The sequence below is a fragment of the Lutra lutra genome, chromosome 4, assembly GCF_902655055.1.
Source record: "Lutra lutra chromosome 4, mLutLut1.2, whole genome shotgun sequence".
Taxonomy (NCBI): domain Eukaryota; kingdom Metazoa; phylum Chordata; class Mammalia; order Carnivora; family Mustelidae; genus Lutra; species Lutra lutra.
Genome location: NC_062281.1, coordinates 182131117 through 182271494, shown reverse-complemented (window position 1 = coordinate 182271494; position 140378 = coordinate 182131117). Strand labels below are relative to the sequence as shown.

Sequence of the window (140378 nt, the reverse complement as noted above, 5' to 3'; positions counted from 1 at the left end):
TTTCCATAGACATTTTAGGATCAGCTTGTCCATTTCTGCAAAAAATTGTAGTTGGAATTTTGTCAGGGAATATACTGAATCTTTAGATCTGGGGAATACTGCCATCTTATTAATATTAAGTCTTCCAAACCATGAACAAGGGATATTTTTCTATTTATTTATGTAATTCCTTTCAACAATGTTTTGTAGTATGTATGTTATTATTATTATTATTTAAAGATTTGTATTTATTTGAGAGACAGTGAGAGAGAGCATGAGAAGGGAGAAGGTCAGAGGGAGAAGCAGACTCCCTGTGGAGCTGGAAGCCTAATGCAGGACTCGATCCCACAACTCTGGGATCATGACTTGAGCCGAAGGCAGTTGCTTAACCAGTGGCTTAACCAGCCACCCAGGGGCCCTGTATGTTATTTTCCTTAAGTAAGCTCTATGCCCAGTGTGGAGCTTGAACCTACGACCCTGAGATCAAGAGCCACATGTTCCACCCACTGAGCCAGTCAGGTGCCCCAGTTTTGAAGTTTTTAGTGTGTAAGTGTGCAGGACCTTGGTTAAAATTATCCCTAAGTATTTTACATTTTTTATGATAAAATGGGATTATTTATTAACTTCACTTGGAGAATTTATTGCTAAGTGCTTAGAAGTACTATTTATGCTTGTGGGGACGCCTGGGTGGCTTAGTCGGTTAAATGTCTGCCTTCAGCTCAGGTTGTGATACCAGGGTCCCAGGATTGAGTCCCAAATGGGCTCCTTACTCAGCGGGGAGCCTGCTTCTCCCTCTGCCTGCTGCTCCCCCTGCTTGTGCTTGCTCTCTTTCTCTGACAAATAAATAAATACAATCTTTAAAAAAAATACTATTTATGTTTGTATATTTGTATTTTGCATTATATTGTATTTTGTATCCTGCAAAACTGTATCTTGCTAAACTTGTTTATTAGTTCTAAGTGGATTCTTTAAGATTTTCTATACACAAGATCATGACATTTGAGAAGAGAGGTTTTTCCCCTTCCTTTCCAATCTACATGCCTTTTATTTCTTTTTCTTGCCTAATTGCTCTGTCTAGAACCCCCAGTACAATGTTGAACGGAAGTACTGAGAAGAAACATTCTTGTCTTGTTCCTAATCTTAGGGGGAAACATCACCAATATGATATTAGGTGGGGGGTTTTGTAGGTGCCCTTTGTCAGGCTGAGGAAAAGTTATCTTCTCTTACTAGTTTGTTGAGTGTTGTTATCATGAAATGATGTTGGATCTTCTAGAATGCTTTTTTTTTTTTGCATCAACTGAGATTATCCTGTAATTTTATTCCTTCATTGTAAAAATATAGTAAATTGCATTGACTGATTTTTGAATGTTAAATCAGTCTTGAAATCCTGAGATAAGTCCTGCTTGGTTATAATATATTAGGTTTGTATTTGATTTGCTGTTTTTAAAAAAAATAGTTTATTTATTTATTTGAGAGAGAGGACATAGGAGCAGGAGGAAAGGCAAAGGAAGAGGAAGAAGCAGACTCCTGTTGAGCAAGGAGCTGGACATGGGGCTTGATCCCAAGACCCTGAGATCATGACCTGAGTTGAAGGCGGAGACTTAACTGACAGAGCCACCCCAGGCGCCCTTGGTTTGCTATTGTTACTCTTGGTTTTTTTTTTTTTTTTGTTTGCTACTATTTTTTTTTAAAGATTTATTTATTTATTTAAGAGAGAGAGCTCGAGAGCCAGAGAATCCCAAGCAGACTCCCTGCTGAGAACAGAGCCCCATGCGGGGCCTGATCTCGTAACTCTGAGATCATGACCGGAGCTGAAATCACCAGTCAGACACCCAACTGACTGATCCACTCAGGTGCCCCTGGTTTCCTACCATTTTGTTGAGGATTTTTGTATAAATATTCACAAGGGATATTGGCTCTGTTGTTTTCTCATAATGTCTTTTTTTTTTTTTAAAGATTTTATGTATTTGACACAGAGATAGAGAGAGCCCAAGTAGGTAGAGTGGCAGGCAGAGGGAAAGGGAGAAGCAGGCTCCCCACTGAGCAGGGAGACCAGCACGGAGCTTGGTCCCAGGATCCTGGGATCACTACCTGAGCCGAAGGCAGCCGCTTAACCAACTGAGCCATCCAGCGGCCCCTCTCATAATGTCTTCGTCTGGCTTTGACATCATGGTTATACTGGTCTCACAGAATGAGATGAGAAGTGCTCCCTCCTCTACTTTTGGAAGTGTTTTGGAAAGACTGCTGTTAATTCTTCCTCAAGCCATTGATATAATTCACCAGTAAACCCTCTAGGCCTGGGGTTTGCTTTGTTGGAGTTTTTTGACCACTGATTTATTCTCTTTACTTGTTATGTGTCTATTCAGGTTTTTTGTTTTTTTTTTTTAAATTCAGTTTTGGCAGTTTGAGTCTTTTTCTTTTTAAGATTTATTTATTTATTTATTTATTCTAGAGAGGGAGAGAGAAAGAGAGAGACCTTGGTGGGGCAAGGAGCAGAAGGAGAGGAGGAAACTCCGGCAGACTCCACGCTGAGCACGGAGCCTGATGCAGGGCTCCATCTCAAGACCTTGAGATCATGACCTGAGCCAAAATCAAGACCCAGTCACTCAACCAACTGAGCGACCCACGTGCCCCTCCCTTCACTTTTTTAACTTGGAGGCAGACTGGGGAAAGGGTGAGATCTGGAACATTGGTAGTAAACAGACCCTGCTCTTATCTAAGTCTACCATTTATTAGCTATGTATTATGGGCTGGTTACCCAGTATCTCTGAATCTGTTTTCTCAGATGTAAAGTGTATCATTAGTGAAAATTAGAAAAACATATCTAAAGCACCTGGTGCCATGTGGTCACCTACCAAATATTAACTCCCTCTCCATTTCACCTTCTTTCTTCTTTATTTAATTTTCAAAACAACCTTCATTCAGGTTGTTTTCATTCATTTATTCGCTCAACAAACATTTACTGGCCATCAACTGTGTGTCAGGTGCTAAGCTCTGGGGAAACGATGTGAATTAAAATAGCCACTGTCCCTGGCTGCCTGAAGGTTACAGTCAAGAGGGAAAGATGGAAGAGGAGTGGTAATCAAACAACCATACTCGGGCACCTGGGTAGCTCAGGTCATGAACTAAGAGTCCTGGGATCAAGCCCTGCATCAAGCTCCCCACTCAGCGGGGAGCCTCCTGCATCTCCCTCTGCCTCTCCCCACACCCCCCCACTTGCTTGTGCTTGCTCTCTCTCTCAAATAAATAGATAAAACCTAAAAAAAAAAAAACAAAACCAAAAACAAATAACCATACTAAAGTCAGGAAGATGAACCCAGTTGACTAAAAGGATAGAATGGGAACCTGAACTCTCTCATGCCTGCTAATCAGAGAGGGCATCTGGGAGGAGATGACCCTTTAACTGAAAATGGAGTAAATAGAAGAGAATGAGGCAAGACTTTAAAGGAGGAAAGGGGCTTTCCAGGCAGAAAAGACGGGATGTGCAAATGTCCTGTATCAGGAAAGAGCATGATACATTCAAGAAACCAAAGGAAGGCTTGGGTGGGCCCAGCAAGGAGCCAAGTGTAGCTAAGGCAGTGAGGGCCAAACTTTGATAGGCCCAATCAGCCAAAGGAAGAAATCAGGTCTTTAGCACAAGAGCAAGGAGGACCTATGGATGGCTTTTTGGCAGGGATGGAGGTAGGAGCAGGATGGGATCAGGTCTGCCTTTAGAGAGAGAGCAGGGGACGTCTGGATGGCCCAGTCAGTTAAGCTGCTGCCTTTAGCTCAGTCATGATCCCAAGGTCCTCGGATCGAGCCCCGCATAGGGGTCCTTACTCAGCAGGGAGCCTGCTTCTCTCTCTGCCTCTGCCTGCCACACTGCCTGCTTATGCTCTCTCCCTCTCTGACAAATAAATAAAATCTTTAGAAGAGAGAGCAGAGAGCAGTGTTAAACCCTGAGACCATGGGGAAGCCTTGCAGTCATCCTGGTGGGGCGGTGGTTGCTCTGAGTAGAATGGTGGGTGGGGAGATGGAGGGGAGTGGTCAGAATTTAGAAATACTTAGGGATTTATCATGTAAAGCAAAGAGGAGCTGGAGATGGTCTGGACATAGGGAGGGAGAGACAAGGAGGACAGTCAGGTTTCTGGTGTGACCATGGCTGAAAGGCAGTGCCAGTGAGACAGGAACTCAGGGGACCAGGACTGAGGTGGCAGGGAGAAGTTATCTTCTGTTATCTCCACTGAGTTCTTTTAGGTAGAGAGACTGGTTTTGGGCCAGACAGCTGGGTGGGGTGGGACGGGGTAGTGATGCTGTTCTGAGCAGAGCACCCACTGATCCGGAGGAAAATTTCAGCTAGTGTGTGTGTGACAGGGAGTGGAGGTGGTGGTTAGAAATACTCGATTGCTTAAGATCTGGGAACATCCATGTCTGGGCATTCTGGAAAGGATTTCATACCTCATATGGAAGACAGAGCCAGCAAGAATGAAGCCAAGAAACTGCTTCCTGCAAGCAAAGAACTATTCTGGGCAGCAGCCACCCGGCTGACAGTGTGCAGGGCCTGGCATACAGTAGGTGCTCAATAACTGATGAGGCTGGCCTAGCATCTGAATGTGGGGGCCACAGAGGGGATGCTTTGCCCACTCACTCGCAGGTGTCTCCCTCAGCTTCACGGATCAAACTGGGAATAGTGGTCCCTTCCTCACTTGGGAAAGCCTAGGTGTCAGGACAGAAAGGAAAGGAAAAGTGAACTTTTCTGAAGACCTACTATGTGCCAGGAATACCTTTACAGCTATTGTGAGCATTTACTTACTAGATTGACTTGAAGAGTGAAGGAATTCCCATTTGAAGTTCAGGGAGGGCACGACTTCTCCCGCTCAAGGACACACAGCCAGCCACTGACAAAGGTGTGGTTCCAACTTGGCTGTCCAACCCTTCAGGCAAGAGAAACTAGGTATCGGAATAAAGAGACCCAGGTTGGTTCTGAAAACCCTCAGGCTTCAGGGATTTGAACAAAGTGAAACTGGTGCTGATGTAATTGGCAAAGTTGAATTTCAAAGCACCCCTCCACCCAAGGATGGGGAGGGGATGAAATTCCTAAACTGGGAAAATAATTACATCCCATTCAAGCCCTTGGCAATTTGCCCCTAAAGGTAATTAGCACTGAATGCTGAACACAGGGAGAAAGCACACACTGGCCAGGGGCCATGGGAGAGGCAGCAACAAATTACTGTTCTTTGAGGATTACAAATATCAACAGGTCAATTCCGGGATGGTGTTGGGCACTGAGCTCCCAGAGCAGAGCTCTGCCTCATGCTGCCATCTGGTTCGGACTAGGGTGATGCGAGATCCTAGTCCCATGTTGCTTGCAAGACCCCAGGACCCAGGAGCAGTTCAAGACAGTGAAACTCTGCTCCCACTCTTCTGCACAAGCTCCCCAACCCCTTAGCAACCTGGACTTCCAAGGGAAGAGCTGGCCAGGGGCTGCCATAGTAACACGGGACATCCACCTACCACTGTCCCTCAGGGAGCTCACAGCCTCATAGAACCCAGAGTAGGAAACTACTTGAGGTGATACCCAGATTGTGGCCTTAAGTAACCCCGAATCACATATTGAGAAGGCCTTCCTTCTTCAATTTTATCTCACTCTATCAATCTATTAAGATATCTTCAATACCGGGGCACCTGGGCGGCTCAGTGGGTTAAAGCCTCTGCCTTAGGCTCAGGTCATGATCCCGGGGTCCTGGGATAGAGCCCCGCATCGGGCTCTCTGCTCAGCAGGGAGCCTGCTTCCCCCCCACCCCCCGCCGCTGCCTGCCTCTCTGCCTACTTGTGATTTCTGTCTGTCAAATAAATAAATAAAATCTTGGGAAAAAAAAAAAGATATCTTCAATACCTCCCCCTACCAACGGCTCACAGTCTTTGGCAGGTAACAGATTCAAGCTAGAATTCACTCAAACTATGGTCACGGTTACCTTCTATTCAGGGCCAATGAGGTTGGTTCTCCATCAACAACAGAGATTTAATTCTAAAATAAATTGATGGGAGTTTAAAAAAAAAAAAGTGCATCTCCTCGAAGAATCTATCAGCCAGTAGGAAAATGGTGCTGACGTACATCATGCCAACAGCTCTCTAGGGGTAAGCAAAAGGAAACACACTGTCTGCAGCTAGTGTCATAGACTCAAAATTATATTGTGGAATCCATGTCCCACCTTTTCCCAAAATGCCCTAGAGATTAGAGTATTTTTCTTTTGGTCCAAGATCAAGCGGCAAAGGACCAGCTTGGGATTAAAAAAATAATTAAGAATTTTGTTATTGTTTTCTATGGGGACTGTTTTCCTCCCTCCCACCCCTCCCCTGGGGAAAAAACAATATAAACAAAACTACTTGGACTCAGTTGATATCGTGTGAGTTGAGCATTGTTTTGCAACTAAGGTCTTAAGATATTTTAACAGACGGTGATAAGAAAACAGTCAAGTCCTTCCACTGAGAGAAAGATGACAGACTTGAGGCCACCAGTCCCAAGGTTAGGGACCTGACTTCCAGCATCAGGACTCACTTGACACCTTTAAATGCCTGAGCACCGTGGTGTCCCTTACCAACCTCTCATCATGAGATTAGAAATATAAATAACATTAAACCACAAATATATACCTAATAGGTATACCAAAATTAGAACTAGTTAATACTTCTGTATTTTATTTCATTTTTTATTTCTGCAATGACCCCTCTCTGGATTTCTTCATGCGTTGGTATCTTATTTATTTGAGAGAGAGAGTGAGAGACAGAACATGAGCAGGAAGAGGGAGAAACAGACTCCCCTGCTAAGAATGGAGCCCAATGCGGGCCTCAGTCCCAGGACCCCAGGATCATGACCTGGACAAAAGGCAGATGCCCAGCCAACTGAGCCACCCAGATGCCCCTATACTTCTGTATTTTAAATTTATTTATGGCAAAGTTCTGAGTAAGACTGTCAAGATGGACTTCTGTTCTTGCTTTTTTTTTTTTAAGCTTTTCCTTCTTTCTCTCTCTTTCCTTTCTCTCTTTCTTTCTTTCTTTGGCAGAGAGAGAGAGAGAGAGAAAGAGAGAGAGCTCAAGGAGGGGGAGCAGTAGGCAGAGGGAGAAGGAGAAGCAGGCTTCTCAAAGAGCAGGAAGCCTGACGTGGGGCTTGATCTCAGGACCCCGGGATCATGACCTGAGCTGAAGGCAGATGCTTAACTGACTGAGCCACCCGGATGTCCCATGCTCTTGAGTTTTGTTTGATTAGAGGAGATTCTTATACTTTCCTGGTGTCCTGGGCACCTTATTATCCTAAACTCTGCAGGCTAAGGGAGGGAGGGGCAGGGTGGGAGTATGACTTAGTACCACAGCTGCTGCACCCTGGATCAGAATGTAGAATGTTGGTGTGTCACCTGTCAGGGTCACTCTGTGCTGTTAGTCTGACATCAGCCTTTTATCCAGCCAGTAAAGACCTTGCCTTTTGTCCTGAGATTAGCTGGATTCTCAGCAAACAATCCTAGTTTACTCCACACACACCCTCTGTACTGGGGACATGGAGAGATCAGGAAACACAGGTGTAGAATAAGAAATAAAACAGTCAATGGGCGCCTGGGTGGCTCAGTGGGTTAAGCTTTTGCCTTCGGCTGGGGTCATGATCTCAGGGTCCTGGGATCGGGTCCCGCATCGGGCTCTCTGCTCAGCAGAGAGCCTGCTTCCTCCTCTCTCTGCCTACTTGTGATCTCTCTCTGTCAAATAAATAAATAAAATATATATTTTTTAAGATTTATTTATTTGACAGAGAGAGATCACAAGTAGGCAGAGAGGCAGGCAGAGAGAGAGAGAGAGGGAAGCAGGCTCCCTGCTGAGCAGAGAGCCCGATGCGGGACTCGATCCCAGGACCCTGAGATCACGACCTGAGCTGAAGGCAGCGGCTTAACCCACTGAGCCACCCAGGCGCCCTAAATAAATCAAATATTAAAAAAAAAAAAAAAAGAAATAAAACAGTTGGGGCACCTGGGTGGCTCAGTGGGTTAAGCCTCTGCCTTCGGCTCAGGTCATGATATCAGGGTTCTGGGATCAAGCCCTGTGTCGGGCTCTCTGCTCTGCAGGGAACCTGCTTCCCCCTCTCTCTTTGCCTGCCTCTGTGCCTACTTGTGATCTCTCTCTCCCTCTCTCTCTCTCTGGCAAATAAATAAATAAATAAATCTTTAAAAGAATAAAATAAAATAGTCTACCAGTCATTACCATAATACAGAGCTGTGATGAGACACCTCAGAGTGTATGAGAGCAGGGCAGGGCCCTAGCCCATGCCTTGTCCCACCTTGTCATTTCATAAATAAGATTTCAGTGTTACCAGTGGTTACTAAAAAGGAGGGACTCAGGGTATCCGGCTGGCTCTGCCTGTAGAGCATGTGACTCTTGATCTTGGGGTCATGAGTTCAAGTCCCATGTTGCCTGTGGAACCTACTTTACTTTTTTTTTTTTTTTTTTTAATGATTTGTTTAATTGGGACACCTGGGTGGCTCAGTCAGTGAACTGGCTGCCTTCGGCTCAGGTGGTGATCCTGGGGTCCTGGGATCGAGTCCTGCATTGGGCTCCCTGCTCTGTGGAGTGTCTGCTTCTCCTTCGCTACTCTCCCTGCTTGTGCTCTCCCCCACCCCCTCTCTCAAATAAATAAATAAAATAAAATAAAAAAATATTTGATTTATTTACTTTAGAGAGACAGAGAGCGTGAGCAGGGAGAGGTGCAGAGGGAAAGGGAGAATCTCAAGCAGACTCCTGAGCCCACATCCCACAACCCCAAGACCATGACCTGAGGAGAAACCAAGAGTCAGATGCCCAACGGACTGAGCACCTAGGTACCTCTTGTGGAGCCTATTTATTAAAAAAAAAAAAAAAAGAGGGACTAAGTGCATGTATAATTTGATTATAGGCAGGTCCTAGCACACAGGAGGTGCTAAAAAAAATCTTCATTGAATCTGAATAGATCTTCGTTGAAGACCTGCTGGAGGAGAGGAGAGGGTGGCACCAGGTCTAGGTTGAGATTCTTAGTCACGGAGGGGCAGGAAGAGAGCTAAGGAGAGCCACTCCCAGGCAGATGGAATGTTTGCCCGTGAATGGTGCCTGGTGTACAGTAGCTTCTATATCAGCTTCTGTATCTAGTGCAGAAGCACCAAGAAGGGTGCTTGGAGGAAGTAGTTTTCTGAAAGTCCTACTCTGGCCCTGCTTTGACGTGTCATGACCTGCCCAACTCTGGCTGGGAGAATGTCCCCCATCCTGAAGACCCTCCCCTGCTGCCCTCAGGAATGCAGTGCCCACGCTCTGGGGTGGGAGGCCATAAAGTTCATGTCTACAGGCCATTTTGGGCAAGTTGCTCTCTATCCCCTCCCTCCTGGGAAGATCAGGTGATGCGGAGACAAGAAGAGTATTGTGGTGCGAACCAGCATTTGGAGTGTCCTTAAATGGATGTGATTCTGCGGCACTCTCTAGGCACATACATGAGCACATGACTGCCTGCACGTCCCCCACCAGCTTTAAGCAGGAGAAATATAAGGGTGTGTGTGGGTTCTCTCCTCTCCCTGAAGAAATAAGGAAGTTGGATGATTTCTGGTTCATCTTAAGGAGAAATGAAGAAGTGAATTTTCCTGGGTAGGGCATTTTTGGTAACAAAACAAAAACTGGAGTAAGAGGGAATTGTGAGCTCTTAACTGGAAATTTCCAGTTAAGTTTTCTTAACTGGAAATCTCCATGAGCCCAGGAAACTAAACTCTGCCAGGCCTCTAGTGCTGGAGGCAGAGCTGCAGCGACTCGCTCAGTGACTCGGGCAGCAGGTCACTCTTACCTCCGTTTCTCTCTGAGTAACTGCGAACTTCGCCCTTCTCCTCCCTCCGCAGGTGTGCTCCACGTCCTCTGGATCCACGCGGTTCCACAAGCCCCGCAGAAGAATCTGCCCTTCCCTCGCAGTTTCTTAGTTCAGATGGAGTTAGGAGACATGTCTAGGTTCTGGCTGAACCTGATGCTGTCAGCTGTGTCCAGGGATGTGCATGTGCAGGGGTGTCCTGTGGTGGCTACTTAGAGCGGTGGGTACCGCGGCCGGGCTTCCCCACGGGACGAAGGAAACTGCAAGCAGGCCCTCTATGTAAGTATGCAGTGAGGACGAGAGTATGGCTTCTCACTTTTAGAATCAAGGAGTAAAAGTGGTTTGCGAGGAAGAATGTGGGACGAGGGAATCCCATCCCCTGAGCATCTAGTCCCATTCCCAACCCCATGCCTGTTTCCTTGAGAGCTGCCATGTTGGCACTCTGTGGCCCCGCCCCCACCCAGAGTTGATTGGCCCAGGAGTGGCCATGTGACTCAGCTGGGCCAATCCGATTCTCCTAGGCACCTGCACTGCACCTACTGCCCTACTTTGGTAGGGACCTCTCTGGGGAAGTCAGGTCCTGCTGCAAAGACTAGGAAGCGGGGCAGAAGGTCCTCAGGGAGAGGATCATGAGGCTGGTGAAGAGAAACTCAGGAAGGGAAGTGGTTTGGATTAGTGACTGATCAAATCCCTGCCTCTAGTTTCTTCAGGCAGCCTCTCTACCCTTGGGTCACGGACAAACTTTTTAGTAAATTAATCTTTTCTGTTAGTCCAGCGAGAGTGGTTTTCTATCCTCTGCCACTAGAATCCTCATTACAAGTAGCTAATAAAGTGATAATAGTAATAGCTGATATTTATTGAATGCTCATTATAAGGGGTACCAAAGACTCTTCCAAAGGGGGTTTATATACATTGTCTTAAACTCAGCAATTCCATGTGGTATGTATTATGCCCATTTCACGGAAGAAGGAACTCAGGTCACACTGCTCCCTGGCTCAAGGTCACATTAGTGAAACCAGATCTGAGCCCAGGCAGTCTGATTCAGACTCTGGGTCACTATCCTACAGCCTTTTCAGTGGAAGATGGTGGGAGATAGGGGCTCAGGCTTTCCAAGGCCACCTATCACATGCTTACTCCAGTCCTACACCCACACAGAACAACGCGAGCTGGGGGATTTGGCAGCTGAGGTGAAGTGTTTGCCGTCTGTCCTACCCCCAACACCCCTTAGAGGTAGGGGAAAAGTCTGGAGTCCCTGGTTTCCATGACACTGCACTTTGGGGTGGTAAAGATTAAACCACTGGCTTTCCTTCCTCTGAGTGCTTGGAGCCCTCTGGAACCACCAAGGAGGAGGCTGGAAAGGAGACTGAACTGTCCTGGAGGCGTGGTACATGGTCACTTTCACCTTCCAGGAGCACTTACTTCATGAATGAGCAGTAGCATGTCCTTCCTCTCCCAATCGGAGGCTGTCAGGGGCCATGGTCAGGGGCTAGGAACTGGGTGCTGGCTGCCTGCTCTTGACTTGTTCTCCAAGACTGTTTCATTATCTATAGAAGGGGATCATTCATAATAACTTCTATCCAGAGTCAAAAATGAGATAATGCATCCAGAGGGTTTAAAAACCCAAGAGGGATTGGGAAAATATTTGTTATTACATGAGAAAAGCAGGGACCCTTAGTATGTATCCTATGATCCCATTCTTTTTTTTTTTTTTTTAAGATTTTATTTATTCATTTAAGAGAGAGTGAGACAGAGAGAGCACAAGCAGAGGGAGTGGGAGAAGCAGATTCCCTGCTGAGCTGTAACCCTGATGAGGAGCTCGATCCCAGGACCTGGAGATCATGACCTGAGCCGGAGGCAGATGCTTAACCATCTGGGCCATCTAGGTGCTCCCTACAATCCCATTCTTTTAGAGTTTTTGTTTTGTTTTAAATCTGGAAAGATAAGTACCAAGGTGTTAAATGGAATATTTCTGTGTGATAAGATTACAAGTATTTTGATTTATTTTCTTCCTTTTGCATTTAAACTTTCTAGCATGGGGTTGCCTGGGTGGCTCAGTCAGTTGGGTGTCTCCCTTTGGCTCTGGTCATGATCCCTGTGTCCTGGGATTGTCCCCCCTCCTCACGGCGCTGAGCTCCATGCTCAGTGGGGAGCCTGCATCTCCCTCTCCCTCTGCCTGCCGCTCCCCCTGCTTATGCTCTCTTGCCTTCTCTGTCAAATGAATAAATTAAAAAAAAAAAGCATAAAATAAACTTTCTAGCATCAACATAAATGGTTTATATATTTTATTTTATTTTATTTTAAAGAATTTATTTATTTATTTGACAGACAGAGATCACAAGTAGGCAGAGAAGCAGGCAGAGAGAGAGGAGGAAGCAGGCTCCCCGCAGAGCAGAGAGCCCGATGCGGGGCTCGATCCCAGGACCCTGAGATCACGACCCGAGCCGAAGGCAGAGGCTTTAACCCACTGAGCCACCCAGGCGCCCCGGTTTATATATTTTAAAACAGATCATACTTTACACAAATAAAAATTACTTCTAAATGCTTTGGCAAGTATAAAGTCCTCCATATCCTCCATACATGTGAGCGTGTGAGTACTTGCCTAAGTCCTAAAGCCCCCGGGTGCAGCATATTTGTGAGTTGCCTCACCAGCACTCACTCCCCTCTTCTTTCCGAGCAGATTGGGTGAACCAAATCCCATCCCACCTCCACCGTGGGCCTGGATCGGCTTGAATCCATCGTTGTGGTGATTGTGTTAGGAAGCCCATGATAGAGGGTGGTCAATCCTAAAACTTGTGTCTCTTTAGGGAAATAGATCTCCACTCTTTTTGGATAGAGTAAAGGTGACTTCTGTAAATTGGTAACATTGACCTGGGTAAGAATGGGACCAGGTCAGGGCACCTGGGTGGCTCAGTGGGTTAAAGCCTCTGCCTTCAACTCAGGTCATGATCTCAGAGTCCTGGGATCGAGCCCCACGTCGGGCTCTCTGCTCAGCATGGAGCCTGCTTCCTCCTCTCTCTCTGCCTGCTTCTCTGCCTACTTGTGATCTCCGTCTATCAAATAAATAAATAAAATCTTAAAAAAAAAAAAAAAAAGAATGGGACCAGGTCAAGAAGGAGGGAGAGGAGCTAATGGAGAAATGGAAAAAGAGAGAAAAATCAGATCCTGATTATATCACTGGGCCACTGAGAAAACTTCTCTCCTGAAGGCACACTTTTTCATTCCGTGTGCCAGTGAATTCCCTGTTTTCAAAACCAGTCTGAGAAGCTGGATTTTCTGTCAGTTACAACTTCCTAGTCAATAAAAAAACTGGGACCATAAGTGGGTTGTTGTGAGTAATAGACCCCAGAGCTTGTGAGGCTGAGGAGGTAGGGGAGCACAGGGGGCCCCCAGACTCCTGGTTGAGAAGTTGGCATTTCTTAAATAGCTGGTGGTAAAGGAATCTGTTGAATCTTAGAATTCAATCCAGGTGCCTATAAGGCTGCTCTGTAAGGAGACTCGTGGGAAAATTTCAAGATTTTAGAAGGGTCTTTCCTTTTTTGCAGTTATTAGTAAATTCCTGCAGGAGAGACGATTCCTGGGAAATAGGCCTGTTTGAAAGGAGGGAAGGAAGTGTGAGGGTTTTGCTAAAAGGAGCCTCCCCTTTTAAAGATTTTATTTATTTATTAGAGAGAGACAGAGCACAAGCAGGAAGAGTGACAGGCAGGGGGAGAGGGAGAAGCAGGCCCCTCGCTGAGCAGGGAGCCCTATGCGGGGCTCGATCCGAGGACTCTGGGATCATGACATGAGCCAAAGGCAAACACTTAACTGAGCCACCCAAGCGCCCCAAGAGAAGCCCTTTCTACCTGAGGTCTGCAATTCAAGTTGACGGTGAGTCCAGAATTCTTGTAAAAAAGGGGAATTTTCGGGGCGCCTGGGTGGCTCAGTGGGTTAAAGCCTCTGCCTTCGGCTCAGGTCATGCTCCCAGGGTCGTGGGATCGAGCCCCACATGGGGCTCTCTGCTCGGCGGGGAGCCTGCTTCCTCCTCTCTCTCTGCCTGCCTCTCTGCCTACTTGTGATCTCTGTCTGTCAAATGAACAAATAAAATCTTAAAAAAAAAATCTTAAAAAAAGGGGAATTTTCTATGTCAAGCTGTGTTTAGTGTAAGCACACTCCAGGAAGTGGGAGCCTTGGCAGAAGATAAAACGGAACACCCCTCAGGTCCCTCGCCAGCATATCCTGTCAGGCATTCTTTGTCAGACAAAGACGCCCAACTCCTACTCTTTTGCTTCTGCTGGGATGCAGCCTTGGGACAAGAAGCCAATCAGTGGTACCTCTCCACACTTGCCATGGCTTTGAGATGTCAAGGTGAAGGCCATCCATGAAACCAACAGCAGGGGGATGCACTGAGACCAAGACCAATTGTCAGGAGATAGGCCATGTTCTGGACACAAAGATGTGGCAGTTTCTGGCTTCGGTTTCTGGTCCATGTATTTGACTAAAAGAAAATAGACTGGACACCTACTAAGCCTTTAAGAATAGAATGTAAGATTGCTTTCTCATAATGCTCCATCTACCAATGTCGACCACGCTTTGTCCACGCCCTAAAGCATCCTCAGGTCCCTAACTGCATCAGACAGGAAGTGAGAGGCCAAAACAGTGCAGCCTCCAGGGGTAACATCTCCAAAATCCATCTCAGATGTGTCCATGGAAGACAGGGAGATGGACAGATCAGCCGATGCACAGGCAGGAGGACAGACGAATCTTCAAGGAAGATTCTGTCAAAGATGATGAAAACCCCGTGTGTTGGGGTGGTTTGGAGAATCTTTCCCTTATCCTGGGGATAGCCAGCTTTTCTCCTACTTATTATGGATGGCTTCACTCTTGCTTCCATTCTGAAAATGCCACGGGACTGCTAAGACCCGGCCTGCCTGAATCTTCTCTGGCCCCTGGAATCCAGCCCCTAGGAGATGGCCTTGACCCTTCCTTTTGGCCTACAGCCTTCTCCAGGGCTGAGAATAGGAAGCAACATGCTCCCGTTCAGAGCTGGGAGCTCAGAGCTCAGAGCCTGCTCACAAGTCCTTTTAGAAATAAAGGACAAAATAGGGACATTGTTCCCGGACAATGGGGTTTCTCACAAGCGGACTTCCCCTTTTGTGTGGAGAGCTCCCTTTAAGAGCAGCTGGGACTTGCCAGTTCTTAGGGCATTGAGCTGCAAGCTGATGGCTGGGAGGGACCTGGAACTGGGGATGGAGCTGTTCATGTGAAGGGACACCTTGGGTTAGTACGGCCTGAAAGACTGGACTAAGAAGACCAGGCGGGAGCAAGGGCCAGGCTCCAGATGGGATGAAGTCAGGGGCTAGGGTGGGATTAGGGAGTAAACCTAGGACTGGGGCGGAACCCAGGGCAGGTATGAGGCTTGGACGGGAGAATGGGTTCTGGGAGGGCATGTCATAGCTCAAAACAGCTCAAAAGCCTAGACATCAGACATAGGTGGGGCATCAGACATAGACGGCTCAGGTTCTCTTCTGATTGTCTGGGGGACCTCCAGCTGGCTTTCTCTCACCTTTTATCTTTGCTCTGGTGTCATCTTCATGCCCTTGAACATCTTATTTACTGCCACGACCTGCTCCACTTGGCACTCTTGCTCCTCCTCATAGTTCTTTTTTTTTTTTTTTTTTAAGATTTCATTTATTTATTTGACAGAGATCACAAGTAGGCAGAGAGGCAGGCAGAGAGAGAGGGGAAAGCAGGCTCCCCGAGGAGCAGACAGCCTGATGCGGGGCTTGATCCCAGAACCCTGGGACCATGACCTGAGCTGAAGGCAGAGGCTTTAACCCACTGAGCCACCCAGGCACCCCTCCCTTACCATCTTCTAATGTACTCTATAATACGTATTTATAACGCTTATTGTTTATTATGTCCTCCCTAACTAGAATGTCAGCTCCATGAGGACAGAAATCTTTTATTCACTTGTGTCCGCGGTTCCTAGGACAGTGCCTGGCACAGACAGGGATCTAATAAATACTGGTTGAATGAACCTAGTTGTTCAGTTTCTCTGATCTGAGAGCTTCCTCCTTTGAAAAGTGAGGGGAGAGAGTCACGATGCAGCCTGCGAGCTGCGGAGAGGCACAAGTGAGATCACGTCTCCCACCGGGCTGGTGGGCACTTCCACCAATGACAGCTTCTATATGCCTCTGTTTCCTCATCTGTAAAGTGGGGAAGTCCTGCTTTATAGGGCTGTTGTGAGAAGTAGCAATAGATGGATTAATAGGTACAAAGAACTTAGACCAGGGCCTATTATGAAGTCAGGGTTCAGTAATGTTGGGTATCATGTTGGTTTAATGAAAGTGCCTTGTCCTCAGTCTTCCCAGTTCATTATCGTATAGAGTTGAAGATGGGGCTGGAGGAGGCACTGGGAGGCAAGTGACTGAAACTTGGTCATACCTGCCCTTGAGATAAAATGATCCTTTGAATATAATGGTCTAAACAGGCAAACGTTTCCGGACACCATCCCCTTTAAATATCCTCCCAGACTTCAGCCAGTGTTTCCCCAGCCCTGGGTCAGGACCAACTCCCCACTGCCCCCCCCCCCCCCCCCCCCCCCCCCCCCCCCGCCAAGAGTTTCTTCTCCTCTCTCTGTTTTTTCTCCTTCCTCCCTCTCCACCCAGGGCCTGACCCTTGTGTGCCCTCCATCCTAGCATTTCCCACTGCAGGAGGCTCCCCGGGGGCAGTGGAAATGAGAATTAAAATTCTGGGCCTTCTGGCCTTCTCACTTCAAACTTGGCTTTTTTTTTTTTTTTTTAAGATTTTATTTGTTTATTTATTTGACAGAAAGATGGATTGAGAGTACAAGCAGGAGAAGGAGAGGGAGAGGGAGAAGCAGGCTCCCCTCAATGCAGGGCTTAATCCCAGGACCCCAGCCAGGATCATGACTTGAGCTGAAGGTAGAGGTTTAACCGACTGACTGAGCCACCCAGGTTAACCTCTGAAACTTGGCTTCTAATGCCTGGTAAACTTAAGGCCTTGCTAAAAGCAGCCGGATAAGCTGTTGTGGGTGAAAAACATCCAGAACAGAGCCCAGCTTCTTGGAGGAGCTCTGTCATTGCTTACAAATGCCAGGGAAGGGTTTAGAGATATGAGGAGGCTTGAGATGGCGTCATCATCAGTGAGCCAGGGGCAAACCCTCTGGCATGGAAGGTCTGCCTGTCGCAGCCTGGGCAGAGTCTGGGAGGCTGAGCCAGCAGGAAGTTGGGGGAAGCCCATCCCACCTTATCATGAGCCCCTAGCACCTGCCCCTGACTTCTGATCTCCCCAAAGCTAGGGGGATAGCTCTTCTGGATGTACCACATGGCCAGCATTGGGGCCTCTGTGTCTGGGTGATTTTCCCCAGGGTACCATTCCACCTTGGGAGTCCATCGATGAGTTATCAACAAGAGGAACCACTGCCTGGGCAGCCCTGCCACCTTCCTCCCCTACCTCTCCTATCCTGCTCCTGGGCTTTGTCCCACAAGGAAAATTCACCTGAGGTGGGGGCAGGGAATACCCAGCAGCCGTCACTGTCCCTGCTCCCTGGGTACCTCCCCTCCTGGTGCTATCAGCCTAACAGGAAGGAGGCCTGGATAGGAAACTAGGAACCCTACCTCCAACTCTGCCCTAGATTTCTGGGGGAGCTGAGAAGGTCACTCTCCCTGCCTAGGTTCAGATGCCCCCCGGCTGGTTAGACTTACAATTTCTAAATCTAGCCACGATTCCAGGACCCCTGGGCTGGTAGTAAGCAATTCATTCCATTAAGGTTTCTCTACAACTATACATATCTTATCTCTGGGCTCTGTTTCTTTGTTGGAAAAATAAGCAAACTGGACTGTTTGACTTCCAAGCTCTCTTTGCTCTAAGAACTATGATCTAATGATCCCCATGACAGTTTTCATTTTTTTAGATTTATTCATTTTAGAGCGAGCGAGAGAGAGTAAAAGAGAGAGACAGAGCACAAGCAAGGGGAGAGGCAGAAGAAGAGGGAGAGAACCTCAAAGAGACTCTGCGCTGAGCGTGGAGCCTGATGTGGGGCTGGATCTCGGGACCCTGAGATCACGATTTGAGCAGAAATCAAGAGTTGGACACTCAACCGACTGAGCCCCCCAGGTGCCCCCTGACAACGGTTTCATACAGTGGACAGGACAGGTACTGATAATCCCCACAAAAAATGAGGAAACTGAAGGCCAAAGAGGTAAATTACCCGAAGGTCAGGATCAAAGCTGGGGCTTTTTCTACTTTTTTCTACTCATTCATTTATTCCATATTTGTTAAGAACATGCTATGCTATGAGGGGCACCTGGGTGGCTCAGTCAGTTAAGCGTCTTCCTTCAGCTCAGGTCATGATCCCAGGGACCTGGGATCGAGCCCCGCATCGCGCTATCTACTCAGCCAGAGCCTACTTCTCCCTTTCCCTGCTGCTCCCCATGCTTATACTCTCTCTCTGTCAAATAAATAAAATCAAACAAAAACAAACCCACGCTATGAGCCACCTGCTTTTAGTAAGGCCTTAAGTTTACCAGGCATTAGAAGCCAAGTTTCAGAGGTACCTGGGTGGCTCAGTCAGTCGGTTAAACCTCTACCTTCAGCTCAAGTCATGATCGTGGGGTCCTGGGATTAAGCCCTGCATTGCGGGGAACCTGTTTCTCCCTCTCCCTCTCCTGCTCCCCCTGCTTGTACTCTCAATCCGTCTCTCTGTCAAATAAATAAATAAATAAAATCTTAAAAAAAAAAAAGCCAAGTTTGTATTTCCTAAACTTCATTCATTTACCACCTCCATGATTTTTGCCATAATCTAACCCATTAAATACATAAATAAATAATATATACTCAATGTTTTGATTAACTTTAAAAAACAACATAAACTTAGGTCAAAAAGGGAACTTTGCATCATTCCTGTAAATAAAGAAATAGTATCAATTGCTAAAAATACAGAAAGAAAAACAAATACAAAGACATTCTTGATTTCTGGTGCCAGGCCCCAGTTCTGGCTCCAATCTTATGATAAGTTCATATGCTCTTTCTGGGTCTCTGTTTTCTCTTCTGTAAAATGGGATTGTTGGGAGATATTATATGCCAGATGCCTGGCTCTGAGCTGCCATGGAGCGGGTAAGAGACTTCTGGGCTGGTATTGATTCTGCTTCTGCTGACATGGTTTCCTCTCTGCTCTGGACTTGATCCCCTCCTCACCTACAGGAAAAAGTGGCTGCAGGAAGATTGGGGCTTAGATACTGAGGATGGCAGGGATCTGGGGGACCCAAGATCACGGCCTTTGAGTCTCTGGCATAAATTGCTCCGGTCGGCCCTAAGTGTCACTGAGAATACCCTTGGCTTGGTGGCAGTGAGTTCTTTGTCACTGGAGGCTTTCAAACAGAGCTTGGGGGCTTGGCAGAAGATTGTCAGAATTACACTCAGTCTGGTTCTCAGGGAAAGGGAGCAAATCCTTCCTCCCCCTGCCCATGGGGTACTGGTCCCTGGGGAGCAGGGATGGAGCCCATAGCATTCAGCATCTGCTGCTGTCCACCCCACCTCACATTTATCTAGAATTTTAGAGTTTCCTGTGTACTTTTCAACTACTGTCTCATATGACCCTCCCAGCACGTGGTGATGGAATCCGGGGGGAGACAGGGTCCGCCTGCTAAGCAGCAGGCGGATACACGGGGGGCGGGGGCAAGTGACTTGTCCAAGGTCACGAGGGTGGAATCTTGAGCCCAGGCTGTCTGACTCCAGTGCCTGGGAAGTGTGGCTTCCTCCTCTGTCACCCAGGAGGCTTGTGGCTGGGACTCTGCTTGGGACAAGTCAGCATGAACCCTGACTGGCCCCTTCCTTGTCAGGAGAAAAGAGGTAACAGCCCCTGTCCAGCGGAGGCTCCCCTCACGGAAGTCACCGCTCCTAGGCCATCCTCTGCTTCCTTTGATCCTAGCCAAGGAGACAGTCCAAGGACAGGGAAGAGAGCTACCAGGGAAGAGTGCTGTGAGAGGAGAGAGAGGGCAGGGAGAATCAGACACACAGGTGGGCAGTGACAGGATAAAGATGGGATAGAGATATGCGGAGATCCGGGGAAAGCCCGGTAGACAGACACAGACACAGAGAGAGGGGCAGGAGGAAGACCACAGAGAGACACAGAACGAAGTTGCAGCCAAAGATAAAGACGACTGGGATACACGCGCAGAGAGCGGAATCCGCCCGACCTCGCAGAGAGGAAGGGACAGAGGGTCCTGGCGGGAAGCCAGGAGGTGGAGAGGGCCCGGGAGCGCGGGGGGACCGGGAACGCACAGGCCGATGCCTCCCACCTCCCCCGCCCCGCGGTCCCTCCCGGAGCAGCCGGGCGTGGGGGGAGGAGGAGTGGGCAGCTTCCCGGCAGGGGGCGCCCTGGCCGCGTGGCCTGGTCGGCCGGCAGAGCTCCGGCGGGGGCGGGGCGGGAGCGGTGGCGGGGAGGGGGAGGGCCGGGGCCCGGGCGGGGGACCGGGCAGGCGGCGGGGGCGGGGGCGGGGGCGGGTTGCCCCGGCTCCTCGCCGGGCCCCTCGGCCGCCTTTATAAGCCCGCGGGGGAGGTGGCCCCGGCAGTGTCGCGCTCCCGCCACTCCGCGCCTTCGGTCCTAGCGCACCGACCCCACGTCGCTTGTGCCAGGACAGACCCTCGCCCACGTAGTCCGTTCAGGTAAGGACTCTGTGCTGTCCTCCGGCTCCCCGGGACCCCCGGGGGACGTGGTCGATCCCGGCCTCTCCTACATCCTCCGCTCGTCCGCGGGTGGCGGCGAGGATGGATATAAATGTCTGGGCGCGGACCTCCGCGCCTCTACACCACCCAGGGCAGCCCATTGGGGACCCTCAGGCACCTGTTCTGTTCCGGTTTTCGCGCGCATCCGGGGCTCCCGGCAGCGTGCTGGGCTGGGCTGGAGGTTGGACGCGGCGCCCGCGGGGACCGCGAGCTAAGGGGACCGTGCTCGGGACCGCTGCTGTAGTCCTGGGATTACCTGCCTCCCGGGTCTCTGCCCGGGACTTAGACCTTTCATCTACACCCCTCTCCCTGGCGTCCCGTGACTGAGCAGCCCCAAGGATACCCCCTTGGTGGGAGATCAAGAGACTCAGGCTGCCAACCCCAGCACCCAACCTGGTGCCCTGCCATGCCTGGGAGCCTCTAGATCAAGCCACTGCCGCTTGGGGAGGAGGCCAGTGCGTCCAGGTGGGGTCCAAAGTAGTTTGGGCCAGAGCCCGGATGAATAGAGCGAGGGAGGCGCTGAGGGTCCCAGAGCCGCATGATGGGAGGTTGGAGAAGAGGGGATCTCTGGCGATTGGATGTTTATCTGGGAGTTGGGGTGGGCACAGCGGCTGTGGGGGTAAAGCTATGGCAGTGCTCAGGTGAGTGGGTCGCCCAGAGTTGTTTCCCATGTCCACTTTAAATAAAAAACAGTTCAATGCCTGGTCACAATGTTGGGAGTGGAAGCTGAGAAAAAACCCCATCATTGTCCCTTCTGACCCTTTCCAACACATAATGGGGTAGGGGCCTTTACAAAGGCCTCTGGCTGGAGGAGAAAAAATGCTGGAGATCAAAAGAGGGGGCCATTCTCAGGTCAGAAAGAGCTTTGGACCCTGGGGAAGACTGGGGGGGGGGGCAGGCTTCCCAGAGAGGCGAGGGTTGTTTCCCACACGAGCCAGGACGAAAGCTGTTCATTGAGTGCCTGCTGCGTGCTAGGCCTGCTCCAGCACTTCACACGCATCATCTGGTTTACAGATGGGGAAACTGAGGCTTATAGACATTAAGGAAGTGATGAGACTAGGATTCTAACCCAGACTCTAGCCCACACAACCTTAGCTTCCCGATTCCACTCTACCACCTAAGAGACGAAAGAGCAGAGCCTTAGTTCTGGGCTCCATTCCTGCCCACCCTCCAAACCTGCTTTCTCTTCAGTCCTCCCCACCTGTCCATCTGGGCCCTCTGTCTCTTTTTTCCTTCCTGAACTTCATGCCTCTGAATTCACTAAGCAGAACACAGCTCCCCAACTTCCCCACCTCTGGAGTGAGATCCCTGTGAGTGTCCCTGTCTGAGGCACCACTTGTAAATGGGGAGCGTGCCTCGTGTCTAAGACTCGTGTGAGGAATAAAACTGAACTGAGGCCAGAAACAAAATACTATCTCTATTTAGGAAATATGAAGCTTTGTGCCAAGCCCTGTTCTTGGTGCTGGCCAAGGAGCAGTGAAGAGAACACAGCAATATTTGGACATTTGCATAGAATTGGAATCAAGAAATTCACAAGGGAGGAGATTAAAATGCAGTAACACGTGTAAGATTGGTTGCCTAACATTTTGTTCTCACTCAAAGATCAGGCACCCTAGCTGTGTGACCAGATGGTTCTGTCCCCTATTATGCTTCGGTGTTTTCCTTTAAGCTGAGGCCATCAGTAAACTACCTACCCGTGGTGAGTTCTGGATATGACTAATGCGTGCAAGGTGTTGAGCTGGTGTCTGTGCTTAATATTGGCTCCAGTGAGCTCTAATCTCAGCAAAAAATGCAACCCTAACCCTGGGTGTATGGTTATGTCACTGCCCCTGACGCCTGGTCACCCACCTTCACCCGGGCTCTGCCCAATCTTTGATGAGCTGGTGCCATTGCCCATACTCAGAAGCTACCTCCTATCATCCGAGACACAGCCTAGGTCAGGAGCCCGGAGTTCTGTGCTGGGCACAGGTCCGGGCTTTTACCTCTGCAGGACCTCCTGCCCTCTGTCTCACTGTGTCCCAGCTTGGAAATGGAGTGAAACGGAACTCAGCCCCTGCCTGTCCCACTGGACATTACCTATCCGACCCTGCAAGCTAGATGCTGTCCTCGCCTTACATTTCCTTAGATGGGAGGGATTTGCCCAAGGACACTCAGATGCTACCGGGCGGAGCTGGGATTGAGGGCCCAAGTGGTGAGAATTCCAAGTCTGGTGATCTCTGTGTTGTACCCACCTCCGGGGATGAGGGTGTCTAAATCCAGGAGCAAGATCCAGCAGCACAGCCCAGAGACCTTGAAATAGGCCCAACTGAAGTTGTCGATACAAACCCCAGAACTCGAAGAGAGCGTTGCGGGGAGAGTGAGCGAGCTGGGCTGAGAACCAGCACTCGGAAATCTGCGCAGGGTCTCAGGAATGCTGACTCAGCTTTCCCAGGGCAACGTAGTCTCGGCTGGAGCTAGGCTGGGCTGTATGGCTTCATTTTTTTCCCATCCCTTCTAGAGGTATCCTGACTTAAGGGGGCAGGGAGCAGTAGCTTGCTGTGGGGAGGAGATTGGAGGTTCATTCCCAGCATTCCTATGTGACCCTGAACAAATTACTTTCCCTCTCTGAGCCTCAGAAGAAGAAATCATCTGTAATGTGGGTTAATAAGGGACCAGCAAGATCATAAATGGTTTTCCAACACTGGGATGAACCCGTGTTGGTGGCTGAGAAGTTCTGTGTTCCCAGGGTATTTTCCTTAACCACTAGCAGGTGGTCCATAGGGCACGGGAGAGGCCCTGTTTAGGTGAAAGGCCCGGACACCAGGGGAAACCCTGGCTTCTGGGTCAGCATCTTGGGTTCCAGTCCTCGCTGTGTGACCTCAGGCAAATCACTTGGCCTCTCTTGAGTGCTGGGTTCACAGTCGGCCCTTAGCAACTTTGGTAGAATGTTCAGGGTCCAAAGAACATTCACGAACAGTCTCTATGTTTTCCACCTCCCCATACCACCCCCCAACAGTTCATGATTGCTCCCAGAAAAAGTTCATGCTTAAAGTTTTCCATGCTGAAATTCTCAACCTCACTGTGGCATGAAATCAATTGTTTGCATTTAATTTGACTTCTCAAATTAAGGGGTAAAATTTGAGATGAGGGTAGGGGGTTGGGGGAGGAGATGAGGAAAATGAAGTTAAACCAGATGTGTTTTTGTTTAACTGTCGGATGGTGGTTAAAGTGCCTGAGTATTACCGTGGTTCTTTCTGGATTCCAGTAACCAGGAGTCAGGTTTCACTAAAAATTGTAGTGTGCCTTCCCAGCAAATGTGGGCTTGCCTTCCCCATTATTATTATTATTATTATTATTATTATTATTCTATATTCATCTGTGGCCACAAAATACTGAGCAGTGAGAATACCTCACAGATGCCTGGGATTTCAGAGCTGGAAGATGTTTAGCAGCTGGCTCGGTCATCTAGCTGCTTTGCAGATCAGGAAGGTGGAGGCCCAGAGAGGGGAAGGAGTTTACCCAGGGTCACCCAGCTGCTTAGAGGGGAGCTGGACTGGGAATTCAGTCTTACGGCTCTAAGGTCCACGACTTCCTTAAAAGTAACCAGTGTTGGGACGCCTGGGTGGCTCAGTCAGTTAAGCTGCTGCCTTCGGCTCAGGTTATGATGCCAGGGTCCTGGGATCGAGTCCCGCATTGGGCTCCTTGCTCAGCAGGGAGCCTGCTTCTCTCTCTGCCTCTGCCTGCCTCTCTGCCTGCTTGTGCACTCTCTATCTCTCTGACAAATAAATAAATAAATAAATAAAATCTTTAAAAAAAAATAAAAGTACCCAGTGTTTTGGATTTGGTCAGTCTCGTGTCCGTATCCACTGTGTCCACAATGTATCTAGTTTTTGAAAAGAAAGCTGTTCAGGGAGGATGCAGATGGTGTGGATCGGTAGGAAAAGGATCTTCAACTCATTTGAGAGCAGGGTTTGAGTCCTGAGGGGTTGATACACTAGTGGTAGGACCTTGGGCAGGTCCCCTCTCTGAGCCTCCGCGTCCTTGTTGGTAAGCCCAAATGCCTGACATCCGCAAGACTAGGAATGTCTCTAATTCAGTGAATTGGCTTTCCCATATTTATGGCCCAGGTCATGGCAGGCCTAGACAGGCCTAGGGCGCAGACTGCCCTCCAGACAGGGCAGGGGACAGCTATGGCCGATTGTTGGCTTTTGCAGTGATTTAAAGACCTTGATTTAGTTGTTGCTGTTACTCAGCCAAGTGATTTCATTCTACTTTTCTTGAAAGACCAGGGGATGTGGCCACACTGCGCTGCATCCCAGCTGTGTCGCCATGGGTGGAGCTGAGTAACAGCCCCTCTGTCCACTTGATGACAGTCCCCACGGCTCCCTTCTCCCCCACGCCCACTTTCCTCATGGACATGACCTCCCTGCCTTCTGAATTTGCAGTTTCTGGGTGAGGTGCTTTGAGGCTTTGGAAGGAGGTCTCAAATCTCATCCGAATGAGGGCATGGGGCTTGGGCTGGCCCTCAGGGAGCTCAGGGTAGGAGTGTGGGACACGTGGATAGCGGTCCCTCCTGCTGTGGAAGGAGCTTTCTTCTTGCTCTGGTGGTCCCTGGGAAGAGTCTAAGGGCTCTAGAGGTCTAGGGGTGATGGCAACAGCCTGTCAGGACTTAGATAGCTGGCCCGGGGCCTACCCACTTGGGGACAGGCAGCCCTTGGTCCTTCAGGGTACAGATGACACGCTCCTTCAGGGAAGGGACTCCCTGGACTAGTACCCGTTCACCTAAATGCTCCCAACTGCCCTGCGTGCTGGTGTCACTCATCTCCGAGACAGGAAACACTGTCTTGCGCTCTGAACTCAGGGCTCTTGTTGGGCCACCTTTGCTGAGTGCCAAGGCCTAGCCATGACAGGCAGGCATCATGGTGGCAACACAGACCTCCAAGTCACTGTGACTGAGCTTCAGTAAGGGCAGTGTGGCAGGCCATGAAGCCTTATGGTCAAATACAGGGGGTCTGAAAGCAGCTGCCTGGACGGAAGATTCTAGAAGGTCACCACAACTGTTCTGGGGGTACAAGATGAACAAGGGGGTCAGTTACCCCACCTGACAACCTGATAGTAACCACGGGCCCCAACATGGTCCTCCCACTTGCGGAGGAGCTCAGAAATGGGGCCCGTGTGGGTTTGTATTTTATAAGTACCTGCTGGGCACCAGGCATCTTGAACATTATCTCTGATCCCTTCTCTCCTCCCCACCTCCTGCCCTTTTGCAGTTGAGACAGAGGTTCAGAGGGTAGACATACCAGGGTCAAACCCTTCCCCAGTACTTCTGACCCAGGGACGGGAGGAGAGGGGAGGGGAGGCTGGGAGGCTATTTCTGGGAAAAAGACCTCCAGGACAAATACCTTCTCCCCAACCCAAAGTTCTATGGAAGTATCTTCACCCTCCCAGACTTCAGTTTGTGGTTTGGATGAGTGAATTTCATGAGGTCAAGTATGTAGGCTACCAGGCAGAGCTCAGCAAACATTTTATCTTTAAAAAAAGTGTTTAGGTGGCTTTTATTTGAAAAGCCATAAATCCAACCTCTAAAAGGATCTGTCATGTGACTTTTTGTTAAGTCAATCTCTTGCCTTCTTTGATCTACCTTTTCACTTTGTCTAGGAAACAACGAGGGTGGGGGCTGTCTTCTCAGATCTCAGGCTGAGGCTCCCAGGTCTCTGTCCTGTAATCCCCCAGGCCTCTTGTAGGCTGTCACTGAACCGTGTCAGGCTTGGCCTTTCTGAGTATCATTTGTCAATTTCTCCCTCCACCTGTCCCCACGTTGACTTACCAACAGCTCCTTAACATACAGGAGTTGATAACTTAACCATCTGCCACCATTCTGGGCAGAAGGTGTCTCAGCGGATTCTGAGTCTTCCTCCCCTCCCTCACTCTTAGCACCGTTATAGGTGCTGTTTTCTCTGCCTCCTTCATTGAGTGTCGCCCACTCCCCGTGCCACATGTCCCCCAACGCTCACTAATACCTACTAGCATTGCCAGGCCAGGGGTGGCCCACTGCCTCACCTGGAATTGCTCATTTGGTCTTAACAGCAGCCCTGGGTGGCCAGTGCTATTATCCCCACAATACACAGGAGGAAACTGAGGCACGAAGTCCCCCACCTGGCAAGTGGGAAGCAGACACGTTTGTCCCCCAGTATTGCCAATCCATCCACTCATTGCTGCTTCCTTTTCTGTGACATAAATGATACAATCCATTTTCCTAGGAGAATCTGGTTCCTTCCTTATAATGAAATCATCAAACTTGGTAATTCATGTTTCGGTTCAGTTAGCCAGCTATCAAGGATGAAAAACAGGGCTCCTCCCGACACCCCTTCCAAACCCTTGCTTGGATCACTTGATATTTTTTGTGTGTGAAAATGATGTGGGGGTTTTTCCCCCCGTTAACCTAATCCTGATAATTAATGTCTAAGGGCTTACTCTGCGTCAGGAACACGGAGCTAATCTCTTTGAATGACTGTAGTGTGTTTTTTCTTCCTCTACATTTTACAGAGGAGCAAACTGAAACTCAGAAGCTCTGTAACTTGCCACGACACACAGCTGCAAAGGGGAAAGGGAACCAAATCCAGGTCTCACGTGGTCTTGCTTATCTGATTAGCATCTGAATTCAAATCTTTGTTTGTATACAAGCCCTCAGGGGATGGTGCCGTCTACATTTGTTTTCACTGGAACCTTCTGCCTCTGGGGTTTGCAAAGTGTGGTAGGAGGCCCCAGGGGTGGGGATGAGGGCGGGGAACCGAGTAGGTGGTCCTCTTGGGGGCCTGCGGCTTCTGGCTTCTGTTCTCTCAAGACAGTGGGTCTCAATGGGCCTGGACACCTCCTGTTCTGGTCCAGAGGAAGGAAGTAACAATCGTGGCAGGAAGCATCCTCAGAAAGCCAGAGGAAGCTGAGTTTGAATCCCTGCCCTTTTTCATGCTTTGTGACCTTGGGCAAGTCCCTTTTCCTCTTGGCTTCCAGTTATCCCTCCTGACAACCAGGACTTGTATTGAGGCAAGGCCTTCAGGGCTTTTCTAGCTCTTTTGTGGCAAATAGTTACACTCAAGTCAGATACCATCACTCAGCCATGGCTCTTTTTCCTTCCAAACTTCAGGGCCTTCTAAATGCAGTCCTCCAGGCAGCCCTTTTCAACAAATTAAGTTGGCACAAGACTGAAGGATATCCCAGAACCAAATTAGATCTGGTCATTGCATGGAGCCTGGTCATTGCATGGAGCGTGGAGAAGGGACAGGCCCAAGGAGGCCCTAGGTCATTGTCCCCCGGCTCCTCAGTCTCCTTTCCTTGTACAGGAAAGCAGGAGGAGCTCAGAGCTAGACTGAGCCAGAACTCCCCTCTGGTGCCAGGTGGGGACCTTTCTTGGGGCGCACAGTGGTGCCCATGCTTAGTCCTCAAGGGGGCGGTGCTGGCTTCTAGGGATGGTGATGACCCAGGCTGTATAGTGAGAGTGGAAAGAAAGAGGCTGGTTGGTCCTGGAGAGTTACGCTCACCCCTATCCCACCCTCTTTGATAGTACTGTTATGCCCCCCAAATGGGTCCGTGATTAAAGGAGCGAGACTGATAGAAAGCGAAGGTCAAGAAAAGCTTTATTTCGTGCCAAGCATCAAGAATCAAACTGATCGGCCAGGGCCACGCCTCTTACAAAGAGGGCGACCTTTCTCCGTTTCACAGACTAGCTTTTAAGGGCAAAGGCCATGTGGTCGGGCCTGGCCACGCACAGGTGGCCAATGAGATTGTAACACACAGAGAAAGCTGCACAGTGATGCTAGGTGACCAATTGAATTACAATTTATCCTATAATAGACATTTGACCTAGCCTATCACACCTTGGTAACTAGGGAGACAGTATGCCTCCCCCCACTGATTGGATGTCTCCACCTGGCCTGACCTACCGTTGTATCTGGGCTTTGTTACCTGGAGCTGGTTTCTGGGACTTGTCTTTAAGTTAAGTCCCCTGGGGGAAGGGGAGCAGGGATAGTTTAAGGGTTAAACAACGTTATTATTTTAACCTTGATGGAAGCCGCTAGCTAAATAGGTCCTTACAGTACTAATGGTAGTAAGAATGGTAGAGTAGGGGCGCCTGGGTGGCTCAGTGGGTTAAGCCGCTGCCTTCGGCTCAGGTCATGATCTCAGGGTCCTGGGATCGAGTCCCGCATCGGGCTCTCTGCTCAGCGAAAAGCCTGCTTCCCTCTCTCTCTCTCTCTGCCTTCCTCTCTGTCTACTTGTGATCTCTCTCTGTCAAATAAATAAATAAAAAATCTTAAAAAAAAAAAAAAGAATGGTAGAGTAATAATAGTGGAGTCACTAACATTTGGGGCGCCTGGGTGGCTCAGTAGGTCAAGTGTCTCGTCTGCCTTCAGCTTGGGTCATGACCCTAGGGTCCTGGGATGGAGTCCTGCATGGGGCTCCCTGCTTAGCAAGGAGTCTGCTTCTCCCTCTCCCTCAGCTGCTCCCCCTGCTTGTGTGCTCGCTCTCTCTCAAAAATTTAAAAAATAAATTTAAAAAGAACTAATGACTTTCGGATATATTTTGAATATTATGAATATTTATCATGCACCGAGCAATTCTGGTTAAGCGCTTTATATATATACACTTTTAATCGTTCTAGCGACCCATTCTCCAAGTGAGGGAAATGACTCAGAGGTGAAGCAATGTGCCTGAGTTGCCCGGGCTGGTGAACCCAGGACTTCTGCCCAGATTTTAATTCACCTCCTTGCGTCCCTGCCACTGGCTCCCTGCCGCTGGCTTCCTCCCTGGCTCTGCCGCCTTTGTGACGGGGCTACCCCTTTCCCTGGGGAGGGCGCCCTTCCCTGCGAGGCACCTCCCACCTACCGATGAGGACAGCCTGGCAGATGGCATCTTCCCTTTGGCAGGTTAGAAAACCTGGGGTCCCAAGGAAAGAAATGGTAATCCCTGCTCCAGGGGATTTAGTGTTCTACCTGTCCCCTGGGCCTCTCGTGAATCGATGGCCCCACGGAGCAAAGGCAGGCAGCTGAGAGGGGCAGCTGACGGAGGGGGACAGGGCCTGGCCTACCCAGCTCCGGTTCCAGTTCTAGCTCCTGTTCTAATCAGCCAAGTGATGCTGGATGAGTTATTATGAGACTCCCAACCTCAGCTTCCAGGCTCCTGTTGTACTTTTCCATTTTTAAAGCCCATTTATTTATTTATTTGAAATCTCTACACCCAATATGGGACCTCGAACTCGAAACCCTAAGATCAAGAGTCATATGCTTTGGAGCACATGACCGGCTCAGTCAGTGGCGCATAGGACTCTTGATCTTGAGATCTTGAGGTTGTGAGTTCAAGCCCCACATTGGGTGTAGAGATTACTTTAAAAAAAAAAAAGGGTCCCATGCTCCACCAACTGAGCTGGCCAGGTGTACTTTTAAAGTCCTTTCTTATTCGTGAACTCACTGGATCCTTAAAACAGCCCCCCCCCAAAATACTGTCTTCATTTTGCAAAAGGGGAAAATGAGAAAGTGAGGCTTAGGTCAAACCAATGGCAAAAATTAGCCCTCAAATTCAGATCAGGATCCCAGGCCAATGGTCTTTCTCCAGATGTGTTCTGAAGACTCTTACAATCTGATTGTCTATGGGATGTCTGCCTTGGAGTATGATTTTTCTGGAGGGCGAGAATCTCATCAAATCCTTGGCGAACTCCAGTGTCTAGCAAGGCGCCTGCCTTCGGCAAATGCATGTCATCCTTGGGTTATGGAGAGGCTTCCCCACCTGGCAAGGCTTTCCCCAGCTCAGCTGGGCTCTCTCACCACAGGGAAACCTGTGGAGGCTGGTCCTGCTGGGTGTGACACCTGAGCCGCCCCAGGATGAGCCTGGCTGCCCTTCCGTTGATGTCTTCACATCTCTGCTGATGACACCGACTCATAAATAGTTTGGTGGTGATTGGCCCCAGGACAAGTCAGTTTCCTTATGGGCAGCTCAGGCCCTTAGTCAGGTATGGGTTCTCCCAACGACTACCTCTGACTGGTCTTTTCGTCCGTTTTATTTACAGATGTACCCTCACCTCAGTGCCAAGCAACTTTAACTTCCTTTTTTTTTTTTTTTTTAAGATCTTATTTATTTATTTGACAGACAGAGATCACAAGCAGGCAGAGAGGCAGGAAGAGAGAGAGGAGGAAGCAGGCTCTCCGAGGAGCAGAGAGCCCGACGCGGGGCTCGATCCCAGGAACCCAGGACCATGATCCGAGCCGAAGGCAGAGGCTTCAACCCACTGAGCCACCCAGGCGCCCCTAACTTCTTTAATAATAATAGAAATGGCTGTCAAAATGCTGAATCAATGTGTGCTGTGCTTTTTGGCACATAGTACACACTTAATGCATATTTGATGAATGAATGAATACTTGCGCATCATACCCCCAGGCAGGGGCCTCAACAGAGGTTTCCAGGAAGGGGAACCTACCTGTCACCTCACCCCTGCCTGGGGTAGCCCCTGCCTGTGTCAGCTCCCTAATTGCCCAGCACTGCCCACAGCCAGCAGCAGACATTAGCATCTTTCCCGGTGAGGAGGAGCCGTGACCGCTTGGAGGGAGGTACGGCTGTGATCCGGAGTACCCAGAGGCAGAAATGAGGCTCAGTGCGGTTCCGTAACTTGCCCGGGGTCACAGACCTGTGAAGCTGGGATTTGGACCCAGAGCCTGGAGTCTTTCCCCTTGTTCCACCCCAATCGGCTGAGCAGGTTGGTTTTGGCTCTGGTGTGTCTGTCTACGGATGTCTGGTCCAGGCCTGACTCCAAACAACCTCAATGTATTTAATGATAGTAAGAGTGGTCTTTCACCGAATCCCGTATGTGTGCTTGGCCTGCTAAGTAAGTGTTCGACACACCCTTCTCTGTTTGGGTGACTTAGCCTCCCCATCGAGTAGGGACAAATCGCTGGTTTTAAAGGTTAAAGAGTAGAAGCACAGTAGGGTGCTCAAGGTCATGCAGCTCATAAGCAGTTAAGCCAGAATTTGAACCTGGGCAGCCTGGCTCCAGAGTATGGGCCCGTAATCATTTAATACTAGATAAATCTCTGCAGGCCAGATGTGTAAACTCCTGAACCTCCTGGTTCTTCCGGGGCCAGACTCGGGGAGGAGGTACAAGGCAGGAACAGACTGCATGACACTTCCTGGCCCTCTGAGCTGAGGAGTGCAAAGTTTATCTGTCCCCTGTGTGGTTCCTGGAGGCAGGGAGAAATGGGGGTGGGGGGCACAGCAGGGCAGTCCCGGTGTCTCTGGGAACCTGGGTCAGGGGGAGGCCAGGGTAATTAGCAGACTGAAACCACTGCTAACTCAGAAACCTCAGTGGGAGATTGGCCCCAGCCTCGGTCCAGGAATCTGGCCTCTGGCCTGACCCTCCCGGGTTTCTGTCCCACCCTTCTAAGGTCTTCCTGGGTTGGGAAATGTCAGAGCACTGGCTTAAGTGAGAACTTGGCACTGAAATTTCCTCTTTCACGGAATCCCTGGGCTGGCCTGCCTGTCCCATTTCCTCCCCCAAAGGAAGTGGATCCTGTCCTGTAGGGTAGCTACATGATTGGATTTGCCCAACCAGCACCTGGCCACGGAGAGCTCAGCTGTACAAGGCCTCTAGCTGGGGCATTGAGGCAGGCCCGCCAACCTTCTCAGCCAGTCATGGAGGGTGAAATACGGGCAGGACGCCTGTCTTGTTGGTTTGGCCAAGGCAGGCCCCAGAGGATTCCTGTGAGAGGCAGTACTGGCCTGTGGGTTTGTCCGCTCTGAGGCCTGAAGTGGCTCCTGGGGTGGGGAGGGAGGGAGAAAAGGGATTCCCCTGCTCCACGATATTCCGATATTCCGGCTCGAGTGGCCTTGCTCATCATTTCACCAGGGTGTGTCAGCTCACCTGGGTGTCGACTTCTTAGCACCTGTCAGGGTGGAGAAAGGAGGAAGCAGAGTCAGCAAGGCGGATGAGATGAATGCGGAGGACATTCATTCATCCATTCATTCAACAAATATTTTATTAGTCCAGCTCCCTGCTGGGCCCAGGGCTAGGTACTGGGATTCATGAGTGAATCTGGTCCAGTTTTTCCTTCAGAGAACGTCCAGTGTTTGGGGAGATACTCAGGTGGACAGGCTCCTGCAGAGTCCCAGGTGGTGTAGGATGAAGGAAAGTTCGAGAACCATGGGACCAGAGGGGGGCCTCCTCACCAAGCCTTGGGTAGAATGACCACAAGGGATTTCTGGAGGAGTTGGCGTTAGATCTTTTTTTTCCCCTCCCTCCAGCAAATACTTACTGAGGATCTTCTATAGGCAGGTGTGGTTCTAGGTACAGGGGGGTACAGCAGCAACCACCACCAAGTCCTCCAGGAACTCCATGGTACTGGAAAAGACAGACCATAAAATAAGTTAATTTCAGACAGTGGGAGTGCTGGGAAGAAAATAGGATTGTAAAATAGTAGGGGGACTGGGGAGTTGTGGGGGCCTCTTCACCTGGCAGGGCAAGGAAGGAAAGGATGCGAGACATGACCTCTGACCTGAAGAAGGAGGAGTGAGACCAGCATTGTCCTGGGGAAGAGTGTTCCAGGCAGGGGATGGGCCAGCACCAAAGCCCTGAGCACGGTGGGGCGGGGGGTGGGGGGAAGCTGGGCAGACAAGGTGTGAGTGGTGAGTGGTACGGGTGGGGGCCAGGAGGTGATTTCAGAGAAGTGGGCAGGACCCAGAGCTTGCAGACCTCCCACCAGCTGTGGAGGAATGAGTAGAGCAAATAAGGGGTTGGGTGACCTCCCGTTTGCTGGATGGCCCCTTAGGGTCGTGGGGTCCCCAGGCACTCAGCAGGGAGGCTGCTTGAGATGCTTTTCCTCTGCCCCTCCCCCACCAGCACTCTCTCCAATCAGTCAATCAATCGATCAGTCTTTAAAATAAATAAATAAGGGGCACCTGGGTGGCTCAGTGGGTTAAAGCCTCTGCCTTCGGCTCAGGTCATGATCCCAGAACCCCATGATCGAGCCCCACATTGGGCTCTCTGCTCTGCAGGGAGCCTGCTTCCTCTCTCTCTCTGCCTGCCTCTCTGCCTACTTGTGATCTCTGTCTGTCAAATAAATAAATAAAATCTTTAAAAAATAAAATAAAATAAATAAGTAAATCGATTTAAAAACCCTATGAACCATCATCCACTACCAGGACTAGAATATTGACAGTAATTTACACATTCCTCTGAGCTCCTCCAACCTCCGCCCACTGCCTCTCTTCACGGGGTGGGGGTTGGTGGGTGGGGGTGGTAATCACTCCTGGATCTAGGGTTTCTCATTCCCAGTTTTAAGTTCTCACATTTATTTATTTAGAAAGGTGTTACTTATTTGAGAGAGAGGATGAGCGGGGTGGGGGTGTGGGCAGAGGGAGAGGAAGAAACAGAGTCCCCACTGGGTGCAGGGCCCGCTGCCCATTCCAGAGCGCTGAGATCATGACTTGACCCCCAAGTCAGATGCTTAACTGACTGAACCACCCAGGTGTCCCTATATACACTTTACAGAGGTGTCCCGTACTTTATGTAATAATCTCCTTGGACTTGGTTGTAAGTGAATCTTACGTTGCTGAAATTGATCCGCTTGCTGCCTGTGGCTGTAATTCTTTCATCGTTGTTTAAATAGACTTCAAGCGTGGAGCCAGATGCAGGGCTTGAACTCACAACCCTGAGATCAAGACCTGAGCTGAGATCAAGAATTGGCCGCTTAGCTGACTGAGCCATCCGGGCGCTTGGAGTGGTTTTTTTGTTTGTTTGTTTGTTTTAAAACTGCTTGCTGTGTATGTCATTTATATACCAGGTAACTGTTTCAGAATTTTACTTAATTTCTTGTTGATGGCACTGGGGTTGTGTTCAGGTTTTTGCTAGAGTAGGAAAAGTACCTACGAAGATTCATGTGTACGTTCTCTAATGCATGTAGCTAGGACTTCTCTTGATGTATACCTAGCCACCAATTGTTGGGCCATAGGGTACGTGAAAATTTGTTCAGCGTTACAAGATAAGAGCAAAATGATCGGATCTCTTTGCACTTCCACCAGTAACGTATAAGAAGTTCTGCTCTTCGTGTCTTCTGTAACACGTGGTGTTGTCAGACTTCTTCGTTATTTCCAATCCAGTAAGTGTTAAGGATTTCTCGTTGTAGACCTTGATTTGCAGTTCCCAGATTTCTGGCGGGGTTGAGTAAGTGTGTAAGCATATGTGTGAGTCTTCTTTTGGTAATGTGTTTTGCCTATTTTTTTTTTTAAGATTTTATTTATTTATTTGACAGACAGAGATCACAAGTAGGCAGAGGGGCAGGCAGAGAGAGAGAGAGGAAGGGAAGCAGGCTCCCTGCTGAGCAGAGAGCCCTATGCAGGGCTCGATCCCAGGACCCTGAGACCATGACCTGAGCTGAAGGCAGAGAGGCTCAACCCACTGAGCCACCCAGGCGCCCCTGTTTTGCCTATTTTTCTATTTGTCTTTTTTTTTTTTTTTTGCATTTTCTTACTGGTTTGTCATCGTTCTTTATTTATATTCCTGAGTCTAATCATATTTTGGATTCTAAAATTGAATATAGGTCAAATATATTCTAAAATTGAATATAGGTCAATTTAGCAGTTCATTTATTTATTTATTTATTTACGATTTTACTTATTTGTGAGATAGAGAGCGCACAAGCAGGGGGAGTGGCAGGCAGAGGGAGAAGCAGGCTCCCTGCTGAGCAAGGAGCCCAGTGTGAGCCTCGATCCTAGGAACCTGGGATCATGACCTGAGCTGAAGGCAGGCACTTAACCCACTGAGCCACCCAGTTAAGAGAGAGGGAGAGAGCAGGGGAAGGAGCAGAGAGAGGGACAAGCAGACTCTGCAGTGAGCAAAGATCCCGATGTGGGGCTTAATCCCCAGACCTCAAGATCATGACCTGAGTCAAAACCAAGAGTCAGACACCACTGACTGAGCCACCCAGGTGCCCTGAGCACCTCACTCATTTTTTTTTTTTTTTTTTTGACAGAGAGATCACAAGTAGGCAGAGAGGCAGGCAGAGAGAGAGGGGGAAGCAGGCTGCCTGCTGAGCAGAGAGCCCAATGCAGGACTCGATCCCAGGACCGTGAGATCATGACCCGAGCCAAAGGCAGAGGTTTCACCCACTGAGCCACTCAAGCGCCCCAGCACCTAATTCTTGATCTCAGCCCAGGTCTTTTTTTTTTCCAAACAGATTTTATTTAATTATTTGACAGACAGAGCACCCACACAAGCAGACGGAGCAGCAGTCAAGGGAGAGGGAGGAGTAGACTTCCCGATGAGCAAGGAGCCTGATGCAGGACTCAATACCAAGACTCTGGGATCATGACCTGAGACAAAGGCAGATGCTTAACCAACTGAGACACCCAGGTATCCCTCAGCCCAGGTGTTAATCTAAGGGTCATGAGTTTAAGCCCCACATTGCGTTCCACACTGAGCCTGGAGACTACTGAAAAGAAAAGGAAAGGAAAGGAGAAGGAGAAGGAGAAGGAAGAAATTGTATCCCCTTTTCTTTTCTTTCTTTTTTTTTTTTTAAAGATTTTATTTATTTATTTGACAAAGAGATTCAGCGAGAGAGAGAACACAAGCAGGGGGAGTGGAAGAGGGAGAAGCAGGCTTCCGTCAAACAGGGAACCTGATGTGGGGCTCGATCCCAGGACCCTGAGATCATGACCTGAGTCGAAGGCAGATGCTTAATGACTGAGCCACCCAGGCACCCCGTATCCCCTTTTTCATAATAGTTGGTCTTATCTCTATTTTGTATTTTTTAAAATTAATCTTGCTTTAGGTTTATTGACTTTTTAAAAAGATTTTATTTATGTATTCGAGAGAGAGAGACAGCAAGAGAGGGAACAGAAGCAGGGGGAGTGGGAGAGGGAGAAGCAGGCTCCCCGCCCAGTGGAGAGCACAATGTGGGACTCTATCCCAGGACCCCGGGATCATGACCGGAGCCAAAGGCAGATGCTTAGTGACTGAGCCACCCAGTCCCCCCTTATTGACCTTTTTTTTTAAAGGACATACTTGTGGTTTTGATCTTTACAAATGAATCTTTGTTCTCAGTAGTGTTGATTACAGTTCTTTATAATCTTTTATTTTCTTTGGGTTGCTTTTTTTCTAACTTCCTAAGTTAGATGCCTAACTCAATACTTTTTAAAAATCCATTTATTTATATGAGAGAGGAGGGGGTGGCCATACGGGCAGAGGGAGAGAATCTTCAAGCAGACTCCCTGTTGAGTGGAGCCCCATGAGGAGCTCAGTCCCACCACCCATGAGATCATGACCTGAGCTGAAGCCAAGAGTTGGTTGCTCAACCCACTCAGCTACTCGGGCTCCCCTTCGCTCATTAATTTTTACCCTTTCTTTGCTGCATTCTGTACTTATTGATATATCAGTGTTTTTTTGTTGTTTTTTTTTTTTATAGAGATCACAAGTAGGCAGAGAGGCAGGCAGAGAGAGAGGAGGAAGCAGGCTCCCTGCTGAGCAGAGAGCCCGATGTGGGGCTTGAACCCAGGACCTGGGATCATGACCTGAGCCGAAGGCAGAGGCTTTAACCCACTCAGCCACCCAGGTGCCCCTATATCAGTGTTTTTATTATCACCCAGTTCTAAGTAATTTCAGACTTCTACTATGATTTTTCTTTGATCTATGAGTTATTTAGAGATGCTTTTAATCTCTGGTTGTATAGGGAATTGTTTGTCCTTTTCAAAACATGATTTCTAAAGAACATGAAATAAAAGAACATGACTTCTAACTTAATTGTACCATTGTCAGAGAATGTGGGCTTTGTGGAAACCAGTCATTTAAGATGAGAGACTTGGAGGGGCGCCTGGATGGCTCAGTCGGTTAAGTGTGACTCTTGATTTCCAGTTCAGGTCATAATCTCAGGGTTGTGGGATCGAGCCCTGACTGGGGCTCTGCGCTTAGCAGAGTCTGCTCCTCTCCCTCTCCTTCTGCCCCTTCACATGTGCTGTCTCTCGCTCTCTCTCTTTCAAATAAATAAATCTTAAAAAAAAAAAATCCTTTAAAATCCTTTACTCCTGGGGTGCCTGGATGGCTCAGTGGGTTAAGCCTCTGCCTTCGGCTCAGGTCATGATCTCAGGGTCCTGGGATTGAGCCCCATATCGGGCTCTCTGCTTGCCCCTCTCCCTCTCTCTGCCAGCCTCTCTGCTTACTTGTGATCTCTCTCTGTCAAATAAGTAAATAAAATCTTTAAAAAAATCCTTTATTCCTTTAAAATAAAATAAAATGAGAGCCTTGGAGCTCATGGCTTGTTCAGTTGTAGAGCCTATGACTCTTGATCTTGCGTTTGTGAGTTTGAGACCCATGTTGAGTGTAGAGATGACTTGAAAATAAAATCTTAGGAGTGCCTGGGTGGTTCAGTCATTAAGCATCTGCCTTCAGCTCAAGTCATGATCCCAGGGTCCTGGGATCGAGTCCCACATTGGGCTCCCTGTTAGTGGGAAGCCTGCTTCTCCCACTCCCCCTACTTGTGTTCCTTCTCTGTCTCTCTGTCAAATAAATAAATAAAATCTTTAAAAATAAATAAAATCTTAAAAATCAATAAAAATAAAGGAGAGACTTGTTTTATGGGCTGGTATGTGATAAATTTTTTTTTGAAGATTTTATTTATTTATTTCAGGGAGCCCGATGTGGGGCTCGATCCCAGGACCCTGAGATCACATACTGAGCTAAAGTCAGAGGCTTAACCCACTGAGCCACCCAGATGCCCCTGTGATCAATTTTTAAAATGTTTTGAGTGTTCCTGAAAAGAATGTGTCTGTGTTCTTTTATTTCTGCCTTCTTAGATTTTTATTTCATTTTATCTTGCTTTTCTTTCATTTTAATGTTTCATTTACTTAAAAAAGATTGCCAGCTATAGTTTTTCCATACAAAGGCCAGATTAACATTTGCTCATGTTTCTTGGTCTCCCTCTTAAGCCCTTATATCCACTGACTTGTCCTTCAGATTAAAATTTTCCAGATTTTTTAGTACTGAGTTATTTTTGGATATATGTTCTTGTTCTTTTCTTTGATCTGGGAGTTTTTGTTTTTGTTTTTGTTTTTTTTTTAATTTTTATTTATTTATTTTATGGAGAGACACAGCAAGAGAGGAAACACAATCAGGGGGAGAGGAAGAGGGAGAAGCAGGCTTCCCACCAAGCAGGGAGCCCGACACGCGACTTGATCCCAGGACTCCAGGATCTTGACCTGAGCCAAAGGCAGAGGCTTAACCCACTGAGCCACCCAGGCGCCCCTAGAGGGTGTCTTTTGGGACAAACATGATCCCTTCAATGTAGTCTTTAGCATCTGAATGACAGTTTAGCTGGATATAAAATTCTTGCTTCAGATTCTTTTCCTTTGGTACTTTGGTCAATTCAGTTTGATACATATTCCTTTGTAAGTGATCTGTTTTTCTCTAGACTTTAGAAGGTTTTGTTGTGTTTTAATATTCACTATAATATTTTTAAGTGTGTGTTTTTCCTTCTCTGTCCTGTTTGGTTTATTTGGGGCCCTTTCAAAGGGAGATCTTTCATCTTTCTTTAGTTCTATGGTTATCGTCATTATTTCTTGAAATACCTAGATGTTGGGACTTACGCTCTCTTTCTTTTTGTTGACGTACAGTTCATACAATAAAATGCACAGATGTTAAGAGCACAATTCTGTGTGTTTTGACATGTATACATTACCTTACAACCATGATCCCAACCAAGATTTAAAAAACATTTCTCTCTCTCCAGCACTTTCCCTCTTGCCCCTCTCAAGTCCATTTTGCCTCCCAAATGTAATCTTTATTCTGATTTCTTTCACCGTAGATTATATTGGTCTTTTCTGGAGTTTCATATAGATGGATTACACAACATACACTCTTTTATGTTCAGCTTCTTTCACTTAGCATAAGGTTTTTGAAATACATCTTTTGTATCCTTTGTTCACACCTCTTTTTGCTGAGCAGTTTTCCCTGTGTGTGTGTGTGTGTGTGTGTGTGTGTGTGTGTGTGTGTGGAGGGTATTTGTTCATCATGGATTGTCAACTTCAGTAGTTCTTTATTTACTGGATACAGACCTTTGTCAGTTGTATGTACTATGCATGTTCTTTTCCATTATGTGCCTTGTCCAGTATTTTTTTAAGATTTTATTTATGCAGGGGCACCTGGGTGGCTCAGTGGGTTAAGCCTCTGCCTTTGGCTCAGGTCATGATCTCAAGGTCCTGGGATCAAGCCCTGCATTGGGCTCTCTGCTCAGCAGGGAGCCTGCTTCCTCCCCTCTCTCTGCCTGCCTTTCTGCCTGCTTGTGATCTCTCTCTCTCTCTGTGTGTCAAATAAATAAATAAATAAATAAAATCTTTCCCCAAAAAAGATTTTATTTATGCATGAGCGGGGAGAGGGGCAGAGGGGAAGAGCAGGGGAGAGGGAGGGAGGGAGAAGTGTGCTCAGGGAGAAGCAGACTCCCCGCTGAGTGGGGAGTCTGATGCAGGGCTGGATTCCATGACACTGAGATCATGACCTGAACCAAAGTCAAACACTTAATGGATGAACCACCCAGACACTCCATCTATTCAGTTTCTTAATGGCATCTTTTTTTTTTTTTTTTGTGGTGTCTTTTGATGGGCAGAAATTTTACTATTGATAAGTCCAGTTTATCGTTTTTTTTTTTTTTTGAGGTTAAGACTTCCTGTCTTCCCCAAAGTCTTACGTTTTCTTTTTTTTTTTTTTTTTTAAGATTTTATTTATTTATTTGTCATAGAGAGAGAAGCGAGAGTGAGCACAGGCAGACAGAGTGGCAGGCAAAGGCAGAGGGAGAAGCAGGCTCGCTGCCAAGCAAGGAGCCCGATGTGGGACTTGATCCCAGGACGCTGGGATCATGACCTGAGCCGAAGGCAGCTGCTTAACCAACTGAGCCACCCAGGCGTCCCAGTCTTACGTTTTCTTTTAGAAGCTTTGTGGTTCTAGCTTTTATCACTAGGTCTGTGATCCATTTCAAATTAATGGAGTAAGTTTGGGGCTGATGTTTTAACTTTAACTGATGTTTTACCCTCTCTCTCTCTCTTTTTTTTTTTTTTTAAGATTTTATTTATTTATTTGACAGACAGAGAGAGATCACAAGTAGGCAGAGAGGCAGGCAGAGAGAGAGGGGGAAGCAGGCTCCCGGCTGAGCAGAGAGCCCAATGTGGGCCTTGATCCCAGAACCCTAAGATCATGACTGGAGCCGAAGGCAGAGGCTTTAACCCACTGAGCCACCCAGGTGCCCCTGTTTTACCCTCTCTTTTAAAAATTTTTTCTGTTTTTTCCTCCTCTCTCTCTGCCTGCCTCTCTGCCTGCTTGTGATCTCTCTGTCAAATAAATAAATAAAATCTTAAAAAAAATATTAAAAAAAAAAATGGGGCGCCTGGGTGGCTCAGTGGGTTAGGTTAAGCCGCTGCCTTCGGCTCAGGTCATGATCTCAGAGTCCTGGGATCGAGCCCCGCATAGGGCTCTCTGCTCAGCAGGGAGCCTGCTTCCTCCTCTCTCTCTGCCTGCCTCTCTGCCTGCTTGTGATCTCTCTGTCAAATAAATAAATAAAATCTTAAAAAAAAAAAAAAAGTTTAAAAATTTTTTCTGTTTCTTAATCCTTCCCAGCTCTTTCCTGGAAGTGTTCCCCGATCTGGTATCTGTTCCCTATTTCCACTTTACCTCTTACCTTTGTTATTTCAACTGTTTTTCATACCGAGTATTTCCACTTGGGTGCTCTAACACTTGATTGTTCTGTTCTATTGCTAATATCTTTCCTTACTTCTTTTGTGTGTTTCTAATACTTAGTTGAAATTCTCGGTCCATCTGTTGAATACAGCTGATTCCGGTGGTATCTCTAATCAGTTTGTTTTGAAGTCATTGTGTTCCTTGGATTCCCCTTGATCTCATTTCTTGGGGGCCAGGTGTGTTTAGGGGGGGGAGGTCAGGTTCAGAGATTATGTCTGGTGCTGAGGACTGAGCTAAGGATCTAAGCCTAAGCCTGACCCTGGTCTCTGTCAGCATCAATGAGCTCAAGGAGATGGCAGTCCTGGAGTGGAGAGCCTCAGTTTGGCATTGCCACTCCCCCTCCCCAGGTAACCAATACCCTGGGACTGGGCCTCACTTCCAGCACCCCAGAAGCGGTGGGCAGGGAATGGGGCTGTCTAGTTAGGTCAGAATCCACCAGCTCTGAGGTCTGGAAGGGGAGGGGTGGTTGAAGTGGCTTGAGGCCTGTCCGTTTCCTCTTGATTCCTATAACCCACGTGGCCTGCTTCACTGCCCTGATTGCACTCCAAGGTTGTTGTTTGTGGTTTTCTTTTGTTATATAGGTTTTATTTTTGGGATGCCTGAGTGGCTCAGCCAGTTAAGCGTGTGCCTTCGGCTGAGGTCATGGGATCTCAGAGTCCTGGGATCAAGTCCTACATCGGGCTCAGCAAAGAGCCTGTTTCTCCCTCTTCTGCTGCTCCCCCTGCTTGTGCGCGCGCGCTCTCTCTCTGTCTGGCAAATAAATAAATAGAATCTTAAAATTAAAAAAAAAAAAAGATTTTATTTTTAAGTTATTTCTGCACCCAACTTGGGGCTTGAACTCACAACCCCGAGATCAAGAGTCGAATGCTGTATGGACTGAGCCAGCCAGGTCCCCTTTGGCCCTGGTTTTACGCCAGCAGACACTCAGGCCTGCAGACGCTCCTGTCCAAGTGAGCGTGCTGGCTGTGGTAGGTCCAGGGCAGTGGGCGTGCTGGGGAAGGGAGTGCCTGCTGGAGAAGGCTTTTGATGCAAAGGGGTAAGAGCAGAACTCAAACCTGATTTTCTCTTCTTTTTTTTTTTCTTTTTTTTTTTTTTAAAGAGAGAGAAAGAGTGAGAGTGAGCACAAGCAGGTAGAAGAGCAGAGGGAGAGGGAGGGAGAAGCAGACTCCGTGCTGAGCAGAGAGCCCAACTTGGGGCTCGATCCCAGGACCCTGGGATCATGACCTGAGCCGAAGGCAGACGCTTAACGGACTGAGCCACCCAGGCGTCCCCTGATTTTCTTTTCTATTCTAATATCTCCATCAGCCTAAAGACTCTGTCCCACTCCTTATCCTGGCAGCTGCACCAACCCCTACACACAAGTTTAAAATTCCCTTCGGTCTCCCCTGGACATTGCATTTTCTCTGTAAGTCCCTAGGCTTAGTGACATGTTGCTGCTTTGCTGTTTCAGTACTCAGGTGTTAATTTGAGAAAGAGGGTCCAGAAGGTGGATAATCTTCCCTTACTGTTAGCTTTAACGCTGCATGGCTTCCCTGCTCCCGCAGCCGCTGCGCCACCAGCTGGAGCCCAGTGGCTGCCTCAGAAAAACGGCGCATTGATTAGGGATACCACTGAGTCCGTGATATTAGAACAGATGGACCAAGAATTTTATTTTATTTACGTATTTTATTTGACAGACAGAGATCACAGGTAGGCAGAGAGGCAAGCAGAGAGAGAGGAAGGGAAGCAGGCTCCCCGCTGAGCAGAGAGCCCGATGTGGGGCTTGATCCCAGGGTCCTGGGATCACAACCCGAGCCAAAGGCAGAGGCACCAACCCACTGAGCCACCCAGGTGCCCCTATATTTACATATTTTAAGATTTTATTATTTATTTGAGAGCAAGCGAGTGTGTGCTTTGAGCAGGAGCTGGCAGTGGGGAGGGGCAATAGGGATTTGCTGAACGTGGAGCTGGAAGTGGGGCTCGATCCCAGGACCCTGGGATCATGACCTGAGCCATAAGGCAGACACTTAACTGACTGAGCCACCCAGGCAACCCTGTACCAAGAACTTTAAATAAGCATTAGAAGCATGCAAAAGAGTCTACGGCCATGCCACCCTGAACGCGCCCAATCTCGTCTGATCTCAGAAGCTAAGCAGGGTCGGGCCTGGTTAGTACTTGGATGGGAGAAGCGTGCAAAAGAAATAAGGAAAGATGGTGGCAACATAATACAGAATAAGAAAGTATTAAAAAAAATAAAAGAACAAAATGGAAGTAATTAATATGAAAAACCAGCCTCATCTTCTGCCCCTGCTCCAACCTTTACATGCACTTTATAGCTCACTATTCTCTAGGGGGAAAAAAAAAAGACTTTAGTGACCCCTAGAACTTTGCATGAGCTGTTTCCTCTCCTGAGACTGCCTTCCTTCTACTCTGCTGGAAAAATTCTGGTGCATCCTTGAGACTCCTTCCCTGATGGCCCCTCATGGTCTGTGTGATATTCAGGGTTGGCATTGGGCTCTGGAGTTAGGAAACCTGGCTGCTTGTCCTGATTCTTCAGCTCACTGGCCGTCTGACTTTGGGAGGGTCACACTACCTCTTTGGAATTCAGGAACCTGCTGGGGGAAAAATATGAGTGTGTCAGGGTAGACTAGAGTCCCTTTTGGCTCTGACAAGCCGATGGGATAGTTAAGCGGGAAGGTTCTGGAGTGGGGCTGCCCATGATCCCTTCCTGGCTCAGCACTTAGTCCCTGTATTTCAGTGCCTCGGTTAACTAACCTGGCATAATGGTTTGAAGTCTGTACTTCCGAGGTGGACATTCTGGGGTTCCTAGTCCCAGCTTTACTGCTGCCTGCTGTGTGATCATAGGCAAGTTACTTAACCTCTCTGTGCTCCTCCCCACCCCCCCCACCCCCACCTTCTATAAAATGGGGTTGGTACTGAGGATGCCTACTAGGAGCATAATGAATGAAGCTATTGTTTGGCCGCTGGTGGTGGTTCACCATGACGCAAACTTCTCTATTCAGTTCAACAAATTCTTGATGTTTGTCTGCCAGGCCTTCCTAAATGTTTTCTAAATACACTTTCTGTTGAGTTTTATCTCTTAACAGATACTCTCCTGGGCATCTTATCTTTACAACAACCTTGCAAGACGGGCTTGACTAACCTTGTTTGATGGATAAGAAATCTGCAGCCCCAGATGCAGAGTCACTTTCAAAGTTGGACAGACTCAACCCGCGTCTGCCTCCTCCATGGCCAAGGTCTTTCCACTATGCTCCAGCGTTCAGGGAGATTACACAGGGGTTTTGGGGATTCCCGGACAGATCCAGGATGGGGAAGCTCAGTGAGAAGCTCCCCACCCCTTCCACGCGTATTCCAGCTGTCCACCCACCCTTGGCCTTACACAACATGTCCTTAGGAGGCTTAACACAGATGCGGGTTTAGTGATGGGCAGAAGTTAATTACAGGCTCGTGTGACCTGGGATAGAGAGCCACAGGGGCTCTGGGAAAGGGCGAGGGACTCTTGGAGGACAGGGAATCAGCGAAGAGGAAGCTTGAGTTTCAACAAGCCCAGAGCTGGAGACGGAAGGCGAGGCCTTCGGGAGCAGATGTGGGCCCTGCCCAGAGGCGGCTGCAGAGGCTGGCACCGGGGCTGACCCCGGCCTCTCTGTGCTCCTGTGGGCCTGGGCTTGTGTCTTCACCTGGCGGAGCCTTGCTTGCGTCATCTGCCAAAGGGCAGCAAGTGCCATGTGGTAGGGTTAGGGGAGAGGAGGGCATCAGGGAGCCCAGCAGCCGCTGGTGAGATGAGCAGATGGAGGCGGACACCAGCTTCAATCCTGAAGCTTCCTGAAGTGTCCTTATCTGCAGTTCGGGAATCACATGCTCTGAGGCGAGGAGAACTACTGCCTTCTCCTGGCGTCTCGGGCTTGTCCTCACCATCTCCTCTTGTCCTTGCTGCCTCCTGTTTCTCCATCAGGCCTAGCACCAACCACCTGGTAGCCTGTTGACTTTGCTCCTTCTTTGTTGTCTGGTCACCCCAGCAGCAGGGATTCGGGTGGTTCTGTTTAGTGTGTAGAATACCCTCCAGCCATAGTAGGTGCTCAGTAAACAGCAATCAGCCAGATGTTGGTTGAATTACAAGGAGGGAAGGCCCTGGTGTGCCAGCGGTGCTCAGTCAGTATCAGCTGGATCTTGGCGAGGCAGGGTAGAGGCTGGGACAGTTCATTTGGGGCGCCCAGGGCTGCCTGTGAAAGCTTTTGAGGCCTAGATTTCTGGGTTGTGCCTGGTTCCCTCTCTGGCCACAGCCTGCAGGAGGAGAGACTCATAGGATAGTAAAGCCAGATGGGTTTGCTCACTGGGGCTTTGCATGGAGCCAAGAGCCCCAGGCAAACAGGAAGCCCATGAGGCTGGGCTTTCTTCATTAGATTTTAAAATTGCATTTATTTTATGATTTTTATTTATTCATTTTTAAGTAATCTCTATGTCCAATGTGGGGTTGGACTCATGACCCTGAGATCAAGAGTCACACTCTCTACCAACTGAGCCCGCCAGTTGGCTCCTCCTCCTCCTCTTCTTCAGCTCTTTAAACCACTCTGACTTCTCAACAGCACAGACTGCCTCGGAGAGATGACAGCCCCAGTGCCAACCCTGCACCTGGGAGGAAAAGCTCTGGTTCTGGAGCCAGGCCAATCCCAGAGCATGGCCTGACCTGGCCCCACCTCTAGCAGAAGGATCTTGGGCAGGTCACTTCACCTCTCTGCATCTCCGTTTCTTTCTCCGTGAAATGGGTGTAGCAGTATTACCCCCCATACTCTGACCTCCTGGGGCTTTCGTATAAAACCCAGTGCAAATGTGTTCGTGAGACTGAAGGGCCTGCAAGGCGGAGCTTTGCACCTGCAGCGCCGAGCATAGGGCCAGGCACACCACAGACACTTGGCACAGGTGGAAGAGTTAAACCCCACTGACATCAGCTGTTGGAAGGGGAGGGTCTCAGTCCTGCCTGCAGTAGGGTTGTGGGTCCTGTCCGAGGACCTCCTATGATTCTAAGGGTTTATAGATTCCAAAAAGAAAACGTAACTTGTGTTCAGTTGGACTCCTATTTAATCATGCACTTGAAATTTATGGACCCATCTTTACCTTGTTTGCAAGCTCTTTCCTTTGGTAGGAACGGCTGGCTGGGTGTGACATGATGTGGTTGCTTACATTATAAGGGGCTCAGAAGAACTGACTGGACTGGAGTTCTGAGGTCAGACTGTGTTCCAGGAAACAGGAAATCCAAGGCAAACAATAAGGGGAATTAATTGGCTCGTGGAACCTGGATGTTCAGAGGCAAGCTTCAGGCATGGCTGCATCCAGGGACTCAAGCACTATTACCCAAGACTCCAGATTCTAAGGAGTGAGTGGTTCCATCTTTAGGCCCCACACAGTGCTCCTCCCCCCCTGCCTCACCCTTAGAACACACCATCCAGGTGGAGAAAATCTTCCAGGGTAAGCCCAGCAGGACCCACCTGGAGCTGCTGGGGGTGGGGATCAATCCCACCCAAACCCCAGGGCTGAAACAGGGAGAGTGGCTGTCCAAGGAAACTGCGGTATTGTTAGGAGGGGGGAATGGATTCTGGGTGGCCAGCGATGACAGCGGAGATCCACTATGGTCATCAGAAGGGGAGCCATGGAAAGCCTTAGGAACATCTACACCACTTTATAGTTTGGAAAGTTCCTTCCCTCCCTGGAAGCTGATATTGGAAGCAGAGTGGCGTTTATTAATCCTGTTTCACAGATGAAGAAACAGCTCTTGAATATTTGCCCAGGACCCTGACTTGTACCCCTGGGCTGCCCCTGCCCATCTCAGCCTCTCCGGGGAGTTATAAACCGGGAAAGGCTGACCTGGGAGGGAGGAAGCAATTGTGACCAAGCAAAGCCACTCCCCTTATGGAGGCAGCCCAAGGGGAGTTGGCCAGGGAGCGGAGGGAGCAGCCTGACTTGAGGGCCAGTGGTGGGGCAGGGGCTGGGCACACACACCAGGGATATCCCGCAGCACTCCTGCGAGGACTCTAGCTTGCACACGGAGATAGGCAGAACGAGATCACCTGGCGCGCTGATACAGGGCTCCCTGTACCAGGGGTGGCTGAGGCCTTAGCTCTTGCCACCAGTGGTGGAAGTTGTCCTGGCAGAGGGCTGTGATGGGGTAGTAGCAAGTACACTGGCTGTGGAGCCAGCCAGCCCTGGCCTAGATCCCAGCTCTCCCACGCGACGGCTGTGTGACCCTGCTCCTCCCTCCTACTTCCTGAGTCTCAGTGTTGTCTCCTGACCCAGAGCTGATAATTCCCACCTCACAGGATCCTTGGAAGGCGGAATCAAAAGCTCCAGCACGTAGTAGGTGCTCCATTAAGAGTCTTTCCCTTTCCATCTCCATAGTGTCCTGTTCATAGCTGTGTGACCTTGGCCAAGTTACTGAACTTCTCTGTACCGTGGGAGCAATGGTGGCACATACGGGAGGGTTGCTGTGCGGGTTAGGCGAGTCCGTGCATGTGAGGCACCTCGAACGGGGCCTGGCATGCTCGTTCCACCCGTTACTACCAGCTAACATTGAGTGTTTTAATGTGCCAAGCCCTGGGCATTTATCTCCCGGTTTATCGTATTCTCGTGCTTCCAATTGGACAGTGACATAGGCACACAAGGTGATGGTCTGCCTGCGACAAGGGAGGATACTGAGGCCCAGAAAGGTCAAGTGACTTGCCCAAGGTCACGAAACCTGTAAGCCACGGGGACTCTGCTGAGCTGTGCACCCTTGGGTGGGACCCTTGCTTCCGTGGGCTCAGGTTTCCTGCAGGGCGAGGCAGTCTCCCTGCCCTGCCACCTTCTGGGGTCACCGGCAAGTGCACCAGGGGCAGGAGTCTCCTCCTCTTGCTGGAAGGTTCTCTGGGAATGTGCGGAACGCGCTTATCCGGGGCCAGCTGCAGCGCACTATCTCTGGGAACATCCGTGTCCTCCCGGCTCTGACGCCAGCAGGGTGTTTGCAAGCCCCCTGCACATGCCACCCAGGATGTTGCTCGTGTTGGCCGCTGCCCAGCAGGTTACAAGTTAACTGCCTACTTCCCCCATCCCCAGCGTCTGGCCTCTCTCAGGGCCCACATGGGGGCTGTGGAATGGTGGCTTCCTCTCCCAGGGGAAGGCTGCCAGGGTGTGTGGGTTTGAGGGGGAGGGCGGGGAGTGGGGAGAGCTGGGGTGGTCCAGGGTCCTGCTTCAGGACCCCTCGGAATAGGGGTGGGGTGGGTCAGGCCGGAGGCTTGCGTCTAGGCTCACTCACACCCTCTGATCTCGGGTAAGTCACCTCGCCTCACCTCTGTTCTGTAAGTGGGGACAGGGCGTGGGGACAAGGAGGAAGCCCTCCCTCTGGGGGCTGGGGTGACATGGGATGGGTGTGTAGGGAGCCCGAGCCCACTAGTAGCTGCACATGGCCCATTCATCCACAGACACAAAATGACCCACGCTGCAGCTGGGGCCGACGTGGTTCCTTTCCAGGCTCGCTGGCGGCTTAGGGGTTTACACTCGGCCCTGGGAGACAAACATCCAGAAGGAATGTTGAAATCTGGCTGGGCTGTGTGACCTTGGGCAAGGGACTTCAACCTCTCTGTGCTTCTGCTCGGTCACCTGCAGACTGGGGGCCGCGTGGCAGGTGGTGGGTAGGGAGTAAATGAGTGGACGGAGGTAAAGTGCTTCGAACAATGGTTGGTGCAGAGTAAGGGCTGTGAGTAGGGTTGAGGGCTTTTTTAGAATGGTCTCCGTTTGAATGGTTCTCTTTAGGTGACACAGATCATTAATGTTTGGAATGCCAAGACCCGGGCGCCCACGCTAGGCTCACGGACTGCCTTGTGCTTCTAGTCGCAGCCTCCGCATTGGTGCCAGGTTCTGTGGACCCCTGTCCCTGCTGTTGGTGTGCTGTGTGACCCTGGGGAGGCGTGTACCCTCCCTGGGCTCTTCCTTTTTGTGTTGTTGATTGGGAGAGCGAGGATGGGACAGTCTGGTGTCCCGGTAGCGGAGGGGCTCCTGCCACAGGGGTGCTGAGTGTCCCCCAAGTACGGGGATGGCGGACACCTTGGAGAGACACGGCACCTGCCTCCCCTGCCCGTCCCTCCCCATGTCCTCTCCGTGGGATGGTGGAAGCCTGTGTGCCCCTAGAGCAGCCATCCCTGACCTCCTCTGCCCAGGCCCTCAGCCATCTCAGGCCCCAGGCACGGGTTTCCGGGTCCTGCCATCCTCCCTATCCCCGTGGCAGCTCTCCTCTCACCACTTGGACCTTGACTGGCTTCAGTCCTCTGCCCACAGAGCCAGTTTGTGGCATCCAAACCATCCAGATGCCCCAGGGAGCCCCAGAAAAGCTTTGGCTCCAGAACCCAGTCCTTTGGGGGCCTGATTCCAGCTCCGCAGTGTGGCCTCAGGCAAGCGGCAGACCCTGAGCTTCAGCGTCCCTACCTGTAAGATGGATTGGCATGTCCGTGTGCAGGGACACGCAGGACGTGCTCTCGACTAGGCTGAGCTGCGCGAGCAGAGCCCTTTGTGACTGGTCTGGGCTGCCCCCTCTGCCCTCCTGCCAGGGGCACCACCCATCTCTGTTATCTCCACCCCCCATCTTTCCACCCCCCCATCTTTCCAGCCCGGCCTTCCTCCCCATCCATCCATGGAACCTTCCTGGCCGATCCCTGATGTTCTCTCTCTCCCCTTCAAGAGGAAAAGAGCATGTCAGGCTGCGTGGTGGGTTGTTTCCTCCCGCGTGGAGACGTGGAAACCCCTTGACTCAAAGAACTAGAACCTCACTCCCTTTCCCTTCACTAAATACACCCTCCTCCCGCCACATTAGCACTCTGCAGCAGGCCTCTGGTGGGGCCTTTCCGACAAGCAGGACTGTGGGAAAGCCCTGAGGGTGACTGGCTGCCTGGCCGAGTGAGCAGAGAACGGCCAGTCCATTTGTGTGTCTCCTTGCCCGTCCTTTGTGTGTCCATCCATCCTCCCCCACTCCTCATCCCCACCACCGGCCGCAGTCAGCCGAACACTTACCATGCCCTGCGTTCTGTTTTAAGCCGGTCCATCTGTTAACTCCTGCAGTCCTTGCAACAACCTTGTGGTTTGTCTTGGTCTCCCACTTTGCGGATGAGAAGCCCGAGGCACAGAGGGCTGGGGCTGGTGGCCCTTAGCTACCCAGCTGGAGGGGCGGAGGCAGGGTCTGAGCCCAGTGGCCTGGTGACGGGGCTCGCTCTTCTGCTGCTGGGCTGTGTCTTCGGCCACTCACCCCCTTGGACCCCACCACCCTCTCACCCACCTGCCGACACTCCCTGGCCGCCCAGCTGTGCACCTGGCTCTGCCAGCCACGGGGCTGCCACCGTCCGCAGAGCTCATGCTGTGGTGAAGGGGCCACAACCAGTGGCTCTCTGAGACTCTGATAGGGGTGACCATGACCAAGGTCTTGAGCGCCCCAGGTTCTGGGAGCTTGGGGAGGAGACATACCCATTGCCTACGCTGAGGCAGGGGTGCGGGGCGACTCTGCAGAGCTACCAAGGTGGAACGATGATGGGAAGGCTTCGTGGAGCGGATAGCAGGGAACATTCTAGACCAGGGAACACTGTGTACAGAGATGTTGAGACTGGAAGTGCTCCGGGGACAGCTGGTGTCTCAGCTGAGCCTTAAAGACGCAATGGCTTGGCAGCCGGATGACCCCGTGCTTCCCCGGGCACTCGCACATCTGTTTTCTGCTCATGTGGAGTGCTGTCCTGCAGCTGGAGGGCTGAGCCTTGCCCTGTCGCCAGCATCTGGCTAACTGCCCTTTGGGAAAGTCCCTCCTTGGATCTGACCTGCAGCCCACGCTAGCAACCACACATGCCTTCCTGAGCCCTGCACAGGGAGCTGCTTCATGGAAGCCATAAATAAGCCATGTCACTGAATGAATAAAGTCCGGGCCAGCAAGGCTTGCCAGGGACACCAGGCTTGGCCAAGAGAGGGATTCCATGTCCCCTCTCTCTGACCTTGTAGCTGAAATGTTCCTTCCCTGGGAGCTGCTACAGCCCAGTTGGTGCTCTAGTAGGCCCCCAGCCCCCACCCCGGTGCCCAGCCTGCTGGCGCTCAGGGAACACGCAGCATTTCCTGCGGCCACAGCTCCTCCAAAGAGCCAGGAAGGCCCAGCTTGACAGCCCAGAGGGCGCTGGCTTCCGCCTGTTCTGCATCTGATTGTTCCCTGTGTGTGTCCATGGGAAGGAGGAGCTGGGCAACTGGGGTAAGTCTTTTCTCTCTCGGCCTCAGTCTTCCCGTCTGGGCAGTGGGACAGTCTGCAAAGCAGTGTTTCCCAAAGTCATCTACTCACAGAATGACTCGGCAGGTCCTGGGAGAATGGGAATTTGGGGGTTGTTGTGTCTCTTTAATCTCCTTTTAAATTTGAATCAGCCACATCCTTTTCTTTCTTTGTGCCCTCTTCACTCAAAGCTCATCAGGTCCTCAGCACCTGGCAATACAGGCAGAGTGAGGGCTGTTAGCCCCCGGCTGGAGTTGTACAGCTACACAAACACACACTTTTAATACTTCCCGGTCACCATAAAGAATACCTCCATCAAAAAAAATAATAATTAGGGGCGCCTGGGTGGCTCAGTGGGTTAAGCCACTGCCTTCGGCTCAGGTCATGATCTCAGGGTCCTGGGATCGAGCCCCGCATCGGGTTCTCTGCTCAGCAGGGAGCCTGCTTCCTCCTCTCTCTCTACCTGCCTCTCTGCCTGCTTGTGATCTCTCTCTGTCAAATAAATAAATAAAATCTTAAAATAATAATAATAATTAAAAAAAGAAAAAAAAGAATACCTCCATCACTCTCATACTTTTCCTAGTCTGTCCCCCTCTGCAGGAAACCACTTGGGAATAGGACTTTCCACCACCCCCCCACTCCCCCCTACCCCGCCATTCACCCCCAAGTGATTCTTGTGGCCTGGTTTGGGAAAGTCTGCTCAAAGGACCTCCTCAGCCTAGATTTCCCAGGGCTGTGACCTCCAGCCAGGAGGCTCCCTAAAGACAAATCACTGCCCTCTGGCCTGGCCAGGTAAGGCCAGGGAGCACCAGGTGACCCTCTTTGGGTCTCCTATTAATTTGGGAGGCTGGAGGGTGGGGGAGACTTAGAGCTGTCCCAGCCAGCTCCCCAGGGCTGGGGGAGCTGGCAGGGAGGGTCTCTGGGTGAACTGTGGGGAGGGAGCCTGGAGCAGGGGTGACCTTCTGGTAGCTTCCTTGAGGGGTCCTGTGCAGGGCATGGTCAGCACCTTCCATCTATGTGAGCCTGAATCATTTCCACCACCGTATCCGCCCCGCCTCCCACTACTGCCCAGGCCTCCCTTCCCTCGCCTTCTTTGACAAATGAGCCAGTTCTCTCACTAACAAGCCTAAGGTCAGGTGTGTCCCACTCAGTGTCTGGCACACCACAGGTGCTCTCCCGAGTGATGGGCACAGGGACTGACCCAATGTCTCAGAGCTCGGGGTTGCGGGGGGTGCGCTGGGGCCTGACCCAAACAGTGCTGGTCTTGTGACAGCTGGGCCAGATGACTTTACTGATGAGCCTCAGTTTCCCTGTCTGTCATGGGGGCCCATGTCCCTAGCGTGCTGTGCTGGTCTGATGCAGTCTGAGTTAAGAGCCTATTGAGAAAAAAAAGGCTTTCATGGAGTCACACCCCTGGATTTCCTATCTTCATGGCAAGCCTAGTGGCCCTTGTGGGACCAGAAAGAGGGGACCACTTGGTGTGAGAGGGTAAACGCCTCTTCCCCTGACCTTGAGTGCTTTGTACCATGGAGTGTGAGGGGTCCCAGGTGGCAGGAGTTATAGCTGGAAAAGGCCTGGTCTCAAAGGCACACTGCAGGTGGTGTCTGGGCTCTGGTTATGTCTAATGGCTTCACTTCTCTGAGCCTCGGTTTTCCAGTCTGTAAGATGGGAACTGTAAGCCCATCCTGGCTTGATGAGATGTTGTTGGGACCCAAGAGAGGTGGATACGGGGTTCCTTTCCGGAACGGAAAGGGACCTCCAGGCAGGCCGTGGTAACTCAGCTGCCTCCAGCCTGTGTGTGTGGGTTCTGCGGGGATAGCTGGTGATTTTACTGAAGGCCGCTATCCTGCAGGTCTGGTGCTCTCCCAGTTCTGGGGCAGTGCAGGGGATGGGGTGACAGGCTGTTCTGAGCTCCTGTTTGCTTCATCTGTAAACGGGGATGCTGATGCCCATCATGAGGCCAGGCACACAGTGGGTGCTCCATAAGAACAGTTCCTCTTATTTTGGACATCCCTTCCTCCTTTCGGCAGATTCAGTGCAATCTCGTTCCCAGGCTTGTAAATGGGGTGGAACAGCCACTGTTACTGCTTCAGAGAAGTCACGGATCATGGCCTTTGCCAGCTGGGGGTTCCCTTCCTTCTGCGCTTTTGTCCCATGGGGGGACCAGCATGATGGCAGTAGATGCTTCGTAGGTGCTCTTTTTACCCTGGCTGGTCAGGGATGTCCAAGAGGATAGAGACCATGTCTATCCTGTTCCGCCAACGAATCCTTAGTACCTAGAACAGAGCCAGGTACACAGCTGGTGCTCACTAAATGTTTAGGGACTGAAGAATGAATGAACAAAGTTGAATGAATAGGCATCAGGGTAGGGAAGGCCTGGCTTGGGAGGGAGGGGAGCTTCATGGGTGGTTCCCCCCACCCCCACCCCTCCCAGTTCATCCTTCCTGGGCTAATCCCCAAAAGATTAACCCCAAGGGACAAAGCCAGGTCACAGCCACAGACCCGGACCCAGGGCATTGCAGAGCACATCCAAGGCTAGCCTGGCCTGCCTGGGTGCATACACGGTGTTCTGTGGGGCCCTCTTTGCCCCAAGATGGCTCTTGTGTCCCCCACCCTGGACATGGTCCTCACAGGCGTCCTCAGCCTCCTCTTCCTGACCCTGGCCTTGAGCCTCCTCTGCTTCTTCACCTGCCGCCTGGCCAGGCCACTCAGGTAGGAGAACTCACCTGGGCCATACTCCCTCCCCTGCCAGCTCTCCTGCCCTAAACTCATTTGGCTACGGTTCGCTCCTGTGGGATAGAGAAGGGGTGGGCACTGGTCTCTCTCGCCCTCTGTGATGGGAAAACCAAGGCCCAGAGAGGTTGAGTTTCAGCCTGGGATGGAATCGCCCCCTTGGCCACGGACTCGCTAGATCGTCTGCTCAATTTCCTAAAGTGTAAAAGAGGCTAATGACACTTGCTGTGGGGGGGGGCGCTTAAGAAAGACCACAGATGTCAATACTTAGCACAATGTTCGGTACCACGTGAGTGCCTGAGAAATGGTCGTGATTTGTAGTTGTCAGTTGCCCTGGACCTTTTGAGACCCAGCCTTCCAGGACTGGCATTTTGCCTGGCTCCAAGGGGCTCCCATGCCCTCCGCCCCAGGATGCTGAGTCAGTCCTCAGGGCCAAGGCTCAGCCCCCCTGCTCTCTCTCCTGACCTGCCAAGTAGCTGCTCCTTCTCCGGGGTGGGGGGGTGGTCAGATCCCAGTTAGGGCTTCTGCGTACTTGTCATGAGTAATCAGAACACGTAGCTGGGAGCCTGGCAGAGACGGTCTAGCTGGGAGGTGGGGGACAGTGGGGCTAGCACACACTCGGAGGCTCCGTTCTGAGCTAGTAGAGCGTTGGCAGAGGGTGGTGGGCAGCCGGGGCCCCTGCAGCCCCAGACTGGGCCCCACCGAGCCCATCACCAGGGCTGCGAGAGAGTAGGCTTGGAGCCTCTTGTGGGGGAGGGGCAAGAGAGGAGCCAGCAGAGGAGACTCTTGTTTCGGAAGGGTTTCCTAGATTTCAGTCCCCTCTCTTTTTCAGGCAGTGGCAGTGGGGGGAAGCACAAGAAGCCACCTGTCGTCTCTAGGACAGCGGGGTCTTACAGCCACATCCCTGGGGCCAAAATTCAGAGCATTCCAGCCTGAATCTTGAGGCTTTTCATTAAGTTAGCATTTACAGAGCTGCTCCTGTGTGCACAGGGTTGGGAATCCAACGATGGGGAAAATGGTGTTTACTCTCCCAGAGCATCAAGCCGACAGAGAAGAGAATCAAATAATAATCACGTGGCCTTCAGATCTCCTGGGGCCACACTTGACTTTTCTTCTTCCTTCTTTCCTTGTTTGTACTGGGCCCAATGGGTAGAGGATTAAGTCTTGTTTCTCTGTACATGGTGAACTATCATGAGCCTTGGTTTTCTTACCTATAGAGGAGAATGTAGCCCCCTCTCTGTCCACTGTGGGGCTTCCTAGTGAGACGTCATGGTGGAAGCCTTCATAAACAGTGACGGGCAGTGCACCGGTCATTTGCCTTCTGTCTGTGTTTGCAGATAGTTTACCAAAGCTCTTAGAGAGCTTGAAATAGAACATACATGCCTTCATGCAGAAAAGCGTCCATATTCTACATCATTATATTATAGATACATTTCAGATTTCATTTATTATTTATTTGACAGAGAGAGATCACAAGTAGACAGAGAGGCAGGCAGGCGGAGAGAGAGAGAGAGAGAGAGGGAAGCAGGCTCCCTGTCGAGCAGAAAGCCCGATGCGGGACTCGATCCCAGGACCCTGAGATCATGACCTGAGCCGAAGGCAGCGGCTTAACCCACTGAGCCACCCAGGCGCCCTATAGATACATTTCAGATGGAATCCACCCATGGAACTAGTCCGCAGATCAGTCCCAAGTCCTCTGTGCCCACTCCAGTCACCACGCCCCCCAAGTGCAACCTTGATCTTGATCTTCTAACCCCTCCATTTGTCCTTGTACTTTGTATCTTGGGAATTACTCTCTATGTACTTTTGGATCGACTTCCTCCGATCAACCTTACCTTGGCAAGATCCATCCATGTTTTGGGGTGGAGTTGTCAATCATTCGTCCTCACTGTTGTGTAGATTTTGTTCTGGGAACCCACACAGTGTATTTCCATCCTGCTGGAGGTGGAGCCGTTCTGAGGCCATGACCGACGGTACTGATGCCAGTGTTCTCCTACTCGTCTTTTGGTGAACACACGTGTGCGTTTCTGTTGGAGATAGATGGGCCAGAAGGCAGATGTACATTTCAGCTTTGGTAGACACTCCTACTTTTCCAAAGGGATTGTACCCATCTGCAGCCCTCAGCAGTGAATGAATGGATACTCTAGTTCTGCCCCATGCACTTGACAACGAGTGCATTTCCCCACACACAAAGGAAGGATTTGGGGGTGATTCTTCCCTTCCCCCACCTCCCTCCTTAGAGCGTTGGCTTTCAACTGATGTCAATATTTACCAATACTGCCAAGCACTGGAGTAGGACAAACAAGGCAAAGTCCCAGCTCGTAGAGAATCCCAGTGTGGTGAGGGAAATGACCAGACAAGGTTTGCTTTCAAAACGGGGACACGTCCACAGTGATGGAGGCTGTATGAAGTTCAGAGGTAGCATCCTGGAATGAGTGGCCATCCGGAAGGCTTCCTAGAAGAGGTGACTTCAGTTTTTAAGCTCTTGGAATAATATTGTGATGTATTGATATGGCTTATCAATTTAATAGCATTCTTTCTGATGTTAGGGTTTACTCTAGAAACATTTGAAAAAGGGGCGCCGGGGTGGCTCAGTCAGTTGTGTCTGCCTTCGGCTCAGGTCATGATTGCAGGGTCATGGGATAGAGCCCAACATCAGGCTTCCTGCTCAGTGGGGAGTCGCTTCTCCTCCTCCCTCTGCCCCTCCCCACCACTCCTGCTCGCTCTCCTCTCTCAAATAAATAAAATCTTAAAAAGTTTTTATTTGAAAAAGGTAGAGTAAAAAGAAATCAGAAGTCATACCTCTCAGTAAAGTGCTGGTAGATGTCAGATGTAGTGTTTCCTTTTAGTTCCTGCCTGCCCCACTGCCCCCCATCAAAGAACCAGGTGGATGTAGAAGGCGCTGGAAAAGCATAAGGGTGCAATTTGGTGCTTTTGGTGAACGTAGGGTGTTTGTGGGTGGGAGGTACCGGTGAGCCCTCACCTCTGGGCACTGAAATGCAGTGTGTAATTTTCCCCCTTAGATTTATTTATTTGAGGGGGAGAGAGAGAGTGCGCATGTATGTGCGCAGGTGGGCAGGGGGAGGGGCAGAGGGAGAGGGAGAGAGCTCGATCTCCTGACCCTGAGATCCTGACCTGAGGGAAACCAAGGGGTCAGACTCTTAACCAGCTGAGCCACCCAGGCATCCCCAGCGCACACATTTTTAAGGTTGAATCAAGATCGCCTTTGCTAGTGGCAGCATGGTTTCTTATCTGACACCACACTCAATGGCAGAAAGTGGTACCTCACCACCATTGGTACATACACCAAATGGAGTAGTCATTTTTATCTCGGTTTTGGTGGAAATAACATTTTCCTGTGCAACTGTTCCTTTTGAAATCTCTCCTCTTCCAGTAACATTTACACACAATAGGGTTAGTATGTTTCTCAGCTGCAACTGGGGTTACCAGTTGTGATTCTGATGCATGACCATAATTTAAAAACTTTCTGATGCCACCAAATACGTGCTCGATTGTAAGCAATGTGGAAAACTTAAAAATATATATAATAAAAAGAAGAGGAAATCATCATTCCTGGTCTTTCTGCCCAGAAAAGACCACAGCTAATGTTTTGGTGTATTTCCTTCCCGTGTGTGCGTGTGTGTGTGTGTGTGTGTGTGTAACAGGTTTTTTTTTTTTTTTTAAAGATTTTATTTATTTGTCAGAGAGAGAGAGGGAGAGAGAGCAAGCACAGGCAGACAGAATGGCAGGCAGAGGCAGAGGGAGAAGCAGGCTCTCTGATGAGCAAGGAGCCCGATGTGGGACTCGATCCCAGGACGCTGGGATCATGACCCGAGCCGAAGGCAGCTGCTTAACTAACTGAGCCACCCAGGCGTCCCTAACAGGTTTTTTTTTTTTTTTAATTATAAAGGTAACATCTCAACACAGAAGAAAATTTGGGAGATGCAGAAAAGACAGTGAAAAGGCAATCAGGTCACTGAAATGTCATCACCCAGAAACGGGTAGTCTTAGCAGCCAGACTTCCTGTGTGTCACTCACTCCCTATAGTTTTTACATCTCACTGTAAATGCCAAGTTCTAGAATAGAATGTGGCAAGTGCAGTTGTCCCTGTAAGAAAGGGTGGACTCTGTTTTGTCTCTGATGGGCTCGGGACACGGGTCATTAAAAGGCTGTAGACTAGTCAGAATTGGGAGCAGGAGCAGCCTTACCTGGGAGCTCGTTGGAAATGAGCTCAGGAGTTTGGGCAAGGACAGGTGGACCCTGGGCCTATTCCTCTAAGAGATTCTGGTGCATGCTGCGGTTTGGGGAGCATTACACGGGAAGACCAAACTCTGGGTTCCGGGTTCCAGATGGAGTGGAGGTGGGGGTTCACCTGGGAAATGGGGAAGGAACCGCTTTGCAGTGTGGAGTCCATTATACTTACATGACTGCGTGATTAAGCTTCTGGAGGGAGGGACTGCCTGGGTCCGAGCCCCACGCCAAGCCCCATGCAAGGCCGGTGATCAGTGCTCAACAAATAAAGAATGAATTAGCGGATGTGTAAGTGAATGGACGAATGAATTCCAGAGCTGTAGCTCACGTGGTTTTTTTTTTCCCTTTAATTTCTAGGATCGGCACATCAATTAACATCTGACCACTGCCAGCCCATCCCCTCCCACCCACGTTGATCATACCTCTGGGCTGGAGAGAAAGCCGGTCTTGGAGAGGGCACCATGATTTCTCCCTTCTTAGTGCTGGCCATTGGCACCTGCCTTACCAACTCCTTGGTGCCAGGTAAGCTGGAGGACCGGGCAGAAGGGTGGGGAACCCCAGTGCAGGTGGGATAGGAGGAGGGTGATGTCTCTGTTCAGGGTCATAGAACTATTCAAAGGCTTTAACATCTGGAAACACGTGTTCTCAGTGCAGGAGATCCCAGCTCTGCTGTTGCACGTGCTACTGTTAGGCCACTCTCTTCTCTTTAGATGATCCTGTTCCTTAATGGGGGCATAGACTATGCCAAGTCTTGGAATGTTAAGTCTCCTGTTGGTTTTGTCTACTTAACACTACCCCATGGCGATAACATTCCCTTGTGGTCTAAATTTTGCTGGTGAAATCGACAGAAGTTTTGTTTCATTTTTTTTTTTAAGATTTTATTTCTTTGATGGAGAAGGAGAGATCACAAGTAGGCAGAGAGGCAGGCAGAGAGGGTTGGGGGGGGGATGCAGGCTCCCTGCTGAGCAGAGAGCCCGATGTGGGGCTCGATCCCAGGACCCCGAGCTCATGACCTGAGCCGAAGGCAGAGGCTTAACCCACTGAGCCACCCAGGCGCCCCGCCCCTCGTTTTTTTGTTTCTTATTGGAGACTCACACGGAAGTGTTTCTGATTCTCCAACACATTCTAGACAGGTTGTTTATGTTAACTCTTCAGTTTCCGGTTCTCACGCTGTAAATTCAGACCTCCGCGGAGACTGGGCCTCCTTTCGGAGTGGCACTCACGTTGCTCAAGACTCGCTTTTCCGTATCCCTTCTGTAGTAACATGTGCGCATTATCAACCTAGATCTGTATCCAATCTGACCCCTCAGCACCCAGCCCCGGCCCCAGGGGGAGAGGGGAGCCCCCCTCGGATCAGTCTGTGCTGTGGAAGTTCTCTTCCTGTCCGGTGGAGACAGGAGTTCCTCCTCCTTAGGGCCCTTGTGGGAATCACGCAGTATAGTCAGTGCTAGGCAGGGAGTGAGTGCTCTTGGGAAGAATATTTTCAACAGGTGGGGAGATTGGAGTGCAGGGAGGGACTGACTGGCGCTTCCCCCAATGACAGCCTGTTAGGGCTGGGGATGGAACCGGAGCTGCCAGAGTCTCAGGCTGTCACTCCCTTTTGCGATCCCATGATGCCTTTCAGTGTGGATCCTTGGGGACCTGCAGTCACTCTGTGGGACCACGTCCCTGCTTTCTCAACAGTCACAGCCCGCCTGAGTGAAAGGTAGAGGGATGAAAAGTGAAAAGATGGACAAGCAATAACGTGAGAAATCTTCAGATATTCAGCAGTCGAACGTCTTTTGTATTTGTTCCCTTTTAGCTGTTCTGATGGGTGTGTAGTGGTGTTACATGGTCTCCTCTTTTTATTTTATTTTTTTATTTTCTTTTTCTTTTTTTTTTAAGATTTTATTTATTTATTTGACAGACAGAGATCTTAAGTAGGCAGAGAGGCAGGCAGAGAGGCAGAGAGGCAGAGAGGAAGCCGGCCCCCTGCAGAGCAAAGATCATGACCTGAGCCGAAGGCAGAGGCTTTAACCCACTGAGCCACCCAGGTGCCCCTATTTTTTATTTTCTTAAAGATTTTCTTTATTTCTTTTTTTTTTTTTTAAGATTTTATTTATTTATTTGACAGACGGAGATCGCAAGTAGGCAGAGAGGCAGGCAGAGAGAGAGGACGAAGCAGGCTCCCTGCTGAGCAGAGAGCCCAATGCAGGGCTCGAACTCAGGACCCCAGGATCATAACCTGAGCCTAAGGCAGAGGCTTTAACCTGCTGAGCCACCCAGGTGCCCCAGATTTTATTTATTTCTTTGAGAGAGAGAGCGTATGAGAGCCAAGAGGTCAGAGGGAGAAGCAGACTCCCCGCTGAGCAGGGAGCCCCATGTGGGGCTCGATCCCGAGACTCCAGGATCATGACCCGAGCTGAAGGCAGTTGCTTAACCAACTGAGCCACCCAGGCACCCCCTCCCCCTTTTTAAAAATTAGGTATAACTTAGAGTAAAGTGCACCAATTCAAAATGTATCGCTTCATAGGTTTTTACATATTTTATGCCCACGCAACCACCACCAGATGAAGAGGGAACATTTCCAGTCATGGGACAGAAAGGGCTTTCGTATGCACTCCCCAACCAAGCCCGCCCCTCCACCCCCAAGCCAAAGGAGGTGACCTAGACTTACTCCTGCCACCGTACATGAATTGAGCCTGTTTGGAACTTCATGTACACGGAATTGGACAGTATGTACTGATAAGTACTCTTCCCCTAGCATTATATTCTGAGCATTTGTGCGTGTCCTGTAATGTTCTCTAGAAACAATGGCCTCCTGATACTCTGTTGTCCAAGGCTGTGATTGCTGAGGCCATTCCTCTGACAATGAAGTCAGTTTCACATGCACCAAACCCTTCTCAGGGTCAGGCCCTGGGGGTGGCGCTGGTGGAAAAGACAAGGGCTCTCACCAGTCTTTGCAGGTCTCACAGGGAGCATCCAGAGCTGGGAGCTTGGCAGAGTGGGATCAGAGCTGGAATCAAGAAGGAATGGGGGCAGGGCAGGCTGATGTCCGCCCAGCCCCTGTGGTCCGGTGGGGGGAGGGCGCATTTGCCCGGATGTTGGGGCTAGGGGAGGGAGGGGCCGGTAAATCAAGACGACCCCAATAGCACCCAAATGGCCAGAGAAGCTCCTTGACCCAGGCCTTGCCACTGTGGTAGGTGTGGAGGAAAGCAGGAGATGGGAGCCAGCCCTGGTCAAAGCCACTGGCTCTGTCATTTGTTGAGTCTTGAGCTCAATCCTAAAACTGCTTTTAGGAAGCTGTAACTCCCATTTTCCTGGGGGCAGAAGCTCAGGTGGTGGGAATTTGCCTCAAGGTACACAGCTGGATGGGAGGACTGAGGCTCCCCAGACTCCAGCGGGAGGGAGGGGGGTCTCTTCCCCTGTGAGTCAGCAGAGCCCTTCAGAAGAGTGGTGGCCCTGGAGGCTGGGGGCCCCCCAGGGTGGGGGCGGTGGGATGGGGCACCGGCAAGTCCCCGTTGCCTCTGCTGGGAGGAACAAGTGATTCCAGATCTGGTGTGGAATTATTCCTCTGGGTGCGGGATGGTGATCTCCTGGGGGTCGAGTACGGCATTTATTGGACCTGTCCGCACAGTGACCTTGAGAGGAATCTACATAAATAAATGAATTTGACAGGGAAGGAAATGGAGGTTAGGGAGGTGTGACCTGCCCCCGTGGGGGTCCTTGGCACAGCTGTGGTTGTCACTGAGGTCTGTCAGGCACTGCCACTGTGTTCTTTCCATTGAAGGATTGACTGCTGGACACACAGGGGGGGGGGTGGCGGGGGGGGCAGGGTAGGGAGTCGGGGATGGGGGAGAAGAGCATTCCTGGTTCCCAGTTTTTCTCAAGACCAGGGACACAGAACACCCTCCTCTTTGCTAATTTCTCCTAACAGGGGTGAGATTGTGTGTGGCTGCTTTAAATCCGATTCGTTAAACAAAGGGCAATCTTGCTTTCCAGTACCACAGTCAATGCTATTGCTAACTCAGGTTTCTGCTGCCTTTAATGACTAAGCCAGGCAGAGTTTATAATTGATGGCTGGATTCCTCTGGGGACTCCTTCAGGTGAAAGTAGTTTGTTTTCTTGAACAGATTAAACATTACCCTCCTAATTGTGCTTGTACAATTCATTTGCTGCCTTAGCAGAATGTCTCTCTACTGGGTGGAAGGAAGCAGCGCGGGTTCTGGGGAGCGGAGCCAGAGCTGTGCGGCCCTGGGCACATTGATTGACGTCTCTGAGCCTTGGGCTGACCTAGGTCTACAGACCACACAGTGGCTGGCGGAGGCAGACAGTCCCGGCTCCCTCCACCAAGTCCAGGCAGCCTTGCCCTCAGGCACGAGAAGATGAGGTATCCGTAATGTCTGGGGACGGAAAGCTGCCCCCTACCCTTGCCAGATAACTCTGTCTCTCTGTCTTTGCAGAGAAAGAGAAAGACCCCAAGTATTGGAGAGACCAAGCTCAGCAGACCCTGAAGTACGCCCTCAGGCTTCAAAATCTGAACACCAACGTGGCTAGGAATGTCATCATGTTCCTGGGAGATGGTGAGACCAGTGGGGGTGGGGGGCGAGGACACAGCTTGGTGCATGCACCTCAGTAGGGGCTCAGGGAGCCAGGCTGCGGTGGAGGGGTCTGCGTTGAAGAGGCTGGGGCCCAGGGATGGGGGAGATGTTTAAAGGGATGGGGGAGGGGGCAGGCTGTGGACCCAGGAGGAATGTCTGCTCTGCCAGGCAGTTCCTGAGGATCTGGGGAAGGGTGAGAGAAAGGGGCCACAGAGTCAAATTTGTAGAGCCCCGTGCTCTGGTGCCCACACCCCAGCCAGCCTTGGCCCCAAACTAGAGAAGGGCAGGTGGTGCTGGAGGTGGAGGGGCAGGGAGCCCGAGAGACTGAGTCCCCCCTTCCCCTGCCGCAGGGATGGGTGTCTCCACGGTGACAGCTGCCCGCATCCTCAAGGGTCAGCTGCACCATTACTCCGGGGAGGAGACCAAGCTGGAGATGGACAAGTTCCCCTACGTGGCCCTCTCCAAGGTGAGCTCCAGCCACGCAGGCCCAGGCCTCCCACCTCTCAGCTTGGCCACACCGAGGAAGGGCAGGGCAACTGGGCCTGTGGGCAAGGCAGTCGGCCCTCCTGGGGTCTCTGTGGCCCCACCGTGAAGGGAGGATAGCAACAGCTGCTTGCCAAGACTTGATCTTGAGGGTCGTAGTCATTGGTTTAAAAATCTATGGAAGTGGGGCGCCTGGGTGGCTCAGTGGGTTAAAGCCTCTGCCTTCAGTTCGGGTCATGATCCCAGGGTCCTAGGATCAAGCCCCGCATCAGGCTCCCTGCTCAGCGGGGAGCCTGCTTCCCTTCCTCTCTCTCTGCCTGCCTCTCTGCCTCCTTGTGACTTCTGTCTGTCAAATAAATAAATCTTAAAAAAAAAAATCTATGGAAGTATAACCCGTATGGGGAAAGTGCATGTGCCCCAGCGGGCAGCTTGCGTTATCTCAGACTATGCCTGTCTGTAGAGCCAGTGTCTGGGCTAAGAAACTGAACGTGACAGCAGCCACCAGGCCCCCCCAGCTCTCCCCCAATCCCTTGTCCCCCCTGGCCCCCTTCTGACTTCCAACACCACCGCAGAGCTGTTCCGCTTCCTCCTTGCTGTCCTATATGCTTCTGGTGGGGGCGGCCTGGGTGGCAGTGGGGACGTTAATGTAATGAAGGTCTTCTGGACATCCTGGGTCAGGCCTGGGGCTCACTTCTGGGGCAATGGCAGGAGCCGGGATGCAGTTCTCAGCCTAGTGGGGAAGGCAGGCAGGCACACAGCTTCGGGGTCTCAATTAGAGGTTTTTCCCCATTCTAGATCCTGCTCCCCCCTGTCTTTTCCTCCCTTTGCCTCAGCCTCCCCCATGTCACTTTTTCAAGAACACCCCTCTCGGGCGCCTGGGTGGCTCAGTGGGTTAAGCCGCTGCCTTCGGCTCAGGTCATGATCTCAGGGTCCTGGGATCGAGTCCCACGTCGGGCTCTCTGCTCAGCGGGGAGTCTGCTTCCTCCTCTCTCTCTCTCTCTGCCTGCCTCTCCGTCTACTTGTGATCTCTCTCTGTCAAATAAATAAATAAAATCTTAAAAAAAAAAAAAATTAAAAAAAAAAAAAAAGAACACCCCTCTCCCTTTTCCGTCTCTAGGACTCACCTGCCTCCCTTGCTCCCTAGCTGGCTCCCACAGCCCCAGACCTGGAGGGAGGCCTGAGTGACCCAGCCCCCACCCCCCTGCATGTTGGAAGGTTGCACTCGCCCCTTCCCGCCACCCTGGCTGCCAGGGCATGGGGTGTGAGGGCAGAAAGCAAGCGGCTAAGTGATACTTTGGCTCTGGGGGGACCTTGGGAGGTAGCAGGGCTTGGCTAAGGGCACAGGAGGCCCCTCTCTCTCCATCATGCTCCAGTCCTCATGGTGTGAGTGGGGGTGAAGTGGAGGCCAGCAGCAAGGCCTGGCCAGTTCCTGACCCTCCTTTTCTACCTGCAGACGTACAACACCAATGCTCAGGTCCCTGACAGTGCAGGCACGGCCACTGCCTACTTGTGTGGAGTGAAGGCCAATGAGGGCACTGTGGGGGTGAGCGCAGCGACCCAGCGTACCCAGTGCAACACGACTCAGGGGAACGAGGTCACCTCCATCCTGCGCTGGGCCAAGGATGCCGGTGAGTGGGGTAGTGGTAGGGAGTGGGGCCCAGCTCTATGACTGGTCTGGGCCTCGGTCTGCCCCACTGGGTAATGGGGAGAGAACAGAGAAAGATGCTCTCCAGGGCTCTTCCAGCTCATGGCTGGGAACCTAGGAGATATTTGTGGAATCCCATCCATGAGCAGGAAGGCTAGTGGCTTAGGGTGCCACTCAGATGTGGGTTCCTGTCCCAGCTCATTTCCCTGAGTCTATTTATTTGACAATAAAATGGGCGTGAAAACATCGCCGCCTCATAGGTACGGTGTGAGGAAGGTGAAGAACGTAGAAACTAGCCTGGCACTGACCCCGTGGGAGATCAGTGTCTGCTTGTCCCTTCCTCCCTGGAAGTGGGGGCTCTTCTCCTGCTTGGTGTCCCGGGAACTTTGGAGTCAGGGTATGAGATCGACTGACAAGGTGACACAGCCACACCACCTGAGAGCCCTTAGTGGGGCCCCTGTGTTCTTGCAGGGCACCCGGGGGGGGGTGCTTCCTGTAGGAGGGGCTTCTGCAGGGTGCACCATGGAGGGGAGGACCCGGGCCCAGGTGCTCACAGCTCAAGGGCCATCAAGGGGGGAGGGGCACAGAGGCAAAGTCTGAGCTGTGCTGTGGGGGTCTTCGGAAGCCCACCGTTCCCCCCATCAATCCCCACAGGACTGGCGGGGGGAGACTGAGGCCCAGGCAGTCAGTGGAACAGAATGGGAGGCCAGTCTTTAGTCGGGAAAGGGAAGAAGAAGACAGCTTGGAGCGCCCCATCCCCAGCCGACGCCAACCGTCCTCTCCCACACCCCAGGCAAATCTGTGGGCATTGTGACCACCACGAGAGTGAACCACGCCACCCCCAGTGCTGCCTACGCCCACTCTGCGGACCGGGACTGGTACTCAGACAACGAGATGCCCCCGGAGGCCCTGAGCCAGGGCTGCAAGGACATTGCCTACCAGCTCATGCACAACGTCAGGGACATTGAGGCGAGTTTGTGGGTGCAGGCCGCTCTGGGACTGGGCAGGCTTGTGAGGCGGGGCCTCTGACGGGCCTCCGGCCTCTGCTGGCTCAGGTGAAGCGGCAGGCCTGGCGCCCCACACACCTGGGAGGCTCCCAGCCCATTAGGGGATTTGCGGTTGGGGCAGGGAAGCCCTGGAGGCTCTCTCCGCGGTGGGGCTGAGGGCTAAGCCCTGGTGTGACTGACACCACACCCCAAGAATCAGGCGCCCAGGGATTATCCTGTAAGTGGGGATCCGGCACTGCTCCACCAGCAGCCCCTCGCCCACCCGCCTCCCACGTGACCCATGGCCATCTGAGGGTTGTACCTGTCCTGCATGTGCCCTTGGGCACAGCCAGCCACAGGTTGGAGCCCCCGACGGGGAAGCCTGGAGCAGAGGCGGTGTGGGCAGTGGTTAGCACGAGTGCTTGTGGTTCAGCTTCCCGGCTGCCAGCCCTTGTCCCACCGCCTGCTGGCTGCATGGCCGTGGGTCAGTTAACTTCCGTAGCTTCTTTTTTTTTTTTTTTAACATTTTATTTAATTAATTTATTTATTTGACAGAGATAGATCACAAGTAGGCTGAGAGGCAGGCAGAGAGAGAAAGGAGGAAGCAGGCTCCCTGCTGAGCAGAGAGCCCCATTCGGGGCTCGATCCGGTATCGTGACCTGAGCCAAAGGCAGAGGCTTTAACCCACTGAACCACCCAGGCGCCCCTCCATAGCTTCCTTTCGAGGGCTTGTTGGTGACTTGTGGCTCCCTCGTCAGCACATTGCAAGATCCCCATAAAATAAGCCCTTACAGTTTAGTAAGCCCCAACATAGGAAGGCCCGATACCTCGTGGGTTCTCAGAAGGTGGTGGCATTCTGCACAAGCCACACAGGCCTGCCCCGAATCCCGGCTTCACCACCCCAGGCCAGCACGTGCGCAGAGGTGCGAACACACGGTGTAGGTACTGTCCCCTCGGTTCTCGGGGGGTTCCCTGCTCTGACCTTAGTTGAGGACCTCCGGTTTACTCCTTTTTTAGGCTCTTGTTACCCACGCCTGGGGTCTGGAGAGGACGCGAGGGGACGTTAGCTCCCCAAAACTAAAATGGGGGTTCAGTGGGGCACAGAGAAAGCCCCCAGGTCCCACTTATCCCTCACCTGTTTCTACCACCACCAGACAAACGGACTGGCTCTCAGACCCACCCTCTGTCCCCCATGCACCACCCAATTTCCAAGGCCCCTTTCCCCACCCATGACTTCCCTTTCCCAGGCAGTGGATTGAGCACCCCTTTCGGGACAAACAGTCCTAGCGACCTGTCCTAGTGAGCATGGATCTGAGGCCAAGCCTCTGTCCTGACTTTGCTTCCACTTGACGCACATCCTGGGACAAGTTGCTTCCCCTTCCCGAGCCTCAGTTTCCCCACCTGTGCAACAAGCATAGGGCGCCCCACCTGCCCCCTCCCAGGGCCGCTGGAGGCTGAGATGAGGTCATGGATGTGAGAACATTTGTTGTACAAGCGCAGGGTATAATTACGGGGCTGCTTCTCGGGGAGATGTGCCAGGAACAGCCGGAGAGGGGGACCGGAGCTTAGGGAAGCCTGCTCCATGGGGCGAGTGTAGATGGGGGTCCTTGGGTCACTGGGGAACATGCTGGGGCATGAGTGAGGGGGTGGGCTGGAGCGAAGGCTGCCCCTCTTCCTCTTGTTCTTTCCCACTTTGCCTCCCGTCCTCTCCCGCATCTCCATCATCCCAAAGCCCCCCGGCCCTCAGGCTGCACATGAAACACAACTCCTGGTGTCCGCCCTGAAAATAAATATCTTTTACTAAAAAAAAAAAGGAAAGAAAGAAAGAAAGACACAAACCCAAACCCCAAAGCCAAACAGCAAGTCTGTTATTTGGGAGTTTAATGAGCGTGTGAAGTCCCTGCTGGGGCTGGAAATGATGAGGCTCCCGGCATAAAAGATTGGGGGCTTCATTTTCCACTCTGAAAATGCCAAAGGGTCAGGTTCTGTGGGAACGGGGGTGGGGAGCTGGGGGCCGGTGACCCGGGGTCCCCTCTCCTTCCCCTCAGAGCCCGCCCTGCCCCCAGAGCTCCTGGCTGGGGCCGGCCGTGAGGAACTTGCCTCTTTGGAAATACTCTGGTGTCCTCTGCTTCTGCCAGAGAGAACACCTTCCCCTGGGCTGCTCCCGGGTGCTGGGACCACGTTGTAACACTGTATTAACGCACTTCCCTCTGCCGCTATCCTGCCGGTGACACCCATCCATCTTACAGATGAGGAAACTGAGGCTCGAAAGAGAGGTGAAGTGACAGGCTCTTGGTCCGTAAGTGACAGAGTTGGAGTCAGACCCAAGTCTGACTTCCAAGCCCGTGCCCTTTCCAGTTCCCTATGACCCAGGCTGGCCCTGGGTGCTTTCTCCACCTCTGCTATCTGCCCAGACTCCTGGGTTCTTGGGAAGGAATGAAGTGGAAGCGAGACCTTGGAGCCTAGGAAATGCCAGGCCTGGGACGGTGGATCTGAGGCCAGCCAGAGCCGGGCTCTGCTCTCCCAAGGTGTCCCGGGGCGGCAGCCTGGCCTGACGCCCGCGGTGACAGGAGGACACCGGTGTGGCGGTCACCGCAGGCGGCAACTGTTATGCTCTTGGCCCCATTTTAAAAATAGTCAGGACTTCAAACATGGACTCCCAAGGAAAACAAACAGTCCCGCGTCCGTCCGCCCACGCACACCAGCCGTGGTGAGTAAAATTAGCCTGGCGGGGACTACACAGACGTGAGCGCTGGCCGTTGTTTGCCCAGGCTCCCGGCCGGGCGGCCCCGAGACCTCCCTGGCAGCGGCCTCTTGCCTGTGGCATGCTGCTTCCCGCTGAGGAGAGGAGGCTCTTGGCCTCCCTGTCCTCAGCTCTGCAGATGGACCGGGGCCTCCGCGCTGGAGTCAGGGAGCCATGGGTTCAAATCCTGACTAAGGCCGTGTGGCTTAGCGGGGAAAAATCCCCTGTTTCCATTTCTTTAGTTGCAAAATGGGGACACGGGTTCCCTTGGAGCCTTGGTAATGAAGTTGATTAAGATAACATATGAGGGGGGGCGCCTGGGTGGCTCAGAGGGTTAAGCCTCTGCCTTTGGCTCGGGTCATGATCTCAGGGTCCTGGGATCGAGCCCTGCATCGGGCTCTCCGCTTGGCGGGGAGCCTGTTTCCCCCTCTCTCTCTGCCTGCCTCTCTGCCTACTTGTGATCTCTCTCTCTGTGTCAAATAAATAAATAAAATCTTAAAAAAAAAAAAAAAAGATAACATATCGGAAGTGTTTAGTGCCTGACATGCTGGCGGTGCTCCGTAGATGGTGTTACTCTTAAGCGAGCAGGAGCAAAGTCAGGCTTCTGGAAAGCTAGGTAGGAGAAGTTATCAGTATCTCCAACGTTCCACACAGATGCCCCAAACCATGGTCCTCATATGTTCATGATTTCATCTCCCCAAGAGGAAAAGCAGAGGCTCAGGGTGGGCGGTGTGGACCGAAACCAAGACTCTCCGAGCTGGAGAAGCGTCCACAGTATCCCCAGTGCCTCCAGGAGCCCAGCTCTTGAGGCTTGGAACCCTGGGGTACTGATGGCTCCTGTCCCCCATAGGTGATCATGGGGGGCGGCCGGAAGTACATGTTCCCCAAGAATAAAACCGACGTGGAGTATGAGATGGACGAGAAGTCCAGGGGCACGAGGCTGGACGGGCTGAACCTCATCGACATCTGGAAGAGCTTCAAACCGAGACACAAGGTAACCTGTCCCGGGGCCCCGTGGCTACAGGGCTGGCTTGTGCTGGGAGGGGCTGGGTCCCGTCTCTCTGAGTCTTGGTTTGTTTCCTCCTCAGTGGGGAGGGGGTCGTCATTCTTAACCCTGATGGGCCCAAATGGTCTCAGAGACACGTGAATGGCACATAGTAGGTGATCAATCAGTTCCTCCAGGGGCGGACACCCAGGGGAGCTAGCTGAGAGGTGAGGACGGTGGCCATGGAAGCACCTGCATGGAGATTCAAGCCCCTTGAGCCCCTACTGTGTGCAGGGCCCCTGGCTGGGCATGAATTCCAAAGGATGAATCAGATGGGCAAGGAATTATGGATCACTGTGTGCTTGGATGGCAAAGGGCCCAGGAGCTACGGGAACCCGGAGGGGACAGACCACAAGGGAGGGGCTGACCAGCCCTGAGCAGGAGGAGGGGGAGGACGGTTAGGGGAGTGCACGAGCCATGAGGGGAGGTGGAAGCCCTCCATCGTGACTTGGCTTTGGCCCTGGCGGTGAGGGCACGTGCTGGGGAAGAAAGGCTGGAGCCCTGGCAGGGCCTGAGTGCTGGCTCCCTGGCGTGGCTGTGGCAGCCGCTGGGCCTGGGGCAGATGGGGTCTGGAAATGACTGTGGTCAGGACTGAAGACAGTGGGGAGCAGCCTGGGAACCACTTTGATGTCACTCTGGGGTTGGGTTTCTGAGGGTTCCAGGACTGGCCCCTGGGGGTGGGGGGGGCTTGTGGGATGGGGCTGGACCAAAAGCAAGGTGGGGGCAGGGGCCTGAGGATGGCCCCCACAGGATGAATGAGGGCGGGACTGAGCCACTTTGAACCCTTCCCATTTGTCTGAGTCAGCCCTGGCCAGGCCAGAGCCCCTTCCTGGCCCAAGCCAGAGAGACATGGCTCCTCCCAGCCTCAGTTTCTCTATGTGGAACATGGGACCAGAGTTTAACCCTTCTAGCCTGGGCAGGTGCTTAACCCTGGAGCTCAGTGTAGACTCTAAGAGGGAGAGATTGGACCCTTCTAGAGTCAGACTCCCCTTTACCACCTAGTGGCTCTGCCATCTGGATCTCAGTATCCTTGTCTGCAAAATGGGAATAACTACTTTCCTCATAGGGCCGATGTGAGTGACTGAATGAGGTAACACAGGGAAACCAGCTCAGTGAAGCTGGGCACTTCCTCAGCCTTCTCGCCCTCCTTCTCATAACAGTCCCTGAGGCTCCAGAACCACAGATCCTGATGTCATTGCCCAGAGAAGGCAAGGGTCTGTCCTGAGGATGCACAGCCGATTCCCGGCTGTACCGTGGCCCCCAGCCCAGCCGCTGAGTGGTGCCCTCTCCAGATAAGTCAGCCAGCTTCTTCTGTGGCCTCTGTCCTAGGGCAGCCACACTTCCTCACCCTCTCCGATGGGGTCACTGGTGCAGAGCTAGGGCTTCTCTTCCTCCTTGGCTGTCCATAACTTCCATCATACACCCAGTGCTCAGCTCTTGATGGACACTCCAGGCCCCTGGTGACCCGTATCTTCCTCTCCTTCCCTCCGTGATCCATCCCTGCTGTTTGAAACTCTCCTTCCTGACCCCAGGCAGTCACTGGCTTCTTGTCCTCCAGGGGCCCATGAGGACGTCACCTCCACTAGGAAGCCCCCGCTGTTGCTGCCTCTGGGCTCACAGTGGCCCCTGGTCTCTCCATTCTCATTCCCCTGTATTAGAATTTCTTGTTTGTCATTTCTTGAAGGCAGATGATAGCCTTAAGGAGGGATTAGTAAAGGGCTAAAGGAAACAAATATATTCCCTAGACCCCGAGACCAGCTGGGGTCAGTCCTCCGAACCCCCCAACCCCCATATGGCTGACAAAGTGTTCCTCCTAGCACTCTCACTACGTCTGGAACCGCACCGAACTCCTGAGCCTTGACCCCTACACTGTGGACTATCTCTTGGGTAAGTGGGGGAACGTTGGGGGGAAGGGGAGAGGTGGGATGGAGGACACCCAGCTGGGTGCCCTGGGGCTGGGGCTGTGAGTCCAGCACTTGGGGGGGCCAAGGCCCTAGCCTTCCCCCTACTTAGAGACCTTTGCTTTCAGGCTCTAGGACCTGGGAGAGGTGTGGAAGGGGTTCTGGTTCATAGAATTGGGCCTGAAAGCTGCTGCCTGTGCAGAGTGAGTGGTTCCATTGAGCACAAAGGGAAGCAGAAGCTCAGGCTGGGGAGGAGACTGGGATGTGCCCCTCAGCCCAGTAGCATCACGGCCCAGGTAAATCTGACCCCTGGCTGGGGCAGGAGACCTGGAACCAGACCTGCTGTGTGGCCTGGCCAGAAGCCCGCAAGGCTGTCTCTGCTGGTTTGACTGGAGGTCCTCCTCCAGGGAGTGGGGAGCATGGGAGGGGCCCTGGCTTGGTGGAATGAGGCCCTGAGCCCCGCCATGCCAACACCTGGGTCCCCTGTCCCACCTGGCTGCTGTGCCCAGCGAGTGGTGGCAGAATCTGCCAATCTTTCCCAAGGGGCACAGCCCGTAGGTCCTGGGTGTGTCATTGGAGGTTATGGGTTCAAAGCTGGGCACCTTGGAGGACCCCCCAGACACACACACACACACACCCGCTTGCCTGGGTCACATGACAAACCCTATGCCACACACAGGCTGTGGAGAGCTGTGTAAGTTCCCATGTAGCACAACAGGCCCCCTCATGGACCTTAGAGCCTGAGCGCTGGGTTCAGATCCCACTGTACCACCTATAAGCTGTGCAACCTTGGGCAAGTGATTTCTCCTCTCTGCGCCTCAGTTTTCTCTTCTGTAAAGTAAGGATGATGACTGTTCTGTAAGATGGGGCAAATGACTTCAGGGTTGTTATGAGCACAAAAGAGCCAATGCCTTGTGTAAGTTACTTGTTATCTCCAAACAAATTATCTCCAAACAGTTTAAAAGAAGAGTAAACCAAAAAATAAAATAAATGAAAAATAAGTAAAAAAAAAAAACATAACAAAAGTAAACATTTATGACTACACACAGTTTCTTGGGGTCAGGAATTTCGGCGGCTTAGCTGGGTCTCCCATGAGGTTGCCGTCATCCAAAGGCTTGACTGGGGCCGGGGATTCCAAAATGGCTTCCTCCCATGGCTAGCAAGTGGGTGCAGGCTATTGTCAGGAAGCCTCAGGTCCTCACCACATGGAGATCTCTGTAGAGTTGGTGGGGTGTCCTTACAACATGGTGGCTTGTTTCAGAGCTAAAGCCATGATATTTTATGTCATGGCATGGAAGTCACATAGCATCATTTCTGTGGTGTTCTATTGGGTACATAGGATAGTCTTAGTGTAGGATGGGACACACTAGGGTGTAAATTCAGAAGGCAGGAATTATTGGGCGCCATCTTGGAGGCTGGTGCCTCTGTGCTTCCAAAGCTCCTAGAAGGGCACATGGCACACAGCATTCTATCCATTGCACCTCTTGTCTGGCTGTACACATAACTCATGGAAGGGGCAGGGTGTTCTGGAAGGAACATTGAGGGCAGGAAGCACCAACCTGGTACATGTGGACTCTTGTGACTTGGGCAAGGGATGGATCAGTCGTATTTCATAAGTGAGAAAACTAAGCTCAGGGAACAGAAGGGACAGTGAGCCAAAGCTTCTGCTACTTCCCTGAACCAGGCACTATGGCTTTCAAGCCTGACCTATTCATGACATGTAAGTACACACCCAAGCTGCCCCGTTGAATTCATGGTCTTCTGCCCGGGGGGGTTGTGGTGCCGTGTCTGGAGCCCTTCAGACCTGGGACTGCACTGATGGATTTTAAGTCCTGGATCGCCCACTTAGCAGCTGAAGATACCAAGCTACTGAGCACCCGTGCCTCAGTCTCCTCTGTAAAATGGACATAGCGATCCCCTTACCAGTCTCCTCTGAAAAATGCATGTGGTGATCCCCTTGCCATAGTGTGGCTGGGAAGGGGAAACGAGGCCATCTGTGCTACCGCAGTGCTGGGCACAGTTTGGACCCAGCTGTGGGCAGCTTCTTCCTGGCTTGCTCTAACCCCAAGTTGTGTGTGGGGAATCTGTGTTCCCTGAGACAGCCCAGGCTCCTTGCGGGGGAGGGTCCCCCTTGCAGGGTCACAGGAAAACCTCACCATCCACATCTTTTTTAGGTCTCTTTGAGCCTGGGGACTTGCAGTATGAGCTGAACAGGAACAATGTGACTGACCCGTCACTCTCAGAGATGGTGGAGATAGCCATCAAGATTCTGAACAAGAACCCCAAAGGCTTCTTCTTGCTGGTCGAAGGTAGGGCCCCAGGCTGCAGGGCCACTTCCCTGGGAGCTTCTGGGTATATAGCCTTTGGGTCTGGGGATGGGGTGCTCCAACTCTTCAAAGACAACCATCCACTTTTGGGGAGAAGACTAAATTCCTTTTGGGGAAGACGGGTTATGCATGGTGTTGAAACTCCCAGCCCAACAAGCTGTTCTCCTTTAGGCACGAGGCACCTGTCAGGCCAAGTAGTCCAGGAAGGCTTCCCAGAAGAGGAGGTGGAAGCCTTCCTTTTGGGGGTCCCTCCCTGAGCTTCCCTCCTCCCAAAAGACAGGTCCAGGGTCCTTCACGTCAGATACCTATCAGTCTGAGGGAGCTCTCAGCTGGATGGCAGGCATCTGTTACTATGCCCTTGTGAGGCCAAGGTCAGATTCATGACCCTGGGATGTCCCAGATCCCCCAGACTGGGAGAGTCGGTCCCTTTAGGAGTTGGCAGTGTTGTATGCCAATGGTTACGGGGTTTCCCAGCACGCAGGGAGGCCCTAGAGTCAGGCTTTGGTTCTTTGCTGGTGCTGTATGACCTCTGCCTATACATTTCTGTAAAATGAGGTCAAAAATGGTCTTAGAGAGATTATTAACATCCATTGCGTTCAGAGACATAAAGTACTTGGAACGGAGCCCAGCAGAAAATAAATCTTCGGTGTTTCTATTATTACCATTATTATGATTACACAATAGCCAAGTCAATAACAATAGGAAGTGTGAGGAAGTGATAAAGTTTCCAGAATCTTCAGAGTTCTAACAGCCATTGTCTCCCATGGTTCCAGATGTTGCCTCACTGAACTCTCCCTGTACACACACACACACACACACGCACACACACACATTTGCACATACACACTCACCACACATATACACACTCAGGCCCCTCTGCCTTCCAGAGGCCAGCGGCCGGCCGCCCGGCTTGGTGGCTTTCTTGCCAAACCCCGGGGTTCCCACTCAAGCATGGCGGTCTCAGCCTGGCCTGAACAGGCCTCTGACGCCAAGGACCCAGCCAGGAACCAGTGGTGGTGAACACGGGCTCCCCTGGGAGCAGTCCTCTTTGTGACTGCTCCCAGAACCACAACAAAGGAAGGACCCACCCTGCCAGCCTGCCAGGCCACCGTGGTGAGGCTCAGGCCAATGGGAAGGGAGGACGCCCAGGCTCAGGACCCTCAGAAGTGGGAGTGTCCACTCAGGCAGTGTCCTCCTGCTAGAGACAAGAAGGAGTCGCCTCAGGTCATGCAGCCCTTGGCCATGACTTTGAAGCCAGGCGCAAAGCCAGACCTCTTGCACCCACCTAGGAGAGAGGTGGCACAGACTTTAGAGGCCTTTATGAAGGCCTGCCGTGGGCACTGCCCAGGTATGGAGAATGAGAGTCACACCCAAGTTCAAATCCCAGTCATCCCACCTTGGGCATGTCACTTCTGCACCTAAGGCCTCAGTTGCCCCATCTGTAAATGGGGCTGATTTTGTACCCATTTCTGCCTTGGATTGTTATGAAGGGGAAACTAGACACCAGCTCGTTATGCCTGGCACTCAGTAGGCCCTGAGGCACGCTTGTTCCATTTCCACCTGTCAGAGGTCTCTGACTCCTTCGAGGAGTTGGGAGAAGCTGTTCTGAGGGCCGTGAGGGGTGCTGGACAGAGCACCAGCTTTTCAGTCACGTGGATCTGCTCTAAATCCTGGCTTCGCTCTCTCCATGCATGGACCCTTGGTCCACAACCTGTCCCCACCGAGCCGCTGTAAAGGTTGCACGGCGGCATGATGTGTCCGACATGGTACTTGGCACGTGGCCATTCCCCATCAAAGAATGGTTTCTCTGGCGGTCATGTGACAGGACCTGGGGGTGCAGCTCTCTCCCTCACCCTAGGCCTTTGCCTTGGTGTCTCAAGGGGGCAGGATTGACCACGGGCATCATGAGGGCAAGGCCAAGCTGGCACTGCACGAGGCAGTGGAGATGGACCGGGCAATTGGGAAGGCAGGCACCATGACCTCTGTGGAAGACACGCTGACCATCGTCACTGCAGACCACTCCCACGTCTTCACCTTTGGGGGGTACACCCCCCGTGGCAATTCTATCTTTGGTAAGTGGGCCTTGCTTGGGGTGGGCACTGGGCATTCCCGCAGTCTGCCCATCGGGGAGTGGGAGTAGGGAGGGAGAGGCAGCAAGCTCCGGGTCTGGCACAGGTGGGACTCTGCGAGAATGGAGTAAGGAAGAGAAGGTAGAGTTGGGGGATGGGCGTCGTTATAGGATGAGGGGACAGAGTAAAGTGAGTGCTCAGGTGGGGGGCTGCATGGCTACCTGGGTGATGGGTGGATAGAAGAATGAGAGAGGATGGATGCATGGCCTGGGGGGGATGGACTGCCATCGGGAGGAGTGTGGGCACCGTGAAAATGGGGCGGGGGGGTAGTTGGTGGGAAATCAATCAGGTTGGGAAAGTGGCTTCATGGAGTGGTTCAAGGTTCTTCACAGGGGATCTAGGGATCACCAAGCTGTAGTCTTGGTGCTCTAAGATCCCTGGGTCAATGCCTTCCTGTGCAGGTCTGGCCCCCATGGTGAGTGACACGGACAAAAAGCCCTTCACCTCCATCCTATACGGCAATGGGCCTGGCTACAAGGTGGTAGGTGGCGAGCGCGAGAACGTCTCCATGGTGGACTACGGTGAGATTGCCCAAATCCAGGGCAGGGCACCCCGTGGGGATGGGCCTGGGTATACTGTAGGCTCGTGGCCAAGGTCGGGGGAGGCTCCAAATAGCCAGGACTTGGATCAGAACAATCTCAGGTCAACTCCCCATCCGCCGTTAAGCAGCTCTGTGACCTTGGTAGTGCAGTTTTGCCTTTCCTAGCTTCCCTTTCTTCCGTGAAAGAGTTCTGCCTCCCAGGGTTGTCTGAAGGGCTTAACGTGGTTCCCTGTGCCTTTTGCTGTTACACCGCCATTTCCACTGTGGCTGTAATTCCCAGAGCTGAGCCTTCTCTGTGTGCCCCTCAAGTTCCGTATGGTTGAATGTTCATTTGCTCACAGTGGCCCCAGTGGTCCTTGGGGGTCTCACTGTGCTGCTCTCAGCAAGCCCAGTGAGAGGCTTTCCTGGGTTCACTAAACAGCCCAGAGGAGGTGGATTTTTCTCTTCTGGGGGTCGAGGGGAGGCTTCTGTGTCAGAATAGACTCGGCCCCAAATCCCACAGCCCTTGCACAAAGTGACGTCCCTGCACCGAGCTTCTGTGTCCTCCTCTATAGAAGGAGAGCATTCGAGCCAGCCTGGAAGGGCAGGGAGAAGCCACAGCAGAGCCCAGTCCCCCGGCAGGCTCTCAGCAAGTGTTTCTTCTGGCCCACAGCTCACAACAACTACCAGGCGCAGTCCGCCGTGCCCCTGCGCTATGAGACCCATGGTGGGGAGGACGTCGCAGTCTTCGCCAAGGGTCCCATGGCGCACCTCCTGCATGGCGTCCATGAGCAGAACTACATTCCCCATGTGATGGCTTACGCGGCCTGCATCGGTGCCAACCAGGACCACTGTGCCTCGGCCAGCTCAGCAGGTGGCCCTTCTCCAGGGCCCCTCCTCCTCCTGCTGGCCCTGCTCCCCTTGGGCATCCTATTCTGAGGGCCCAGGGCCCAGGCACCCACCAGTCTATGACAGATGGCCAGCCTCCCCCTCTCAGCATGGCCCACCGTCTGGGAGCCTGCCCCTCAAGGGCCAGGTAGGGGGGCCTTCACAGCCTCGACAGCTGCCAGAAAGAGGACCCGGGAAACCAAAGTCTGCTGCCCAGCCTCGCTCCCCTCTGGAATCCTCCACTGGAGCCAGACCAGATCCCGGCCTCCGGCCTCTACTCCCTCCCTGCTGCCCCTTGGGCCAACAGAGTAGGTTTCTCTGGGCAGGCAGAGAAGGCTGACTGCAGAAATTCTCAAAGCATCTTATTTTTCTAGCAAACACACTTCTCCAGACCTGGAGGTCCTGGAGCTTCCATGGAACATTCCGGATCTGACCTTCCCACTCCCCTCCCCTCTTGGAACCACCAGGTCCCATTGTGCTCATGTCCCTCCCTGCCGGGGAGACCAGGTTCTTCTCCCCAGGATGGGGGTTTGCTCACTCATCCTGGGGCTGCCAGGGGCTCCCAGGAGGTGAGCTGGGACTGGCCATCCGACCCCAGGGCTTCCTGGGCCGGGAAGAGCAGCCGGGACAGGCAGACATTTCTCAGCTCTTAACACACATGCCCACTCCTCTCTGAAGGGACACTCCTGTTTGGAAAGGCAAAAAAAAAAAAAAAAAAAAAATCTCTTTTCTCTTTTTGGTGTTGGTTAAAAGGGAACACAAAACATTTAAATAAAACTTTCCAAATATTTCTGAGGACAGAACTGAGTCTTTGTGGTCAGTGAGGAAGAGAGAGAAACAAGCTTGTTTCTTTGGGAGAGGACTGGACTCCGGGCCCAGGAGTGCGGGTGGCGTTGGGCCGGGAGGAAGGGGCTATCTGCCGACCTGGGGCTTCACCACTCCGTACCTGTGTGACTTTGGGCAAATGGCTCTGTATCTCTGTGTCTCCGTTTTCTTCTTTTTTTTTAAAGATTTTATTTATTTGACAGAGATCACAAGTAGGCAGAGAGGCAGGCAGAGAGAGAGAGGGAGGAGGAAGCAGGCTCCCTGCCTAGAAGAGAGCCCGATGCGGGACTCGATCCCAGGACCCTGAGATCATGACCTGAGCTGAAGGCAGAGGCTTAACCCACTGAGCCACCCAGGCACCCTGTCTCCGTTTTCTTAACAATAAAATGGGACATAGCCCAGTCCTGGGTTGCTGTGAAAATCCAAGAAGAATGCCTCTGGGCCCTGAAATCCACAGCAAGAAGGCCTCCAGGTCACTTGTCACCTTTACTATAACTAATCCATGTCAGGGGCCAGAGACAGTGGTCCCAGCCCCGCCCACCAGCACCCATCAGAAGCTAAGAGTGAGCGTCCTCCTCCTTCAGCACGGGTTTGCAAGGCCCTCAGATGCTTTCTCAGGAAGAAAGAACAGAGAGGGGCTGACAAATCCACCTCTATTCATCCACATAACCCTTATCCTGTTAAAGATAGATCTGGAATGTAACGCAGTGAAGAGTTTATTTCTATCTCAAACATGTGATGGTACATCCAGTCAGGTGACAGGGACCCAGGCTCTTTCCATCTTGTGGCTCTGCCCTCCTCCGAGTCCTGGATGCTTTTTCTTACCAGAACTACTGAAGTCCTGTGAGCAGCACATCGATGGGGGGATCGAGGGGGGTAGGGACCCTTTTTAACCACTTCTTCCTGGAAGTGACACACATAGCTTCCACTCTCATCCATTGGCGAGAACTAGTCATGTGACCCCAACTAGCTGCACAAGAGGCTGGGACATAAAGTCTCTCCAGCTTTTTTTTGGAAAAAAAAATGGGGGGAAGATCTGGCTGGTACTGCTCCACCTTTCTGCAAGGTAATGGCTGATTGGAGCCAAGAGATGGCTGTCCGTCCAGGGTACGGCTCTCCCATTTACCACAGTCCCCAGAACTCTTGGTACTCTTACACTAAACCCCTTAAGACAGTGCTACCCCTCTGGTCCCGGTGGAGACCGAGCTCATGGCCCCTGCTTTACTCTGGGAGTAGGCGAGTCTCTCCGTCCTCGGAAAGCTCCTATCTCAAGACACAGATTGCCAGAAGCCATCCCAGTGCGAGGAAGCTGGAAGCCGTGGGGCAGGGAGGGGGCACCTGACCAGTACAGGAACAGTGGGGCAGGCCCAGAGGCAGAGAAAGCAACCAGTCAGCTGGGGCTTGACAGGCCAAGGAGTCCTGAGGCAGGACATGAGGGTACAGAGGGGACTTTGGAGGACCCCGTGGGGACAGATCGGCAGGAAGTTCTCAGATGCCATTCTAAGGAGCTGCAGGTGGACCGAGCACCTGGGGAGCTGGGGAGTAAGCCTCATTTTTGAAAGATCATCTTGGCTGCCCAAGGAAAGTGCTAGAGCAGACCAGGCAGAAGAAACTGGGGCTCGGGAGATGGGGATGGGAAACCCCAAATATGGGCCTGAGAGTCCCACTTCAGTTTGTCAAGGAGGAAGCTAGACCAGCACACGAATGAATAGGTCATCAGCAAATTGTTTGCTCTGAGATGGAGGGAAGGCGAGAGAATCATACCCAGAACATGCCACACACCCATCTAAGCACCCAGGACTTGGCCATGAAGTTGCCATCTTGTCACATATACTGCCCCCACCATCCTGTGAGGCAGGCGTTATCATCCCCATTTTGCAGATGAGAAGGGAGAGGACTGGCAGAGCACAGTGACCTGCTCAGAGCCCATGGCTTGAAAGGGACAGCTGCAAGTTGCACCTAGGTCTGCCTGGCTCCCAGCCCTTGTCCCCTCCCTGGCCTCTGGGTGCTAATCTCTCCAATGAAAACAACCCAGGCCCCACCAGCCACAGAAGCCGTCAGATGCGCGTAGTAAGAGCCCTGCGCCAGTGGAGTTTATAATTAGCCCTGGTGGCTAACCCAAGACCTCCCAGCAAGATCTAGCACCAGCCGATCTGGGGGTGGGAGTGGGGGGGCTGGGGGGATTAAGTTCTCAGAAGGGGATTTGGGCTCCCGAGTTTCTGGAGTGTCTGGGTGGCTTCCTGGGGCTTCCTGGTGCTGCTGCCCTGTCGTGGTTCCAGGTCCTCTTCTGACTCCTCTGCTGTGGGTGCCGGCCTCCGGATGGGGTAGACATGGGCCCCATCAGCCAAGTGGGGGGCAGGCCGGGTTGGGGTCCACCACCAGCCAGGGCCACCTGTCCCTTCTACCCATTGGAACACAGGCCGAGGATCACTGGAAGCCGAGTGGTGGGCACACTTGCCAACATTCCTATGGTGTCCCCCAGAGTGCCAGTCACGGTTCCCAGTACCTCACAGGCCCTGAACCCACTTACCCTTCCCACTACTCCCAGAGGGTGGGACTGTGTCTGTCCCCCGTTTCCAGATGAAGACACAGAAACAGAGAGAAACTGGTGACTTATGCAAAGCCGCACCACCAACAGGGGATGAAAGAGGGCGTGAGGCCAAGCACTGTGGCTCCAGAGTGGCCTTTAATCATCCTGATAGCTCCTTTCGGTGGGGTAAGGAGCAGCAAGGAGGGGTCAGGAATGTAATGCAAAGGTGGCTGGGGTGGGACGTCCCTGGCAGAGGTCCTGTCCTATGCAGTTTGTGTCCTTGTTGTGCCCAAAGGCCTCCCGCAGAGCCCCTGCCTCCTCCCGCCCAGGCCATGGTGGGTGGCTCCAGGGTCTCCAGGGTCAGCCTGGGCTTGCACATACTGGCTGAGGGCCCTGGAATTAGCTTCCTGCCCACTCAGGTCATACCTGGTTGGGGAACAATGGCTGTAGAGAGGCTGTGCCCCAAGGACGCTACTGTCCTGACATCCACTCTCATGGCCAGTTTTGGCTCTTGGTGGGCCCTTTGTCTGCCATGCCTGAGGGATCTCCTGGGACACAGGCCTCTTGCCACTGTCCCCCGGACAAAGCTCAGGGCTGGAGGCCAGAGAGGAACATGGCCCAGAGAGAATGAGACATCAAGGTGAAGGTCACTCAATAAAATGGGTTAGACACCGAGGGAGACGTGGTCTGACTGATGCTTTGGAGAGATCGCTCTGGCAGCCGTGCAGAGGAGGGCCCAGGGACGCCAGGAGTCGATGCTGGAGGGCACTCTGGAGGCCTTTTTGTCACTGGGGGTGGAGGTGCTGGTGGCTTGGACCAGCCCAGTGTAGTGGTGGTGGGAAGCAGCTGGATCCCAGGCATGTTTGGGAGTCGAAGCCAGCAGGGCTTGCTGATGGGCTCACTGTGGAGAGCAGAGGAAATAGCAGAACCAGGGATGCCCCCTGAATTTTTGGCCTGAGCACCTGGGTGGAGTGCCATTTATGGATATGGGGAACAGATCTGGAGAGAAAATACAGATGTGGTTTGGATCATGTTAGCTTAGAGATGTCCATTGGACGTGGGGGCGGATGTGCCCATAGGTAGTTGGGAAGGAAGAGTCTGGGGTTCAGTGGAGGAACTTCACTGGAGACAGAAGTGGGGCTGGGATGGCATTTAAAGCTGCAGGGCACAGAGAGAAAATGGCGCATTCAAGATCACAGCAAGCCAGTGGCCAGGATTTGAACTGGGGTCTGTCAGACTCCAAAACCCGCAGGAGCCATTTCCACTCCAGCAGGTGTTCACCTCTGGGTTTCGTCCAAAGTGTGTGTTGGGCAGGGAGGAGGTGTTGTCGGAAGCTTCTGGAAATGAATCTGGGAACAACTGAGAAACTTCCAGCCTGGGCTACCCACCCCACAGCGACTACCTACCCGGGCAGATGAGCCCTCGACAAGCATGGATTCCTGTTCCCTTCCCATTGTACAGATGGAGACACTGAGGTCCAGAGGAGCACAGAGCCAGGATCTAGGTCTTCTGCCTGCCACCCTGACTTTCCCACCGGCTTCTGAGTTAGGCTCCTGTCTCAACCAACTCAATGGTTGGGTTGAAACCACCCAATAGAGACAATCCTGGAGGGGGAGAATGTTTCTCTTGAGGCCCTTAGATGGAACCAGGGTCTGGGGCCTTCCCTCCTGGGCTCCCCACAAGGCAGTGTTGACCCCACGCCTGCCTCTATCCCTCGTCCAGCCATCCCCAGCCTTCAGGACCCCTCCAGGTCCCTGGCAGGGCAGCCTCGAGCCTGGCCCCAGTCCCGGCTCCTGTCCCACAGCCCTGATCGAGCCCCTCTGGCCCCCGCCCAGACCACCCAGCACCAGGGCCTGGCAGAGCCCAGTGGGGCTGGCGGGCAGGGCTCCCAGGCTGGCCAGCCGTGGTCTGGCTCCACCCAAGGGGCTGTGGCCTGGGAACCACTAGCTGTCTCCTCAGGGAAGCGGCTGGGATCTCCAGAACAAACAGGGAAACCACAGGCCCCTGCCCCACCCGAGCCCCACAGAGCTGCCTCTGGCCACGTCCACCAACACCCTGTTCTCCAGGCGCAACCAGTGGGGAAGGAGCGGAATGGCTGTGGTCACATGTGGACAGAAAAAGCTGTGATGGGGGGCTTGGGCGACGCTTGCTGCTCCCGCAGAGCCCCCCAGGAGAGGGGTTTGTCCGAGCTGGGGATGGGGCGTGGCTCTTCAGCTTCAGGCTGAGCGCAGCACCCTGGAATCAAACAGATCTGGGTTCAAATCCGGCCTGTACCTCTTCCTAGATGAGCAGCCTTGGGTAAGTGACTACACTTCTCCGTGCCTCAGTTTCCTCTCTGAAAAGTGGTTCAGTGGCCCCTGCCTCCCACGGATGTAGTGAGATGACCCAGAGTCCTCCGGATGGAGAGTGCCTGGCTTGGGGCCTGACACACAGTAGACTCTTGGGAGACCCCAGTGCCTGACCTGTCACCAGCGCCATGACAGCTAGAACAATCCCAGGGGATTCCTAGGCCTGGCAGGGCAGGTCGGGACAACCTCCCTGATTCAGACCAGCTGGGGGATGGGGAGCATCTGACTCCACTAAAAGCCGCAATTAGAGCCCAATTTAAAGAAACGCTGTGTTAGTTCTTCCCAGGGCAGATGTGATTATAGGCTCGGAGCTAAACCGTTACTAACAGGATGACACACAGAAAGGCCTCTTCCAGGGCATGGAGGATGTCCAGCCCCAACCCCTCGTTGTACAACTGGGGAAACCGAGATCCAGGGCAGGAAGAGACAAGCTCCAGCCCACACTGCAGGTTAGAGGGGGCCAGGCCCAAGCCCTGCCTTCCGATGGCGGCTCCAACCTCTGTCCCTACTTCTTGCTTTTCCCCGAAGGATTCATTGCTGTATCTGGAGGCCAGAGGCATCTTGAAAGAGATGACATTCCCTGAGAAGGAGGGACGAGGGCTGAGATGATAAACCTGAGCGTGACACTGGCCATGAAGCCAGGGCCTCAGGGCCAGGGGCAGCTCCCTGACCGGCATGCAGGGACCTCATGAGAAGGACACTGAGGGTAACAACACTGATCAGGAGGTGCCCCCCGCCACCGCAGCCCTCTTTGTGGACTGGCACCATCTTCCACCTTTAGCTACTCCAGCGGGGGGCTGGGGGCCCCATCCCCATGGCAGGGATGGCAAAGCCCAGGTCCTTAGTCTCTTGCCTAGGACTGCACAGGGAGCCAGGGACAGTGCGGGCATTAGAACAGGTGCGCTCCTTTTAAGCCCAGACAATTTGCTATGGTCCTTTAGCCCAAGTCCCCAAGCGAGGTCATCTCAGCAAATGGTGACAGTGGGTGAGTCAGGAATGAATGAATGAATGAGGGATGAAAAGCTATTTAAGGACCTCTGTTTCTTGGGGAGGTGTGAGAGGGCATAGTCATTCCCTCCAGGAAGTCCCCTGAGATTAATAGCCTACAGGAAAAGGCCAATTTCAGCTCTCCAGAGAGGGTCCCCAACTACCTGGGTCCCAGGAATTCCCCCGGCTGTCTGAGTGTCCCCGCGAAGGAACCCTGAGAACACCTCTGTGGTCTGCCCCTCCACTTTCGTCCCAAGCAACCCCCCAATGCTGTCAGCCGGAGGTTCTCCTGCCCTAGTCCCCACCTCCTACAGCCCTCTTGCCCAGGCTGAACTCCGGTTGAGAGCGGAGTCTGGGGCGGGGGAGCCATAGGGAAAAACTGGCCTCCTCTCTCCAGCCCCTCGTCCTTCACTTCTTTCTCGCAGCTCCCTTTGGGGAGACCCCGGGATGGGGGCTCTGCACACACTAGTGAGCTCCACGGAGCTTGCACGGTAGGCTGCTGGAGCCCCCTGCTGGCCAAGCGTGCCCATCCCCACGGAGGTAGGGAAGATACTTCACTCATTCAGCAAATAGTTATGAAGCCCCTACTATGTGCCAGGCCCTGGGTTAGACCCTGCGGCTCAGTGGGGAACATACACAGACCCTCCCTTCTATCCCTGTGGTTCCCTGTGTGGTGCTGGTGTCAGGGTCACGGCCCCTCCGCCCCCAGGCTCCCAAGGACGGTCCCTATGACCAGAAAACTGAAATCTCCCTGTGGGCAGGAGGTGTGCCCCCGCCATGAGACAGGGCATGGTTGTGCTATCCCCCCACCAAGCCTGGGACTCCCACAGGCTATAAAACCTGCCATTCCCGAGAAACCTCTCGGCTCACTCCTGGAACCTCCCAAGGTTAGGGCTGCCAGATAAAATATAGGATGACCAGTTAAACTTGAATTTCAAATAAACAAGGAATGATTTTTTAGTATAAGTATGTCCCAAATATTGAATGAGGTATACTTAAACTAAAAATTATTTCTTGTTTATCTGAAATTCAAGTTTAACTGGGCTCTGTGTTTCTACTTGCTAAATCTGGCAACCCTACCCCTGGAGTTCATTCCTTCTGTTGGCACCTGGCCTGTCCAGATGGCCCATGTTGTGCCTCGACATGGCCTCTGCCTGCCCCGTTATAGCCCCTGTCCGCCTCCAGGACCGCTGTCCTCCCCAACAGGCCCCTGGTTCCCAGGTGGGCACCCAGTCCAACCTGGTGTGTATGCGCCAGCCTATGGTCTGTCAGGAATGTTGTCTGACCGCCTTCGTGATGGGCCCAGAGAGAAGGGGACAGAGCCACTCCTGCAAAGAGGGACCTCAAGTGTCAGTGGCAGAGAGAGACAGAGATCCAAAGATTCCAGGGTTCTCCCTGAGTGGATCGGGGTAGAGGCTGGGCCCCTAAGCCCCAACATTGGCCTTGGGACTCTGGGTCCTGGATGGGAAGGCCCTGAGTGGCAGCTGGGGGTCTCCCGCCCTAACAGGGTGAGGAGTCCAGCCCCGGCCCCTGCTGCTCGCCCCTCACCCTGCTTCCCAGGGGCAACACAGGGACATTCATGGTTTCCCAGAAGGGCCTATGGGGCAGCCAGAGTGGCTTTTAAAATTAGCCTCCCTAACCAGATCTGGTTATTTCAGGAGGCTCCGTCCCTGGCTGTCCCCTGGGCAGGGCGGGTACAGGGAGGGAGGGAGGGACCTCTACATTCCAGGGTCCCTGGCTAAGTACCCCCTGTGGCCTAAGCAGTAGAGAACATCCAGGTCCGGGTCCCCTGGCACGGGGCGGGCCTGGGCCTGCGGCCGTCTCTTTGGCGAAGTCGCCCAGGGTTAGCCGTGGATGACGGTGCACACCCCAGCTGCTATGGGATGGGGGAGGACCCCTCCTAGTGGGCATGGGTCTTAGGCCAGGCACCTCAGAAGCCATGACAGCCTCCTCACAGCAATAGGTAAGGCTTTGTCCTCCTTTTATAGGTGGTGAACCTGCAACCTGGAGGGACAGGTACCAGCTCTGAGGCAGGGGAGACGGGTGTCGGGTCAGTCAGGCTCCCAAGTCCCTCTACAGGAGGCCTCTTGCCTCCTGCGTCTGGAGACACCCCTGGCTGCCATTTCCACCGCTGGAGTTATTTCTAAGTACAGTCCCCGGCTTCTCGGAGCCTGGGGCCCCCCACCCAAGCCCTAATTCCAGCCTGGGGTCAGTGTCCTGGCCCGCCCTCCCCACCTCAGAACCCAGAGCAAGCCAGGAGCTGGCGCGGGCCCAAGAGAAACCATCGGACACTTTGATCCTGGAGGCCAGCCTCCCTTGGCCCCACCTTGGAGGCTGGGGAGGTGGGGATGGGTTGGGGCCGAGCCCGAAACTCAGCCCAGAGGTCTGCCCTGGCCACAGAGCGGGGCTGGTGCAGGCTGGGCCGGCAAAGGCAGGTTCCACGTCTGCTGTGACAGACCCCGGGGCTCCGGCCCAGCCGTGGAGCAGAGCAGAGTGCATGCGGGGTGCGTGGGGAAGCACACAGGTGAGGGTATCCGAGCCCCCTTCTGAAAGGACTGTCAGTCCCGGCAAAGCCCGGGGAGCTGAGGCTTCGGGAGCAACTGGTGATCACACGTCCCCAAGGTCTGGACATCTGCGTCGGGCCGGCACGGGCTACTCCGTCTTCTGCACAGAAAGCCGACCCCACACCCTCCGATGGGGCTGCTGTATTGGTCCCCGTTAACGACAAATCACTCCCCCCCAACACGTTCACTGTTTATAGAGCACACCCGGTGCTGGGGCTGCACCCCTGAATCCTCATGTCAGGGTACCCAAGTCAGAACTATCAGCACTCTCACTGTGCGGATGAGAAAACTGAGGCCCAGAGAGCCAAAATCATGTCCCCCAAGTCACAGAGAGAGGAGGTAAAGGCACCCAGCTCTTGACCTTGGTGCTGAACTGCGGCTGCCTAACCCTAACCCTTCCATGGTGGGGTGGGAGGAGGCCGGGCAAGAGACAGAGGGGAGGACGGAAGGTGGCAGGGAGGCTTCAGGCTACTGGACTGGGGTGAGGCTGTGCAGGGGTTGGTAGGGGACCCATGGAGCCCAGGGCAGCCTAGAGCCAAACCGGGCGGGCGGGGTTAGGGATTGGTTGTGAGTCACAGCCCCTGGGTGGCCCCAGACATCCTAGCACCACTGTCAGGAAAAACATGGCAGCCCCTTGGAGAGGGGAGGTGTGCGCTCACCACTGTCCTGGGGAGGGCGTGGGGGTTGTGGCAGGCAGAGGAGAGGCCACAAAGCTCTCAGGAAGGCATGTGCCACCCCAAGCTACTCTTCATCCTGCCCTCCTACCTCAGAGGGGACCCCCCCACCCAGTAGCAGGGTTGGACTCCCCCGCCTCAGCCCCACATCCCATCAGGCCCTTCAGCCAGACACTCATGCCCCCCAGTCCTTCCAGGCCTGCCCACTGTCCCCAAGGACGGCCTTCTCGACACTCCCTTCCCTGCCTGACATTGCCCAGCCCAGCAGCAACCCCAGCTTCTATGGCAATCTGGTTTTAAATCCTCCATGGCTCCCCACTGCCCTGAGCACAGACCCCTGGCCCCTTGGTCTGGCATTCAAGGCCACATGGCTCTGGCCTCACCTTTACCCTGTCACCTTCCCATCACTCAGAACTGTTTGCAGGGCCCCTGGGTGGCCCAGTCAGCTGAACGCCCACCTCTACCTCTTGATTTCGGCTCAGGTCATGATCTCAGGGTTGTGAGATGGAGCCCCAGGTCCGGCTCTGTGCTCAGTGCAGAATCTGCTTAAGATTCTCTCTCTCGGGGCACCTGGGTGGCTCTGTGGGTTAAAGCCTCTGCCTTCGGCTCGGGCCATGATCCCAGAGTCCTGGGATTGAGCCCCCCACATCGGGCTTTCTGCTCAGTGGGGAGCCTGCTTCCTCCTCTCTCTCTGCCTGCCTGTCTACTTGTGATCTCTGTCAAATAAATAGATGAAATCTTAAAAAAAAAAAAAGATTCTCTCTCCCCTCACCCTCTGCCCCTCTACCCCCGTACATGAATGCTAAGTAAAGAAATAGTCTTCAGGGGTGCCTGGGTGGCTCAGTGGGTTAAAGCCTCTGCCTTTGGCTCAGGTCATGGTCCCAGGGTCCTGGGATCGAGCCCTGCATCAGGCTCTCTGCTCAGTGGGGAGCCTGCTTCCCCCTCTCTCTATGCCTGCCTCTGCCTACTTGTGATCTCTCTCTCTCTCTATTAAATAAATAAAATTTCTTTTTCTTTAAGAAAAAGAAAGAAATACAATCTTCAAAAAAAAAAAAAAAAAAAAAAATAGAACTGTTTGCTCCCTTCCCAGTTCCAGGCACTCTGCTCCACCACATTTGCACCTGCGGTTCCCTGGCCCAGGGACCCTTTTTAGGCCTTTCCAGGATGCTCGGGCAGCACTGCTGCGGAGTCTGCTCCATGACTCCCTCACCCAGGCTCGGCCCCCCGGTTTGTGCACACCCCGGTCACGCCGTACCCTTACTGTAACTGCCCAGGACCGTCCGTCCCGGTAAGCGATCCCTTGGCGCCCCCTGGTGGCCATATTGAGGAAATGCTTGTGCTTCTCTGAGCAACTGAAAGGAGAGCCGGAAGCCAATCACCCAGCACCCACTGTGTACCAATGAGCCAGGTGCTTGCTATACACCAGCTCGAGGAGCCCCCATCACAAGCCCTGGGGACAGATACTCTTGCTCCCATTTCACTGAAGTGGAAACTGTGGATCCAGTTTCTCAAGGCCCCCCAGATAGAAAGAGATGGCGCCGGGACTGAAACCGAGGTCAGCTTGACCGCGGAGCGGTCTTCCTCCCCCCTGCACAGACAGGGAGCAGGGTGGACGGAAGGGCAGCACGATGGGAGGGAAGCACACAGAACCCAGTTTGGCCATGGAGGTACCCCTGCAGCTCTGAAGGGTGGGATGAGGGGGACGGACAGGCTGGTACCCCGGGGCCACTGAGATCTGTCTGGAGTTGGTCGGGTCCGCACAAAGCCAGGCCTGACCCGGGGTACAATAGCGATAAATAGAATTTATTTTGTACAACCGTTACTGACATACACACAGCCACGGGGGCTTCCAAAATGGGTGTTGGGGCCGGAAGGCTGGCCTTTGGTGTGGTGCCTAAAAAGTGTGGACAGACACACACAAGGATGTGGACTCACAGCAGCTGGGCCTGGCTGCCCCCTCCCTGGGAGTTGGGTGGGGGGGCGCAAAGGCAAGGCCCATAACTCTTAGGCCAGCTGAGACCCCTCAACCTGGGGTGCCCAGAGCATGGGATGGCAGGGGTTAAGCTGGGTGCTGGCTGAGGAGCTAGATGGGTCCCCCTCCCCCTCAGGGGGCCACTTGTCTGTCAGGTGGAGGCAGTGGACAGGACATGTGGTAGAGCTTGAGGGTCCAGGAGGGGCAACGGGCATGGCCAGCTCCCAGCCCTTCAGCCCACCTGGGGTCCCAGGGAACCCAAGAAGCAAGGTAGGGTGATGGGGGCCCCTAGGAGGACAGCCCCCATTCTGGGGCAGGTGCATGGAATCACAGTCTTCAATGACCTCTGAAATAATCTTGTCCATTTGCAGCAGAGGTACCCAGAGAGGGATGGGGACTTGCCCAAAGTCACACAGCAGAACCAAAATTGGAAGCCAGGACTCAGGACTCCCAGCCCAGCACTCACTCCCCCAGATTTCACATCCCACTGCCTCCACAGTAGGCTGTGTATGCACTGAGATAGGTCAGTCCTCCCCTCCCATCCTGCTCCCCATGAGTCCAGAGGGGCACCCAGGTGTGATGAAGGGCCCGGGGTGGGGGCAAGCCAGGTCTGGGGTTCTGCTTCAACTGATCACAGCCTGCCCCAGCCTCGGGGGGTTGGGATGATGCCAGCAGCTTCCCCCTCCCAGGTCTGGATGGCTCTGCCCTGCAGAGACAGCCCAGACAGGTGGCCAAGGTGGGAACAGGGGACAGCCCACAGGCTGGTGCTGGCCTTGGGGGCAGAGGGCCTAGCCACCTGGACTTGACACAGCATCTTCACCTTGTGCTTCTGCGGCCTCATCTGCAGGGTAAAGGGAGATGAACGCGCCATGAAGCGAGAGAGAGGCCGGAGGGGCCCACCCCCGCGGTCCCAGGCTCTATCTCCGGGTCTTCCGGTCCCACTGGGAATCCCCCAGGCCCTTTCCTCCCAGCAATTCCCAAGTCCCTCGCAGGCTCCCATCATATCCTCCCAGCAACTGGTGGCTGGAGGTGAGGCAGCAGCTATTGGACCCACTACACAGATAAGGAAACCAAGTCTCGGAGAGGGGCCAGTGACCTCCAGAGTCCCACCCAACCTCTGAGGGACAGAGGGTTCCAATCCAGGTCCATAGACGGTAGAGGAACAAGGAGGAGTCACATCCCCTTCCCGCCCACCCCTGCCCCCTCCCGCCCTCTCCACACCAAACAAGAGCCAAGGACTGGGTCTGACCTGCTCAGTGTCACCTTCAGAACGGGAGCCTGGCTAACAGCCCTGCGCGGACAGAGTGCGGGTGAGGCAGGAGATAGGACAGATGACAACACGGGGCAGGAGACACAGGACAGATGACAACACCGGGCAGGAGACATAGACAAGCAGAAGACAAGGGCTGCCCGCAGGGCCAGATGAACCCAGCCCCTCCTGGCCTCAGGGGACCTCTTGGTCTGCCGTCCACCCCCGGTCCCCTTGGACACCTGTCCCCTTTCCCCAGCAGCAGACCCCCTCCTGGGGGAGCGTTCTCACCGGGCAGGCCCCGGGCAGCGGCACCTACCAGCTGGGATGTGTGATGCTCAGACGCCTCCAGCTGGATCTTGATCTCGGGACACGCAGGGTCCCCCGACTTGCCGGCCTCGGGATGGGGTGACCGTGAGGGGCCTGGGGAAGGGGGCAGGAGGGAGCCACCTCACTGGCCGCGGGGAGGCACCAGGGAGAGTGACGCATGGATGGGCAGTAGGCACCGGTGCTCCAGGCCCCTGCCCCCACGGAGTCCCTCCCTCAGGGAATCCCCCTCTCCTCCCTTCCTGACCGCTCCTCCATCATCCCCCAAGAGCCCTCCTGAAGTCAGCAGCCTTCTCGGTGAGATAATGACCCATCCGCTGTCCCCGCTGTAGGGGGGGGTGCCGCAGGCCGGGCACACACCCACTGCCTGGGGCATGAGGAGTGGTCTCGGCCCTCTGTGCTTCTCCCTGTCCCCCTCCTGCCACAAGGGGGGCTTGGCAGGGGAAGCTGCCTGTGGCCTGGTACCTGGAGAACTGCCCCCACTCGTGGTGCTGACGCTATCCTCCAGCCACGTGCTGTAGATGAAGGAGTCCCGTTTGTGAGGCGTCCCTGAGGATGAGACGCTCTCCTGGGAGTGGGGGAAGAGAGAAAGAGGGAGGTCAGCTCTTCTCCAGGGGCTGGCTGGGCTCCCGGCCCCGTCTCCCGGCCTCCTCTGTTTGCAATCCAGAACCCCTCACCCTGACCCCTGCAAAGAGGATGGGGGCCCAGCAACATCTGCCCCAGCGAGACCACAGGAGGATGGGGGGGTATACACTACGCACTCCCATTCATTCATTCAGCAAACATTCTGAGGTTTATCTTGGGCTGAGCCGGTAAGAGAAAGCAGACAGGGTCCCTGCCCTCAGACAGTAAGGTCTAGGAGGCAAGACAGGCTGTGAAGAGACTAGCAGAATTCCAGACTCTGAGCCCCACGGGCAGGGCCGTGGTCTTCCCTGCTCCCTGCTGCATCCGCAGCACTTGGAAGAGGGCCTGGCAAGGAAGAGGGGGCTGCGAGAGCTTTGCTGAATGAAGAATGACACGAGGGTGCTAAAGGCAAAGCCCTGGGGGGCTGTGAGAGCATGAAAAGGGGGTTCCCAACCTACCCTGGGACTAGAAAATCAGGGAAGGCTTTCAGGAGGAGGTGATGGGAGGCCGAGTGGGAAGGATGAATAGGAGTCAGTCAGACAAAGGGGGAAAGAGGAGACAGGGAGAGTGTTCCAGACCAAGGCCGTAGCAAGTGACAAGGCCCAGAGGTGGGTTAAGCCTGGTATGTTGCGGGGACTGCAACGGAGCATAGGACAGCTAAAGTGGTAAGACGTGAGGCTGGGGAGGGACTGGCTCCTCAATGGAGCCTTTAGAGATGGGGCTCTCTGGGGGTGACACTGGGGAGCCATGGAAGGCTTCAGAGTAAGGAGCATTCGTCTGCATGACTCCTTTGGGCTGGGTCCCCTGATTGCATCTCAGCACACCCACATCTCACCCACACAGCACGCTTCTGCCCCGAGTATCTACAGGGACCAAAGGGCTGCTTCCCAGCCACTGGAGAGCACCACGGCTCCCTGGGCCTCTCACCAGGCCTGTGTCGTCCGCGTCCCCACCCTCGGTCTCCTCCACCACGCTGGCGAAGCTGCTGGCGCTGGACGAGGAGCGGGAGAAGTCCTTCAGCACTTCCGCCCTCTGGGCTGTCGTCTCCGCTCTGCCAGACAGCACCCTGTCAGCCTGCGTCTGCTCCAGGCCCCGCACCCTGCTTCCCTGCCCTGGGAGGCCCAGCCTGCAGCCACCCAGGCACCTCAGTGGCCCCCACGACAGCTGCCCGGGCCTCAGAGCCTCCCCCCACGGCTGTCCTTCCTAATTCCTGGGTCTGAGCACACCTCTCCCCTGAGCAAAACCCTCTTGTGTTTCCCCATTGCCCCAGATAAAGTCTAATTTCCTTGGCGAGGTATTCAGTAATAATAATAACTATTTACAGAGAAACTCTGGTCCAGGGTACGTTTGCTCTGTACCAGGCACTGTTTTAAGTGCTGTTACTGGAGTTATCTCATGGTTATCATTAATAGACCCATCTTACAGATAAGGAAACACTGAGGTTCAGAGAGGGTGGGCACATAGCCCAAGGTCACCCAGCTATAAGTGGGAGAACAGGGGTTAGGACCCAGACCTTCCAACTCCACAGTCTACTCTCAACCCTCTCAGTTTGTTCCATGCTCAAGACTTTGTGTCTCCTGGAGTCTCACTCCTTCCCTCAAATCTCCAAAAGCAAATTCATTTTTCAAAATTCAGCTGAGGGTCTCCTCCTCTCTGATTTCCTCCTTTCAAGGTGGGAAAGGACCTCCCCACTCTGGGTCTGCAAGCCCTGTCTCTCCCTGTCCCTGTCGTGCATTCCTTCTTCTCTGTTCACTGGCCTGACCCTTCAGGAGAGCACAGTCTGGGAGTCTAGACACTCCCACAGCCAGGACAGAGGAGGCTGAGCCACAGCACTGGAGAGAGGGGTAGCCTCTTTCTACTTCCGTTCTTCCCCACCCCACCTCTTCACATGGCATCCACAATCAGGTTGGAAAGCATCACTCCTCTTAGCTAAAATCCCAAAGGGTCCTCCTTGGCCCCACTTAGAGTAAAATGCAAAATTCTCATATGGCTTCCAAAGTCAGGATCTAGCCCCTGCCCACCTCCCTGACATCCCCAGCATCACCCAGCACAAAGTCTGCCTGGGCCCAGCCCCTCACTCACTCAGCTCCAACCGCACCACTCTTCTATCCTTCAAGCATGCCTCAGGGCCTTTGCACTTGCTGTGCTTTTTGCCTGGAGCCCTCTTCCCTCTGCCATGCCAGTCTTAGCAGGGCTGGCTCCTCACTCAGCTCTCACTTGAAGCCTCCCTCATTTCTAGATGTCTTTCTTGAGCACCAACTACCTGCCCCCCACCCCGTAAGTCCTCATTGCATCCCCTACTTTATTGTCTTCTTGTGTCACCAGCTAGAAACAGCTCATCAGGTTACGCTACTCTGCAGTGTCAGCTCCATGGGGCAGGGGCTGTGCATGCCCAGCTCACTATTGGATTTGGAGCTTGGCCTGGGGCCTGGCATGAATGAAGCTCTCGGTTGGTGTGTGTCAAAGGAGGACCTGTGAGAGTGCCCAGACCTCCCTGATGCCCTGGTGTCCAACACACAAAGCCCTGGTGCCCAACGGGCAGCCCCAGGCCCACGCAGAGACTGGAAAGGGTGAGTCCAAGCCCCCTGGCTCAGCGTGCCCCGAACCCCAACCTGTTCTTGGTCGTGGGCATCTCTGGGGAGCTCTGAGTGGATGAGTTCTCCGACTTGGGCTCCTGTGAGGCGTGCCCGCTGTCTGGGGTCTTCTGGCCGGCGGGGGGACTCTCCCTGCGGGGCACACGGGGGCAGTGGGGGGATTCAGCACTGGGCCTGGCATCAAAGGTAGAATGAGGCCCAGGTGGTGAGGTCACAGGTGCCTCCTGCCTCATCCCCATACCCTATATCCTCAGGGGCCAACCCGAGGGCCGTCCCTGCAGCAACGTGGCTGGCCTGGCCGAGGAAAGGAGCAGGTGTGCCAGAACATCTATGGAAGATAGGACACTCCTCCAGTTCTCCCCTCCTTATCCCTGTCATGAGGAAGGCGACTGGAGACCAGAGACGGGAAGGAATCTGCCCCGTGATGCACAGCTAGCTCCATGGCAAAGTCAAGATCTGAACCCAGGCTTCACAGGCTTCTGGGCTCCCGTGGCCAGGAGGATGGTACCACCTCCACTCCTGAGCCCCAGGCCACCTGCCCTGTGTCACGTGCCCCACACCACACATCTACAGCTGCCCCATGCTGTCTGTTGTGTTCTTAGCCTCATTTCCCAAATTGGGACAGTGAGGCTCAGAGAGGTCCAGTGACTTTTCCAGGGTCACCTAGCCCCAACGTGGTAGAGGCAGAATTCACAGTCAGGACCTCTCCTCTGCTTCCCAGGGGCCGTCCTGCTGCTTCTGAGGTATGCCACCTGCACTCTCCCACACAGGTGTTGCCCCACAACCCCCACAGGCCAGGCTGTCCATCTCAGCTCCACCTCTCACTGGCTGTGTGACCTGGGCAGGCCCCTGCACCCTCATCTACAGCACCTTGCCATGCAAGGTGTGACCCGCTGTGGAGCCAGCAGACCCGCTGACCAGAGACGGCGTCGCACGGTAGATTACGAGCTGGCCCAGGGACCTGGCACACAGCAGGTGCTTGGCTGCATAACTGTGCCCAGAGAGGGACGGGGGGCAGAGGAGTTGGCACTCCCTCCTGCTTGCCTAACTCTGCCACCGCAAAGGAGCCAGGGGAGGGGCTGGAGGAGACAGGGGACCTGCCCACCCACCTTTTCTCCTGCACCTCCTGGATGTTTTCGATTCCGATGGCACTGCTGCGGCGTGAGCCGAATGGGCCCGACTTCTTCCTTGTAGGGCTCTTTCCAGGGACGATCAGTGACTGCAGGGAAAGGCCTCAACTCAGTGCCCACCTGTCCTGGGAGAGCCACTGCCCCCCACATGCCACCTGGGGCCCTGCTGCCCCAGGCCCTGAAGCAGAGGCAATGGAGCAAGAAAGGACGAGAGAAGTCTCCATCTCCAGAGATAGCCCTCCAAGTTCACAGACAGGGAAACAGGCCTGGTGAGGGCCAGGGCCCCCCAAGAGCACACAGCAGCATGGGGCCTGGAATCTCAGTCCAGGAGAAGGGCAGGAACCTGAGGAGGCTGGGCAGCCACTCTGGGCAGGGATGGGAAGAGGATGAGACCTCAGCATGACTCCCAGCCCCCTGACCCACATTGTCTTGGGACCTGGAGGTGGCTCAGGGCCACGGGGAGAGGGTGGACATTGCAGCACAAGCCCCCACCCCACCTTGGAACCTCCAAACTGGCTGGAGGAGATACTCGCCCCGTGGTTGAAAGACACCCTCCCTCCCGTGGTTACTCAGCACGCTAGGGTGGGAAGCCCCAGCGCCAGAGGCAGACCCCAGCTTCTCTGAGGAGGCAGGAAGATGGGCCCCAGGGAGGCATGGAGTGGCAGGAAACCCCAGGCCGGTTCATGGTGCGGGGGGCGGGAATCAGGGCAAAGGAGAGGGATGGCGTTCCATGCAGAACTGGCGATATTGGGGGACGTGCAGCTGGGCGTAGGGTCTTTGGGTACCAGATCTTGGCAGGGACTCGGCCAGGGTCCCAAGGGCCAGGGCAGGGCCAGAAGCCCCTAGTGGGGGCTTGGAGGGGGTACACAGGCTCGGGCACAGGTATGAGGCCTCTGAGCCCGAGCTGCCGGCACTCCACCCTGCACAGCCCTGGGCCCGGCCCAAGGGAAGGTGGGGGGCAACGTCCCCAATATGGCCTCCGTCCTGAGAGCGAGCAGAGAACAGCACGTGCAGGCAGCCTCCAGAGCCGGCGGCCCCGCGGACGACAACCTCTTCCACGGTTCCTATGCCTATGGCACTGCCCCGGCGTCCGAATCTACTCGCGCTTTTCCCGGGAATAAGCAATGACTGGCAAGCGGCAGAGGGCAGGGCCAGAGAGAAACAGACAGACGTGGAGAGAGACACACAGAGAAATGGAAGGGGCGGGAGAGGCGAGACAGGGAAAGGGGGGAAGGACAGACGGACAGAGAGAAACAGAGTCGACAGTGAGGCAGTGGGTTGACAGAGACAACATGGCCAGGAAGGGGTAGGACAGTGGATGGAGGAAAGAGATGGGCCAAAAGACAGTGACGTGGACAGACACAGGTTGGGGAGCACAAACGGGGTCATGGAGAGAAACGCAGACAGACAGAGCCAGGAAAAACAGGGAGGTGGGAAGGAGAAAGCAGGGAGAGAACAGTGTGGGCGGGGGTGGGAGGAGGGAAGAGACAGGTGTCCGTGGGGGGGGCGGGGGCAGTAGGGAAGGAGAGGGACAATACAGACGCAGAAGGAAAAGGAGTAAGAGCAGAAGAGAGAGATGTACAAAAACAAAAACAGAAATGGGTCTGGTTACTGCCCTGGTGGGTGCTGTTGGCCTGGCCCGGCCCCGGGGCCCCTTGACAGCACCCACAGGAGGCTGGGCCACTCGGCGGGAAGGGAGGGGGTGAGCCTGCTTCTCCTGGGACAGTAGGCTTGGTGACTGCAGGCCAGCAGAGGCCCTGCCTTGCTCCCCGGGCCAGGCCAGACCATGGGACAGGGGTGGCTGGGGGATGGGGGAGGGACCTCCTGCCACGTGACACAGCCTCACAGCATGGAGCACAGGGCTTGCAAGCGGCATGCAGTCAATGAAAGACAAAAGGACGGCTGGACAGATGGATGGAAGAAAGATGGCAGGGCGGGGAGAAGCAGAGCGGTGGGTGCCACGCCAGGGGCGGACGCTGGGCGGTGGAAAGCAGATGGGCCCAGAGCTGAAGGCCTCATCCACCCGGTGTGCCCAGCACACCCCCTAGTCTTAGCGGCAGAGTCCCGCAGAGGATGGCAGACAGGAAGTAATCACACAGTAGGTGCTCGCTCGGGAGACACTCGCAAAGAAGCCAGTTCTTGACACATGAGAGGCAGCCACAACCAGAGAGGCCCCGACACACAGTAGGTGCTCACAGGCAGCCTAGGGCCAGGCGCGCAGAAGAAGGGGCTCACAGAGAACACGCTCACACCACAGCTCGCTTCGTGACACGCAGCGAAATTTCCCCGGTCTCCAGGGCTTAGCATGGACCGTGTGCTCAGTCAGGAGTCAGGAGCCCGTCTCCTGATGCATAGTAGGTTCTCACACAAGAGCCCAGGGACAGGCATCCAGTGGACACTTACAGAGCTGATGCCCACACAGCCGCCCAGGAACGGACACACAGTAAGTACTCACAGACACTCAGGCTCAGGCCCACGGTAGTAGCTCACACAGTACACGTGCACACAGCAACCGGGTCCTGATACAACAGGAGCTCGCAGAGCAGCCCAAGTCCTGACACACAGTAAGTACCCACCAGCATCTCAGGGCCAGGCACACAGCAGGCACTCACACAGAAGTCCAGGTCCTGACACACAGTGCGTGCCCACAGCCTGACAAACAGTAGTGCTCCCAGCAACCCAAGGCTTGACAGTAGGTGCCCACAAAGCAGCCCCATTTCCAGCACATGATAGACAGTACGTGCTCAGTAAGGAATGTCATACAGAGGTAGCCCCAGAGCGGACCCGCAGAAAGTCACCTGAATAAGGGACCAGGAGGGGGGATGGGCTGAGGAGCTGGAAGGGGGCTGCAGGCTCTCAGCACCCCACTGTCGTGGCCTGGACATTGGACCCCCATGGGGAGCAGTGGCTGGACTCAGTCTAGAACCCAGGATGGGCACTCAGCGGGGCAATGGGGGGGGTGCAGGGCAGGCCCCAGAGGTGGGGGAGAGCTGAGGCCTGCTGGGGGAGGGCACTCACTATTCCAGCTGCCTTGGCCAGGTCGGGGTTGTTGGGGGCAAAGCTCCCGCTGTGGCTGGTGGACACGGTGTTGGGCTTCTTGTTGCTTAGTCCCATGGCATCCATGGACTGGCTGCGGCTTCGGATGGCCCTCTGTGAAGGTGGGGTGGGAGTGGAGGAGGCACAGACTTTGAGGTCCCCCCTCCCCCCAGGAAACCCAGGAGCCCAGGCATCTGGTCCCTCGCCACCAGTGCCACTCCAGGTAACCCGAGGAAGTCTCTGCCTGGGAGGCCATAGGAGGGGCAAGCCCACATGTCGCCTAAGGATAGTTCGGGCCTTGGCTCTGCCACCAGCTTGCTGGGTGATGTTGGACCAGCCACCGCACATCTCTGAGCCTCCTAGACTCTCACATGGCTGTTGTAAGGACTGCAGAGGATGCTGGGGCAAGACCAGAGCATGCACAGAGAACCCTCCAGAAACCTCAGTTTTCTGCTCTTAGGGTCCTGTAGGTCTTTCTCTCCTACTTTCTTTTCTTTCCTCCCTCTCGCCTTCCTTGCTTTTCTTGGCCAGTCTGTACTGAACGTTTCCTGTGAGGCCGGGCACTTTACGTTCACTCAGTCAATCCACCCTACGAGGTAGGCACTGTTACCATGCCGATTTTACACGTACGAGACAAGCCTGGAACCCATATTCCAAATCACACAACCTTAACTGTGGGTTCTGCTGCCTCTGAGAAATTCTTTGACTTAATCCAGGTCTACTGTCCAGCACCTACCAGAGATGTGGGGCCTCCGACCCCCATCCCCCTCAAGACACCCCAGAGCCATTTTCACCCCCCAATTCCCTGTCTCCAATGGGCACAGGCACGGCTCTCCTTTGGCTCCTTTCTCAAAGACGGTCTGCTCGCCCAAGTCCAGGGCAGGCCAGGGCAGCTGGACCAATCCCCTTATGCAAACCCATTGCAAACCTACATCTCCAGCTTTGCTGCCTGCCCTGGGCTGAGGGTGAGGCCCAGCCTGCCTGGTGGGGCACCTGGAGGGTGGGCAGTTTCCCTCCCGTGAATGAAGGAGAAAGTGGCAAGGAAGCCACCGCCTGGGCACCTGCAGCTGGGGGGGAATCCAGAACCTGAGGGGGAAAGAGGAGCTCCCCGCTCCTCTACCTCTCACTTTGGACAGCAACTGCTTAGGGAGACGGGCAGGGTCTTGCATTTTGCTTTTGAACTTATATCGCACAAATATAACTCCTTCACAAATAATTTTCAACAGTTGTAGGAGGTAAACTGCCACTACCCTACCCAGTAGATAAAGAAACGGCTCAATGGGAAGACCATGCAACTTTTGATCACGGGGCCATAAGTTTGAGCCCCATATTGAGTGTAGAGATTATTTAAATAAAACTTAAAAAAACAAAAGAAAGAAACTGAGGCTCAGAGGATGCTCAAGCTGGTGAGTGGCAGAACTTCACCCAGGACTTCACCAAACCAGAGACAGCCAGGTCAGAGGGTCACACAGGTCTGAGGTCACACAGGCCAGGTCCCTCTCCTACGGCCACTCAGGTCACAGATTGCACCTCAGACTTTCCCTCTGAGGACAGACACCTCCTCCTCCCTTTTCTGCTTGCTGACCTGGCAGCCACCACCAGAGGCACCTGGTTGCCACCCAGAAGGCTCCACCTTCGCAGAACTCCCAAGTAGACTCCACCCCCAAGCCTAGGCTCCGCCTCCAATCATTAACTCCTCCCAAGTCAGAGCCCCACCCTAAAACCTAGGTCCCCCCCCCTGAAGCTCACTCCACCCAGGTACTTGCCACCTAGCTCCCAACTCATCTCATGCCTGTTTATTAACCCCGCCCCGACCCCACCCCCTCGCCTCCACCCCCCCAATGCGAGCCCGCCTCTGGCCACACCCCCTCGCCTTGCTCATAACCCCGCCCCTGACCCCACCCCAGCTAGATCCTGGCCCGACCCCACCCCACTGCGAGCCCGCCTCCGGCCACACCCCCACGCCTTGACCGTAACCCCGCCCCCGATTCCGCCCTGGACACGCCCCCGCCCCTCCGCCCCAGGTAGACCCTGGCTCTTCACCTTAAAAGACTCGAAGAAGCCGCCTCCGCCGCCGCCGTTCTCCATCTTGTCCTCGTCACCGCCCAGGCCCATCATGGACTGGCTGTGGATGTGCAGTTCCTCATAGAGCGTCTCCAGGAGGGCGGCGCGTGTCCGCTCCTGTGGGCCAGGTGGGGGCCATCAGGAGAGAGCGCAGTGATCGGCCCTTCGTTCCACAATTAGAATCCCGTCCGCCTTCTCCGAGTGAGTAGGGGGTGACCCTGGGTTCTGGGAGCCTATGCTGTCTTCCCCTGGGCCCCTCCGCAGCTCCGGCAGCCCCCAGGGCTCCTCCCGTCCCGAACCCCAGTTTTCCCCCTCCCGCACGGTGTCCTCTGTACGGGCGCCTCCTGGGACATTCCTCACATATTCCTAGAAATTCCTTACTCCCTCTCCCCTGACCCAAGCCCTGCTCACGTGTAAATCCGCCCCCACCCCAGACAGCTCTCCCTCAGGCCAAAGTCTGAAGGTGACATTTCCCTCCCCAGGGGCAGGGCTGACATCCCAGGTTAGGGGGAGGGGTTCAGCCCAACAGCCCATCCTCACCTCCAGTTTGGCAAACTTCTCTGCCTTGTAGCAGGCATATTCAGCATTGATCAGCTTTGTCAGCAGAAATTCCTGGAACTCAGGCCCCTGGGAGCCCCCAGTGTGGAGAGGAGAATGGTGCTCAGATGAACACAGAGGCAAGGGGCTGGACCCCAGTGACTCAGGGGCTGGAGTCCTTGAGCTGTGCCTTGCTGGGGCCCTGGGGTCCTTCTCTTCACTCCCAAAGGGCGCTCCTTGGCCTCGGTACCTGTGAGGGTTCCCTGTGCCCTTCATGGTCGCCCACCCCTCGGGAGAGGAAACTTCACAGTTGTAAGAAGCTGGCTGGGGTCTCCTATGCCTCAGTCTGGGGGAGAAGTGAAGCAAGGGCCTGACAGGTAAGAAAGAGAAACGTGTGCCCCGTTCCCAGACATTTTAGAAGAAAGAAGACTGTAATTGTCAAAAAGATAATAGCTATTAGGAAAGGCCACAGAGTCTTCCATGAGAAATCTAAAACAATGGTGCACTTTGTTCTGTGGCTTTTTAAGTGAAGATCACTTTGAACGAGAAGCCAGGCCCCAGTTACATGGTTAGGGGAGCCCAGCTGGCCTGGCACATGGTGGGGCTTCAGGACCACTTATAGCAGAAGATGTGCCCCCTTCAGTCCCCACCCATCTCGTCCTGCTCTCTCCTTGATGGGGGCTGGGGGCTGCCCCTCACCTTCCTGAACACAGCGGGGTCCGGGAGGGGGGGCCCAAAGAAGGGCACGTCGTCTCTAGCAGTGACAGAGACCTGGAAGGGAGAGCAGCAGTTGCTGTGGAGTCCACACCCCAGCCAGAGACCCCTAATTCATCCCAGGCCTGCCCCTTGCTGGGGAAGGTTCAGTAACTGCTGACTGGGCCAGTAAACCCCAGGATTTCAGCTCCTCCATCCTTGGTCCTGAATCTGAGTGGTGAGAAGAGGTTGAGGATCTCAGGGGTCATGAGGATAGTAAAGGCCAAGGAGATTAAAGGGTGGAGAAAGGTAACCAGCTCCGTGGAGGGGGATAACCCAGGGGAGGGCAGAGAGGGCAGGCTGGGACTCCTTCATCAACAGAGCAAGAGGGGGACTCAGAGCCCTCTGGACCGTCTCAGTGACAACGGGTGGGGCTGGGCCTGGGGCTGTGGCTAATCGGCGTCATCACCCACCTTATAGAGCGGGCCATCCGGCCCCCCGCCCTCGGCCTGTACCACCACATAGGCATGTAGGAAGTTGGATGCAATCATGTCAGGCACAAAGGGTGTGTTCTCGTCCTGGAAGACGACAGCGACAATGTCGTTCCCGATGTGCCGCTTCCGCTGCAACTGAGCACAGGGCCACAGGCCTTGACCACCTGGATAGAGAGGGGCTCGCCGGGCGCAGGGGAGGGTGGGGAGGGTGCCTGCAGGTCGGCTGGAGGGTTTGGGGTAGGCAGAGGGTACGTCTGAGGATCCGCTTCTCTCCCCAAAAAATGTCAGGAGAAACTTGGCTTCAAATTATTTTAGTTTGCTTGGAATCCTGTGACTGATGAGGAAATGGCGACTGACAGAGAAGGGGCTCGTGAGGCCCCGCGGTGAGTGAGAGGACCCCAACCCAGGGCTCCTGGGCCCCAGGCTCTACCTCGCAGCCCTTCTTCTGTCTCAGTACCCCAAACACAACCCCTCATGAACAAACAGTTTCCACTCAGTGTATACATTCCTGGTGCTGAGATGAACACAGGATCCTCTCAGAAGAAACTTGAAAGATACTAAACAGAAATACTTCCATTTTTCTCACACTACCCTTTTATCTCCCTGGGGTGGCAGCATCAGGTCAAGTGGACCTCCCTGCAGGAAGCTTGGGACAGATGACAAATTTCGGAGTTCAGCTTCCAGACTACGCCCTGCACTTCCTCGCCTCCAGGCCTCTGCAGGACATGGAAGCCATTTTCTCCACCTGGAATATACCCCCTCCTTCTCCCAGCTCCTCTGTGGCCTAGAGATCATTTTATCTTAAAAGCTTTTCTTGACTCCTACCTCTGCCAAGTTTAAGTAACCCCATGTGACCCCACAATACCTCTCCCTCCCTGTAAAAACACTAACTCCCATTTATTGAGCTCTTGTCATGTACCAGATACTGTTCTAGCCATGTGGTATGCATTCCCTCCTGAACGCTCACCTGTGAGGTCAGTGCCATTACCATCCGCATGGCATGGATGTGGAAACAGGCTTTCCCAACACTACAGCAGTGTCACCCTGCCCCCACTAGGGCCCACAAGTCGGGGGAAGGGATCGTTTCCATGTCTATACCCCAAGGCCCCTGAACCTGGTGTGGTGAACACTGAACAGATAGGTGGAAGGGGGGACAGGGGGACAGGTGGGAAGCAGGTGGGTGGGTGCCCAGGCTACCTGCTGGGCGTCCCCTTCTGTGTAGGGCAGCTTGGTGGACACGTGAAACATGATCTCCTTGTTGCGGAAGTTGCAGTACACAGACTCGGTCCCCGTCTGCCCGTGGGTCACGTCCAGGCCTCCTCGGAACCTACCCCGGGCCCCCCAGGCCACGGCTCAGTCTCCAGTCCCAGCCAGGCCTCCATCGGGCCAGGACAGGGACTCCCTCCCTGCCCCAGGGCATGGGTCCAATTAAGCGATGCTCTTCCCACCTAATGCTCACCCTTTAAAGTCCTGCAGTTTGACTTTCTGGCCCAGAAATTCGAGAAACTCCACGAAGGCGGGGCTTTCCTCATTGGTGCTGAAGAGCTCTTCCTCAGAGGTCTGGGGACACAGGGAGGGCAGAGGTCACCGAGCTCGCACTCCTGAGCCGCTGCTGCCTCCAGCTCCCAACTCACACCTAGAGCAGGCTGGGAGGAGGACCTCCTTGTCCCCTCCCTCCGCCCTGCCCCGAGCTCCTAGAAAGCACAGTCCCTGGGCAGGCGGCCTTGCTGGCAAAGGTCTAAGGTCCCAGGTCCATGGCCAGCAGGGTGGGGAAGCCTGGAGGAGGAAGTGAGCGCACCTGCCCAAGCTTCTGATAAATGACTCCAAACTTGAAGTTATTGCTGATAACATGCTCGTCAAAGGTGACGATGAGCCGGGAAGCCTGGGGGGGAGAGGGCCGGGGGTGAGATGGCTGCTTTTCCAACCTGCCACCACGTCCTGCTCTGACTCCATGCCGAGCGTGGTGGGGCTGGGTACTCTACCCGGGTCCTCTCATGACAAGCCCATGAGGGAGACACTGCTGCTGTCCTCATTTCACAGACAAAGAAACCAAGGTTCGGAGAGGTTAAGGAACTTGTGATTTGCCTAAGGTAAGCCGCTTGCAAGTGGCAGAGCTAGGACTCGAACTCACGACCAAAGCTTCAGCTCACTGCTCTGGAGTCTTGCCCACAGGCCCCCACCCGAGTCCACTCTGTAATACCCAACTTTGTCCTTGGCTCCTTTGTAAACCCACAGCCTCGTTCTAGAATGCGACTAGTCCCACCAGCTTGCTGTGGGGCCTGGAGACGTTTCCCTCCCCTCGGGTCTCTGTTGCCTCTTTTGTACCTGAGAGCTAACATTTGATTTCCAAGGCCCCTTCCTTTGGGGGAACTTTCCTGGACGACAGCACCCCTCAGGGTCCTCATTTCATTCCAGAACTCAGTCAGAGCCACGAGGGCTGACATGTCTTTCAGGGTCACCTCTTCCAGGAAGCACTCCTGTCTCACTATAGACAAGCCCAATCTTTACCCCACGTGGCCACAGGGCCTCAAAGGCAGCGCCAGAGCGGGGAGCATAGCCGCTATCGGTGGGGCAGCATTTGTGAAGGCGCCTGTGTTATTCCCTCTCCCCGTGTCCCCTTGGGTCAAAAGGCAAGGCCACCAGAATTCCCTGGCTCAGGAGCAGTGACTGCCTTGGGAGGGGCCCCAAATGGCATTGAGAGCTCCGGGATGTGAGGCTTTGCCTCCGGGGCAGACAACACTGAGGTTAAAGGCGGGCCCCCTTCATCTGCTGGGCATCGCCAGATAAGGCACTGGGCCACTCTGGGCCTCTGCTTCCTGTCCTGCAAAAGCAGACTTTGCACAGTTGTGTGGATTCAATGAGAGAACCTGGGGGGGACTACCCTGCACACAACAGGTGCCCCATAAGTGCTCAGTTCCCTAGTTAGCCACCCAGCCGAGTGAGCGGGGCCCAGATACAGCCGTACCTTGGGGTAGAGCACAGGGTAAAACCGGTCCACGTTCACATCTTCACACACCAGCTGCAGGGAGAAGGGAGGGTCTGGGGGGAGGGGCTCTGGGCCTCTGGGCCTCCCGGGCCACCATCTGGGAAGGACAGCAGCCGAACAGAGAGGGAGCAGCCGAGTCTGCAGCCAGACTGGGGGCTCATTGCTGCTCAGGATGGGGTGAAGAAAACTGGGGTCCCTGTATCCGAAGGTGCTCTAAAGTGACCAAAAAGCACACGGGCCGGGGACAGGAGCCCAAAACACAGAGCCACATGCCAGCGTCATGGGACACAGGGGAGGTGGGACCTCGGAGGCAGAACTACAGTGGGCAGGGCTTGGACATGGGGCTCAAGAGGACAGTGCACTGGCAAAGCTGCACCTGGCTGTGTGCCCCCTTGGGGTGCCCAAACAGGCCTCACCTTTGCCATCTGGACCACATTGGGGAACTCAGTGAGGCAGGAGATGGGGATGACATCATGGTGTGTCCGGCACTTGGTCCTGGGAGGAGAAAGCCCACACTGAGGGGCTAGGCAGAGGAGACAGAGATGGAAGAGCCCCTCTGCACAGTCAGCCCGGAGGGGATATATTCCAGGGAGAGGGAGGACTGGAGGTGATGATGGGGCCTGGCCTGGCTCGGGGGCTGGTTTGCGGAGCAAACTCAGGCAACTCCCTGGCCTCACTGGGCCTTGATGAGAAGAGTGGGTTCAATGAGATGGGCTTCTAGGCTGTAAGGCCCCAGCTCTTCCTGCTGTCACCAGGTCCCCTTGGCCCACCCTCACCTGAGCAGTAGCCGGAGATGCTCTTGGTCCCCAATGACGTCATACTTCAGCGAGAAGACAAGGTGGCCCAGGGCAGTGTCCAGTGAGTAGTAATTGAAATGCTCCTGTGGCGGGAGGCGGGGGCCGGGAGAGAGGGTAGAGCTGAGCTTGGGGCTTCCAGAAACCAGGCCAGAAAGCCAGCTCACTCCCAGATGGGGGTCCTTCACCAAGCAGCAGGTGTCGTGAGTGATGGCAGACTCGGTATCAGATAGACCTGTGTTCCAATCCCCGCTCTGCTACTTGCCAGCTGGGCAGCCTAAGAAGGTCACTTCGCCTCTCTGTGCCTCAGTTTCCCACTCTGAAAAATGGGAGGCCAATTGCCTTGTAGGACGGCGCAGGGACTGAAGAGATAAACAGCCTTGCAGAGTGTAGGTGTTCACTGAACGTTTGTAGTTACTTTGGCTGTCTGGGCCCTCATCCGAGTCAGAACTACATTTGTACCTGCATACCTGTCTCCCAGCCCTTGCTCTTCTCAGACTGGGCACACAGTAGGTGCTCTATAAAAGTCTTCTGACTGATTGCTCAGCTTGTGGCTCTGTGGTCCCTGAAGCCAGGGCCCGTGAGAAACAGGAAGTGAAACATCTCATAAACACACTGGGCGGCTGACCCGGCAGGTTCCCACCCTCCTTCCTCACCTGGAGGAACCACAGGGTTGGGAAGAAAAACCACAGCGGGACTGAGGGGGAGCTGCGACAGGAATGGTCCCCCCAGAGGGGAGCCCAGGCCTGGCACCTCCGGACGGGGAAGTCCTGAGGTCAATGGCAGGCCCAGAACGCCAAGATATTTCGCCCCAGCCTGGCTCTGCGCCCCCTGCTGGCCCTGGCCCTGGGAGTGGTTCTGGCTCCTGGCCACACCCGCCACAGGAGTCATCCTGAAGTTAAGTCCTGTTGAAACAGGTACACCTGTGCTCAGAGGACAGGTGGAGAAAGGGGCAGGGGATGTGCCCCCACAAACCCACAGCTCGGGGACAATCTGGGTTGACCTGGAGCTGAGAGTCCCCCTGAGACCTGGCCGGGCACAGAGTGATGGAAACCCCCAAATGCTTGGCACCAACTGCAGACGGAGCGGCAGGCACTTGGCAAAGGGCCACACTGAGGTCTTCAAGTCCCTTGAGCTGGAAGCATGAGCCCTCCCAGCGCCCTTTAATGGAACGTCAGCCGGAGCTAGGTCCAGTTCCTAGCTCGATAATTGTGTGACCGTGACCAAGACGCTTGACCTCTATGAGCCTCAGTTTTCCTCTTCTGTAAAAACTGGGATGATCCTGATCTCACAGAGTAATTAGGAAGCTGTAGTAACAGCAAACACTGATTAAGTACTCACTCTGTGCCCAGCGTGAGTGAGCTTTACACATGCTTCTAGGAGCCACGTTCTTATGAATGAGGAAACAGGCTCAGGGAGGTTAAGTAACTTACCTAAGGTCACACCGTCAAGAAATGGAAGAGCCCAGATGCACACACAGGCCATGAGACCCCAGAGCCCACATCCCTCCCCACCACCTGGGCTGCAAACTGGCACAGAGAACAGCATCTGGCATGGAGCCAGACACACACGATCCCAGCGTGTGACCTCCCCTCCAGCCCCCAGAGTCTCACCCGCTGACTCTGACAAGCTGTCACTGGGCAGGACCCCTGCTCTGGAGGTGGAGATGCGACAAGGGTTTGCATCGGTCCATGGCACTGTTCTTCCAGCCCTGATCTGAGGTTGGGGTCTGGGTCTGTTCCCTTTGCTGCTGCATACCTGGTACCCTGAACAGGGCTGGGCACACAGCTGGTGCTCATTACTTGCCAACAACATTGACTGAGGCCTCACTTTATGCCTGACACCATTTTAAACACCTTGCAAACACTGCTGTCGTTAAGGCTTTACAGCAACCCCATGAGGTGGGTGTCACCACCATCTCCGTTTTTATGGACAAGGAGACAGAGGCATGGGGGACGGGGAGTTGGTAAGTGACTTGCCCAATGTCTCATGTAGCGAGTGAAAGAGCCAGGGTCACGCCGTGGTGCCGCCTCTGCTGCTAACTATGGCACCATGCTGCCTTTTGCAATGCATGTTTGTTGAATGAATGTGTGAATCCACCACAAATGTTTTGAGACCCGGGACTTGGGGACTAACACCCAGCCCCAGCTCATGGGTTTGGCTGCCTCCCAGGCCCGGCCCCCATCACCGGTGGGCTACCCACCTTGCCAAGAAAGTGCTTCCTGTAGATGCGGGCTGTGGGGTTACACTCGAGCTTCACCTTGGTCGTGGGTGACTGTAGCGGCTCCGTCTCCGGGATGCTGGTGATTTCGTGGTTGGTGCCTTCGATCCAGTAGCCCCCGAACTGGGGCAACAGGATGAGGGGGAAAGGTCCTTCTCGCCCTAGGACCTGAAAGGGGACTCGGATAAAAACCACCCACACTGCACCCTACCAGGGCCCCGGGACACCCCCCCCCAACTCAGACTGGGCCCTTTCTGCCATGGCTCAGGAGTGCCAGGGAACGAGCCAGAGCTTACGTGGACGCCAGGGCTTACATCCACCCCCCCTCAGCAGACGTGCTCAAGCCCCTCTCGTCCTACTACAGGCACAGACCCAGGGCGCATGGGGTTCCAGTCTCCAAGGATGAGGACTTGGGGGAAGGTAGGGCTGGAAGTATGACCTTGGCCGAGAGGCTGGAAGATCTGGATTAGAGGTCTAAGGATTCATAGGAGTTCTAAACACTTGGGCCAGTAAGCTGAGGCTCTGGTGCCCACAGCAAGGCCTGTGATCAGGCTCCTGGCAGGGAGGAGGACCTGAGAATTCAGACTCCCTTCGTGGGCACCTCTGGACCCCAAGCGGGGATGGGCTCAGAGGGGCGAGCCAGTTACCTCGTGGACGCTCGGGTAGGGAATGTAGTCCTCCTCTGTCTACAAAACACAAACAGGGCAGAGACCCAGCTGGGGTGGGGTCTTTACCCTTGACTCACCTCCAGTCTCCCCAGAATGCTCCATCATTCAGCCAGCCATCTGGGCTGGGAGTGTGGATGGGGCCGGAGCATCTCCCCAGGGCTTGCCTTGGGGTGACCCCTGGAGGCAGAGGCTGAGGCACACTCAGCTCACTGCTGCTGGCAGCATCCTCTGGGTCTCTCTCTGCCTCGGGAAAAAGGCTCACTGCCTCCCCAGAGGAAACCTTGGGACCAGTGGTTCTCGGTGCATCGGTATGGCCTCGAGGGCTCCTTAAACACACTGCTGTGCCCCACCCTGGGTGGGGCCCCCAAAATTTACTTTTTTTTTTTTTTAAGAATTTACATTCTAACAAGCTCCCAGGTAATGGGGATGCCCTGGTTTGAGGACCCCACTTGGAGAACCCCTGCTCTGGACAAAGTGTCAGGCATATGCCCATGAACTTCCCCTTCAACCCTCACCTTGAAGCCCTGGGCCCACCTCGTCCTCACCCCCCAGGCCCAGCTGCCAGTCTTCTAGATTGTTGAGGTCCCAAATCAACCACAGAACCATATGCCTATCTGCAGGGGAGGTGTGACCCCCCCGCCCCCCTCCCCCACAAGAAAATTCTGAGTCTAAACAAGAGCCTCCTCCCATCTCCTTCCAGCCCTGTCTGTCTCCTCACAGTAGGCTAGGGAGGAAGGGGTGGGGGGGTTGGGGGGGGCAACAAGGTTACCCCTCCCACCTCCTCTTGTCCTCTCCTCCCCTCCCATCAGCCTTCCCAGGCAGAAGCCACCTGGGTCCTGGGTTTGAGTTTTCCTGAAACTGGCTGATCACACCTGGGGAGGGAGTCTCCCCATCCCTTCCAGGTCCCAAGCCCCTTGGAGAGGCTGCTCAGGAAGCAGACAGTGTGGGCAGAAAGCCACAGAAAATTGGGGTGGGGCCATGGTTCCAACCTACTTTGAGGGGTGGTGGGAAGGAGCATCGCTGTTCATCCATCCTGCTTCCCTGCAGAGAGAAGGTAACAAAGCCCGTTCTACCCCTCCCATGCCTGTGGCCAGTGCTGCACCCCACTGGAGGCTGACACCCTATGAGGGGGAAAGCCTGGCCATGGGGGGGGTATTCCCGGGGCAGGGTGCTGGGGGCTCTGTGCGGGAATGTGTGCCGCTGGGACTGGGAGTAGGTGGGGGCCTGCACGTGCTAGTGTGTGAGTGTGGGAGGGAGGCCACTGCATCTACAAAGATGTGTGTTTTAGGAGAGAGAGGAAAGGGACAGAGGGAAAGAGAGAAAGGAGGGGACAGGTGGAGACGGAAAAAGTGAGAGAGGCAGAGAAATAGGAAGGGGCAGAGGAGAGGGTTTGGAGGGCGGGCGAACTGACATTGGAGGGAAAGCTCCTGAGCTTTGTTCAAGTTGCCCCACGCCCCTGCCCACCTCCCAGCATGTACCCATGCACCGGATAGAGGCCTGGAAGACCAGGGCTGGGAGTGCAAGGCGGACAGGGGTCAGGCAGAGGGGGTGGGGCACATCCCCCTGACTGTGGCATAGCCTTGGGTTGCCCTGTGCCCCGGCACCTGTCCCTCCTGCCATCCTACACAGGGGTCTGCGGAGCCTGGGATGCCTCTTAGCAGATGGGAAATGTGTGTGAATGGGGGTTGGGGGGTGTATATGGGGGTGGGGGGGTAGTTGGGATGAGCCACTGATCCCAGCCCTGCTGGGGACCTACACAGGGATGGGAGCAGGGGAGACACAAGTGGGGTCTGAGCCCATGTGTCAAACAGGGAATTAGCACTCCCAGCCTCCATCCTCTACTCGGACCCCCAGAGAGAGGGCTCAGGACAATGCCCTGCTACCACCTCCTTGCAGAACAGTCTGCTGGGGGCTCCTGGCCCATCCTCAGAGAGGAATAGGGCTGGACATATAGCAAGGGCCCCCACCCCAGCCCAGCTCCTTCTGTGGCTCCCCCAAATGGGCAACAGAGCCAACCTCACCTGCATCTTCTCAATCATCTCAAACAGCTCTGTGTTCTGCAACAGAGAGGGAGGAGGGCAGGTCAGTCCTCAGTGTCGGCCCAGCTGATCCCACTAAGTCCCCAAGGAGTCTCCACAACTCTAACCAACCCCCGTGGGCCTGTCTGAGCACCAAGAGGGAGTGGAAAGGGCAGTGCAGAAGGGAGCTCTGGGCAGATGACCAGCAGAGCTCGACCAACTGCTTCGTGAAGTCAGCCCAGGGCCCAGGCCCCTTCCCAGGCAGTCCACCCCACTCAGTCCCCTTCCCAGAGTAAGGAGGCTGCTGCCTCAGACACGGATGGACGTGACCCTCGGGGACAGACAGGTCTCTCCCATGTCACTGCATGTTTGGCAGTGCCAGGATGGGCCAAGTATCCCAGGTCCCAGCCCCAGAGAGGACACAGCGGGATTCTCAGGAGGGTCTGTGGTTCCACCCACCCCTCCTGGAAGAAGGCCCCCCCACCCCCCTGCAAGCATTATGGGGGGAGGGGGTCCTGTTGGGGGAGACAGTGCTGGGATGTCCCATCAGCTCAACAGCTGTGTGTGAGTCCACACGCATCCCCTCGCCCCTCCCACTGCAGCGGGCCTCTCCGAAGACCAGCCAGGGCCACACAGGGTTAATCGGGGCCTCTGCCAGCCGTGCTTGGCAGCTCTGGGCTCTCCAGCGCCAACTCCCTATGAGCCTTCCTGGAAGGCAGCATCCTTGCCCGTTGGCTGGGCTGGGGGCTGGGCCTGGGAAGCCCCCAGGGTCTCCATGATAGTGCCCCTCCCCCAGCACTTCCAAGGCCTCAACTCATTTGGCTCCTGCTGCCCGGTGGGGGCACCGCCTGAGCTCACACGCGTGTGCTGTAGGCTTGTGCACCAGGAAACACATACTCTCTCTCTCTCTCTCTTGCTTGAACACACATAGCCTTGTACACCAATATTTAAACACACTCTCACTATACCAAAGAAAGTAAACACACATAAATCAGCACCCCCCCACACAAACCCAGACGGTCTGTGCACACCCATTCGGAGCCTCAGAGCCATAGGCTAACACACAAGTAACACATGGCAATGTCCTAAAGGACACAACAGCACACCCACTCACAGGTCCACGTCCTGCAAGGCTGAACACACAGATGCCAACCCACCCCTGTGTAGAGGCTACACAAACCCACAAAACCACTCTCACATCTGTGTGCCGAGAGACACAATAGCATGCACTCGCAGACATTGGCAGCTGTGTTCACGGACACTGAGCCACGAAGCCCCAGTCCCGCGTACAAGCTCACCGTTCCCTAACAGAGTCACGCAACCTGGTAACAGACAGGACAGACTTGATCCCACATTAAGTGAGTTTTGAGGGGGAGAACAGTGAACAGCCACTGTGCAAGTGGTTCATCAGCAAGGGTGGGGGCACAGGTCTGAAGGGCTGACAGTCACACACTCCCCCTCATGCCCGCTGGGGCACACACCACCCATCACACGTGCACACACTGCGTGAGGATGACGAGACGCAAACACTCCATGTGCACACTCGGGGGGGCCTGTCCCCAGACGCAGAACCCACCCTGTAAATGCACTATGAGAGACCATGGGAGACACCGACCCACGGTCACCTACAGCCACACCCAACACTCTGAGCCTGGAAGGGACAATTCCCCAGGCAGCCACACTGCCACACCTGCAGTTCAGGTAGACAAACACACCAGTTAACTCAACATCCTGCCCAACAGCAACAGGGGCATCTGTGCTCGGGCCACGCAATCTCAGCCCTGCACGGTCCTGGCAGTGATGTGGGTGCATTACTGGCCCCCAGAGCGCCCCACTCAGGGTGACCCAAGGGAACAATGGCCAGGAACAATGCACGTGGAGTCACAGCCACATAAACACTGACACATGGGACTGTCATCCAGGGAGCACACACAGCAACAAGTGACACCCACAGTTACAGCCTCACGGGCCAGCAGACGCCAGCCACATGGCAGACCTTGAGCGAAGTGGCTCAGAGCACCCCGCAAAGTTACACTGGGGCATTCAGACCCCTCCTAAAGGGGGCAGGGGTCGGCGAAGTGGTCCCGAGGCTGACAGACACGCCGACTCACGCACGCACACACAGCGCCCCGGTAGCCCAGAGCCACCGTGCCACCACGGGCACTCCGATCCGGGGGTGGCTCGAGAAAGAGCCCAAGGCCCAGGACCCCGGGGCAGGGTTGCGCCCTGTGGCCGCCGTGCCCGGGTGTCAGCCCAGAAGCTAACACACCCTCCATGACGGAGCCTCGCACACCGCCCTGGCTGGGGCAGAGTCTCCCCAGCTTCGAGGAAGTCGGGCTGAGCCGGCTCCAGCGGACCCCCTCGGCCAGGCCGCCCTCGCCCCGGTCCTCACCTGCCAGCCGGCCCCAGCCGGCAGCGAGCCCCTCCGCGGACGGCCGGGGGCCGCCAGGGGCCGCGGCTGCGCCATCCCGAGCCTGGCCCGGCCGGGCCCCCGCCCCGGCTGCGCTTCAGCTGGCCCGGCCGGCTCCCGCCCGTGCGTGCCCCGGCCCGGGCCCCGCAGCGCCGAGCTCCGCGCTCTGGGCTCCGGGCTCCGGGCTCCCGGCGGCACACTGCCTGAGCTGGGCTCCCGCGGCAGCCGGGCCGGGAGGGGGCGGGGCGCCAGGTACGGGCGGCGCGGGGGCGTGGCTTCGGAATTCCGGGGCGGGGACATCGGTGGCCACGCCCCCGGCGCGGCGCGGCCCGCCCCGGCCCGCGGTCCCCCTACACTGCGCCTGCGTGCTCCACGCTTTCGGCGCTTAGAGCACCCCCGCGCCCCGCCCCCGAGCACCCGGGCTGTACTCGGCGCGCCCCTACCTCGCCTTCTCTATCTTCCCGGACTCTGGCTACCCGCCTCAGGGATTCTTGGGACAGGCTGTGAAGCTGGGCTGGAAGAGGAGAGGGTTACCTCGCAGACAGAGGGCTTTCCTTGAGCATCTACTTGACGTTGTACTTAGCAAGGATGACCTCTCCCCACAATCCAGGACGTACGAGTGTCAGCCCCATTTTACGGAATAGAAAACTGATTTAAGAGGTGAAATATCATGCTCAGGTTCACACAGCCAGGAGAAGACAGAAACTGTTCCCTGTTCTCCAGGGAAAGGCCTGGAGCTGCTCTCCCCTCCCTCATTTCCCCCCACCTCCTAATGCCTTCCAGTGACTGGCCTGTTCCCTCCCTTCCTCAGATCCTATGCCCACACCCGATGCTAACTGCCCTGATCCTGGAGGAGGGAGGCAACAGGGACTGCCAAGGACTTCAGGACATGAGGGTTCTAGCAAGGGCCTTGCTACAACTTGCTGAGTGGACTTGAGTGAGTCCCAGCCACCTCCGTAGGCTTCCGTTTTCCCATCTGTAAACTATAAGGCCCTCAGTTTTCCCACCTCTGCAGGCCCTTCCAGCTGACCCTGCTTTGGGTCTGTCCCTCTACAGCAGGGGCAGGGCCATCCCCTCAGAACCCCTTCCCCGGACAGGTACTGGGAAAGCAGCACTTGCTTCCTAAGCTGCGGCCAAGTCAACACCAGCTGCTTTGGAGCCTGCAGGGGCAAGGCTGCCCACCAGCTCAGGGCACAGCCTCTCTTCAGTTCCCTGGAGGAGCCGCCAGCCACTGCCCACCACCCTCGTCTCCAAGGCTAAGGGCTTCTGGAAGGAAGGCACCGGAACTTCCTTTCCTCCAGACCTGGCCCTGGGTCAGGTCGGAGCCCAGGGAGTCGGCGGGAACTCTGGAGATGTGTGTTCCAGACACGGTGTAGTTTTGTTTTTAATAATTAACAGCAGCAAATATTGATTTACGCAGGCGCTTCCAGGCCTGAGCGCTTCCGGGCACCCATCGAAATGCAGCCAGAGAAAACATCCATTCCCACAGTGGGAGGAGGTGAGACCTTCTCGCATCACTGGAGACGTCCACGTGACAGGCAGAGTGGAGGGTGTACACCCATGTGCAAGTAGCTGTATGTGTGTGACTCGGGGACCAGATGTGGCTGCATGTCATGGACATCCTGGATGTCTGTATACACAGGCCTGTGTACACATGGATGTCTCTGAATACCTTTGCAGATGAACGTGTCCATGGAGAGAGGCGTGGGTAGATTGTGATGTACACGTGTGTAGATTCCTGAGTTCCTGAGTGGAGAAATCCCTATTGGAGGGGGGGCAGGGTGGGAGGGCCCTAAAGAGCTCAGTGTCTGTACAAATGTGGTTTTCCCAGTGAGAGGGCAATATCCCTTCTGGGAGTTCCATCCTGCCCTGGTAACGTAACATTGCCGAGCTTCCTGGTTTCTGCTTTCCAAAGTTAGTTCCAAAGTTAGTCCCAGCTGGAAGCTGGCAAGGTGGCTAGAGAAAGAATTATCACTTCTGTCTTACAGAGGAGGAAACTGAGACCCAGAGGGGAGCAGGGACTTGCCCACTGGCACAGGGAGGTGACTTGTCCCTCAGATTGGCTGCATCCACGTGATAAATGTGCCCAGACTTAGGGGTGCTAGAGGAGGGGCATGGAGAACGTGTCATAGACCTGAGTCCCCTCAGCCCCACCATGGGTTTACTGGACATCCAGGGGGATCGCTCAAGTCTCTCTGTACTCTAGTACAGTACTCTAGTCCCAATCAAAGGAGGGTGATTCACAGCCTGGTGCTTGCTTCTGGAGTAGGGGTGGGCTGTCAGGGCAGAGCGGTTTGGAGCCCACCGTCTGAGCAGCGTTGGCACAAACGGAGGCTTCTGTCTGACTGGCCAGAGGCCAGGAAGCCCAAGAGGAGGTGGCTCAGAGTTAATCCGCAAAAGGCAGCCCTAGGCTGTCTGAGCAGGCGGGACTGAGTGATGGGTTTTTCCTACCCTCATTTTCCTGAGAGGAAGACTGAGGCCCAGGGAGGGGAAGCTATGGTCCAAGGGCACCTAGCCCTTGGTGAGAACCAAGACCTTCTCCTGTATGCTTAGGGGAAGAGGGACTGGGGGCTTCATGAACCCAGGTTCCCTCAAGTTGCTCCCTTCCTGCCAAGCCCCAGGATCCACATGGCCCCATCTTGGGCTTTTGCCCAGACACGGGGAGCAGGCGAGGGTCTCAGGAGTCCCTCACACTGCCCTAGGACACCCACTTGGGACCCCATTGGTGGTGGTGGTTCCCCTCCCAAGGATTAAGGTCCTTGGCCATCTGCCTTCCTGGAGCAGGAGAGGTACACTGCCCTTGGCTGGCCCTGTGTCTGCTATTTCCTGGCTGTGTGACCGTGGGAAAACCTCTCTGAGCATCTGGTTCCTCATCTGGAGAATGCCTACCCCAAGGTCTGATGAAATGACCAAGAGGCATGATGTCTGTGGACATGCTTTAGAAACCAAAAAGTACTGCAGAAGTGAGGCTGATGACCTGTACCAGGTCCTCTGGTCACACAGCATGGTATCCTATGATATGGGGTCACACCCCATCATATCCTAAACTGTGTGTCTTTAAGCAGGGAGCTTAACATCTCCGAGCCTTGATCTTCTCATCTGCGAAATGGGACTAATAACAGTAGCTATCGCATAGTACTTAGAGTTGGAGGATGGAATGGAATAGTGCCCGCAAAGCGTTAAGTACCCAGCTGGCACACAGTAAGTCTCAGTAAATTCTAGTGGTTGCTGCCGGTGTTCTGCTAGGTTGTTCAGTTACTCATCTCTCATCGGGACTCTGGCTCCTTGAGGACAGGGTCTGTGTCAGACTGATTTCTGGCCCCACAGCGCCCAGCACAAAATCTGGCATGAATCAAGTGCCGGACAAACGTTTGATTCTGATGATCTCATTTGTAGAGCTCCTGCCCCATGCCGGATATCGTGCATGGACTGTTTCATTGGTGCTCTTTCCTTTAATCCTCACGACAGCTCCATGCGGGGTGCTGTCATCATACCCAGTCTTCGGATGAGGAGGCCGACGGTGATGTTGATAATGAAGGTGGTCAGCTGGTCTATTCCCAGCTGCTCTGCCCGCTCCCCAGCAGAGCCACGCGACCCACCCAGGGGTGAGGACTGGCATCCCCTTGTGGAGCTAACCTTAAGCAGCACCTGCTTGAACATTTTACCCCTGTCCAGTGGTCCTTTTTAATGAGCTCTGGGCCCCAGGGCTCTCCAGAGCAGGGGCAGTGGGGAGGGGACACTCACCTTGGGGTAGGGTGAAGCAGGATTGGGGGGAACCAAGTCCACGCGTGGCAGGTCTAATGCCTGAGGGAAGCGCTGGTTCTGCCCATCACTCCTCCTGGAAGACAGAGTCTGTGGTCAGGGTGAGCCCCAAGCTGGGAGATGGGTGGACTTTGGGAGGAAGAGTTGCTCTCAGAGTTGGGCGACAGATTTCACAAGGAGGGGGGTCCTGGTTTCCCCAGGAAGAGGGAGAGGAGAGGCTTCTGGAGCAGGGTGACCAAACAGGCTCTCCTTCCCCAGAGATCAGGGATGTGGACAGGGTCTCTCCCCATGTTCTATGTTAGCCCCTCCCCCCCACACACATACTCCAGCCAAGAGGACATCCACAGCCCATTCTGAAGATGGGTAGACTGAGGCAGGGGCAGTGAGGGCTGTTGTACAGGGCTGAGTCCTCTGACCTCGATCCTAAGCAGGGTGTTCAACCTTTATAGACCCCTCCCTGGGCCTTCGAGGAGACACAGCCTTAGGATGGAGAGAACATTTGGGCTATTGCTGTTCTCAATGACAATAACAATCGTAGACACCCACTGGGCCTACTGTGTGCCGGGCCCTGTGTCAAGCCCTTCTTTCCAGGCCTAAGGGCACAGACTCCTCACCACACTGGCATTCCCTCTTAATAGATGGGACCCAGAGGCATGCCGAGGTCACACAGCTGGTCAGGGGCAGAGCCAGCAGCTGCGTGAGGCCTGACTCCGAGTTCAGCCTCCTTGCGCACACCCACACCTCTCCCTGAGGAAAGGAAGCAGGTCTGGTGAGGGTGAAGTCAGCTCCCGTCACCCTAGAAAGCCTGCTGGGGAGGCCACCTTGGGGGTCAGGGAGAGGAAGTGCCCAGTGGCTCCTGGGACCCGGGGAGCCCAAGGCAGGGCAAGCAGGCCTGGCTTCCCTGTGCTGCCTGGGGCCACCCTGACGTGGCTGCACCCCCGCCTGGGTCCCATCCAGCGAGGCTGGTCCTGAGAGAGTGAGTCATTCAGGCCGCTGAGGATCGGGGAGCTTGAGTCAGGCAGAATTGGAGCTGCCACACCCTGAAAGGGAGAGGGTCTGCAGGAAGCTGGCTGGGGAAGGAGACCCCAGGACCCTCTGAGCCACCTCCCCCTGCCCCCGCTGACTCCCCTCAGCCCGGCCTCTCCCGTGGGAGAACCGGTCCGGAGGAGCCGTCCACAGCCCCGCCGCACACATCAGATGCCTCTCGGCCTCTCTGGCTGCTGGCTTCTTTAAAGAAGGGCCCACACTAAGCAGTGCTTGATCCAGAAAACCAGAGATGGTGGCAGTGGCATTGAAAGCTGTGGCATCAGTGTGAGGAAGGTGTTCCCAGGCACTTACCTGTTGTGTGACCTGGAGTCAGTGACACACCCCTCCCAGCCTCTGCTTCCAAAAAATCTCATAGAGCCTGGGCAGCTAGTAAGTCTTTACTCAATGAACTCTTCGGTATTCATTCATTCATGGTAAGCTCTGGGTCCCCGACTTAGGGTCTCATTCAGTATTGGTCGAGCAGATAAATAATTGAATGAATCCTTGAATGGATGGAGGTTGGCAGCAGGGAAGCACTGGGGGTTTGTGGAGCAAGCAAATAGCCTGAACTTCGGTCCCTGTAGGTTGCAAGGCGTGCTGACCCGGGGAGAGACGGGACCCAGAGGAGTAGGGGGAGGCCCACAGAAATGGCCCAGGCAAATTCCACGGAATACTCTTAGTCGAGCCCTGGGTCATGGGCCTGGAGCCAGGTCAAGCATTTTTACACCCTCCCCACGGTGCTGCGACACTGGCGTTATTTATCCCTGTTTTTAGAGATGGAGACCCTGGAGCTCAGAGAGATGAAGCCACTTCCCCTAGCAGGTGGGAGACAGAACCCGAGTGTAAAGCCCACGCCCTTAACTGAGAAAGGTCAGTGCCAGGGGCATGGAGAACAGAGGCTGCCCAGGGTCCAGGAAGTGCTGGGGCTGCAGCCCCCGGGGAAGCTGGGTCCCCATAGTGTTGGGGACATGGAGACAGTGGTCTTGGTGTGGCCCTGGCTGCCCAGTGGAGGTTGTTGCCCACCATTGAGCTATTCGGGTGGTGTTCTTCTGTCTGCCCCTCCCAGGCCCCCAGGCTCAGATGGTGTCCCGCTGCAGGTCAGTCCCGCAATAGCTCCCTAACATCCTGCCCTTTCAGAACCCTCTGTCTGAGCTTCCCCATGTCCAGGTACCCATCCCACGCCAGACTGCTCATGCTGGGGAGGTGTCTCAAGACAAAGGTGGGGGGAATCTGACTTCCACGGGGGACCCTGCCCCAAGGCCCTCAACTCTCTAGTTCCTGGCTAGCTAGAGTGGGCCCCTCCCAGTCAGTACCCAGCTCCCTCCCCCTTCCAGGCAACTAACTCCTCCACCTACAAGGTCATTGCTGAGGTCCTAAAGGGCAAGGAGACCGGAGGGGCTCCACCACGGGAACAGAGCAGGAGGCTCTGGACCCTTCCTGCCCCCAATCCGTCCCAGCCCTGAGGGAGCAGAAGGACAGTAATCACGAAAGCCACAGCCCACCTGTGCCTTGTAGGATTCCACTCAATTAACACAGCAACCCAGGGAGGCAGGTGCTGGAAAGCTGCCTGCTTCACACACGGGGATGCTGATGTGCAGCAAGGTGTGTTAACCTGCCCAGGGTCACACAGTGAAGGAGGGAGAGCAGGTGTTGGGATCCAGGTGTGTCCCTCCAGAGCCCAAGATCTGAGCTTCACAGCCTGGGCGGACCCAGCCGCTCGCATCAGGGAGGCAGTGTTAACAGTAACAGCAAGGACAGCTAAGGCTGATACTGGGCACAGGTGCCCCGGGCAGGCTCTGCTCTAACTGCTTTGCTTGGACTCACTCTTTCAAAGGAGGGCATTAAGACACAGACTGGTTAAGTAACTTGTCCAAAATCACACCGACAGTAAGTGAAACGCAGAGGATCTGAGTCTAGGTGCCCCAATGCTACACTCTACTGACTCTGAGTAGACACTAGTTCCTCAATAAATAATTTGGCAAGGATGAATAAACTCAGCCTGCCTCTTCCCCACCCACTCCCATGCCATGTCCCCTTGCTTTCCCTCCCCTGTCAGCCTCCCTCTCACCTCATACCCATCTCACCCCGATCTTCCATTTCCTTTCTACCTCTTGCCTCTACAGACCTCCCCCAACTTGGCCATTTCCCTCCCTCTTCTGAACTTGAACTTCTCCATCCCTCCCCCATCTCTAGCCTACCCTTGTCTCCTCCTGGTCTTCACCATTCCATTCACATGAAGTCTGACCCTCAGCACCTCTCTGCACATCTCCCTGACCCTCTGGCCTAGCTCAGCTTCAAATGCTTTGCATTCTCCCTATGTGTAGCAGTTGGGAGGTGCCTGGAGTGTGCTGGGACATGGGGAGCTCTCCCCTGTTTTCCCCTCCCCATGCCACGACCAAAGTCATATCTGCACAGCACTCTATAGTCTATCATCTCATCTGAGCACCATGGCAACTTGGTGAGATGGGATATTATCCACCTTTTCTCCAGATAAGAAAACCAAGCCTCGGGGCGCCTGGGTGGCTCAGTGGGTTAAGCCGCTGCCTTCAGCTCAGGTCATGATCCCAGGTCCTGGGTTCGAGCCCCACATCGGGCTTTCTGCTCAGCAGGGAGCCTGCTTCCTCCTCTCTCTCTGCCTGCCTCTCTGCCTGCTTGTGATTTCTGTCAAATAAATAAATAAAATCTTAAAAAAAAAAAAAAAAAAGAAAACCAAGCCTCAGAGAGGTTAAGTGACAAGTCCATGGTCACACCAGGGAAAGGGCAGAACAGAGGTTTTACTCCAGCCCAAGGTTCTTCCACTACACACATCATAGCTGCTCTCAGCCCAGGACCTCAGTCCAGTCACCCAGCCTTGGCTCCCAATGACTTCCCAGCCCTCCCTGGGCCTGGCAGCCACCACCAAGCATCTTTCTTAGGCCTAGATCCAGTCCTGCCCTGTTTGGCCTGGATACCTGCTTCCAGGTACAGGACACCTGGACACAGGAAAAGTGGGCAGCCAGAGAGGAGGTGACTTGCCCAAGGTCACACAGAAAGCCTGAGCCAAGCTGGCGTCTGGACCAGGCACATTCCAGGGTCACCTTCAGGGCCTAGAGGTATGTGGCCGCCAGCCAGCTGGCCCCAGCTCCCCACTGTGTTGGAGCACCCATCTCTCCCAGAGAAAGGGCACAGCGGCGGGGTGGGGGACGGAATGGAGGGTGGAGGAGGGGCCCCGTGGCCCAGCTCCTGAGTGGGATGGGCCCGGCCGGAAGCCGCTGCTGACAGCTCCCGGGTTTCTTGGCAACCGTCACGGCTCCTCCTCCCATCCCTTATCTCCACATCGAGGTAACAATAATAATCTCACTGTCGTGAGTACAGCTCTTTGTACTTTTCAAAAGTGCTCTTTATCTGCTCCCTCCTGGGAGTCTCACCGGAACTAGAGTGGGAGATAAGGCAGTCGCTAGGATCCCCAATTCCCAGAAGGATAAACCAAGGCTCGGAGAGCCTAAACCACCACCTCAAGGTCATCCAGCAAAGCAGAAGCAGATTGGGGGCCAGAACCCAGGCCTTCCATCAGTCCAGGGCTCCAGATGCCACACTGGGGTAGTGGGGGGGGCATCTCAGGGTGGGTCTGTCCACGGCCAAAGGGCAGGTCAGATTGAGGCACAGTGGAGGGAGCTAGGTAAGGCTGAGGAAAGCTGCCAGATGCCTTCCTGGGTTGCTTCCCCCACAGCTGGAGAGTTGGTAGGAGAGTCCCGTCTTTTTCCTCCTCTGCAAAATGAGAGATAACATCCCTCCTTATAAGGCTGCTGTGAGCCACAGAGTAGAGGAAGCACTAGAGAAGCATTTGCTATTATTATTATTACTATTATTATTATTATTAGCCATATTAGCCATTCTCCTGGAGAACTCCATCCTTCCAGGGCACTAGCTCAGTGGCTGGGCTGTCCTCTGGGTATGACTCGGCCCTGTGGCCTCCCAAAGAGACCTGCTGGATGGAGGTCCCCGGGTGGGAGTGGCCCCTGCTGACTGTCCCAGCCTCATCTCCACACACACCCCCTTCCTGTCCTGCCCCAGTGGCCTTGGCCTAGCCTGGCCCAGCTGCAGGTGGTTTTTCAAACAAGACGCAGTGTTTCACTGCTGAGTCTCTGCACACCGTCCCTCTGCTGGGGGCTCCCTTTACCTGCTTTGGGGGCTGGTGAACTATTCGTGCTTTAAAGTTCCTCTTAAAGGGGTGAGGCTCTGGTGGCCCTAGCAGGTGACATATGACCATCAAGGCCGGAAACCTACAACTGGAAGCAGGGCAGCCAGGCAGGTGCTGGACAGTACACACACAAGCTGGGAAACCAGCCAGCAGAGCGGGTACTCAGCTGGCCAGCGAACACAGGGCCGAGAGGGACTTGGGGTGGGGAGGGGGCTAGCCCAGCACAGCGCCTGAGTGGTCCAGCCCAGCCCGGCGCTGGCCACCGGAGGCCGGGGTCCCTTGAGTCTCCCTGGGCTCCATGAAACCAAATGGTTTCCCAAGCTGGTAGTTGACGTGGGGGAATGCAGAGGGCACAGAGGAAAAGCAGGTGTGTGGGGCTACTCCTGTGGGTCCTCACGCCCCTGAGGGAGGCCCTCTGGATGGAGTGTGGGGGCTTCCCTTGTCTCCCAGCCATGGTATCAGGTCTGAAGGGACTCTAATCTCCTGAAACCGGAGACTAGAAACTCCCTGACACTGTCCCCTCCCCTGTGGGCCACAGAGGCCCATTGTCTCCAGTGTTCAACCACCCGGCATGGCCCACCCCCACTCTGCTTGCCCTTGGCCTTGCCAAGATGCCAGGGAAGGTGGCGCCAGGGGCAGCCCAGCGAGCAAGTTTCTGAGGCCAGGCCCAGGGAGGGGAGGGACACAGACATGGCCACTCCTGGCCCTCCTTTCCCCAGGCACCTTTGCCCTCTACCAGGACACAAGAGGGAATGTGGGGGTGGGGATGCCAAGCGCTGTGATGTCATGTAGTCCTTATAGTGACAACCCTAATGGAGGGACTGTCACAGCCTTTCAGAATAAGGAAGCCGAGGCTCGGAGAGGTTGCTAGATGGGCCAGGGTCCCACAACCACCAAGAGGTAGTATTGGTGGGGCCCCCTTGGGAGTGGAAGGAGCAGGCTTCAGTCTCCAGGCTGGGCAGAGGGGGTAAGCAGGAAGGCGGCACATGGGGCCCCCACCCTCACTCCGTGCTGGCTGAGCGCCAAGACACCCGGATGCCGGAGCCAGGCCAGGAGGTGGCCTCCTGAGCAAACAACAGGTTGGCAGCCCCAAGAGGAGGTCATGGGACCGGCCCCCACCCGGGGGCACAGCACCTAGAGCCTGGGCCTCCCATCCACCTGCTGCCTGCCAGCGCCTCCCTTGCCCAGGTGTCCAGAGCTCCGCTGTGGCCTAGGCGTGACCCTGCCCCCCCGCCCTGCACCTCCCTGGGATGAACTCCTCCCTGCAGTGGGGAGGAGTGACACCGAGATGACCTAGGCACGGGGCCTCTTCCTGCTGGGGTAACGACAACAGCTGCTGACCCAGCCTGGTACTTTACAGTGGACAAACTGCCTTCTTCGCGCTAGACCTTGCCAACAGCCTCACAAAGCACCTAAGGCAGATAACGTTATCTCCTCCGGTCCATGTGGAAGAAACTAGCCAGGATGGCGGGTGGCCGCTTGCCCAAGGTGCTGCTCCAACCCGCTGCTCCACCCTCAGCCAGTAGGCACCGGACGGGCCTCCCTGATGGGCCTGCCACAGGCTGCCACCCCCAGTGCCCAGGGAGGCTGTGAGCTGGGCCCTTCCCAGCACCTGTGGGCTGGGGCCCCATGCCACCTACACTCCCCCTTCCTCGTTGACCTCATTGTCCTTCCCCGCCTCTGCTGCCCAGGGGGTTGGTCTCCCTTTTCTGCACCCCACGCATTCCTTCACTCACACGGATCTGCCCCCTCCCCCACTTGACCTTCACCCCTATGCTCAGTCACTTGTTCAGGATTCGTGTCCTGCCCCCTGCTCTGGGGTGTTGGCATCTGAGCGGGGTGAGCCTAGCCTCCCCCACCTCCAAGCAAAGCCCCAGGGACACCCGGCCCACTGTTCTCTAGATGTTCTCGGCACTCTTTGGGTCCCAACACCCTGACACGGAGCCTTAGAGTGCTGCGGCCTTGTTTAGTCCAACCCTCTCCCTTCCTAGCTGGTGGGCTTGCGCCCTCGTGGGCCCCAGGCGAGGCCGGTGAGCAGAAGTCCCTGCCAGGCCAAGGCAAAACCCCCTCAGGGAGGGAGAGGGTCGCCATGTCCTAAGCACAGGTGACAAGGAGGAGCCCTGGCTTTGCCTATAAATCAGCACATGGATGGTATTAAGTGATCACGATCTCTTCAGGCCGATTCCCCGGGGAACTGGGATTCTGATTAGACAGTGCTAAGGCCCAGGTCTGACATCCTCCAGCAGGATGGATAGGAGGATGAGACAAATAGAGGCACCAGAACCCTGGTGGGCTTACTCTGCCCGGCGGGGGTTGGGGAGGGGGCCGACTCCTCCAAGCTGCTTCTCTTCTCTGAGCCTGCTTCCTCATCTGCAACAGGAAATAGTAAGACCTACTTTGCCAGGTGCTTGTATAGAATAAATCAGAGGTTACATGCATAGTCTGACTAGCCTAGAGCTGAGTATACAGTAAGCGCTCAATAAGTCACAGGCTCCCACCGGAAGAAGCAGTGTAGCATCACAGGTGTGGGCTCTGGAGCCAGACGGCCTAAGTTTGTACCCTAGCTCTGCCACTTAATGTCTGTGTGACCTTGGGTAAGTTACTTAACATCTCAGCCTCAATTTCCTCATCTATGCCGTGGGAATAACGACAGTGTCTGCCTCCAAAGGGTTCAGGAGGATTGAATAAGTTCTTCGTCCATGCGAAGACTATCAGCATGAACCCTGAATATTTCCTGGCCTTTCCTTCTCTCCTCCTTTCTTCCTTCTTCCCTTTCTATGTGGGTTGCTGAGGACCAAGGCAGGAGTCCTGGGTGGAAGCTGGGAGAAGGCCGACTAGAGCTGCCCAAGAGTGAAACCACCAACATGTGAGGCCCTGAGCAAAGCCAGACAAAGCCGCACAGGGGTGCAGTGCGGAGATTTCCTAAGGTGCGGGGACAGGAGGTGTAGGGGGAACGTGCAGCTGGATGAGATGACCTCCCAGGCGCCTTCCGCGTTTGGAATCTACGCCTCTTGATGGCTCCAGAGTCCCTGTGGGGGGTGGTGGAGGCGGTGGGTAAATTCGCCTGATTTTGAGACGCGGACTTTTCCAGATCTGTGGGGGCCCGTTGCTTGCTACCACTTCTCTGCAGGGGTTTGGGCCGCTCCTGTTACAGACGAAAATGTGTATACTCTTCGGCCCGGCCCCTCCATTTCCAGACATTTATACCCACATGCATAAAAACATATGAACAGATGACATCCCAGCGGCGGCGTCTGCAGGGGCCAACATCTGAACGCCACCTCCAACGTCCATTCAAAGGAGTCTGGATAAAAGCCTTAAGGCCTACGCAAAGCGTGGACGGCCACGCACTGATCACAAAGGAGGCCTCTTGTCCAGATGGGAAAAGGGGTTTGAGGCATATTGTTAAGTTAAAAAAAAAAAAAAAAAAGCAAGTTGCCCAACAAAAACCTCACTTGTAAAAACTAAAGATGAAATGTAGACGTTCACGTGGGTTATCTATGGGAAGCAGGACCACTAGGCACGCCTGCCTTCTACAGGATATATTTTTCTGCATTTTTTGGATCTTTATGATGAACACTTATTTTTGTAATTGGGGGAGAAAAGATCTCTTTAAGAAAATCTGAACACTTGGGGCGCCTGGGTGGCTCAGTGGGTTAAAGCCTCTGCCTTCGGCTCAGGTCATGATCCCAGCATCCCCGGGATTGAGCCCCGCATCAGCTCTCTGCTCAGCGGGGAGCCTGCTTCTCCCTCTCCTACTCCCCCTGTTTGTGTTCCTTCTCTCTCTGTCTCTCTCTCTCTGTGTCAAATAAATAAATAAATCTTTAAAAAAAAAAAAAGAAAAGAAAAGAAAAAAGAAAATCAGCACTATGAGTCAGCTCTGGGAGTAGCCGACTCCTACCTGTCTCAGTCATACTGAAGTAGATACTCTTCACTCCTTATTCTAAGGAGGAGAAGCTGACATAGCAGGAAGGTTAAGGACGATGCCCAAAGTCCCCTGGTCAGGAGTCACAGAGCTGGGCTGTACCCCCAGTTCTGACGGACTCTGAAGCCCATGCTTTTCCCCCTACGTTACACATTAGGCAGCCTTCTCTGTGGTCAGGGAAGGGAGAAGACTGGAGAAAAGCAGCGCAGGCAGCTGGGCACAGGGCCATGCCCCGGGACCTCAGCTGTCATGTCCTGGGAGCTAGGCCAGCTGGGGTTAGCCTACTGGGGTTTGGGGGGGACAGGGCTGTCTGCCTTATTTGCAAATGCAAATGCAGAGTCCGAGCTCCGGGCTTCAGCTCTGTGCCCTGAACTGCCCCGGGCTGGCGGGCTGGCAGGTGGTCAGTCCCACCACCGACCTTACCCGACAGAGGCTGCAGGGTCCCTGGGCAGGTGGGCACGCACTGGGGCCCTAAGTAGCTTTCCATGTTGATCGACCTGTTTCTGGAAGAATTTGTCATTGAAGGTTGCCTGCCACATTTTCCACAAGAGCCTGGAAAGGCGACATGCACATCCACATGTGCCTGAGTCTGGACGGGCCACTGGACACATCTAGAGGTTAGGTGGACCTGTGTTCAGATTCCGACGATGTCAAACTCTAGCTGTGTGGCCTGGGGCCTGTCACTTGACCTCTCTGGAGCTTGTCTCCCCAGCTGCAAAACGGTGTTGATGATTGTTCCCTGCAGGGTTGCTGGGAGCATTCAGTGAGAGGATGCCAGCCGCCGTGCTCCCCAAGCTGGAAGCCACCTGCCACAGGCAGGGACAGTGATGCTCCTGCCCAGCGTGCAGGGACAAAGGTAGGTCCCGGCCGAGGCAGAGCGCCCTGCGGCTCTCCCTTGGCGAGCTGGCAGGGCAAACGTCTGACGCTTTTGCTAGAAGCCAGCTCAGAGTTTTCTGCAGCTCTGCCTGGTGGTGCGACAGGGTGTGTGTCTCCGTGGGGGAGGATGTCGAGGCAGGCCTGGCAGGAACGTGAAATGTGGGTGGGAGAGAAAGCGTTCGTGTCTGGGCCGTGTGGGGGTTTGCATCTCTTGCGTCATCCGCCTGCCTCAAAGCCCCCCCATGGCTCCTCACGGCCCGCAGGCCTCACGCCGCCCACGAGGCCTCTGCGCACACACCACAGCCCCTACCTGTTACACACGCCCCGTCTTCCCCCATCTCACCGCAGGTGGTACCCTCTTCTCCAGGCTTTCTGGAACCCCTGCCTCACACTGGCTCAGGCCACCCCTCCCCTGACCCGCTTCTCCAGAACCCTGTCCTGGAGGGTTCTGCAGAAGTGTGCAACCCTCATGGACTGACCAGTTTGCCTTGCATGTGTCCCACTGTGACCTCCCATCACTGCCAATCTCTCCTTCTAGAAACAGAGCTTCCTCAGGTGAGGCCCGGATCTGTTTGGGGGCCTAGCACACAGTCAATGTTCAATGAGGCTCTGTGCCAGGAGGGACCGTGTATGGATATAACTCTATGCTCATGACAAAGCTGTCTGGACAGGAGTCAAGTCCATGAGCATAAGTACGGAAACCGTGTGTGTGTGTGCGTGTGCGTGTGTGCATACGAGGGGGGGTCATCCCAAAGAGCCTCTGGCCCCGTGGGTGGACAGATCTGGCCAAGACACTCGTGGCCAGTACCCAGACTCAGGCTGGCTGGGAGGTAAGCATAAGTTCCCTTGCTCCCCTGCCCCAAACCCCTCCCTGAATTGCCCAGGATCTCTGTGCCAGACCCCAGAATACGTCTTGGCCTGAGGGCAGCGGGCTGGGCCCAGGCCTTCACCCCTGCCAGCTCAGAGGACGTTCTGCTCACTCTGGTCTGGTCTGCCTGCCCACAACGCCCACCCCCTCCCCCTGACCTGCCTCGTGAGCAGCAGTTCTTCATCTGAGAGATGGTAGGCCTCCAACGCCCCTGGCTGCTCAGCTGCCTTCCACCCGCTGCCAGGAGAGGATCTGGAATGTTCCAGATTTGGGGTGGGGCAGGGAATCTTGCTTCTGCCTCAAACCCTTTATACTCACTCACTCTGCCTTCTTTCTGGACTCCCTTTCTCATGGCCAGCTCCTTTGCACTCAGGCCTCCAGAGGCCCTCCCTCATACTGTTAGCTACGGGGGACCCCTTCCCACCCACCCCGTCACTCATTACCCATTACCCATCTGAAATGACCCAGTTTGTCTGGTAGCTCATTTCGCATCTGTCTTCTGCACTGGGAGGTAACCTGCACGAGGCCGGACACCGTGGCCATTGGACTTGCTGCTGTGTCCCCAGTTCTTAGACACTACCCGGCACACAGTAGGGTCTCAGTAAATATTTGTTGAATGAATAAATGGCTAATGGAAGCTACGAAAGAATCCTGTGAGGTGAAGATTGTCCCTATTTATAGATGTGGGAACTGAGGTTCAGAGAGGTTAAGTCTCTAGCCCGAGATCACACAGTGAAACAGACCCAGTCAAGTTTAGCAACTCTCTGACTCTGCTAGAAACCCAGCACATCGGAATGTTTTTGTAGCCAATCTTCCCATCTTATAAGCAGGAAAACAAGCCTCAGAGAGGGAGGGTTATCTTTTCCCAGGTCACCTGGGCCCAGAAGCTGGTGCAGTTTGAAGCAGATGCACCCGCTAGCCCTTCCAAAGTACCTTGTCATTGCTCTCCCGGTCGCTCACATGGGGGCTATGGACACCCCACTGAACAAAGGAAGAAACCACAGATCAGCGAGGGCAGCCACTGCACAAGGCCACCCAGCCGGGACTGTGCAGGCCTGTCTGGCTGCATCAGCCCGCGTTCTTAGGGCCAGTCCAGGTTGGTGCTGATGGCTGGAGAGCGTGCTCGCGTGTACGCAGCTCTCCCCTCCCGGCAGGGGGTGAGCTTCCAGACGCCAGAGTTCACACTGTTTCCTCCCTCTGCAGGGCCCAGCACATAAGGACGACATGGCAATAACCACGATCGCTGCCATCGCTCCGGGCCAGCGGAAGCTTTCCACCTTGGCACACATGATCTCATTTCATCCCCACAATAATCTTCAAAGGAGGTGCTTTTGTTTTCTTCATTTTACAGGTGAAAAAAATGAGCCCCAGAGAAGCAAACTTACACCGCACACAGCACAGCGTAGAGCAGTTCCAGGAGCAGGAAGGAGGGCAGGGGACCCTGGCAGGCCTCTGCCCTGTGGTGGCCTGGGGGTTCAGACCCTCAGGAGCGCCCACAGGAAGTCACAGTGGGGCTTGCAAGGATATGACCTGATGGCTACCCCTCCCACCTTCAGCTGCCAGGTCCAATTCTGTCCTGTGTCCGGCACAGGCCATCACATACTTTTCTCCCTCCACAGTGCTGCTGGGCCACTTCCTCCAGGAAGCCTCTCCTGATTCCTAGGTGTAGGGGAGGAGTCCTTCTCAGACTCCCTGTATCTTCCCAATCGACATTTATCACCCCCAGTAGAACCACCTCCTTCCTCATTTCCTGTTTATCTCATCTCCAATGTCAGTCACATCCCCAGTGTCTGGTTGGCCCTCGGAGGGCATCCGCACGCTAAATATTTGCTGAATTAATTTGCTGAATGAATGAATGAATGTCTTGGGGGAGACCCTGAACTGAGGAAAGTCTTTAGGGGATTTGGGGATATTAGAAAAGTCCCCTTTACAACCACTGCTTCTCAACCAAACCACCTCAATAGTGCCTCAAATTTAGTATTAGAATCTTACTGAGTCTCTCTCTGGTGTAATGAGGCTTTTCTCTTAAAATGCAAACGCTTGGTAAAAGGGAAAACATCCACTGAGGACACACATTGAACTTATTTCATTCTAAGTCTCCCGTGGGGTAAGCAATACAGTTCTCACTGTTATGGACAGTCTGAGATTCAGAGAGGTGGACGGGCATCTGCCAGGTCACACAGCAAGTAAGAAAAACTGAAGTTGGAATCTGAAGTCAGGGCTGCCAAAAAATGGAACCCAAGTTTTCCCATGCACCAACTACACAGGGACCTGAGTCTGAGCATTGCTGGGATGTAGAGGCGAGCAGGGCCCACCAGATGGAGAACCTTAGAGCTGCAAGTGCCCTTATGGTCCTCTTCTGTCTCTTCACTGTGCATAAGGTAGGCAAGGGGAAAGTAGCCAGAGACAGGGACTCACTGCCCAAGATCCCATGGGAAAACAGCGGCAGTCCTTGGACCAAAACCCATCTGGAAGAGGTCTTCTATTGTCTCCTAAGCTGGAGGGGCTCTTCCTTGGAAAGGGGGGGGGGGTCTCTCTGGTCTGGGCTCTCTCCCAGGAGCTCCCCTCCTCCCCAGAAAGAAATGGCCTTCCTTAGAAGGGGCCATCGCCTGGCCCCAGAAGAAGATAAAGGGCTTTAAGGCCTGCAGGAGCTAAGCTGAACAGAGGATGAAAATGAGCATGGACTGGAACAAGTAGCTGTTGAGTCTGGAAACAACAGACTTGGAGAGATAGGATCTCTGTCCTTATCTCATTAAAGGGCCACTGTGGGCGATCGGAGGCCCCCGAGGCTACATCTAGGCTCAGGCAACTGGTTCTAAAGAATTTTTTTTTGGAAGAATTTTTTTTAAAAGATTTTTATTTTTTTAAAGATTTTATTTATTTGTTTGAGAGAGAGAGAGCATGAGAAGGGGGAGGGTCAGAGGGAGAAGCAGACTCCCCGCCAAGTAGGGAGCCCGATGCGGTACTCGATCCCAGGACTCCACAACTTCATCGTGACCTGAGCCGAAGGCAGTCGCTTAACCAACTGAGCCACCCAGGCGCCCCACAGAAGAATTTTTGATATCCAAATATGGAATGGATTACTTCGAGTAGAGTGAGCCTCCTGTCACTAGGAGTGAGCAAGGAAGAGCTAGTCAAGGAGCTGCTTGGAGGTCATGATGGTCTTAAGGAGGGATGGTGGGCTTCAGGAGGTCTTGAAAGTGAAAGTGAATTTTTCTCAGGAGACCCCCAAAGCCTCATTCCGATACTCAAAGGGGTCATGAACCAAATAAAGCAAGGCCTTCTTGCTAGGTGGGAGGTCCTAGGAGGGTATCTCAAAGGTCTCTTTCATTTCCAAAGATTCCAGAAGGCCCAAATTCTCTGATTCTAAGATTTTACAAAGCCAGGAGTCTGAGACTCAATCATTCTGCCTGCCAGTCACTGACATTATACGCAAACTCCCAGCAGGCCCTGCTTGATCTCCCTCCTCCTCGCTCTTCCAACCCACCCCTGACCTCATTTTCCCTCATCCCTCCAGCCATACTGGCTTCCTCCCTGTTTCCAAGACAGCCGAAGCTTGTTCCTGCCTCAGGGCCTTTGTGCCTGCTGTTGCCTCTGTCAAGAATGCCTCCTTCCTCCGGCTAACTCCTCCCACATCCAGCTCCTCTTATTCTTCAGGTTTGGGTTCAAATGCTACCCCCTCAGGAACGCCCTCCACGACTCCCTGGATCATCCTTCAGCCGTACAGCCAAGGGTGATATGCAAACCAGAGCCCGGCTGCTTAGGTGCAAATCTCAGTTTTTGCCAAGAGACCTTCAACACGCTGCTTGACCCCCCCCTGCTGCTTCAGTTTCCTCGGCCCTAAACAGGGGGTAATAACAGTAGCTCCCTCATGGGCCTGTTGTGAAGATGAAATCCATCAATCCATGAAAAGTGTTTTGGAACACAGCCTGGCATGCAGTAAGATTTAGCTAAGGATCAGCTCTTGGTAGCATGAACCCTTGCTTTAAAATTCAGCACAGAGCGCCTGGGTGGCTCAGTGGGTTGGGCCTCTGCCTTCGGCCTAGGTCGTGGTCTCGGGGTCCTGGGATCGAGTCCCACATCGGGCTCTCTGCTCAGCAGGGAACCTGCTTCCCCCTCTTTCTCTCTGCTTGCCTCTCTGCCTACTTGTGATCTCTCTCTGTCAAATAAACAAATAAAATCTTAAAAAATAAAATAAAATAAAATTCAGCACAGCTGGGGACACCTGGCTGGCTCAGTCGGTGGACATGCGACTCTTGATCTCAGGGCTATGGGTTCAAGCCCCATGTTGGCTGTGGAGGTTGCTAAATATAAAATCCTTAGGGGCACTTGGGTGACTCAGTCATCAAGCATCTGTCTTCAGCTCAGGTCATGATCCCAGGGACCTGGGATCCAACCCCACATCAGGCTCCCTGCTCAAACGGAAGCCTGCTTCTCCCTCTCCCTCTGCCTCTGCTTGTGTTCCTTCTCTTGCTATCTCTCTGTCAAATAAATAAAATAAAATCTTTAAATATATATATATACGTATATATATATATGTGTGTGTGTGTGTGTATGTATATGTATATTCCTTAAAATTCAGCACAACCATCATGGTTCATTTCTTACCTATTTATAGACAGTCTCCTCTAGTCCCCGTTTTATGGACAAGGAAATTGAGGCTCCAAGAGGTGACTTTCTGGCCACACCAAGCTCTCTGAAGACCGGGACTGGGCCTGTCTCATTTCCTGCTGTCCCTAGAAATGTGCCTGGCATACAGAAGTCACTTGCTAGTTTTTTTGTGGCTGAATGAATAAATGACCACAACTTCATCGCTCTGAGGTTCTGTGCAGCCAGGAGCCTGGGACCGGAAGACCCTGTTGCAGCCTGCCCCTGCCCACCCTAGCCCCAAGGGACCCCCAGCGCAGTCGAGGTCCCAGCCTCTCTCAGAAGTGGCTGCTGGGCTGGACAGGCTAACAAGAGGGTCATCAGCATCCACGCCTCTGTCCCCAGTGGGACTCCCTTACCCAAGGTGGGCCGGGGGGATGAGGCAGGAGATGTCTTGGCATGCCTTGGGGGAATCCCTGCCCAGAGGTATGGTGGCAGGTGTGGGCTCAGGAAGCAGCTGCTGGCTCCCCGTGTGCTCTGCCAGCTGCCCGCCGGGGGCCTGCCCACCAGATGCATAATAGATGAGGAGGCCCAGCGGGCTGTGCCTGCCTGGCATTTCAGAGCCACTAATGAGGCCGGCCTCATGCTTCCTGCAGCAGCACACAGGCCCCCCAGGCTTCCAGCTCAGTGCTTACAGAGAGGAGCCACCTGAGGACAGGGACCACCCACCCCGACCTCACACTCAGCACATGTAGCATCCAAGAGAGCAAGGGCTGTAGCTACGGGGCCAGGCTGACCGCACTGCCGGTCTGGGTTCATCACTCGCTGTGTACCTGGGCTGGCTCCAGCCCCTCCCTGAGCCTCAGGTTCCTCATCTGTAAAATGGGGAAATGATGGGAATCATCTCTCACAGTCTCTGCTGTGTAAAGCTGGCACAAGGAGGGAATGAGATAATTAAGCTGAAGTGCTTGGCCCAGGGTCCGAGACCCAGGAAAAGCATCATATGTGAGAGCAACCGGTACCATCACTGCCAATGGGAGATATCTGGGCGACCAGATGGCCTTTCCCGGGGGGACACCTGAGGCTGGGCAGTGAACCCTGTTCTGGGGGTGCTCAAGGTCATTGCATTCTCCTCTCCTCCCTCACCTCGTAATCAGAACGTCCCTCATTTCTTTGGCTTCCTCATCTGGCCAAGGCCCCTTCCCGGGCAGGAGAAAAGGCTGGATTCAAACCCAGCCCTTGCCAGTTCTCAGTCTTGGTTTTGGCCTCCAAAATGGGGAAACTAAGGCCAATCTGCAATACTGTCATCACAACCGAGACCACCTGAGACAGTGTCTGACATGTTGTTGGCAGGTAGTTCTTGCTTGGGTCCTGCCTGCCCCCGCCAACTCCTAACCTTAAGGTCCTCTTCCAGAACCCCTCCCTTGCACAACTCTGCTTAGCCATCTCCCAACCCTGACACCTCTCCGCTTCCTTCCTCGCCCCACCATCTGAATCCACCTTCAATGTCCAATCCCCGTTAGGTCACAGAACCACAGTTACCCCCTATCCCACTGGCTCCTAATCTTCACGCTGGGCCTCATCCTTTCTTCACACTTGTTCCGAGCTTCTCCACTGCAGATAACCTGCTGGTGAGGGGCAGGGGGTAGGGGAATCCAGCCATGATCACATCTGGCCTATATCAGTGACTAGCTAAGCCCCAACTTCTTCATCCTTTTTTTAAAGGGGGTGGAGGAAGCCACATCTCTTCCAGGAAGCTCTCCCAGCCTACTTGACAAAGTTCCAAGTGTTCCGCTCTGGACACATTTAATTCAACTCCACTGATATCTATTAAGCATTTCCTGGGTTTGGGCAGCTGTGTAAGACTGTGTGGAGGACAGAGACATGAGAAGAAGAGAGCCCAGCTTTTTGGTGACTCATGCTAGAAAATGGGCCTAAGTCAAAAATAACTCAAGGAACCCCTGCTTTCAAGGACCTCAGAGCCTGCCTTGTACCACAGCATTAGACCGACACATTCAACTCACTGAGCGATCCAATTCCACACTTAACTGAGCAGCAAGTGGGGCTCAGAGAGGGGAAGTGACCTGCCCAAAGTCACACCATGAACATGCGGCAGAGGCAGATTCCAGTCCACACCTGTCAAGACTCTGAAGGCCACCTCTTTCTGTTACTCCAGAAATGAGCATGCATGTGGGCTCTACAGGCATGATAAGCAGAGGGAGGTACTCTAAGGAGAGAAAAAACGTGGGGATCTGGAAAGAAAACACTCAACGCACAGTGATAAAGGTGGGCTGGAGGGCTGGAGGTGTGGTGAGGGCTTGTGGGAATGGGAGGAGAGGACATGTCAAGGGGATGGGAAAATGTGAGCAAAGGTACGGAGATGGTGCTCTCAGGGGCTATGTTCCCACTGATCAGAAATGCAGGTCACAAGAGAAGTGAGTCCCAGACTAGCCAGAAAGTCATAATTCATCATCAAAATGACCCCTATTTACAGAGCAGTAACTATATCCCAGGCACAGGCTGGAAGCTAAGCAATCCGCTTAGAAGGGAGAGCCTTAGAGGTTAGCACCTTGGACAGCATCTCCAGGGAGGAGGGTGTGGGGCAAGGCACTTCCCGGACTGCCCAAATCCTCGTGATTCCAAAATCCTATTTCAGAAATTTGTCAACTGTGGCCCAGAGAGGGGAAGAGGTTTGCCCAAAGTCACACAGCTAGTCACTTACCATCAGTCCTGGACCCTCATCTCTGATGCTTTGTTCAGGGCTCCCTAGAGGAGTTCTGAGTCTCCTCTCCATCTTCAAGACCTCTCTCAAGGGCTTAGACCCACCATGTGGTCTGGAGGCCCTGGGACAGAATGCATGAGACTCTGGGCTCTGCAGGGTCTGGAAGATTAAGATTCAAATCCCAGCTCCACCCCCGAATAGCTGTGTGACCTTGGACAAGTCACTTCCTCCACTCTGTGCATTACTGTTCTCATCTATAATTAGAGATAACAGTTCCTAACTCAGGGATGTGGTAAAGACTATGTGAGATGATACAGTTCACGCACCTAACAGTACCCGGGTACACAGCAGGTCCTTGACAAGTGGCTGTCGCTAAAACACTATTAATGAAGTCCTTGAAGAAAAGGATGGCGTCTTCCTCATTTCATCTCTATCTCCCCTCACCCTGTCCCTGCCCTGGGCTTAGCATATGATCCTGCACTACTGGAGGCTAAAATCAGCTGGGCCCAGCAGTGGGAGATAAAGCCCAGAGAGGGGGAGTGACTGGTCCTAGGCTGCACAGAGAGCATCAAAGGAAGATAAAAGGGCAGGTCCTGGACCTCAGCCTGGGCACCTGGGTGCCTCCCACCCCAGTGTGGCTTCCTGGGGGGACTCAGCAGCAGGTGGGGCAATGGTGCCAGACAGGAGTGGTCTAGTAGCTGTGGGTGGGGGGCACACTGCAGGGCCTGGGGACCCTGGGAAGGCCCCAGCATGAGCAGGAAGCGCAATCTCTCCCGCTGGAGTTGAAGTGGTAACAGGAGCAGCCAGCTGGGCCCATGTGCTGTTGGGGCTGGGGAAGCTGGGAGGCACCCGCCTGCTGGGCTTCGGGGGTGCTGTGGATCCCGAGGCGAGGCCGCACCTCCACCCACTGCTCTTGTTGTTGGGGAAGCTGCAGACACAGCTGCCCCCTCTTCCTTCAAAGAGAGGAAGGGACAACAGGCTGCAGGAGGGGGTTGTGAAGGCTACGTATGGGACGGAACTGGAGGATCTGGGGTCAAGGGCACTCTCAGCCCCCCAGGAGCCATGAGGTAGGAAGAGAGGGAAGAAAGTAGTTTCAGTGAGGGCCTACGGTATGTCAGGCCTTATTTTTGTTTTTTAGGTGTTTTGTTTGTTTGTTTTACAATTTTACACTCTGTTAAATGGCCATTTTAATCCCCATTTCACAGATGAGAACATGGAAGATCAGAGAAGTTAGTGAATCACTAAGGTCACACAGGTGCTAGGCAGAACTAAGATTTAACCTGATTTTCATGACTCCGAGTTGGAGATCAAGAGAGAACTGTAGGCCAAAACAGCTGGGGGAAGAACTGGTAAGGTCTGCCCCCTGCATCACCTGGAGAGGGTGGCCGTAGGGTTGGTGGGGTCTGGTCTGTCATTGTAGGGTGGGGGACTGGTTTCGGAGTGTTCCCAAGGTTCAGCCAAGAGCCCAGCCCCTCCTGAGAGCTCCCAGTACTCACCACACACTTCGGCGAGGGGTGAAGGATTTGTCCACTCTGAAACACAGCAAGAGGGGCAGCAAATGAGGGGGCAGCCCCTTCTCACCCAGCCCCGCCTAGCACATCAGGCCAACCCCACCTCACCCAGCACCCTGCCTGCGGGGCCTGGAGGAGATATTGTTTCTTGGGTGCCGATGCACTGTCAAAATCCCCCACAGGCTGCAGAGACCTGGTTAGGTCTCTGCAGTGTCCCGTTAGGGACATGGGAAGGTGTGGGGTGGAAAAGTAAGGGAAAAAGGCGGGATTGGGGGCACAGGGGTAGGGAAGCAGGGGCCCAGGACCAGACTAGGGGCTGGTGGCCGAGATGGGGGGTTTGGGAACAGGTGGAGTGGGACAGGATTGGGATTCCAGGCAGGATTGAAGGATGTGGGTGTTTATGGTTTATGGGGGGGCAGGAAGAACCATCCCCCCACTTTCCTGGCGGCCTGCCTCCATCCCAGAGCTAGAGCTCACTCGTATCTACCCTCCTCTCCCACCTCACCCCCAGCACACACAGACTCCCTACCCGGCCTCATCGCACAGCCAGAGGAAGAACAGGAGCCCCAGTGCCGACTTTGTTTTCCCCAAATCCCTCCAAGTCCGACGTCACAGAGAGGGTGTGGATGTTGCCCTCTGAGGGCACCTTGCGGTTGGGGAGGGCTGGGGTGAGTTCCACCCTCCTGCCCAGCTGGGGGCCAAGAGACTGGGCAGCTGTTGGGACAACAAACAACTCTTGCCTCCTGCCCAGAGGCCAGAGGAGAATGGGGAAGGGGGACCAAACCAGACTCTGCCAGAGAGGGAGGCAGGGCCTTCCTAGGGGTCAGCTCATGTGGACTCTGCAGACAAGGAGAGGGAGGCCTGAGAGGTCAGGGCTTGTCCCAGCTCCCACCACGGACCCCAGCCACACTTCCTGGGCTGCCTCTCCGTGTCAGTGCCCAGGAGTCCTGGGACTTCCCCAGCCTCCTTTCATTGCCTGGAGGCTAGCAGGGCCCCAGAGGAGGAGGGAATCCTGTCTCCCACCACCCCCACAACCCCTCTGCCAGGGTCACTGGTGAGGCTGGGCATTAAGTGAGGGCTGCCACCTCGGACACCACCCCCACAGCTCCCAGAGCACCTGCCCTGCCCCGGCAGCATTACACGTGTGAGCTCCAACCGCTCTGTTCCCCAAGGCGGGTCCTGTGTGTGTCTCCCCGACAAGAAGGCAGGGCCTGGTGGAAGGTCATCCAACTACCTGGCTGGCCAGGGAAGGGGCTCCAGCCCCAGTCTCTGCACCTGGTCTTCCTTCCAATTTACCAAAACTCTGCCTAAGGCAAGGATCTCCCCAGCCCTACTCTGCACTCCTCAGAGGTGGACACTTGGGGTCAGGAGGGACGGTGACCCCAAGACGGACCAGTCACCACTCTGCCTCCAGGGTCCTAGGTCTCCAAGCCCCGGCAGCCAGCAGCCCCGGAAGGAGGAGGTTTCTGAGAGCCAGGTGGCCCCAGAAAGGGGGCAGCTCAGGTGCCGCGGAGTTGGGGGCCGGGCAGGGAAACGTAAGCATGGGCTTGCTGATGGCTTCTAGGCTCTCTCCTTCCAAAGCCTCACTGAAGGGGCCCAGCAACTTCAAAGGCCAAGTACAGGCTCCTTCAGGGCCGCGCCCCGACCCGGGGGCGCGCACCCACCGACTCCGCACCCCAGCCCTGTGCAGAGGCGCTGTCACGCACGGAGCAGCCCATCAAGCCCTCGCAGCCGGCCGGGACCCACAGGCGCGCACACGCGGACTCACCCCCGAAGCGCTCCCCTCACACGCAAACCCAGACTCGCAAGCGCGGCGCCCCCCGCCCCCGGCCCGCCCAGCCCGGGGGCCTCCGCGCGCACACGGGCGCCCCCGCCCGGCGCACCTACCCGCCGTAGGCCCCGAAGGTGAAGCTGCGCTTCCGGCCGCTCATGGTGCCGCCGCCGCCCGGCAGCCCCGCCGCCCGCGCCGCGCCGGGGCAGCCTTCCCCGCGCCCGGGTCACCTTGGCAACTCGGGCCGCCCCGCCCCGGCCACAAGCCCCGGGATTGTCCGCGCCCCCGCGGGCCGCGGGCCAGCTGCCGGGGGCCGCCGCGCGCAGAAAGGGCCGCTTGTTCGCGCCGCCCGCGGGCCGGGGGCGGGGGCTTCGCGGGACTTTCCGAGCGAGGACCTCGGAGAGGGGCAGGGGGGATGCGGGGCACACGGGGTGCTGGCCAACAGCTATCCTCCACCCCCGAGCAGGGGCGCACGGGGCTACAGACCCTCTTCTGCAGACTACACCCTGTGCCACTTCCCCCTCCCCCGAGCCGTTGGGCGGTGCCGGCGGGTCTCCCCCACCCCCAACCCCCTTCCCACTCCCGCCCGGAGCCATGAGGAGGGGGAAACTCGCAGCGGGCGGAGTCAAGAACTTGGAATCCAGGGTCAAATGGTCTGCACTGTGGGCAAGTCCTTGCCCTCCCTGTGCCTCAACATTCTCATCTGCAAAATGGAACTCCGGCCCCCCCCCCCCCGCCAACACACACACACACACACACACACACACACACACGCCCCTGTGGTGCTGGAAGTTGTTCATTCATTCATGCAGAGTGCTCAGCCCAGGCCCGATACACAGTAGGCACTCGATAAATGGCTGCTGCGTGAGGCTCGCGCTGTAAGTCAAAAGCTCTGCTTTTCGGGCAAATGGTGAAGGAAGGGGCACAGTCTCTAGAGTGCCCTTCTGTTGCCCACTCTCATCCCCCTCTCCTAGGTGCCCCCCACTGGCTGGTGAGGAGGAGGAGCAACGGGGATGAAGATGCCCCACTAGGTTCCGGCCCTCCGCAACCTTCTGCGCAGGATCTGGGCTCTGAGTCCCAGAGCAGGTCGCTCATTCACTCAGCAAACACCGGGACCGCCTCCTCTGCACACTGCTCACTCAGAGCTCTCTGCCCAGTGCCCCACCCTGCAGGGAGCTGTCGCTCCTGGCCCCAACTGAAGATGGGTCCCCAGACACAGGACATTCATTGGTCCGGCCTCCTAGACTCGCCCACCCCTTCCAGAATGCCCCCTCTGGCCCCCAAAGAAGAAGGGATTACCCCAGGGCAGCCCTCAGAGCCTTGAGATTTTCTGTGGGGTTTTCTGACTAAGGGAGTCAGAGAGAACAGAGGTAGGGGGAGGGGAGGACGACCAAGGGTACAACAAGAGGGCAGGGCGACAGGCTGGCAGGAATTCTTCAGAAGCCTTTCAGGACCTGTTCCACCTGGGCTCTGGGCCAGGGCTATCAGCCCCAGCTTCCCCTGGGAAATGACTGGTCTGGGTACCGACCTTCACAGTTTGTCTCACGTGGGCAGGGAGACGTGGTGTGCTGGTCTCCCCATTTCAGACACAAAGAAACTGACCTTGGTTCATAGCAATTGCTTCTCTCTTAGAGGGTCGACCC

At 54.3% G+C, this 140378-nt stretch overlaps 2 protein-coding genes across 4 annotated transcripts; one reads left to right on the top strand and one right to left on the bottom strand.

Moving 5' to 3' along the window:
- Positions 1-20321: 20321 nt before the first annotated feature.
- On the top strand, positions 20322-78562 carry ALPL (alkaline phosphatase, biomineralization associated). 3 transcript variants are annotated; one of them, XM_047727649.1, is made up of 12 exons: positions 20322-20485; positions 58873-59037; positions 62958-63077; positions 63446-63561; positions 65032-65206; positions 66017-66192; positions 69803-69946; positions 71815-71884; positions 74073-74207; positions 76106-76297; positions 76756-76875; positions 77548-78562. In XM_047727649.1, exons 2-12 carry the CDS (start codon positions 58977-58979, stop codon positions 77811-77813), a joined length of 1575 nt encoding a protein of 524 aa, XP_047583605.1. In that variant the 5' UTR covers positions 20322-20485; positions 58873-58976; the 3' UTR covers positions 77814-78562. The 3 variants fall into 3 exon arrangements, with proteins under 3 accessions (XP_047583605.1, XP_047583606.1, XP_047583607.1); XM_047727650.1 differs by lacking the exon at positions 20322-20485 and adding an exon at positions 47512-47624; XM_047727651.1 differs by lacking the exon at positions 20322-20485 and adding an exon at positions 47981-48005.
- A 10910-nt stretch (positions 78563-89472) lies between these two features.
- On the bottom strand, positions 89473-138920 carry RAP1GAP (RAP1 GTPase activating protein). The gene is given in 26 exon segments (XM_047727515.1): positions 89473-90344; positions 90347-90503; positions 91231-91334; positions 91704-91806; positions 92790-92913; positions 94475-94588; positions 95566-95675; positions 96637-96714; positions 98605-98736; positions 100666-100803; positions 101227-101313; positions 101923-101994; positions 102390-102545; positions 103608-103737; positions 103870-103970; positions 104209-104292; positions 105376-105429; positions 105813-105891; positions 106173-106276; positions 108394-108579; positions 109059-109097; positions 110073-110120; positions 111101-111136; positions 117252-117345; positions 136950-136985; positions 138852-138920. Coding segments are annotated over 26 exon segments (2469 nt in total). The 5' UTR covers positions 138896-138920; the 3' UTR covers positions 89473-90285.
- Positions 138921-140378: the final 1458 nt, after the last annotated feature.

What these genes read in the sequence shown, in the direction of transcription:
- ALPL (XM_047727649.1), top strand. Translation starts at nt 58,977, where the DNA reads ATGATTTCTCCCTTCTTAGTGCTGGCCATTGGCACCTGCCTTACCAAC. An exon ending in CACTGTGGACTATCTCTTGG is followed by an intron (nt 71,885 to 74,072) that starts GTAAGTGGGGGA and finishes CATCTTTTTTAG; the next exon opens with GTCTCTTTGAGCCTGGGGAC. An exon ending in CCGTGGCAATTCTATCTTTG is followed by an intron (nt 76,298 to 76,755) that starts GTAAGTGGGCCT and finishes CTTCCTGTGCAG; the next exon opens with GTCTGGCCCCCATGGTGAGT.